Below are 121896 nucleotides of genomic sequence, written 5' to 3' on the forward strand. Positions count from 1 at the left end.
TTTGTAACATTTAGCAAATGAGCATCCGTTTCTTCTCTCAAATGGCCGTTTGCATCTGTAAATTCAGGTTTAGTATTCCTAAATACTGTTTGGTCTAGGAAGGTAACAAAGTGCTCTTCAGATTTGCAGCTGTAGATTTGCTGACTTATGCAAAAAGACTGTAATTTTCCTCAGGCTTCTTCTCCTTCTTCTGCTCCCACAGGGCCAGTGGCAGCTGAGCTTATGCCCTTGTGGCCCCAGGGCTCCCTGCTTATATCAGGAGTTCCTTTTGCTGGGGAACAGACAACAAAATGTTTATGTGATGTAGTCATGATATCAACAGGTAGGGAAAGACAATGACAGCATCACCAGAATAACAGAAAAATGTGCATTTCTCTTTCCCATCCTCTGAGTATCCCCATTTCAGATTCCACATCTCCTTAACTTAAGGAGAAAAATGGTGGTGCCAAAACTACCAACTGGATGCATCTGAAGTTAGGATACTTTTAAAGTTTTTAGATATCTAAATAAACTACTGGCTTGATATCCAGGAGGGATCAAACCTGCTTTATTTTACCTCTGATGTTCTGCAAATTACATATCCCATATAGGTGTCCAAAAATTAATTGCATGTTTTAATTTGTGTTTAAATACATTGTCCCAGGAATACCTCACTTTGATTTAAAAAAAATAAAAATCTATTATTGCAATGTCTAAATAATGGCAGCAGAATGAAAACCCAGAGTATTTTATTCCAAGTGGAGAAGGTGTTCAAGGATGTACCAGGGGAGTATGCTATCTGGACAAGGAAAAGCAGATTTCAAAAGAGCACATGTGGATGTGGATATCAGAGTTGTTTGGCAGAACAAAACTGGAGAGAAAGACTTGAAGTTTTGCAAATATTTTCTTACAGTTCAGGAGACTTTATAGCTCCATCAGTGACCTCTGAAGAAGGATATTTCTTGTCCATAGGTTGAATTTTATTTCTATGTTTGAAGATCACACTTCCATTTTTGAACCTGAGGAAATGGAACTGGAGAACTGGCAAGTTCTGGTGAAGAGAAAAGTAGGGAAAAGCAACCAGTTTACAACTCTACCCAGGATTTTTTCGTGTACTATGGTCTCCAGGAGACATAGAGTTGTCAGAAAAGGTCTGTGGGAGGAATCACCTGCTTCCAATTTTTTCTTTGCCTCAGAACTGTAATTAAAATACTACAAAACTGTAATTTGTTTTGGATAGTTTTGCCTGATCCTGTTTCTGGCTGTGATTTACCACTGGTATATTGGTAGATGTTGTTCCTTGTGATGTAGAGCAGTGTTAAAATCAAGCAAAGCCACCACAGGATCTCAGCAGAGTTCCAGAGCACTTTCAGCTTCTCCACAATTGTACCATTTGTGTAACTTTGTGTAAGTAATGCCTAATCCTGCAAATGATACTCAAGGGAGTAATACCACTCTCAACAAGCATCTAAGTTTAGCACCAGATTTGAAAGCTGGCACGCTGTCAGTAATACAGTCCAAAACTGCTGCCCAGTGCTTCTGCAACAACAGTCACAGCTGAAGTCTATTGCCCACCCACCAGACATTCTACAATAACATGCCTGGGAGGTGTTTCTGCAATAGTCGTGATAAGCAGTGATAAAGCAGAGTGGGAAAGAACCCCAGCATCCAGATACAAAATATTTTGAGACTCCATTCAAGCTATTATAGCTGTGCTAAAACTAGCCTTGAAAATTTTAGACATGCTTCTTATGGGCATGAAAAAGCGTTGTGTCACATACTAAATTGAGTATTGTTGATGCATTCACAAATGACCATGCAAAAGTAGATCATTTAATGATAAAAGCAAGAAAAAGTTAGTGAACACTTCTGAAGAACTACATGCAGCACCATCTGTTGGCTTTTTTCTTCTTCCCCTGGATCTTTGCACGTCCATTGAAGGTTACTGTTACCATCTGAGTAGCATAAACTCAGCATGAGTAAACAAAAATGATTTATTTTGTGAATTTCCAAGTTCAGAACTTGTGAACTGCAGCATTTAGCCTTGTCACTGGTTAAACTGTTTTATAAAGAATTTCATTAATCTTACTTCATTGTATAAGTTATTAATTTTGAGGATATTTTGCTGCGTGTTTTCATAGTTCAATAAAAAATTATCAAGTTAAAGTGGAGATGGATATGGAGCAGAAGGTCTGTGCCTTTAGGGAACTGACACCAGTTATTAGACACATATCTTAAAGAATCTGAAATTCCTCCTGGCAGGTGTATCATAAACAAGAAGCTGTAACTTATGGTCTGATGGTGCTGAGCTACTTGGCCATTATAATTAAACTTACATTAAAAGAACCCTCCTGCTGTTTCCCTCTCCTTCTGGAAAGGCTAGCAGTTTTCTTCAAACAATTATGACAGCATTTCTAACACCTCTGCATTAGTTTTCAGGATATAAAAAGCCACATGCTCCTTTACATGGCCAGACTGCAAATCTTGCAGAGGTGAAAGGAAGCACAGGCACAGGGAGCAGCATTCCCCAACAGAGATGGGGATTGCTGGGAAGAGCAAGGCAACAGCAAGAGCCATCTCTTCTTCCAGTTCTATTTTTAAGATAAAGTGAAATAGCTACACTGCTCTCTAGCTAAAAGAAAAAAGAAAATCCAAACAAGAAATCTATGTCAGTAAGAAGCCATTGCTTTCCTGGGTCAGCCAAAGATCCACGTCCTGTATATTTAACTCATGACATGGGCGATGGCAAAGACAAAGGTGAAGCTTCCCAGGTAGCGTGACCACTTTGGTCTCTTCCTCCAGACAAACACAGTCTTCACTTTCAGGCTCTCTCACAGGCTGGTTTCCACCCTGGAGTTCAGTCTTCCCCATACCTGCTGACTCTGGATCTATTCAGCATCTGGTTCATACCTCATCAGCTCCCTTTCCCATTCAATTCCATTTTTGTTCCTTTACCTCTTCCCTTCATCTCAGTTTTCTCCTACCTGCAGGCTCCCAGTATACTCACGCATGGCAGAGTTTGCATATTGTGAAATTGTAAGACCATTTAGAAACTATATTTGAATCAACCTCCACTGATCCTATGCCAAGTGAATTTTCAAATTTTAATTTGGGAAAAAGTTTGACACACATGAACAGAGCTTTCTGTCTCCCTCATGCTCCCACGTGGAGCACTAGAAGTTTTCAGGCTCTCAAATGCATTAACTTGTGTGAGAGCACCAGCTTTTCCTCAAACAGTTTTTGGCTGAGTTCTCCAAAAACAAATTTATTCTCCAAATAGAAATTCATAGACACAGCACTTGCAGCTTTGTGAAGCTATAAGCAACCAAAAGACAGGCTAAAATGGGAATCAATACCAAATCTTATCTACAGCCAATGCTGGGATCTTGTTTGTAATATGAAGACATGCCTGAATAGTATCTATATAGCATCCTGTCCACCTGCTGCATAAAGAGGTATTCAGTCTATGCCATAAAATGCCAGCAATTCTAATTCTTCTCCAGCCAAGCCTTCCAACTGTAGATTTCCAAAATGCACGGAAATATTTATAACTAGCATTCATATTGCTAATTGAAATATTAGTAGGAGATACCAGCTGCTTCATGTATCAAAATACTGACATTCATTATTATTGGCTGGCAGAGAATTCAGGGATTTTTAAAATTTTAGTACAAATTTGAGTGTTAATGAAAGCATACTAGAGGAGTTGAGTGAGACCCAAACATGAACTCTAACCCTTTGCTCTACTCCTGCCTTTCTAAGAGCTTTAACTGCAGAGATAAAACCTGGGCAGGGTTCCCTGGAAAGCAAAGGGCTAGCATCACAATTTGACTTTTTCCAATTTCTTTTTTTCATCTGTGCAGGAAGAGCACACCAGATATTTGAAAAGGTTTATGCTATCCGTATGGCTTGGTGTGCAGTTATATTAGCAAGAAGAATGAGAGAAATGGAAAAAGAAAGTCTTGGGCAGCCTTGAAATATGTTGCTTTAAGAAAGCTTAATTCAGTCCCTTCAGGGCAAAGAGGTGTTTTATCCCACGCATTACCAGTTTGTAATTGCATGCCATTTTCTTAATTGCATATTCGAATGATTAAGAAGCACTGCTGCTAGCACTATGGTCACAAGTGAAATTAATATCGGCTCTCACTGATTTTGGAATGATTTGGAAAATTATTACATGTGTAACATTACATGTATATTAAATAAGAAAATAATGACTATTTAGGCATTTTACACAATCTAGGAACAGCAGGTGCAATTTCATTATTCTCTTCATGCAGCTTGCTAACTCTTATAATCCTCCTTCTTGGAAAGACTGACTATATAATTGTTATCAATCTTGTGCTAGCACTATTGCCTAACTAGGAGGGCACATTGCAATTTGGACATCCCTGTCCTAGGCATTATAAAAACAAAAAGAAAGAGTGGACCCATGACTTACAGAAATTACAGTCTGAGTCTAAGACTAAAGTCAGTAGGTGGCAAGGTAAAGAACAAGCATTGTTTTTGTTATAGTGTGTATTAGAAGCCGAATTGCCCATTTCCATGACTTACCATGCCACGATTTCAGGATTGATTTTACCTGAGCAGTTTCTTAACTTTTCATTGTATCAATCCAGTCCAGACATTTATGCTATGCACTCCTCAGTGCCCAGGAGAGTTGGAGGCTCATGACAGCTTTAGTAGCCAGCCTTTGGAAAAATGCATGGAGGAGCACTACACAATGAAAAAGCAGAGATTTCATTCTCAACATCCTATGAGTGTAACTCTTAAATGGTGATAGACTCTCACTCAAGTGGGATATTAGAGGAGCTGTAAGACACTCATAGCTCAGAATCCCTTAGAAAGAGGTGGAGGATTACTGGCTAATCCTCCTTTACTGGTTACCTAACAGAAATTCAGTAAATAATATAAATTAACCTAGTTATTCTGTGTCTTTGACTGACCTATTTATTTTGCTGTATTAGGACAAGGCACACACTGGACACAGCATCTCTGACCCTGACTTTCCTCCTGTTTTGCTGTGTTAGACCTTTGTGATTTGTTTTTGGCATTACTTTCAAATAAATAACACAAGTGAGAAATCACAGAGGTCCCAAAACTCCAGAGGCAAAGGAGTTAACTCTGTTGATGGTGGGGCTCCCCTCCTGGGCTCCTTCCCAGAGATCCATGTAGGAGGGCTCTGTTGTACACCAGCTGAGTTCTAGAGCTAACTGGAATGTTTCAGCCACAAAATCTTGTCTGAAAACTTGCATTTGTCAAGAAAAAGCACTCAGAGGGAAAGCATAGTTTCACTGTAAAAGTTCTTTCAGGTTTTTAATATAATTTTTAACTAGAAAGGAATCTTTTCACCCCAGAACTGACCATCCAAGGCATAGAAACCATGATTCTCTTCCCTGCTCTACCTGAAGTACATGGAGTATTTCAGCCTTCATTTCCCACTCTCTTATTTAGCACCCTCAATGCTAGTAATTTATTATTTCAGGCTGGGTCATTTTACTATTCTTCAGTGTTTGGAGTGTTACTTTTGTCCTGCAAGGAAAGAGTGTCTTTTTTTGCAGATAGAATATCTATCTGCTGCCAAGCCTTACTGAGACTGTCAAAACTATACCATCAGATTTTATCTTCACAACATATAGGAAGGCCTTAGGAAAAAATACTGGGTTTCTGAGGTAGAGAGGGCGTAAAATCTTGCTAGTTATGTCTGTCCAAAGCCACTAAGGATGTCTGTAATTGAAGTAGTATTTCCTATTTTCTGCAGCTGTGAGGCCATTGTAAGCCACAAAATTTACACAGAGATGTACAAGGACCTGCAGCGACTCTAGATCCATTTATTTCAAATGAACTTGAGAACTCAATGGCCCTGGCCCAAGCACTTGAGTTGGACAACCCACTGCTGAGTGTAAATGACTTGAAATCAAGAGCTACTTTCTCTCCACTTGCAGACTTCTGCAAGTAGTTCCTGAAATCATGAAGGCAAAATCATTATTCCTTCTGAGAACACAGAAGCTTTGGTTGTCTTGTTACTTTATTCCCTCTCATCTTTTCTAGATGCCCTTAAGTTAATTAAAGTTAATTAAAAATCTGATTTGAAAATCAGAGGCAAAATTCAGTAATCTTTTAATTGCTGTTGAAACATCTGCATAGGCACTTTCACTTAAGCTGGTTTCATTTTTAATAAAATCTTGTCTGGAGAGTGAGGTTGGCAGACACTTTGCTAGTAAAGCAGCATCTTAACAGCTGGGGAAGGCAAACCATCAGCTGCCTGTTGCTATAGAGTCAGTCTCTGGCTGCTTTGCTATTCAAGTATCATGCTTTCATATTATGCCTTTTAGGAATTTTTCTAAGATGAACTTGCATGATATTGGATTAAAGTCCTGACAGGTATTTTTCCGACTACATGTAACCCCGTATTATTAATTAACTAGAAGGTGTGAGAGCTCTGACAGTTTCTGAAATGGAAGACAGCAAGTTCCTTAAGGCTAGAGGCTAAGAATTTCAACCTGCAAAGACATTCACGTCAGTGTAGTGCTGTGTTTTTGTACTGTTTGTTTCATTTTGCAGGATCAAATACTGCAGCCCTGTTGTATAATCCATTTCATGTTATCGGACCAAATAACTATATAGACATAGGACATTGCTTAATTTTAAATGTAGCATATAGATGAGATGAACAAAATGGTAATGAAACACAAAGCACAAAAGAAGAGAATAACAGATATGGAAAAATAAGACTAGGAAGAGTCTTGACGTATCATCTGCTTGCCTCCTTCTCCATCACTGCAAAATCAGCTCTGCCTTTGCTCTTTGCAGCAACTGGGCTCAGAGCTCTGCATGTCCAGGGATGCTCTGGCTGCATGCCCTGCATCCTGCTGTCTTATTGGCTCATTGTCATTATGGAATTTAACCTACGGTCTCACCTGGGATTCTTTTGCCATGAGTTAAACTCATTGCTCTTTTCTTCTTCAGACAGTAATTTACTACTCTGTGATACTTCACTTGCTGCAGGAAGAAACTGTCAGAAATTAAAGATTTTAGGCTCATAACTTATCAGTCCAGACACATGGTGCCCTTCCTATAGCTCCAAAGTGGGATTACATATTCTGCCACAGGTGAGCCAAGGATGCTGCCCTTGCTCGGTTTGCAGTGGCTCTTGTAGCAGCATCATGGTTGGTAGACAGCACCAGCGCTGTGTTTTGCAATCATGGGTAGCTGTTTCCAAACACATCACTCCAACACTGATAATGCATCACCAATTAGTCTGAACAGAAGCTCACACTCCCAGCTGCACTGATTCAGTATGTACTACTGTGCATTTCAGAGCTGTGATTTTTGCTGTTGCCTTTGCTGTGTTCTTTTTCATCCAGGCATTCTCCATGAACCAGTTGCCACAGTTAACTTTTTTCCTCAGATTGTGGCAATTCCAACCACTAACAAAATATCTTTTAAAAACAATCCACCAGGCTTATATGTCTTGTGAGAATATGTGGATCTTGAAAGACCAAAAGAAATCTTTACCTTCGGAAAAGATAAGATTTATTTCAAGAGCATTAACATTATAATTACTTTTAAACATGTTTTAAAATATCACACTCACTGAACTCTTAATCACATTTGAACATGTAATGACGATGCCAATATCTTGCAAGTTATTATAAAAATACATTTCTTCAGGGATCTGGTTACAGAGTAACCATTGACAACCAAAGTTTCATCCTGTTATGTTCATTGCATCAGTTTGGGAAGAAAATTTTTCCAGGCAATCATGTCTCAAATGCACTTGCTAATTAATCTATTAATATTAAAGGCAAACAGTTGCAAATCCTGCAGGATAATTTTACCCCTTGTGCATTCTCTCTAGAGTAGATCCATTATTCTGATGCAATTAAGATCTTGGAATTTTTGCAATGATTTATTAATAGTAATTAGCAATGCAGCAATCGGTTGGTGCCCCAATGAAATGTACATACAGTAAAGATATTGCTAGGTTTCAGAATTTTTACTCCAAGATTAATGAGAGGGGTTGTGGCAGACAGAGCCAGGATATTGTAATTGTGTGTTATTAGTTGCACCTTTAAAAATACAACGTGTTTAAGGTACAAATTATTTGTGGGAGGAGCAGCACTGAAGTTTGTATGTGTGACACTTCATATGCCAGAATATGACCAGTAGTCTTTTAAACATGCTCCTGTCAAAGAACTCCCACATGTTCCTATTGCTTCCCAGGTTTGAAAGTAATTTATAAATGTTTAGACAATGTAGAACATGCAAGAAATTCACTAAGTCATCCTTCAATAGATTCAGAGAGTTAGGAGTTTCCATCTGGTACAGCCCAGTGGTTCCCACTGCAGTGAAGTGATAGTGCATATGGTTTCTTTTGGCAAACAGTTCCCTTTTTAGAACTTTTTCTTTCAAGCATGGGGGTGGGGAAAAAAGGGGACCAAAAAAAAATAGGAAGGTCTCCCTGCTTCACCTGTGTATTTGTTATACTACTGATTTTGTTAGAGTTCTGTATATTAATTCCACAGTAAGAAGCTATTTTTAATGTATCTTTCCTGCTCGTCTTTACTGAGTTGAGTGACTGATGCATCTGCTTCAGGTATACTCTTCTTGTCCTGTATATTAATTCCACATTAATGTACCTTTATTTTTAATGTATCTTTCCTGCTTGTCTTTACTGAGTTGAGTGACTGATGCATCTGCTTCAGGTATACTCTTCTTGTAACCACATATTCACAGGCAGAATTAGAATTAAGTATTTTGTGGCTGAATTTGGAAGAAGTAATTAAACATAACAAGCTGAGAACAGCAATAATTTCTCACTTCCATGCTAATGGTGCATGAGACAGATAATACCTGGTTTTCTGTTACAGTTCCCCTCTCAGAGTGTGATGTTACTTGTTTTCATCACTGGCCTTCTTTGCCATCCCAGTATTCTGCAGGGTATGTGCATGTATCAGTGCTTTACAAAGTAGCAGGGCTTGAACATGATTTAAAGTATGCTGAAAACTTACTTTATTTAAAACTAAGTTAAAGAATATTATTTAAAATAACTTATAAGCCTAAAACTTGATTTGCCTAGAATTAAAATGACATGATGAGGAGCCATATAAGCAATGGCATTACTCACAAAGATTTCATTAATCTTTATTTCTTTCTTATACACTTTGCTCCATTGATAGTTGATATGTTTATCTATAAATGCCATTAATTTCATTACTACCGCAAAGTAAACAAACCAAATTAACATCAACATTCACCGAGCCTTTTAGATGTTTTAAATTTTGTTTGAAACCTACATTGCCCCAGTAATTCTAAGTAGTTATATGCAATTGAATTTAAGATAAGATGAGATAGATTTTTCCTGTGATGATATTCTGAACCAACCTTTAGATAACACTGTGTGTTACATAAGATATGGAAAAGATGTGATAGTTGGCAACACTGGTTTTGTTTCATTACTATCACATCTGAATGCAGGGAAGCTGCTCCCAGCATTGCTAACATTTACTCCTCTGGAAATCTCCCAGACCACCATCCTTCTCCAGGCTGCAAGGAAGGGAGAAGGTATCTGGAAGCAGTGCTGAAAGCTGGCTGTTAAAAAGCGTGCTCAGAGCAGAGATTTGTTTTGAGTCAGGTGGCAAAATATCTGTCTGCGAGTGAGACGGGCTTGTGAGGCGTCTGTGGGCAGAGCTCACTCAGGTGCTGGCAGGTTGCAGATTCTCCACCAGCTGGTCTGAAGGCTCTCCCGAGCCCATGGAGGAGACAAGCTCCTCCTCTCCAACCAGCAGCTTTCAGTTTCATGGGGAATGAGTAACAAGAGTGTACCTACTGCTTGTCAGCAGAGAGTAGCAGAAACCTCTTCTTCTCCTGGCTTAGGCAGAGCAAGTCTCTCCAAGACTCTCTCGCTTCTCCACAGTGTATGGCTCAGATCCTCCCTCTGATCTGGTTTTACAGCATTGTGGTGTAATGTCACTGTTGACTGGCAGTTTGTCTGGCCTTCTAAGCCTCTCAGGATGCCATTGTACAAGACAACCATAATTCATTTCCACTTCAGACTGGAGGTCTGGCATGAAAATGCAAACAGCTCCTTTACGACAGCCTTCAATGCTCAATGTGATATACAGCAGAGGTATTCCCAGCAACGAAGTTCAAGGAAAAATCCTCTTATTTGGAGTTTAGAATAGGAAAACAGAGAACAAAAAAACATGCACAGACTGTGAAATAACTGTTCATTATAAAATTAAATAAAATTGATCTTTTAAACTTCTGTATGTCTATAGCCATCTCACCAGAGGAAGGCAATTTTGGAGATGCAGCTGGAGGCTGTACCACTGGGGATTTACTCCTGTAGTAGTGATGACTGGACCATGTATGGGTCTATTTCAGGGACTACACACTGATTTAGCAGAGCTTAAGGTTCCCTAGGGAGTAATCAGTGATGAGGGTACGTATGAATGTGATTATGGGGACCTCAACATACCATATGTTCTACAGTCTCAAAATACGGGAAAATGATTTCCTAATTGGTAACACATAACTGAAACAGCTGCTGTTTTAGAAGGAGCAAATCCATCACCTAGGATTCCCAAGAGGAGTTAAATCATCACTTGATACATCAAAGTGTTGAATTAACTTTTCCCTGTGAGGCAGAGTTTAACTGCTGCTGTATTTGATCCTGATACTTCATGGTCTTTGTAAATTGAACAAAGTCCCTGCATGCCAAAATTAAATGGTGATTCGATCTAAAGAAAATAGGGATTTTCCAACTATCTCGAAGGAGGCTTTGTGAAAGGTAGAAATCTTTCAAGAGGAAATGCACTTGAAATATCTTGGAAGGTAATTTGGATATGTGCGACATGAAAACTGGTTTTCCAGGTTATAAGAAAGCTTACAAAAACTGTCACTGTCAACAGAGAAAACCACTACAATTTCTAAAATATCAAAATACCTACAGAAGATTACCTCTGGCTTACTTTTACTTAAGGTATGCAAGACACATGCTAGTCAAAACCCCAACAATCTCTTCGAAGTATTCCTCACATACTATTTCTGTCTTCTACAGCATTCAGCCTTCTGCAATTGTCAGTGGACATCTTCAGACTATTGTCACACCTTGCTGTCCTAGGGTGACCTTATGATGCTTGTATCCCCAAATGCCAGTTCTGTTTATGCTGGATATTATGTTCTGTGCCCTCAAGACTGGCTCTGAGAGCAAAGGCGGGGAGAAGAAGAAGCAGAGTTTGTTATCAGACTGCCCTCACTGCTCCACACTCTGCCGGAGCACAGAACTCCACTGTGGTGTCTGGGCATGGACAGGCAGAACACGTGCACTCCGTTGTTTTTTAGTTAGTTTAAATAGCTGAGGCAGAGAAGTTCCCTGGAGTGATTTTCTTTCCCATTTTTTTGGAACTGCTCAAATCTGCTCTGGACTGAGACCCAGGGAAGCAGCCTGCACCTTGTGGCCTACCGGGGCCTACTCTGGGCGGAGGGTCTGATAACAGAGCCACCGCCCACAGGAGAGACTTTCTGAATTTGTCATCTCTTCAGAGCGGCAAATGAGTGTTGTCATCTGGTATTGTTCATTTTGTGTGCTGGGGAGTGCTTTGCTTGTTAAATAAATGCTTTTTTTTCCTATTTCTCTCTGAGGAAATTCTTCCTGAACGAGGGAGAGGGGCCGTGTGGGTTTGCTTTCTAGGAGGGCCCCTTTTGGAGGTTTTCTCCCAAATTTGCCCTAAACCAGGACACTTGTGAAACCAGATAAGCAAGTAACAAGGAACCAGTTCACAGAACACCTTTTGCCCATTCACTTTCTAGGAAACTTTGACCATTTTCCTAATTGAAGACCAGTCCAAAGTAATCAATACGTCTTTATAAGAAATTAAAATACCTAAAGCTGGAATTAAGAGCAGCTTGTAATACATGTCAACAGCTTTATTGCTTAAGACAGCAATTAACTCAAGATTTCTTTTGCACATTCAGTCAAGAAGATCCAATTTTGGAGCTCTGGATTCTTTAATATTCCTGGAAAAGTCTTCGTTGCCAAAGAAGATTTCCATTCAAGTGACCTTTTCCCTTCCAGGTCCCATTAAAAAGAAAAAAAAAAAAAAAAAAAACAACCCACAAATTAACAAAACATAGCCAAAATTCTGGTTGAAGATGATCCTCATTTTATTGGGAACTTTGCCATAGATTTATATGACATCTGTTTCTATGATAGTGATGGAAAATTATTTAAAACCAACAGAAAACAAGATCAGTGGGTAACTTTAAAGAAGGGGACTCTATGCATCAAGAGATGAAAGATATTCTTCTCTTAGGACTATTATCTTGTTTTCTCAGTTTTGGATTGCTAGATGACAAGCAAGCTTGCAACTATCACACGAAGGAGAGAACTAGATGGTGATGAGCAACTCTCTCAGCTGCCACCACTCTGGATTTAAGAAAGCTTTAGAGAATCTAGGGGGTATTTGACAGACCATAAAGGAGAGAAACTGTAAGAAGAAGGCAAATCATAGTTGAGGGACTCTGAGATTTACTGTAATAGACAAAAATATATATTATATAATGTACCTATAGGTATCAAAAGCAAATTTCGTGGGCCAGAATTGATGCACTGGAAGGAAAGGAAAAGGATTTGAAATTTTGTCTTACAGTGACTGAGAGGGAAACAGGGAAGTGGGAGCCCATACAGCCCACACTATTGATTGACCGAGTGCTAGGGAGATTAATTGGAAGAACAGAAAGCCACAGAGGCAAAATCTTTCTGGAGTTAAAGAAGAAAGATAATTTTTGGTCCAGAAAAAAGAAAGAGGTTCAAGGGGATGCAAATAGCAGCTCTGAGACTGGTTCAGACATAGGTTTCTGGAAGCAAGAGAGGAAAAACCTACGCACAAGAATGAAGAGAGCAAAACAGAGATGAAAAGGAGATCTCAGAGCAAATTAATTTTAAGGATTTCAAGAAGCTCATAGACAAAATGGAAAAGGGATATGAAATGATGATTGGAAAAAGCTTGCTTTGTATTTACTTGGAGCAGTGGTGCCAAAAGCTGAACTGACAGGCAGGAGGTGAGGAACTGAACAGAAGTAAGTGATTTTATGGCTTACAGGAGCAAGTAGCCAGAGGGGAAAATAAGTCTCAATTGATGCAAGGTCTTCTAGTTTATTCAGAAAAAAACCAAAAAATACAATATTTTTCCTGTTAATTACTAGGGACAATTCTTGAAATGCAACAGCTTGTTTTAAAGAGCATATGGTAGGGGGTGCTAGGCAAATGCAGCAGACAATGTGTTACCAAAAGAAGAAAATCTCTTTTACATAAGGAGACATATGTAATCCAAATTTATCCACACCGTACCATCAAAAAGGGTATTTTAAATCATGGCGTCTATAACACTAATATTCAGACTGCAATTACTCACTAAGGTATGTGCAATCAGTACTTTCAGATGTTACTCTAAGGGGCAGCTTGACTCTTAGATGTATAAAAAAAATATGATGGAATGGTAGTTAGGAGTCTGATAAGTGATGATCTAACCTGGCTGTGATAGGTGGATGTGCTAACCCAGCCTGATCACATGCTGAGGCCAATAAATGGTCCTGTTGTCTGGAAGCTTCTCCAAACTCTGCAGCCACAGGATTTACCTCTTTTACGTGAATATAATTTTTCTGCCTTCCTCAAGCACTCTTTGAATATGTGCTTACAACTTAAATTTATTTTTCAGCAATGTTCTCTTTACAGCATTAGGTTTTTATACCTCTGCAACAACATGGTTCTCTTGTTGTCTCATTGCCACCTTTTGTCAACTGCCTTCCAGTTTTATATTCTCTGGCACAGTGTGAAGAAGTTTCTGATCTACCTTCTCTTATATACACCCAAATACTTTTGTAGATGAGCCACAGATGAGAAAACTGGCAGCACTCTGCACTTAATCATAAAATTAACTCTGTTTAAAATAAAATTTTGTGCTCCTACGATAAAGTGACAAACTATGTCACAGAATAGATCTTGTTAAAAACAGAAACTAATTATGAAAGCCCATCTTTGCAGCATCAGTGTGCAGGACAGAGACCTGAAGGATGATATGAGGGACAGTGGTTGGCAGCAGCAATTATGTGGGAGGACAGGGTCCCACAGTGGGATCTGCTCTGGGAGCAGACATTCAAACAGCCAGCTGAGTGGGTTGGGTAAGGTATGGTGTCCATGTGAGGCCTGGGTTAACCAGGACCATCAAAGGGTGCTGGGGGTCTGGGGATAGGGTGAGTGGGCTGACACAGCCTGCAGCTCAGGGGGCTCTGCGCTGGCAACAGGTGCTGGCAGTGCCACCTCTGGGGAAAGGGGGCTTCCATGGCAGCCTCTGTGTTTAAGTGAGCATCTGGATTTGTGCTATGTGTGACCTCCTCAGCTCTCTGTGCAGGTTTCCAAGGTGGAGTTGGGATGAAGAGTCCAAACTTCACACTTTGTTCTCCTGAGGAACCAAAAACCTGTGAGCAGCTCTCTGCAGCCAGCTGGGAAACCAGCCCACAGTTTGCATGGCAAAGACAGTTCCATGAACTTAAACTGAAGTGGATTTTGATGAGCATTTTAGGTTCTGTAGAATGAGAATGGGTGACTAGCATTTCCTGGTTTAAGACAAGATCAAAACAGAACTCAAAGTAGCTTCAAAATGACAATAAATCCCATGGAGCAGAAAGAAAATATGCCCTTTCCAGTTCTGAAAGTCCCCTTCAGTTGTAGCAGACACTGTAGTGCATCACCAAGAGAGTGAGCACTGATGTTGCCAATTTGGCTATCATGTCCTCCTGATTGCACTGTTTCTGCCAAAGGAGCTAGCAATACATACAGCTGCTTGTAAAAAAGAACAGATAAAAAAAATGCAAAGCTTTCATGAAGGTGAAACACATGTACTAAGTTAGCAGTTCAATATCTATCCACTCTTGAAGTAGTTGAGTGGTTCCAACAGCTCTTTGTTTTATACAAAGGCTAATTTGTATAGCAATATCTACTGGCAGAGTAAGACCAACTCTGGAGATGCCATAACCACAAACAAAAAAAAATCTTTCACTTCCTGACACATCTCCTGACACATCTCCTTCCTGCAGGATCTTGCGGTACAAAGTGCTTTTCCTCTGTGAATGGCAGTTTCCATACCAACCTTGCTCTCTTAAGCACACTTATAAAGAGCTGAGATGAAAAGACTGGAGTTGAGCCTGCCAGCTACTGCACCCTGTGCTCACTACAACTGTAGCTTTGCAGCCTTGTGGAGGTGCTCAGCAGAGAGCACTACTACAGGAGCATCACGCCTCCATTAAACCCAGTGCCAGGTTAGGTATCTACATTAGTCACAGGGAAAACTAGATATGGAGGAATGGAAATCACTACTGAATGAGGGGACACCTTATAATAGTCAATAGGAAGAGCTAAAAAGGGAAGAGTGTTTCTTCCAAACTTAGACATCTGTTCCTTCTCTGGCCCCAGACTCGAAAAACATATGTGAGATTCACAGACCAACACTCTGTCACTTAAATCATTCCTTTGGGCACAGACGACCAGCTCCCTTTGTTTCTTTAAAAAACATAGTCCGTGGCAACAAAATTTCATCAGCTAGTCTGGTGTTCAGAGTCTTTTCCAGCATGAGGCGGATCAAGCTCATTTCCCAGCAGAGAGATCTGTGTGGCACACTGGGATGAGCCTCCTGCCTGGTATATGTTCCCTACTGTGCAAAAACAGTGGGAATGATTTTAGGGTCAGAAGGAGTGACAGTAGGAGAAAGCATGACGTTGTAAATCTGAAAAGATAGTATTTAGCTAAGACAGAGTGCCTTATTTCAAGCCTTGCCCAAACACATGAGTAAAACTTGCATTAAATAGTATTAAACAGTTGCCATACAATCACACAGCACAAAAGAAATTATACAGCAATCAAGAACTATACATCAGCTCTCTTCATTAAAAGGAAATGCCATAAACATCTAGTACCTCCACAACCCTGTTTCTGGGCAGACCTCTCACTGAAGTTTCTTTTCTTTTGGTTGCTACTCCCTCTCCTATGTCTTATCATGCCTCGCATCAAAGCCATCTTTGCCTTTTTACCTTTGCAGCCCATTTCTAGCTCCTTCCAGGTAGAGCTCTAGGCTTTCCCTGTCTCTCAACTTTGCCTTTTGTTCATTTGTGGATGATTAAGCTCTTTTCCATATCCACACCTCGTTCTCAGTGATAGCTACTTCGAATTTTAGCTTTGGCATCATGACTCTGGAAAGACGCTGTCTCACTGGCTTGCTGCTAATTAAAGCTAGCTTACTGAAAGTTCTGATCCACAGTCCCAGGAGATTCCTGGCCCTATCATTCGGCACACAGGTATTTTCCAAGTGATTAGTTTGGGTATTTTTAAGTGGCTTTCAAAAATGATGTTTGCTAGGTACAGTGCGTTAAATTCTCCCATCAAAGTAATTCTCTTTATATTTTTAAGAGGAAGTAATTATTAATCATGCTAGTTAAATTATTCATTGTCATTTTGAATTTGTCTGCCACTTTGAAAACAAACAGCTTGTTTTGCTGTTACATATGTTTTAGAACTGCATTACTTAACACCCAGCTGTAAGCCTGAGTAAAAATCACAGAAACAGAAATCTGTAGGCAGATGTTGCACTTCAACATCCATTCTCACACTCAGCTCAGAAAATCTTGTGTGCAGATTTCATTTTCCTCGAGGTGATCCAGTTCCTAACCATTGACTTGGCATCAGCAATCTCTCATCAGGGCAGCAAGGCAGAGTACATGCATCCTTTGAACTGACTCCATGGATCATTGATCCCAACAGGCGCTGAAGGCAACAGGTGGTTAGACAGTACTACAGGAATAGGTTTATTGATTCAATTCCTTAAATAAAACATTATGAAGAAAAGACTATCACAAAAGATCTGCAGATTATTCAGCAGGTTTGTGGTGTGCACCTCTCTCCTGATATAAAATATGCATGGTACAAATGCCCTGGGAGCCTGCTGCTTGTCATCAGGGTTGTGTCACATCAGCACAGCAAGCCAAGCAAAGGAAGGATGTGTGTGAATAGCATGTTTACACGGATAGGTGACTGACCCTAAGTGCTGAGTTCATTCATTTTATGCCTGTTCAAAATCAAAACTTTCATCTATATTTGACATTTAGTACAGGCTAAATCTTTCTGTAGATTTACACCGATTTTGTTTTTCCAGCCATCTCAGTTCTCATTGATTATCCAGGCTCTCCCATGCCATTTCAGGCCAAAATTACACAGGCCAGTCATGATTTAAAGCTGATGGTGCTATGGAAAGAAAACATACAGTTAGGGACAGCCACAAGATGACTTTAGAACCTGTCATCTCTGCAGAGCTGAGCATGGCTCAGAGGCTGCATGGTGTTGGAGCCCATTGGTTTGGCTGGGGAGGGTCTGGAGCCACGTGGATGATGTGGTTGCTTGTCCAGCTCTTTGGATGCAGCACGAGGGTTGCTTTACAACAGCAACACCTGGCCTGTTGTCTCTCTTAACATTCCAAAGGCCAGGCAAGTGCTGAGGCTTAGTGCTGGTGTGCTTTTCAGCACAGCCTGCCTACCCCAGCCTGAGTGCAAAGCCTGCACTGCTCCTCAGGGTAGCCAGGAGCTCCCCAAGGTAGCCAGGAGCCCCCCAAGCCACCAGTGCAGCTCACATCCCAGTTGTGTCAGGAGTCACACGTTGACACAGGTTGTGGAAATTATTCCCTCAGCTTGGTGGCCCCACTTGCAAAAATATTTTTGGGACTGGTACTGACTGATAAAAATATGCACTACAGTCTATGCCAAGGCAGTGGTAAATTTGCTATAGCAACATAGTATGTCTGATGGGTATGTTAGTCTGAAGCCTCAGCTGTGGGCCAGGACTCCTTCACACTAGATGCTGTACAAGCCCAGACTGAAAACTGTCACTGTGAATTTGCTTTTTAAAGCAAGTGATTTGATGAATGATGATAGCCTCAGTTGTCAAAAGTACTGGTTTCAGAGTACAAATCCTGCTATTTTTATCTTCCCTTGTTTGCTAAACATCCAAGTCAACTTTCAAGTTTCAGAGCAACATGCTTTCTTACAAAATATTTTGAGTAATTTCTGACTTTCCTTTCAACTCTGCCCTAGAGGTATCCTAACAAAGTCCTGACAAAAAAAGAACTTCAGGATGTTGTAGAAACCCTTAGTCATTGCCGAATATTGATATTTGCGAAGATGTTTCACATGGAATAAAACACATTCACATTTACAACATGGTTGTTATTTCCAGCCTATTCATACATTACACCGTGCTTTTTCCCCTATAGTGGAAGAGCCAAAACATAACTTCACTTGAGATCCTTAGGCTAAGGATGACAGAAAAAGTTCAATGAGAAACAAGGGGGGTGCAAAGCAACCCCATGGGGGCTGCAGCTGCCTGCTGCTGTGACAAAATGTCTCCAGAGACACCAAAGGAAACTATTTCAAAAATGGGCCCTCCTGGAGCATTAAAATCTAAATTTATCACATTGGCACAAAAAAAGCAAGTAATTCTAAAGGAAAGGGTGGTTTTCATATGATATGTTTAAAATATTGAGGTGCCCTCTGTTTGTTAACCTTCTAAATATTTTTCTTATTTGCGTTACTTGTTTCAGATTAAATCCTGCTTCCACTTGACAATGTAAATAAACAGCTGCAAGCTGAGGTTTACTTCCTGGTGCTGGGATGTAGGAAGGACTCCAGACTTACAGTGTGCAGCTTCTAGCTAAGGCAGAGTGGATGCAGTTCCATTTTACATAATTTTAAAATATCAAATTAATCCTGATTATGTAACTTTAACTTTTATGTTTACCTAATGAACCTGAACATGCACCTTAGACAGCTACTTACACATGGGCTGAATTTTGTTTTTAAAAGGCCTAGTAATGTGAAAAAGATTGGTACAACAAATTTTCATCTAATTTGATAAATATGCCTCTGTGTCAATCCTATAATGATTTTAGATAGAACATAAACGGTTATATGAATAAATGTACCAGATTCCAATGGAATTTGTTCCATTACGTTCACATGTTTTGTTTAGCATTTTTATGAAACCATATGAAAAATGAATGAATGCTCAAACTAGTTTACATCACTCCTTAGTGATTAATTACAGCATAAACACCATGATTCTTCTATGCTGAAATAGAAAAAAAAAATACCTCAGAGACATGTTTAATCATTTGGCTCTAATAGTGCTGTGTTTATTCGTTCCTTTTTGGTCCATTAGAGAGTAAATTAGATTTGATTCACTTACTTTGATTGGCTTAATTGTACCAGATACAGATGAAGTACAAATAAAACTGTAATAAATCCAGCAGATGTTTAACCTGCTAAACCAAGATCTTTAACAGTCAATTCCAATAGCAATTTACACTCAGCAGTTTAATCAGACCCTTAGGAAGTCGATCTGATTTTTCTGAAAACCAGATACTTTATTTTTGTGTTGCTGAAACAAGACTGGTGTGCCATATTTTCAAGTCTGGATTATTTTACAAATATTTTTTGTGATCTTGTTCTTTTCTGTGCTGGGCATTCCCCTCTGCCAAGAGGATTTTAGAAGCTTGTGTTAAGTAAATCCTATGGCTTCTGCTCAAGGTAAAAGCAATAAAGGTCACTAGCAGAGAAAACAACAATTTCAGAATTAAATTGTAAAATAATGTTTTTTAATGTCTTTGATTTTAAAATCTGAAAATACTTACATCTAATGCATAATGCACTAAACCACAAGGTTCATCAGATCACAATTTAAATTGCTATGACCTTTAAATATGCTATTTAATATGTGCATGAGAAATTCTAATACTAAATACCATATCTTAGTCAAATTGGTCTTTCACGTGGCATTGCAAAACCATCTGTATCCCCAGAACTGAAAAGGACAATGTACACTAGCGAACCAGTCCATGATGGGAGCTCTTTATGCCCCAACAAACCCCACCAAGAAATAAAGTAGCTTATTAACATAGAAAAATGTCAGTTATTTTAATTATAACGGGAGGTGAAAGGAATCTTCTCTGAGTGTGAAATTACTGTGAAGCCATCCATTGATCCCTCTATTTAATCAGTCTCTTGAGAGCTCTAGGGAGATGGAAGAGTATCTGATTAGTGTGGAAGTGTCAGCCTGGGTTTAGCTTCAGGCACTCAGCTTTCATATCATGGGCTTTCCCCTCTTCCCTCACAAACTTGCACCACTGGCTGGATTTACCACTTGCCCCACTGAGGCAGGGTTCCCCTCTCTGTACAATGCCAGTGGAAAAAAGCAGAGGATGCCCAAACCTTTTGGTTAGGTTTCCTGACCAAAGACTCAGCAAATGACACACCAGGTCTTAGTGAAGAGAACAAAACCAAAGCACCCAAATCAGTTACTCCAAAGCCATCCAAGGAGGCCAAGCAGACCACTGTCCCTGGGATGAAACCCACTGAGGTGGGTCATGGAGAGATCCTTCCCTCTCCAGACAGCTCCAGCAAACCATGGGCAGACTCTGTGCCCAGGGGTGTGTGGGACTTATTTTGGACTGTACAGGGGAAGAACTGCAAAACTTACAGGACATTTTAAAGGGATTAGTGTGAAATATCCTATGGGACATTTAGGGAAAGAACCAAAGTTGGGAAAGGTGTCCAGGTGGCTCAAGTTCTGGGTGAAATAGGGAAGAGGCCCACAGATACCAGGTGCTTCCATCAGTTCTCTGCAAGTAAATCACAACTTGACCACTCAGGCAGAGCCTTCTGCTCATGCAGGTGTCTATTAATGTGAGGAAGTTAGATTTCTCTTTCCTCTCTTGTAAAATCTTTTACTTCTTCTCCAACCAGCATCAGAGGATTATGCTCAGCAAATCATTGAATACACACCCAAACTGAAAACAAACCATTTGCAAACAAGATATAACCTGGAACAGGTTCTGAGTACTTTGAATATTGAACAAATCTGTCAAAATCAAATTCTGTTCATAGATAATTTGTGAATAGCAGAAAAAGCTAAAACAGCAAAATAAATGTTTGATCTGCATAGTTTATGCTGTTCTGTCAACATCTGAATTATGAGCCAGAACACCCACTCAGATTCTTCAATGTCAGATCCAAATTTACTGTCCCCAAGACAAGTCTGATCTGTTCAGAGGAGGTTGAGGTCAGCTGATCAGTGCTAGGCATGTATGTGCCCTCTGTTAGCATTACAATGGGCATCTCCAGGAAAAATCTCTTCCCTATAATTTAGCTTTCTGTTTTAAACCAAACTATGCAATGTCTGACTTTTTCTTCTTTGTGTGTGTGTGCATCTGTGCATTACATTACACTTGATTATTGTGAAGTATTTTCAAAGCATTTGAATTATTCACCATCCACATTATTTTGTATTTTATTTAGTTTACCATGAAAATTGCCTGTGAATTAAGCCACAATCACTAATAATGTTCGCTTTGTGTTATTGATTTTTAGAAGTGTTTGCAAATAAAATCTATAGTTGGAACATGAAACTTCTCAACAGAGCCCTGAATCTGTTAATATTGAGCTAGACATCTTACTCTCAGACTTCATCTTTGCTGCAAACCCTATCACTTTAAAAAGAAGGAGCCCTTTATTAAAATGGTATTCCTGCACCAGCAGAGCAATACAGGAAGCTGTGATCAGATCTGACAGTTGGTTTACTCTTAACATTTGATCACAAAATTTCCGTGCCATCTGCAGGAAGCCACACAGGCAAATGTGTCATCACATCTAATAATGAAAAGAAGAAACAGACAGAACGTGCTGTAGAAACAGACTGCTTTAATTAACCCTCGAACAATGCTTTGCAGAAATCACAGAGGAAAAGTCCTGGGTGGACAGGTTGCAAAGGAGAATGTCACAAAACAGCAAAAGAAGGTTTTACCTTGGATACACCATAGATTTATTAAGAAAACCTTCTTAGTGAAGAGTTAGGGGATTGCATGCCTTGCAGACCTCTGAATTCAGTGAAGGCAGACAATGCTGGTAGCATCGGCTGCTTTGCCCTGTGCCAAAGGCAGAGCCAGCTGTGCTCGCAGACTGTCTGCCCAAGGCCACTGACTGCACTGACCACATGAGATGAGAGTGCAGGAGACTTGAGAAGTCTAATAGTTCTATTTAGGAGATAAAAAAGCTGTGCCTGATTTTTACTCTGAATGAGGATCTCCAGCCACAAAGAAATGAATGGAAATAGGTGCACAGCAGCATCTCCCAGTGCCACTCAGGGTGAGGTATGGTGTGGGGAGTGATGGGGGATGAAATCCCAGGATGATTCAGGCACGTGAAGCTGCTCTGAAGGACTGGCCTGTGCAGATGGGTAGAATAGAGGTGCACTTCAGACAACAGGTTGCTCCTGCACACGTTATGACACTCCTGTGTGGTTTATATCTTAGCAAAGAAATGGTGCTATGCTGTTTTATCCTGACTGCACGCCCTGCTTTCTGGTTATTCTGGACTGAGGACCAAGGTGATGGCTTGCCATGCTGCTTCAAAGAGATGCAAATCTCTCATTATTGAGGGCAGCCTGAGCACCAGGACATGGTTGCAGTGTGCATTGTGCTAAATGCACCCAACAACTGGGCAGGAGGGAAATCCAATAGTGGCAGGGTGGGTGTTCATGCAGGTACAGTAGGGCCCACTTGGACAGTGTTTGGATGTCTGGAGAAAACAAGTCATACAGAATCACTCTTATCTGCAAGCCAGCACCCTCTTGCAGTACACATGTGTGGTTCTAGACTCTCCCTGAACCTTCCCACGTACTTCCTCATTTACATCTTGTCTCAAGTTCTGCTGCACCAATGTTTGGAGGAAAGGACATTCGGATACTATTATTACTTTATTTATGTTTTTCAAGCACTTTATTTTTTCTCTGCTTTTGGCAGGCTGGTCATCCTCCCCAGGCATAATCTAAAGAGGAGACACCCAGTGGTTCCTCACAGACTCCAGGCAGTGGGTTGTCAGGATTTGGTCTCTGACAGGAAATAAAGTTTGCTTGGGATTTTATTTGCAGTCCAGATCTATCTACAACAGCATAGCCAGGGGTGGCTTTGGGCAATTTGTGGCAGCACCCATAAATTTTCTGCTCAATGCCAGCTCAGTACAGCCCTGCCAGCAACACCCAGGTTTGGCAGCTGAAGCTCGCAGTGTGCTGGACCTTCCCCTCCCAGCAGCAGGATGGACACAGCTCAGGCTGCCCCTGACCAGGGCCAGGAGGACTTGGCTGAAGTTCAGCTCATGCTGCAGCCCAGGACCCATTGCTACCAGCCCATCTGGCAATTCAGCACTTAAAGTAAAAAAGGAGGGTCCGTAGTGTGGCACAGAGCTTTGTGGAGAAAGGCAGATGACTGCTCTCAGAGCCATGGCAGGGCAAGCACATTTCCCATTCTGTCCAGCCTGTACCACTGAGAATGACACTGCAACACTTACAGCTTGTGAAAAAATTAGCACATTCATAGCATTCCTGTGTGACCAAGTGTGGCAGCACTATACCTGTGTGCAAAATTGGAGTAATTTGCTATCCTTGAATGCCACCTATAGGTTAATGTTTTTCTGAAATAATCCTGATAAAAACCATGGAAGACAGAGGTCAAAGTGTACTTTTGGATCAAAGTGCCAAGTTTTTGTATGCTTACTTTGATTTTTGTAAGGTCACTACTTGTCCTTAGGGCAGTTGCATCCATTGTTGATCACAGTTCCTCTCTATATGATTTTAGTGCTCTACTCACTCATGGTCTTAATGGCTCATTTATGAAATTATCATTCAAAGGCTAATCTTTTGCAGGAATGCAACCCTATGGATTTATTCCTTAATGCACAAAACCCTTTAGTTACTGCACAGTACTGACACACAGCATCCTTTGGAAAGATGTCACAGGGTACAAGTGAGTTTCAGATCATTAACAGGGAAGTCGGTCATTTACAGCAGCTGGGAGTCTGGCCCTGCTTTCTGGTAAGAGATTTTTGAGCAGCATGCATTTGACCCTTCACTTTACATTGTGTCCTTTCTATTTATTTATGTTTTCCTCATTAGTGTAGAAACTTACCATTTCTCAACTCTGTAAAAAGAGGAGGTTCCTTTGGGAACCAGTTCATTTGGGAAGTTTTGGATAACAGAAATGAAACCATCTAGAGATGGTCAATTAATTTCAAAGAGGATTTATCCTGCAAGCTGCTGGACATGACCTGCACTGTGCTCATGGCCTTGCCCTAGGTACCACCTTTTGAGGAGTCCACACTGCAGGACCCCTTGCTTTACCCCAGCTCTGGCTCAGTGATTCAGCTACAACAACTTAAGAACATATTTTGTCCCACTCCTAATATATTCCAGCTCATATTTGGTACCATATTTGGACAATGTTGCTATTTTAGCATTATGAGACAGCCTAAGGTAACTTCTATTACAATAACCGCCCTAAAATGCTTGGGAAAAGACGAATATAGATTTGGTTGGGTTTGCTTTCTTTTTTTCTTTTTTTAAGCTTCTAAAAGATGTGGATGGGTGAGGTATTAATACAAATATTTTTTTGCTCTTCACACCAGCATGTATGGAATGTATGGCAGTATAATTTATTAAAGGATGTTTCTTTAATTCACCTATAATATCTTCAAGACATAATGAGATCAGTGAGGAAGGTGCTTGACATGAGCCATTGCATCTCTAGCTTTATATCAACTTAAATCAGCAATGTAATAATGGAAGTATAATGTAGATTAAAAAATTCTGTTGATACAGGAGATCCTGGGATCTGAGATGTCTTCTAAAAATGTTTCCAGAAGTACATGGTAATTCATTATGACACTAAACTTCACTGATATGTGTAACAGCATTAAAAACCAGCTTTCTCATACAAATGTCAGTTTATTATTTTCAAAAATTTAAAGTGCTGCGAATTACTTCGGTCCTTCCTCAAATCTTTAGATCATTTCTTAGAGAACACCTGAAAATGAATATGCAAAAAGCCTGAGATCCCTTTGTTGTACAGTGTAATGACCTGTTAAATACATGAGCAAAGATGCATAAATCTGTTTCCTCAACCTTTGTTGCCAAAGTAAATATTCAAAGGATCACTGTGAACACATCTTTACCACATAGGCTGATAGGTTCCTAAAGCTCCTGTTGTCTTCAAATTTTCCTTAAAAGACATGAAAAAGTCTTTCATATTTGCACTTTGTGGATATCAGTGATGCAATAAAGTAACAAAGGCAGATATAATCAGCTGAAACAAGAAAGGCTAAGTTCTCTTTAGATAGACTGACATTACTAACATTGCTTTTTTATTTCTCAGCTTAAGCTATTTGCCTATCAGTTCCAAATGACTTTTTACTATGCTATTATATATACCAAATGCCTTTGTTTGAATAGATGTTTGGGCTATTAAATTGCTGCACTATTTCATTTTTTATCACATGAGCTAAAGGTACTGTACCAGCATCTGCCCACATTACCAGGCTCAGCTGCACATTTGCTCTCATGGAGTCAAAAGAAGGCAGTATTTTCCTGATGACATTCCTAGAGCCATCTAATTGTTTTTCCTCTGTTAAGAGTCTCTCCCAGGAGGTGTAAACAACTTGCAGAGAAGGGAAAAAAAAGCACTCAAGGCACCTTCCAAGATGACAAAGCACAAAAAGTTAGGAGAGACATGACTTTTCCTTCTCTGTTACTTATTTCACTGCTTGCAGTGTTCCTTAGGAAGTCTTCAGAAGCAATGAGTCAGGAAGTAAAATTCTTAAAATAATCTAGAAATGTTCAGGAGAAATGTATGTTTTGCAAAATTCTAGGCTGTGCCATCTCCAGCAATTTCTCTAATGACTGTTTTACTGGAGAAGAGAGCAATACTTTCCATCAGCCTCCTCCTTGAAAGTACTGCTCCCCAAAATTCCCATCCTCGGCAACAGAGAGTTCAGGCAGGCCTTACCTCTCCTGTTCATGATGGTGTATTTCTCACCTGATGGGCTTTTTGAGGTGACAATCCATTTATTTAGGGACAACTTCACTGAGGGGACCAGTGTAAGGCTGGTGAGCAGCAGTGGTCCCTGCTGCCTCCAGATATCATCTCCTTCACAACAGAGCCTTCCCAGGAGGGGACAAAGAAGAGAAGAAAGCAGTCTCGTAGAGGGGCTTCCCTGCAAGAGCTGCCTGTTGCCTGGTCACATAACCCATTTTCAAATATATACTTATAGAGAAGCTTCTCCTGAGCCAGGAACAAGCTTGGCTTTGTCACCTCTGTGAGATCATGGATGCAATTAGGACTCTGCCAGTGTGTGACCTGGTAAACTGGTTGTTGAGATAAGGTAACGCTCACTCATCCATTTCTGTCAACGAAGGCAGGTTTTGGCATGGCTAATGACAAAATTCTTCCCTTTGAACAAAACAGTGCATTTTTATGATTCTGGTGCTGGCTGTGATTCAGCTTTTCTGTATGTCAGTTGCCAGCAGCTTCCTCAGATGAATCAGTTTCTGTTCCCTAAACTGAGGCAGACAGATGTTAGCAAAATATCTGTGCAGTACTTAATTCCAAATACTATAAAGAGAATTTTCTTGGATTTACCTTCTGTCTAGAGGATTGGTTAAGGCTGTGCAAAAAAAAAAAATTGCCTTGGAAACAAAAAGGATCAGAAGACATCCCCTTGTTCCAGCTTGGACAGAAGTCTTTGGCACACTTGCATAAACTATATTTCACATGTTCTTCAGTATCTGTGGGATTTCAATTTTTTTTTCCTACATGATTCTGAAAATTTTAAGATTCCAAAAGCTCTTTGCACAGAAAACTCTAGCATTGCCTTTTGGTCAGAAGGTGATCATAGAGCTTTTTGATTCACTTCTAGCACAAATAGTAAACAAAGCTTATTCAGCATTGAGCATCCGTCTATGTTGACAGAGTTTGCAAAAATCCCAGCAAGACTGGACTCCTACCAAAATAAGACTGTGCCCAACTAATGGAGTATGTTGCAGAGGCCAGAGTCTGCAAGTCCTCCTCTTCCTATTGCTGTCAGATACGGAAAGCCTTGGTGCAAGGTATTATATTTGGAAAAGTATCTTGGGTTTTCCACATAAAAACACTGCTCTGGAACTGATAGCTGAACCAAAGGAAATATCACTGATATTATTTTGATTAACCTTCCAGGAAATGATTAATAAGAAAGCATAAATAATTCTACAGGAGAAACCTGAAAAAAATTGACAGCAGATTTAACTTGCACTCTACCTCGGGGGTTGTTCTTCACTATCATTAGCTGGAAATATTTTGGGAATGATTACCTGGTCTCCTGGATTTACTTTTATTGACAAAGACAGCTTAAGCCCAAGAAAAGCAATGACTTTTTTAGGAAAAGGGAAAACATATACAGAAATGTTTGCTGTATATCAAATGCATGCCCATTTATAACAATAAGCTAGAATGCATGGATTGCACTTTATCTGTCCTTAAAAAGAGTTCAGTGACTATTAAGGAAGCAATTATTCCTAAAATATCTTAAAGGACCAAAGGGCAAACAGATGGGTGATTCCAATCAGGGTAGACAAGAAGCTCCTGTGGTACAGCTGGTGTTTGCAGTGCAGCCACCTCCAGCTGAACTGCTCGGTCCTGCAGGGTCAGTGGAGAGGAAGGCGTGATGCCCAAAACACGCTTATGGCATGACTCACCCAACCTCTTTTACAGTCCAAATTAGAGCATCAAAATTCAACCACTGAAACAAGCTGCTGTGGGGAAGCGACTGAGACACTATCCCTGGAGGTATTAAAAAGATATGGCACTCAAGGACATGGTTTAGTGGTGAACTTGTCAGGGTAATGTTTATGGTTGGACAAGATGATCTTAGAAGTTTTTTCCATCCTCAATGATTCTCTGATTCTAGTCTGAATTTCTCTTGCTGCAACATGGGAAGGTTTCCTTTCACTGCTCACCTCTGTAAGGAGTGCAACTTGCCTCTCTGTAGCCTCTGGCAGGTAGCTGAGGACAGCAATCATCCCACTTCCATGCCTCTCCTCCAGCTGATTAAGCCCAGGTTTAAGCAGCTGTGGGAGGCTGGGGTGCAGGTCCCACTCCACTCCTTGGCCAGCACTGCCTGCATCTCCCTGGAGCAAGTCTGAGAAGCTCAGACTCAGGTAGTGATTGGTAGCAGGTTTAACAGTGCCACTTGTCAACCATCCATTTGCAATTAAAACCAAGCACATGCTTACCCTGTCTGATGAGCAGGACAGCCTCTCCTCCCACACAGACTGCTCTGAGGTCATGTAAAGGCACTAAGCACTGTGCTGAGATACAGTTGGCTTAGCATCCCCTAATGTTCAGACATTAGGCAGGTATCACTGATAATCTGAAAATTAACTTGCCATTGAATTAATATTTTGAAAATACCCAAAAGTTTTTCTATCAGAAGTTTCAAAGAGAAAAAGGCAAATGAGGTGTAATGCAAAACACTGTTTCTAGTGGGACTTGAGTCAAAGCTCAGCTGTCATTGCCAGCAGTATGACTACGTGCACAAGGTAGGTAGTTTCAAAAATAAAATGATTTCACCAGAACAGATAAGTGTTGTTTTAAAAATGGCAGATACCGTTTTAGCATTCGTATGAGAAATGTTATAAATAGGTAGTTTTGAATATAAAGCATCCAAGCTACAAGACAAGACAGACCCTGCTTTATGCTGCTGCTGCTGGGTTTATCGGTGCTGCGGCTTTGCCCAGAAGGAATCAGCCTTATCGAGGTTCTCTGACCTCAGAGAACAGAAATGATGTTGAAGATGATACAAGAATTGTCCATAGGACCTGCCTTCTCGGGCTCTTTAAATCATGGTGGGTGATTCTCCTTGTTTTGTGCATCCATTACATCATGTGTTCCATGAAGGGCTGTAGATCTTTGGAGAAGATATGGAAGAGGAGAGACACACAAACGGGAAGAGACTGGGACATTGTTCTGCACCTGGGCCAGCGTTATTTCCTTGGATGGGACAGAGAGATCCAAGCTTTTCTCAGTGACTCAGAAGAGTATAGGTACAGCTGTTTCTATACCTTTGTGCTTTCCCTCTGTCTAAAAAGTTTTCTATTTGATGTTCCATTTTTAGCATTACAGATTCCTCCCTTCCCTGTAAGGAATTTTATCTCAAAGCCTTGGTGCATTTGGGGCAGGTCACAGGAGTAGTCTCTGCTTGTTATCATGCTAAAGAATCCATTGATTGACCTGTGCATGAAACCATCCTGTGTATTTAGCAAAAATATATGAAAATTTATACAGTATAAAAACAATCACAGGAAAGTTGGCATATGCTGGGCATCTCCTGAGGGATTTCATTTTACCAAGCAACTTTAATTTTTTTTCATTTGAGTACTGCAAGAAAGTTGAGTGCCAAGGATAAAATTAAATTAAAGAAGTCAGTAGCTTAGCACCCTGGGACATGGAGGACAAGAGGTGTTGCACATGGGAAAACACATGATGAGAGATTCATGGTGTGCTGGAGCTTCACAAAACTTACCTGGCACAGTCAAGCAAATTCAAATGAGAGGGAATGGGCAACAAGGAGTCAGTGGCATGAATCACAAGGGTGTAATGACTCAGGAACCAAGTTCATATTAACAAACTGGATAGACTGAACAGGAGCAAAGCAAATCTCAGGGAGGCCAGATTCAATGACAGCACAATGTGAGTTCATGATTTGTAATTTTAATAATGCAAAATTCAGTAAATAAAATGTTAAAATAAGCAACTTTAATAATTCATTGCAACATTTACTATTTTAGGACTGTTATTTTATAGCATATTTGATTCAATTGTTCAGTGTCATTGTATGTCCTTTCCTTGTAACCATGTCTCAACTTAGACATTACAGTGTTTCATTATGGTCAGCTAATTGTAAGGTGTTTCTGGGTTTTTCAATAGAGAAGAATCCCATCCGTCACACTAGAACATCAGCTTTGAACTACACACTTGCTCTTGTTTTATATCATCTCAAGTGATATATTTCTAATCCTTGTCCTAAAGCAGTAAGTTTATGTAGGTTTGAGTACCATTTAGGACTTCAATAGTTTGTGTCTTCAAAGCACTGTGTAAAGTATTAACCAAAGTACACATACGGTAAATTCACCCGACAATACCTGTGTTAACTGCAGGAGTTAGAGCCAGAGGCTGCATCAAAATTTAGAGGTTGTGCTGTGATTATCACTGCTATATCTGTAAAAGCACTTGTAGGTGCTTTTGGTAGACCTGACATTTTTGCGTACAGAATATATATAACCTACATCAAAAGCTATTTTTTTTTAAATAGTTGTTTGTGTTTGCTGCACGGTGGCTGATGCAGACATAAGAACAGTAAAGTATTAATGGTGGGCAAACTGCAGGGCTTACTGCAGGCTTCTTAGCTTAGCACTCATCACAAGTAAAATCATGGGAAAGACTGAGCATGACATAAATATTATTATCAAAGCCTGGTTTAAGTACAATGTAAGATGCAAATATAAGGCACAATGTCAACACACTTTAATGAAAACAATAGCATCTCATTTAAATGTAAATTTAAATGTTAGCACTTAACACTGAAATATTGCTAGCATTTTTGACAAGTTTAGTTAATAAAAAGTGACAGCTGACATAATACACTTAGATTTCCAAAGGTTCTATCCCTTGATACAATATGACATCAGGATTAAAAACATTTAATTGAACCACTGAAGCACAAACCAAAAAATATTTTAAACTGTCTATTCAGTGGATCTCAGAAAGAAATCATAGATGGGGGTCTCTTTCAGGCACAAATATGTTCATTCTCTTTACTGAGGAGCAGAAGCCATCAGATTACACCTACAAACCAGTGAGACCAAGGTTTAGGAGAAGACTAGCTAACTCAGTTTCTCATTAGCACAGAAAGCATCTCATGAAGGCCCCTACTTTTTTGGTAACATATTCACATTTGCTCTCTTGCTCTTCTTACTATGGCACTTTCCCATCTGACCTATTCAGGTTTCACAGTGTTTGGAGCAAAGTCTTCACTCCTGAGCTGGAGCAAAGTCTTCCTGTAGCCAGTACCAGGCTTTCTGTCAAGTTGACTTTGGCTTAGGTCCTCAGTGAGATATTCAAACAAACAAAATTTCACCAATTACTTCTACCTAAACAGTGGCGAATGCCAACCTCCCTGATGCTCCTGAGGACCTCTATGAGGAAAAACACTAGTCACAGAGATTTGGGTGAAAACAAACTTCCATGTATTACTCCTGCCTGGGGGAGCTTCCAGCCATAAAGCACAACAGTAGAACAGTACACCTTGCACTGCACAGCAAAACAGTCTGCAAACTCTGTGTGAAAACAGTTTTGGTATTGCTGCCTGTATGAAATTGCAGAACCAGGTCTTGTGCACATCCGAGTAAAATGATCTCCAGAGCCCTGGCAATGGGTTAATAGCCTCACAGCAAGTTCACAGACTGAGGTGACAGATGTAATGGACACAGAGAATTAAAATGTAATTTACATTACATCCATGATGCATGTTTACATTAACTGCCAACCTGATTGTGCCACTATATAACCAATGAGAAAAGTTGAGGGAGCCTGAGCATAAGCAGAGATACTTTTATATGGACACCAGTAGGCATGAAAAGTAAACAAGAAAAGCAATGGTGATCATGCAATGCTCCCTGAGCCTGTGGCACAGAAGCAAGAGGCTTGCAATTTATCATGCAGTTAAGAAGGCAGCAGGAACCCTACAATTCCTGTTGTGAAGCTGCAGAATTGTCCTGTAGTCAGCAATTTAGTCTGGACCATTTTATTAAAATATCTTTTAGTATTTTGCAATATAACTTCTGTTTGAGACAATAAGCTTGAATTTAAAGTGAGAAGAGTCTCCAGGCTGCCATGGAGAGCTCTGCAAGCTCAAAAGGACAGATTGCTATTAACACTCCAGCAGCTCCTCGCTGTGGGTAATCACATTATAATATGCTTTCTTCTCCTGTAGAGGCTGATGAATATATATATACATAACAGGTCCAAGATGCATGTTTCTGCCATTTTTAAAGTCTGACTTCTTACTGTGGCAATAACTTGTTTTCTGTTTAACACTGGCAAGTAAAAAATTGCTAGAACATGGGCATCTTTCCCAGTTTCTTTAAACATACTGCCTTTATAGGAGGCATGAGGCTTTAGCTGCTCCCACTACAAACAGCATAAGGAGCTCACTCTGTCCTTTGTTTTATCAAGCTTGTTATGGCTTTCATTTGACAAGATGGCATATATGCAAACCTTAGAAAATGCAAATTGATTTAGCTTGATCTGACATTTGTAACACGCCTCTGTCTTGTCGGTTTGGAGTGTAGAGGTGAAGGATCACACAAATGGATTCTCCAGTTCAAAGCTCATGTAAATGATGTCATGGGATCTGTATTTGAAATAGTCCTAGGGAACTATGAGGTCCCTAAAATTAGCTGATAATCAACTATTTGAAAATATATTAGGGTTTCAATGAAGATAAATAGACTTAATTCATTGTAGTACAGATCCATAACTTCTCATGGCATAAAATACCACTTCAGTGATATTTGTTACCCAATTAACATCAAGAGATGGGTCTCAGAAGAGGTCCTCCAGCCTTTTTGTCATTCTCAGTTATAATGGGCTTTTAAAGTAGTTTTCAGATCCAGCCCAATAATGTAGCACAACATAAGAACACGAGGCTGGTGGTACCAAGGCAGACCATGGGCCTGTTGATCACTGCACTCTGTTCCTGTCTATGGTCAACAGTGGAGGAATAGTAATGCAAGGGGAGCACTTCTATTTCCCCCAAGTTCAGTCCCTCACTCCAAAAAAACATTGTAGGTTAGAGACTTTCTGAGCAAGAGCTGTTGCCTTTTCATTGAATGGATACTGATGGGTTCTTTTCAATTAATTTTATCTACTCATGTTTTTAAAGCCATTCAAATTCTTAGTATTCCCAGCATCCAGGCTGGGAATACTAAGGGGCCACACAGACTACCTTCACAGAATGCAAAAACCATCACCGTTGTTTGTTTTGAACTTTCTGCCTGCTGTTAAAATTAGATATCTCTTAGATCATTTAACTGAATGTATCAGAGCCTCCATTCATACCCCATTAACCCTTCTGAGCTGCTCCGTATTTTATAGCCCTCACATGCCCCAAAATTGTCATGTCTTAACACATTTAGATCTTCTTTGATATAAACTTTTCTTGCAAACAGAAAACGTTGTAAGCTTTAGCCTTCTAGCAGGCTAGGAGGAAACCATCAGCTTCAGACATCAAAACAAAATGCACATTGGCCATAAAACACCTCAGCAGTTTTTTCTGTCTCACTCCAAGAAAAAGCTTTTATTCCAAAAGATCATATCCTAAGTGGTGCAGCACCATTCTTTGTCCAAATTGTGTTCTGCAGCTATATGCAAACAGGCCAGTCATCAGAGGGTATCATCCCATCTTCCTGCCCTGTACACAAAGTCCAGAGTATAAATGGTCTACACTGATCCATATGTATTATAATAATAAAGAATTTCACAACATGCTTTTCATGTTGCGGCAATGCTTTAGATGTTTCTCTTTGTCTGTGCTTGCACAAATCAGTTGTGCTTGCTGGTATGGTGGAATAACTATCACATTTCACATAGGGTCAAGTAGTATGGGAACTTCCAAAGCAAACAAGTCTTAAATCATATGAATCTTCTATTCATACTGACTCAGAACTATCTTCCATTTCCATAATTTGCAGGGAAAGGACAATTGGCAAGTTTCTAAGCCTGCTCATTTATTTTCAACCTATTTCAAAATTACTGCTATTTTTTCAAGCCTGTTCTCCTTTGAGAAACAGAGGACTGTGATGTACAATTACTAAGTATAGCATGAGAACAAGTCAGTACAGCAATGAGTGCCACAGCTCAGGAGTTTCTCTCCAAACTCTCTGCAATGCCTTCAACCACCGATCTTTGATTCTCCCCTGACCACAGCAACATCAGAGATGGATTTTCTGTTCAGCTCCCAATAGCCAGGAGGTGGAGTGGTGAAGCTTCAGCACAGCCCAGCCTAGCTCATAGCCCACAGGCCTCTCTGGATCATCAGTCTATTACAGATCTCTCTTCTGAAAATAAAAAATGTAAAACCAGAAAGTTTTTAATGGATCATAGAGAAGACAAAGCCCCTGAGCCACCACATGCTTCTGAATTTGCTGCACAGATACATTTTGTGTGATTAGCAGAAGCCAGTACTTCTTGGGGGAAAACATTGTTGGGTAAATGGTGAGAGAAAGGAAAACAATTTGAAATTGTCTGCAGCCAGCCTTCCTCAGACAATATGGATCTGAATTTCAATTCTCTGTAAACAAGCAGCCCATCTCTGAGTGTGTCAGCAGTTTTAATGTCATGTCATCCAATCAACACAGGTTGTATTCTGGGAATCAGAAAAAAATAATTTTGCATTCATGGGAGAGAAGACATTTTGTCCCATTTTACTAATTCCTTCTACTAAATTTTACCTCACTTAGTGTCTTGCCGATGATAAAGACCAGCATTCATTTTCTGGCACTGTTGAATTCCTCTTTCAACAACGTAATGAGTTCACACATGCTTCCAGACTGCTGTAGAGAAAGAAGTAGCAAATCACTCTACAGAGAGTGACATTTCTTCTTCTGTGATGCAGTCTGAGTGTACCACTGCTGAACACACTTTTTAAGGTGAACTGTCTATTTGAAATCACAATTAGCTTGAAAATTCTGAGTTTGTTCTTCAGCTGATGATGTCTGTCAGAGATCTATTTAATTCAATGGAGACATGCTAATTTGAACTAAAGAGCTGACCCTCTGTGCCTACCCATATTAAATTATTCTCTATTAGACAGATCACAGATAATTATAATCCTGCATACTTCTGTTTATTGATACCATGTCTCTGGGAACACTCTCTTAAAGGAATTTAGCTAGTCATCTGCCATTCATTTCAATTACAGAAACATAAACACAGACTACCAAATGAAAACCAAAAAAATCCCAACCCAGAAATAAGAGACAAACCCACAGAAACTGTCAGAGAAATTATAGGCTGGTCTAATATTTGGTCTGTTTTCAACTCATTGTAAAAAATTTGCCTACCAAGCTGGAGAGATTTGAACAACTCCTTAACATGCAATTCATGATCTTTGTGATACATCATCAATCTGCACACATGAGCCCATCTCATTCAGTTCTGGACCAGGACTGATCCCAGCACTCTTCAGATCATAGAGTTAACTCCTATTTTAATTTTTCAGTAACATGTCTCCTACCTGACTGCATATCACTGCCTTGGAGCAGTGGAGAGCCACAGACTTGTCCCCTGCCACCCACTGACCTTGGCACAGAGCCTTGCCAGTGTGGCACAGAGGGCCCATCATGTCAGAGATGCTGCCCCATTGCTGTGATGGTGATGCTGCCTAAGTGCTACCTTGTGCCATATTCTACTCTGTGATGGAGAATAACAGAGGTAAAGTACCTTGTGTCTTCATGTTCTCATGAAAAGCAGAAAGGAAACTTTGTAGTCTATGTGATCCCTCCTTTCTGTTTTCCTTCCCCCCTCCCCCTTCCAATATGTTCATTTCACTGGTAAAAGACTGTGAACCTGATTTAACAGATGAACCTAAACCCTCTCCAAGCTGTAGTTAATTATTGTCTGTCTTGGTAAAGCAGTCTTTCATTTCATCCTAAATCACTAAATAGAAACTTTGTAATGTACTACATGTCTCATCATGTTTGGTGGGAGAGGCACTCCAAACACCTTGTCATTTACACAAACAGTAATGCCATTTACACAAACAAATTTAACCACACCAGATTTTACCCAAAAGGCAGATCATTCCCTCTCTGGTACCTCAGCCAGCCCACAAATCACTGTATTGCCATACATGTGGGATGAAATAACTCCCTGCAACTGCACAGGCCAGGGCCAGCTGTGGGCACTGGTGGAGAGGCAGCTGAACTCAAGTCTGCAGTGGGCTCTTGGGGCTGGGAAGAGCAGCCATGTGCTGGGCTGCCTGTGAACAGCACACCCAGTGGTTGAGGGAAGTGTTCATTCCCCTCTTTCTGGAACTTGTAAGGCCAGGTCTGGTGTGCTGTGCCTAGATTTGGGTTCCCCAGTATGGTAAAATGACATGGTATGTAATGACATATGGGAGATTGCCCAGGAGGGCTACCAAGAAGATTAAAGGGAAGGAGCACAAATCAGGAGTATAAATATTTAAAGAGAGTGAAGAATTGGATTTGTTGAGTTTGAAGATGACCAGGCTACGGGAAGATCTTACTGTCTTCTTCAACCAACTCACGGGAGAATATGGAGAACATGGAGCTTGACTCTTTTCAGTGATGAGCTGAAAAATTGATGCAACTTGCAGAAAGAGAAATTTGACACGTGGAAAAGTATCTCAACAGAGAAATTAAACAAATTCTGAAACAAGCAACCCAGCAAGCTTCTGGAATTTCTGATCTTGAAGATGTTCAAAATGCAACTCGGCAGTCAAGCAACCAGGTCAATGTTTGAAGTTAATCCTGCTCTAAGCCAGGAACTGGAGCATGTGACCTCCAGGGTCACCTCCAACCTAAACCATTCTGTGATGTTGTAGGGGAAGAGAGATGTTTTGGGGGTATGTAAAGTGGTGTAAGTCCTTTGGAGACCAATGGATTCTATAAGGTGTAGATGCTACTTCTGACTCTGCCCCACACATCCTGAGTGACCAACCACCCAGAGGCAGCTTAGGCATCGTGAGTCCTGGTGCACCTGGAGACAACAGGAACTCCAGCACTGTCTGAGCAATTACCCACTGCCAGCAGCAAGGCATTTAGCTTTGGGTGGGAACATGCCATTGTCTCTCCCAGCTGAAAACCAGGCACACACAGGGTGAGACAGATTAACTGCATTAGAGGGCTACAGGTTCCATAGCCATGGAGGCCATCAGACAATAAAGGAAAATATCTCCAAATAACAGAAATTAACAGCCAGTACGGGGGAAACCCATCATTTTGTCTGCCAACTTATTTGGAATGGAAATCAGCTGTCAGGGATTTCAGTTAAGTGGGGAATGTGAAAACATGATTTTAAATGTTTGGTGAGTACTTTTCAAGGCAATATTAACATTAATAATTCCTGCTGGTATTTGGACCTCCGTTGTCACCCACTCACTTTGGCATCATATCATACATAAAAAAACTTTTGCCATTTGAGCTAGTTAGTAACATTCTCCAATATTGCCACTAGCATTTAACTTTCAATTTATCATCATTTAGCGTCCCCAGGTCACTTGTTTGTACATTTATTTAAACTTTTTCTTCCACATATTCAGTATCATTTACAGGCTATATGAAGGCCCAAATTTTGCTAGACAGCCCTCTCCACGAATCTGAACTGTGGTACCATCTCTGGGTACTAGGATCTGGGAGCTCTTTCTCGTTTAAAAGTAGGAGCCACCCACCACCTCTTGGATGTGTGGAAAGTGCTGCTGAAACCAGCAGGCCTGTGTGCATGGGAGGGATCATAAGTGTGTGTTCTTACCCTGCCCATCCTGTGGTACAAAATCATGGCTTAGTGGATGTGTACAGGGCACCACAGTGCCACATTCGGATAAAGATATCCAAATGAGCTGATTCTTTAACTCAGGGATCCATCAAGATGTTTGTCTATTTCCCACCTTAACAATAGGCTATACAGTACCTTCTATCAATCACGAGAGAGGTAGCTCCAGATGCTGATTACCTTGATCTTGGCAAGAAAAACTGCTGGCAGTCAGTTCAACAAAGTCAGACTGACCTCAAATACATTTGAGGTGCCTTGGCATGAGAGATGTCTTTAGGGGATCACTGACCAATATAAGGAACATGATGAAGCAGCTATATGAAATGTGAAAGTAATAATATTCCCAATAAGCACCTGGCTTTTATTGCTACAAGATTTTGAGTTTATTTTCTAGTGAGAACTCTACTGTAACTCTAGGTGGGGAATGACCATATCCTTACATACCTAGCATTAAGAATTAAAATGAACACCAGTCAATATCCATAAGATTTTTAAGAGCACTGGATTTCATATTTTGCTGATATTTTACCATTATCTTTACTACAAGAAAATTGCAGAAAATAAGAAATATGACTGGTCTGACTTTATTACATGTTTAATCTTGACATGTAAATAAATGCATTTTCAATGCATTTTCAATTTTCAATGTCCTTCAGTTGAGGACAACATGCCTGACTGTGGGGCACATGCTTTTTGCAGCAGCTGGGATTCAGGAGGTGCTGCCTTGCACAGAGACATGACCCCAGGCTTGTGGTGCTTTTCCCCAGGGCTGGGAGGTGTGGACAAGGAGATGGCCACCAAGACCACTTTGTGCCTGCTGTGCTCCAGAGATGCCTCAGGGCTGGTGGCAGCAGCCCCCAGGGCTCAGTGCATTGCTGGGACAGTTCAGACACCAGCCAGCCTGGGCCCTGCTCTTTCAACCAGGACTGGGGGAAACCTGATGCAGAGGAAAGGAAGGGCAGAGTGCTGTAGTAGTCTGATCCTGGGCAATTTATTTTCCAAACAGTTTTTCTTGTTGGCTGCATATTTAATGTAAATATGTGGGGCTCTATTGGAGAGGGAATTAATGTGTCATAATAGATTTATACTGGCTCTCATAATTCCTTATGAATGGCTACAAGCATATAAAAGGTACAAGTTAAATACATTTTTTTTTTTCTTAAGGGTATACATTCAGTGAGAAGCTACAATTTAAGGTCTATCATTGGGTGGCAACTAGCGCAGTCTGCAAAAATTGAAGGGCTTTAGCAACTGGAGGATTTCACGGTCCAGTTTATAGCAAATACAGGAGGGCCAAGTCTGATTATTAGCAACAAGACAGCCATGAGCAGAAAACAGTTATAGAAAATGCCAGTCACTAGAACAAAAGAAAATTCTCCTTTGGTCTCACCCCCACAAACACTATATTCAATGCAAAGCAGGAAAAAGATTAAAAAATGAAATGTTATTATTTCAAACAAAATAAAATTCTCAGCTCTAGTCTAAAAAAAGACAGTACTGATGTGGGCATACAGAAGATGCTACTTTTCAGGGAAGCATTTGCCTTGCTAACACCCTGTCTATCTGTGAGACAGAAATGACACAAACATATGAAGATGATAAAACGGGGTTATCCACAGGGGTAAGCACATTGACGAGAGGGGGAGGCTGCAAGCCTGCATTTGCCAGTTACCCAGCACACTACTACTTGGTCTCTCCAATGGGACAGCCTCTGCTCCTCTTCTAAAGACTTTGTTGCTGCAGAGCTTGTTCTTCTCTGCCCAGACCCTGCCTGGTTGCCCCTAACCCAGGTGTGCAGGACCTGGGGTGTTGCTGCTGCTCACGGGCCAACTCTCCACTTCCCAAGTGCTTTCCTGTGTGTGCAATGGAATAACATCTTCTTCCGACAGTCCCTGAGGTAGCAGAAGGGAGCTACAGAGGTGGATTCTGTGAGAAGCTGCCAGAAGCTTTCCCCATGCCTGGAGGCAGTCCCTGAGGTAGCAGAGAGCAGGGGGCTACAGAGGTGGATTCTGTGAGAAGCTGCCAGAAGCTTTCCCCATGCCTGGCAGAGCCAACTCCAGCTGGCTCCAGGATGGACCCATTGCTGGCCAGGGCTGAGTCCACCAGTGACAGTGGGAGCACCTCTGGAATATGACACATAAGAAAGGGGGGAAAATACCCGGAAATGAATCTGCAGGCAGAGAGAGCAGTGAGAATATGTGAGAAAAAACTCTGAAGACACAAACATCAGGGCTGAAGGAGGGGAAGAGGTGTTCCAGGCACTGGGGTAGACTTTCCCCTGCAGCCCCTGGAGGTCCACACACCAGCTCAGGTGGATGCCAAAAGGCAAAGGCATATGTGACCCCATGGAAAACCTGTGGTGGGAGCAGGCTGCTGCTGCTCCTAGCAGGTTCTGTGGCCCCGTGGAGAGAGGAGTCCATGCTGGATCAGGTTTGCTGGGAGGAGCTGTGACCCCATGAGGGACCCATTCTGGACTAGCCTCTTCCTGAAGGGCTGCACTCCATGGAAGAGTCCCTCATTGGAACAGCTCCTGAAGACTGTGAGGAGGACTCATGCTGGAGATGTACATGGAGGACTATCCCTGATGGAAGGGACGCCACACACGAGGAGAGTGTAAGGAATCTAGCCACAGTCAACCCACCCCTGCAGGAAAAAGCACACTGAGTTTTTCATTTAAATAAGACAGGTGAAAAACACCAAAGGAAGCCTCCCACCAAAATCTTTAACAGGACACAAAGGAAAAGAAAAATGATATCACTTTTTTCATGACCAGAGAAGAAATCTACAGTAATATTCAAAAGCCATCCACTCATGAATCTTCACCACACAACCCTCACCTAGTGCCATCTAAACCTGATTAGCCCTTCACCCAGCCTCAAAGAGCCTTCCTGGAAAATCCTTGTGGTCCACTTTTTTGTGGCAAAGCAGGCAGTAGGACAGTAAGTGCTATACATGGATTCAGCAGCACCAATCAGTAAAAATGAAAGGGTGCTGCCACACTTCACAGTCTAGATGGAAAATAAAACACTTTGGTCTATAAGGAAATGGCTTCTTCCTCTTGTCAGGCTATGAACAAGTTCTCTTATTGGTAATTCCAGATGTGGAAGATTTTTAGAAACAGACATCAATAAGCTTATCTCCAGCTGGAGCAGGTCTCTGGTTTGTTGTTAACCACTTGTGTCCCCTAAATCTATATGTTGAATTGTTTGTCTCTCTACAGAACTCTGTTCAGAACTGTCAAAATTAATTCCTAGGATATATGCTTGGGAAATTTTGTCCCAGTAGAATCTGTTCTCATATAGCTTCTACTAGATTATTTCAGTCAACTGAACAAAGTTTTCCATCCCTTTCAATTATTCATTTTTTTCCCCAGAGATGTTATTTATACAGCAGTGTACACAGTGCTTTGCAGTAAGTAGGTATGTCAGGCAAAGAACAATGTCCTCTTGACAGCCTTTGCAGCACAAAAAAATTAATAAGGTACAGACCAAAACAGTAAGAGTAAGGAGGCAAGGTGACTGCAGTCTCAGTATTTCATGGAACAAAAGCAATGGTATGAATGTTTGAAAAAGCAAAAATACTTGTCACATTGAGAAGGGTTTGTTCACTTAACTTCACACATCTATAATGCAGGGATCCGTGTCTGAGCTAGTCACTGGAGGTTCCTTTCTGGTGAGAAACAAGTGTTTAAGCTCTGAGATTCATCTAATTTGGACACCTTTAGGAAGAAAGGAATCATGCTTTATGCTCTACTTACCATATCAAGCATTCCTCCATTGACTGCAACTTAGTCAAGCTGATCAACTCAGATGTGGATAGCTATATTTAGTTAGATGATTCCAACCCACTATTCTAGCCACATGACAATATCTCTTTTAAGTCTTTTGTAAATGAAATTTCTGCTTTACTAAACTTCAGGCAGTGGTTCCCCATTTTTTTCCACTGTGGGGAGCTTTATTTAAATCCCCTGTGCACAAACAGGAAAGCTGAGGTTGCTCAGTGCTTGGTCTCACATTTGAGGCTATAAACTTTTGTCACTGGAAAAAATACTGGGAATTTTTTTTTTTAATTTTGCAGGGTGAAGTGTATTACACCCTTGTGCTGTGGCACTGAGTAGCAGTGAGATTGCCATGATTTGCTGGCAGTTGTTACTGAAGCTCATTGATTTGGAATGGAAAGTCCTGCTTTCCTTTGGCACTACTAAACCTCAATCAGTCTCCTATATGAGACATCCTTTGTTTTTGTATTTAATAATTTCAGTAACTCTGCAATATGAAACTTTCTCAATCCAGTCCTTGTGTGTGGGAGGGTGTGAATATTTCCAGCTCATAGTAATGAACGCTTTGGCACAGGCGGCTGCAGCAGGCAGAGGCCCGCGAGCTCCGCTTTCCAAGCCCAGCTCCAATATGCTTCTTGCTGCACCCCAGTGCTAATGCAATTAGCTTTGCTTTCCATGTGCACCATGGTGAGACAACACAGGCAGAGCAACAGAAGAGTACTCAAAAGAGCCTGACATTTATCTGTGCTTTTTTTACATACTAAAAAGGAAATCACGTTTCTTACATTAGACTCTTCAGTCTGGAAAAGGTGTCCAAAAATCTGAGACACCCTTGAAAACAGAATACCCCTCTGCAGTGATTTGGTGGCACAGAAGAATGAGCCCAGATCTGCTCAAAACTGGTCCCACCCTGGCAGAACAGGGAGCAGAAGGAGGCAGGTATGGATGCTTCCTGCTCTCTTCCCCAGAAAACGAATTCTCTCTGAGGTGCATTCAGGATGAGTTTGAATTCAATGTCTGTTTTCAACATGCACATTGCCTTCCTTGTCAGTCCTGAATCCAGGCTCCAGTGAAGACCTGGAGCAGCACAGAGAGTACAAAACACTTCTGATTTGCCTTTTCTGTCACTACTCCATGAATGCATTAACATTTTAGCATTTTTGCTGCATTATGGCAACACAGAACTGTTGATGCCATTTAAAATTGGTCCCAAGTAACTAATGAAGTGATTAGATGCTGCCATGGTATTTTAATTAGATGTGCAGCACAAAACCTATCTACTTAGCCAATCATGCTATTTTTTCTAAAATGAAGCCATACATTTCCAACTTGAAATAAACAGAATGAAAAATATAAATTAAGGGGACAAAACCCCAAAATATCAGCTAATGAAAGGGGCTGATGACAGATTATTATGCAGAGTTTAATCATGAAAAGCACATTGTTTTAAACAATACAGTACATACTAAAACCAAGTAGACGTAGATGCTAATTGTCTTCTCTGTTACAGAGAGAGAGTGAGTGCCAGGGATTTGAGACAAATGGCACTTAACCTCCTGAACCCCAGATGAAGAGAGAGATAGATGTTTGCTTTTGATCATTCTGGTCTTTTCATGATCTGAATCAATAAGTACCCCTTATAGCTTTGAGTCATGTTTCTAATTAGTCAGCCTCTTGGGCCTGGTTTACAAAATAAAATATAAATCAACGCACATTTGTAAATTCCAACAAGCATGCTGGGCCAATGCCATCTCAATAAAATAATTAAAATGCCATCAGCCTGTTAACTTGCTCTCATCTCTGCCAAAATACATATACTGTCAAATGCCAATGCATATTTGGAATGCTAAGGAGGAAGGTATTTTGCAGATACAATAGATGCAATAAAATGTAAGAGATAAAATACTTATATCTCACTATAACCAATTAAAGCCTTGTTTTTCTTTGTTAGTGCAAGGAATTGCAGAAACAGAACTAGCAATTAATGTTCTTGACTATGAAGATCATAGAACCACAGAATAGTTTGGTTTGGAAGGGACCTTTAAAGGTTCTTGGTCCAACAGTCCCTGCAATGAGCAGGGATATCTTCAACTAGATTAGCTTGTTCAGAACCCTGTCTAGTGTAACATTGAATGTTTCTAGGGCTGGGTTATCCACCACATCTCTGGGCAACCTGTTCCAGGGTCCCTTCATACTCACTGTAAAAATGTCTACCTTAGACCTAATTAAAATCTACCCTCTTTTACTTAAAACCATTTTACCTTGTCCTGTCACAACAGGATCTGCTAAAAAGTTAGTAATCATCTGCCTCATAAACTGTCTTTAGGTACATGGAGGCCGCCAGAAGGTATTGAAGTGTTCTCTTCCCTGGGCTGAGCAGACCAAATTCTCTCAGCCTTTCCTTGTAAGTGAGGTGTTCCATCCCTCTGATAATTTTTGTGGTCCTCATATGGGTCTGCTCCAACCCATCCATGTCCTTCCTGTGCTGGGACCCCAGAGCTGGGTGCCGTGTTCCAGGTGCTGTGTCTCTCCCCAGAGCAGAGCAGAGAACTTCCCTCACCCTGCTGCCCACCCTGCTCTTGGTGCAGCCCAGGGCACGTTTGGCTCTCTGGGCTCTGAGTGCACATGGCTGGGCCATGTCCAGCCTCTCATCCACCAGCACCCCCAGCTCCTTCTGGGCAGGGCTGCTCCACAGCCAAACTGTGCTGATACCAGACAGTTGCCCTGACCCGGGTAGGTCAGATATCTCTGATTCAGAAAACACTCAGTGAAGCTCACAATTAGCTTCTCCAAAAGGAAATGCAGCAGGTAAATTCTGCATTACAGAGTGAAATACTTACAGTGACACCTGGGGCGTGAGTTCTACAAAGGCAACAGCCTGTAAGGGACCCCCCTCATTAGGGAGCATCCAGGAGACAAATTGTCCATTAGTAAGATGATTAATTTTCCCTTCTTTTGCTTACTGTTATGCCTCGTGTGTACTAGGACAAATGTGTAAGGACAAATTATCAAAAACAGCCTCTGAAATCCCATCTGCCCCTCTCTGAATTCCCAGCTTTGTGTACATGCTGTCGCTTGCTGCTTCCAACAAAAGGCCAGATTCAATTCTCACTGGCACCAGTGAAGGAAGGGAGATAGAAAATAGCACATATAAAGTGGAAGCCAAATCCCTACAGCTCCAAATATGCAAAAGAAGGGACTGGAATTTCCCCATTAAGAGTCTCCAGTGAGCTAGTCAAGCTAGTGATGTGCCACACATCAAACATCAATTAATTGAATATCTGTAATTATGAGGCTCATCAACAGTATGCAAGACTTGAGAAAGAATTCTTAAGGAAAGAAAAATGGAATATATGGAAACATATAGGAAATAAGGTAGAGATACTTTTTTTTTTTCCCAGAATACATAAAGCCAAAATGTCTTGATATTTTGGGGGGTTGTATAGTAATTGCCAATGAAATGTCCTAAATTTAATTTACCTAAATTTAAGATAATTTACATATGGTGCCATATGAAGAACAGATAAGCTGGAAGAGATTGTCCTTGGTGTAAGAATCATAGATTTGCTCAGAAACTGACTGCAATAGCAATGAGAAAAGGAACAGGAAAGTTACTGATGGAAATCCCAAAACACAAGTCATAGGACTTGTAGCATGCTTAAAATTTCTGCTAAAGACACAGACTCAAACAAGGATGCATGAAATGATCTGGGTGCTTCTGACACCCAGCTGGGAAGTACCAACATCATGATAGGGATTCAAAACAGCACAAAGGAAAAAAACAAATTACTTAGAGACACGCACAAGAGGTAGAGAATATTAACACAATTGGCACAAAAGCTTTATCAGGATTTAGTAGGAAGGGGCAAAAAATTTTTTCTTGGCTACTCCAACACAGCAGTCTAAATTCTATAGTAAATTTTTAGGAATCATCAACCACAGCTTATATCAGCACTATTAATTTTAAAATCAAAGTTATTGAACATGCTCAGCAGAGCTGTCTGTTGTTCTGCCCTGATTTCATCGGGATCAGAAGCTGACAGCTGATCCCCTTTCTGGGCTGGGGCAGCTTCCCTTTTCTAAGGCCAGGCTGCAGGAAGCACTGGGAGGGGAGAAGACGCTGGCGCTCCCATGGCAAGCAGGTCCGCTTGGACTACTGAGCTGCTTCCAGCTGATGGTTGACACTTCTTAAACACACCCTAAATGTTCAGTGAGCTTTCTTTTTGGCAGATTTTCCTCCTTTTTTTTTGGCAAAATGTTCTGCTCTCTGCAGTAATGCTTCAGCTTTGATCTGAAAGCCCCAGGGCCTGAGAGCTGGGAGGGAGGATTCGGGCAGTGCTAACATCAAAAGCCCCTTCCCTCTCAGAGCACTTTCAGCACCAGTCAGTCCCCAGTGGGAGTTACTGGGTCACCTCCCCAACATGCACTGCAATGCAGAATGAAGGAGGTGAAGAGGGATGTGGTCTTGCTGGATGTCATGTTTGCTTTGACTTTGCTCTGTAATTCTGAATGGGTGGTTTTGGACACAGAGGGTCACAAAGGGTTTTAGTCAGGTGCCAGTTTTCAATCAGCTTTAAAAAAGAATTGAAATAGTGCCTACCAATGAAATGACCAAGGAATCAGAGACTGCATGGTTACATGTTGTCACCCCAGCATAAAGGTCTATAGAACATAATATAACAATTGCTGTTTGGAAGGCACATACATGAGGATGTGCTTGAAAAGTAGCATCCCTTATGTGGACAGCTCCAACCTGAGCAACCTGAAAGTCCCTCTGTCAATATTCTATGTATATAAACTTAGTTTACACACATCAATTCACATGTCCTTCCACTTTAAGAAGCTTAAGAATTTCTAACCATTTATTTCTTTGCAGAAAACAATGTTTAGTAAGCGCACTAAGAGCAACAGTACAGTAATGGGTTTCTAAGTAAGTCCTTGGCCTTTCAGACTGTTTGTAATGAACACCTCCATACTTCAGGAAGTGATGATACAAAAATCTTTATAAATAATAGAAAGAACTCTGCTTTGCTTTGCTGTTCTCCTGCTCTGAACTTAAGGAAAGACACAGAGAATCAGAGGAATGCAAATTCCATCTGTTTCCAACTCTGTGGCATTACAAGACTTCATAAACAGACAAAGCAGATTATCCCCCTCATTACAGGAGAGGGGAGGCACTGTATTGCTTAATGGCTAAGAGTGATCAATGTGCTTCATTGCCTTCAAAGACCATAACATTAAGGAGAACTAGTGAAATTTAGAGCAAGAGGAAACTTTGAAGCTCCTGAAGCTTGAGGGAACTCAGCCTTCTGTAGGATTAGGCACAAGAGGGTGGAGACAGCATAGAATGATTTTGCCTCTCTTATTTTTACCTATCTACCAAGTTGCTGCTTTGATCTTGGTTTCCTTACTTTTAAAGTATTAGGATATGATTTTAAAGGCTTGTGATTTATTCTGCTGCAATTTTCTGCAAGCAAGAATGATTGTATATATTCTCTAATTATCATTATTTACGACAGTAATTTCAAAGACTTAAATGCTCACAGAATCACTAGGTTGGAAAAGACGTTTGAGATCATCAAGTCCAATCTATGACCCAACACTACCATGCCAAGTAGACCACGGCACGAGTGCCACATCCAGTCTTTTCTTAAGCACCTCTAGGGATAGTGACTCTGCCACCTCCCTGGGGAGCCCATTTCAATGCCCTGTCACCCTTCTGTGAAGAACTTCTTCCTAATGTCCAGCTTAAACCTCCCCTGGTTCTGCTTAAGGCTGCGTCCTTTTGTCCTGTCACTGATTGCCTGGGAGAAGAGACCAACCCCACCTGGCTACAACCTCCGCTGCTTAGGGTTGTGTCCTCTTGTCCTGTCACTGATTCCCTGGGAGAAGAGACCAACCCCCACCTGGCTACAACTTCCTTTCAGAGGGTTATAAAGAGTGATAAGGTCTCCTCTGAACCTTCTCCTCTCCAGGCTACCCTTAACAATTGAAATAATTTTCAAAAGCTGGAGGTTGTTGATGGGTTATAGAGAGTGATAAGGTCTCCTCTGAACCTTCTCCTCTCCTTGACAATTAAAATAATTTTCAAAAGCTGGAGGTTGTTGATGTTAAAAGAACAGAAAAGAAACAAAAGACCCCTAGTCTGTTTTTTTGACAATTCTGCTCTTGGGCAACCTCAACCAGCACCAATGATCACCCTGCTGTTTCCCTGAGGATAAGAAGCCTGAAGTGCCACCTGAGTCATACCTCTCCTTTGTAAGATGGGTAGAGTGGCTTAGATCATATGTTGCAGGACTGTGAGAACTACTATGTTGAAAATTAACATGGGACCGTGTAAAACTGGCAAGAGAATGAATGCTTTACAGAAGAAAGATGGGTTACAAAATATTCTATGTCAATATTGAACTGAACATATTCCACCAGAAGAAATGGAGAAATAAGGCAGTGGAGCTAAATTTATATTGATTTTTACAGTGGTGATAAATACAGACTTAAATAAGTATCAAATACAAGCACCATACAAACCAATTGGATTTCTTCTTAAGAAGAGGCTCTGTTCTGGTCTTTTGCCTAATAGAGGATGCTGGGCAGAGACTGTAGGCCACTCCTGCTTGGTGGTATATAATGAGATGCCAAATTTTAAAAATCACAGGCCCTCTAATGAGTTCAAAATCCTTATCCCATGGGTGTAGTTGCACATGCAGTTTTCTTTCACTGTAAGCACAATATTAGCACCACTGTTGCGAGTACTGTTGTACAAGTCTTCTGTATTTTATTCCTAAAGATAGCTCAGTCTAGCCTGAAGCTAAATTCTTTTTTTTAATAGTAAAATCACTTTTCATTCAACAACTGTAATTTTTAAGATGAGATTAAACTTTATAGCAACAAGCAAACAAGAATCTGATATAGATACAAATATACTAAGTGCAAAATGAGAAAGTGGTGCACATATATACATCTTAGGATCTTAAGAATTTATCTGTAGTTTGGTTTTGTTGTTGTGTTATTTTGGGAGTGTTTTTTTGTTTGGTTTGGATTTGTGGCTTGTTTTTTAAATACCTCATGTGCTCAGGTCTCTGGAAAACTACCCAAGCTACTGAATATTTTGTAATATTTATAAGTGAAGCAGAGGGAAGTGAGATGAAAGGAAGGAGTTCAGGTAGGGAGTTGGTGAGAGCACTGTAAACTTTTGGAAAGATTTAATATACATTAATAAAAGTTTTGTTAAATGGCTACCAAAGCACTCCTGTGACACACCAGGGGGATCAGCAGCTCTGCGAGGGCACAGTGAGTGCACAGGGACATTAGGGACATTAAGGACAGCACTTCTGCCCACATGCACCCAGATGGGGCTGCAACTCTGCTGGAGGGAGCAGAGAGCTGCTGGCCAGGACGTTTAAGCACCACAGCACATGTAGACCTTGAAGCTCAGCCTCTCCTCTGCTCCCCTTCCTCACAGATGCAAAAAGCCTGGAGCCCCTTTTGCTCATCACACAGGCAGACCCCAGGACATCAGGGCCAATGTCACTACAGGGCCTGGTCCTACAACACTTTCCCTTGAGAACAACTTTATACATTTTCTTATAAATATTTTATTCCTAGAAGCTTAACTTCCACCATTTGCCTCCAACTGAAGAGCAAACCTGTAGCATATCATAAAATACATGTTTCATTCCTCAGATATTGGCACAGATTTCTCAGATTAGGCTGGAGAACTTCTTTGATGTTTCAGAATAATTAAAATGGTCTGGCATGAAAATGTCAAAATGGAAGAAATTTAGCAGAAAATGGTGGAGAAATGGCCAGATCTTCCTATTATCACTTGCTGTACATCTCACAAGACAGCTGATTCCCAGCTCTGTATGGGTTCCAGCATTCAGTGATTTATTGGGTAATTCAGCATTTGCCAGTATGTCTTGTGCTAATTAAATGCATCGCACTCTATTCAGAAATGTCACAATTGATTTGTCTTTTGCAAGCACTGACTTTATTTCAATCTTCTAAAAAAGATTTTATGAGCCCTAGATAACTTATCCTGGCACATTCATCTCCCAGGGCAGTTTCTGCATCTGAGGGCAGTATGGGAAGAAACCAACAGTGAACATCCAATACAAATGTCTTCTTTGGACAGCTTATTTATTTCATATATGCTGTATATCCAGGAATGTGTAGCCTATATGGTGAAATTACAAGCAGGTCCATTAATGTATAAAAACACTTAAACGTGACAGAAGTTAATATACTGCATTGGCAGGTTTTATTGGCTGATAGACTGAGCCAAAGAGCCATGAGATTGAAAACACTGTAATCTGTAACAAGGTGTTTATTTACAAGTGGTTTTGTGACTGAATTTGGCTATTAACTAAATTGTGTCAAGAGGAAACGAGCATAAAATAACTCACTCTAAATATAAGATGCCAAAGCATGCTTAGTATAATATTCAGAACCTGAGGACAATCCTGTCATTTTAATTCAGTGCTTTTCCCCACACGCTATGCATAACTGAGTGCTGAGGGTGAATTGCTGCGACTCAGCCATGGAGAACACATTTACAGTGTACAGTAGAAAACCGCTTTGTTCTGAGAAAGTACAATTCCTCACACAAAATTGTGGTTGCAACTTAATTGGAATTGAAAATCTGTGATGCAAGACAAGAAAGGGCACTTTTCATGTGACACAGAAGAAAAGAATTACCTGTTTTAAGGCAGGGAATGATTATTCAGAGAGCCAGCAGTGCGGTCAGTGCAAATTTCAAGTATTTTACTATAAACCAATAATTTTATATTACCACTGTCCCAGACCCTTTTTTGCTTAGATTCTTCTGTGACAGAAATTGTTGCAGGGAGGCAACTTGCTGCCTTGACAAGAAACTTTATGGAATAGGCTCAAATCAGTTAAACACAGTTTGAATTTGTCATTTGTCACATTAGCAACTGAGTGTTGCATTTGCAGCAGTTTGGTGTAAAGCAGAGGGAGGACGCTGTGTCTATTTTTTGCAGCACAGGCTTCTGCTGCTGGGCCCTAACCAATGATGCCTCCTATAAGTGGCTGTCTGAGATATTGCAGCAGTGGTGACATTTAGCTGGAAGACAGTGATTCACACAATTTACTCCCTGGTGACAGACAGTGACTCTACACGCTGTCTGAAGAAAAGCCATGGCCATGAGCATGGTTATTTGGCTATGGCCATTCATCTTGCCAGAGCATGGATGGGTGTGGAGTAGAGCCGGACTGTTGGTTCAAGGTTCCTGTTCATTTGCACATCTTTGTTGTCTCCTCTTCGCTGATTTGTATGTGAAAGGGAGAAAACACAGTATGTGAACTGGAACAGGAAGGTCTTGGGTCCTTTATTCTGCCACTTCAGGGAGGCTTACTATATACTTCTCATAAACTCATCATGTTCAGGCTGCAGAAATTACCTCTTACACGAGGCTGTTTCACAATCTCACCAACAATTAGAAACACTTTTCCTCTGATTTAATCTTAAAATATGTATTTATTTGTTCTGGGCTTATATGATTCTTCTGCTTAAATAGCTCTTCTTATTCTGACTACATATGTCCTTTATGCATTTATAGAGCACTATCATATGCTCTCCCAGTTTCCACCCAGCCAGTCTGCTAAGCTGTACCAACCAACTGTTTTAACATCTATTTCCTCTGGTCATCCTCACTCCCTGCACCAATTCTAATTTTATTTAATGTTTATAGCACATGGAGAGGCAGAACTATTTTAAATAATCTGTATTATACAATGACTTTTATACTTCCTCTTTTTGTTTTGATTATGCTTCATATGCTAAGTTAGTACCAAATCTGAGTCTTTCACAACTGCATGATAATTATTGCTTACAGTGACACTGTCATTGAGTAACAGACTTTGGTTTTCTTCTCCTTTTTCATTTCAAACCTATGAATTCCCAGTTTGCATGAAAAGATCATATCACTGTTCCTTAAATGCAATTACATTTTACCCAATTTTCTGTTACCTAATCTATTTTTTTCTCTGGCTACCTAGTTCTTCATAATAGTCTGATTTGTTGCTGTTTTCTGGTGCAGCAATTCCATTCTCGATATTCAGAATGTATTTCATATAAAAACCCACAAATACACTGTTTACATGACAGAGAGGAAGATTACATACCAGACATCTTTGCTGCAACCATATTTTAGCATTGCTTTATTTTCTCATGTGACTGACAAAGAGGGTGCCATGGAAGTAGCTGTCCCTTCATTAGTAAAAGGAGCATCTGTTTCTGTAATAAAGGGTAGACATTTGCCTACAGAAGTATTTTAGGATATCATTACTGCAAAAGCCTGAGACAGCTCACAGGAAAGCAATATTTCCAAAACTGCAGTTTTTCATAACTGACTGTTGGAATGTAAGAATTAGTAGTTCAGCAGAACTGGTATTTTAGAGAACTGAGATGAAGGAACAAATCTGGTTAATGAAGAGGATCATATCACATATGGAAACTTAGCTGACTAGTAGAGTCATGGAATATGCTTCTAATTCACCAGGAAAACTTACTGGCAATCCAGAAAGCTCAAATCTAACACAGTATCTGGTGTTTTGATAAGTTTTGCTTTCAGCTGCAATTGCCAAACCACTCTTTCACATCACCGCTGGTAGGTCATGCAGGGTAACCTCCAAAGCACTCACTGCTGATTTGCCAACACAAGAAGTCACAGACCACTTACTCTGTTGTATCTTCCAACACAAAATTTTACCATCAGGAATCTTCCTTTTGGAAGGGGCCTCCAAATTTGCAAATTGAGTTTAACATCCCACCCGTTGTGTTTGGTAAATCTTCATAAAACTTTTGCAAACTGGGTAGTGGCAGAGATGTGGTTGAGAGAGATGGCTGAGGATTGATACCCCTCCCCTGCTATGTGTGCAGTAGTGAAGGTCATGTTTAAATGGGGTCTCTCTGCACATGTAGTGGAGACACTGACAACAGCATCACTTTGTGGTCTGCCCAGGGCACTGGTCAGCACTTGCAGGGGAGGGACTGCTGGAGTCTCAGTCTCTGAAGAAAGAACACCCTCAAACACTCTGCTGTGTGAGACTTTTCTCACTTCTTTTAAACTTAACTTCTATCTGGAGCTTATTGCATAGAGGGTGGGGGAAAAATGGGTGAGGACTGATTAGATGTTCTAATTGGAAGTTAGAGTAAAAATGTACAATTAATGCCTGGAAGATAGAAGCAATGAATCTCGATTTCCTTGAGCACTTTCTAATGGGACAGTTGCTAATGCAGCTGCTTTTTCTTCTATACATGCAAAGCTGATGCACTTCTTTGCAAATATTTCCAATTCTCTTTCCTGCCAATTCACTTCCATTTGTGTCATTGGCAAACTCCCATTGATCATGCAGGCAGCATGATCAATGCCTTCTGTACCTGGATGTTTGTCTTCCTTTTTAGGAGATATTTGACTACTTTTCTTCTTGCTAGCTCACTTGGTCTGCCTATGTGGGCTCATCTTCATGGCACTGTCAGAAATGAAGATGGTGAGCAAAATCTTGCCTCTGAGTCTTTCTAGGTGGTAAAACCAGAAAAGGACACAGCTAGACAAGTCATAGTGTGCATTTCTACTGGTACTTAGATTAAAATCTATGTAGAAAGTTTGTGGTGGATAGGAAACTCTAGTTGCTGACTTGAAGGGCACATGAATCATACACAAGCCTTTTCTTAGACCCCTAGGATACAAGAGCACCGCAGACAATTTCTATGTTAGAGCACTCCAGAGGTCCACAAATCCATCACTGCTAGCTCAAGCCCTGGGAGAAGTGTGTCCTTCCTTCCTGGTTATGGCATTGCTCTCCTCTGCCTTGGAGAGGTCACAGTATGCTATTGTGGGCAGTGTGGATATGTTCTCTTCTCCTCATTCCCACACCATTTACCCTTCTCAGCCAGGAAATTAACTACATTTTCACTGTTTCTGCATCCCCTTTTTATATTCCCTCTGTCTCTGTCATGTCCCAAAAGCTCCAGTCCCTTCAGCGTAATTCCTCAGGGTGGGCTACAATGCGCCATCCTGAGAACATGTCTTTCTAAGAGTGTCAATTTTCACTGCATGAGATGCAAACACTGAAGACAGAGAAGGATCCTCTCTAGGACTATGCAGAACTGTTCTACCCTTTTTTTTTTAGTTAGACTTGTCTGAGCTGTGTCCTCTCACTATGGCAACAAACACAGGTCTTAGAGAGGCGAAGGGAAAACACGCTATGGAGCAACCACGTAGCCAGGACCCCGGCCCCGAGCCCGGCTCTGCGGCTCCGTGGCTGCCCGGCGCTGGCGGGCGGCCCCGCAGCCTCCCGCGCCGCTGAGTCACAGCGCTCCGCACGCCCAGCCCGCAGCGCTGGCCCCGGGCGCTCCTCACCTTCCCCAGAGCGCCCAGGAGAAAGCCAAAAATGCCTTCTCCTCTCGCTCGTTCTTGGAAGACGGGCATCCGTCCCACGGAAGCAAGACGGCTATGTTTCTTTCATTTGCAATTGAAATAGAGTTCTCAAGCACCACATTTTAAGGCAGAAGCAAAATAAACAATAAGTCAACAAAAGCATGGTTTGTTAGTTGAGAGAAAACTGCTACATTCTGCCTTTGCTGCTCGCTTTCTGGAGTATGAAAGACTCCAGTCGGTCCCTGTGTGCCAAGGATTCAAATAAAAAACATACATAAAAACAGAGAGTTACTTCTAGCAGAAAGCCAGGATTCGTGCATGATAGGCACTAGAATAGATATTACTCACTAGTTGCATCTGCTGAAAGTCTGGATCATTCCCTGGAATCTGTCATCTTAGCTTCAAGCCACAAACTGAACCAAGGGGCTTCTCAAGCACTGTGAGCTCGTATCTGCTGTGAGGGTGAAGATGGCCACAGGTGCTGAGACAGCTGTGTGCAGCTAGAACACTGCAAAATATTAGTCCTACTGTCAGAAAACTGCCAGCAATTGAATGATTTGTCTTTCTGGTGTACAGACAACCACTGATTTTATTTAAATTTGCTGTACACATCCAAATGAGCTGTACTTGGTCACATCTGACTTCCTGATCAGTTTGCAGCATGAGAAATTACATACAGAAAACTGCAAGTGGGTGGCTTATTCTGGGCAAGGGTCAGAGTTGGAAGTGGACTCAAAATCATTGAGTAAACCTGCCATTTCCCTGAGCCCTCCACATTTCCCCATTCAGTCATTCCTTTGGCGGTAGAAGTGCTCCATACCAAATTTCTGCACCCACTTCTCTCCTAAAACACCAGAAATACCTTCCCTTGGTATAGGTGTGACTATTTACAGTGACAGGAGCCCGCAGAGTCTCAACCCTGGTTGAGGAGACACACACTGTAATTGACAGATGAGGTGATTACCACCAGAAACACTAGCCAGAGGAAGGGAAAAAAAAGCAGCTAAGTGCTGATGAAATCCTGATGTCAAGTGGCAACCAAGTTGCAGAATATGAGTCTAACCTGTTAATTATTGTGATTTGCTTCTGAGGCAGCTGAAGGTCAGCAGGAAAGAGATTTGTTGTCTTCAGTGGAAAATAAAAGCACTTCTGGGGTGTAACACAGTTTTTTTGATTACTCACTTGGGCAAGGTCAGACTTAAACCTCACAATTTTATTTGGAAAGGAGTCCTAATGAAGGAAGGATGTTTAGGCAAGTGGGCAAAAAACTCCCTCTTTAGGATTCCTGTGATTTGAACTTGAGTGAGAATTAACCCTTGAAGTCTGGACAGCAGGAAATAGAAAGGGCACTGACAAGCAAGACATTTGTTCCTCCTTGACTTATTGTACTGACTCTGGCAGGGAACATGATGGCGAGCAGGAAGGACAGAAAGGGTGGTCAGATGTTGCCTGGGAATAAAAACAAAAAGGTTTTTTGCAGAAAGCACAGAGAAATGAGTCAAACAGGGAATTAAAAGGAAGGTTAAGAAAACAGATCACAAACAAAAAGAAAAAAAAAAGAACACCAAAACTACTAATGATTAAGAAGGAAAAGGGGAAATACCAATAAAATGGGGAGAGGACGTACTTACAAATTTAATGTGGTTCAAGAGAAGAAAATAATTTTAGTAGAAGCTGCTCACTCTAACCATCCATAGGTAAAAGAAGTAGCAAGACAGGTCTGTGTAAATTGCCACATCCTCAGCTGCCTTCAGGAAATCAGTACATGTCAACTGAAATGATACTAGTGGAGTTCCTGGCTCAAAGATTTCAAATGTTTGCGATTAGCTGGCTGTCGATAGCAGATGTGTAACTGAAGTACAATCCTTCCTTAAGTGAAGCTGCAAGAGCATCATCAAACCCAAATCACAATGAAACCCAAAAAAGTGGAGGACTCCTCCACACTGACTCAGTGATGTTTGAGAGATCCAATTTGGTCGTGGAGTCCTGGTTTTCAAATTGGACAGAACAATATTTACATTCTGAACTTGGCAAGCCTCTCAGCTTTGAGTGTAAGTAATACTTACATGAACCCAGACCAGCTGATCATCTCCTCTTGAATGGTGGGATTATGGTGACAAATAGTCACATCCCCAGAGTCCTGGTTTCTGTTACTGCTATTCATGTTCAAATGTCTCTCAGCAATTAAATTGCAACTTTGCATTTGAAAAACCTTGTTAGAAGGAAATTAGGATGGCATGTGGAAGGTCAGCCAACACAGGCTGCCAACATAGCAAATGAATCCTCCTGCTCTTATTGCAGGGCAAATGGTGAAATATGACAATAAGCAAGAAAGTTGCAGTGAGAAAGGTGAGGTTTCATCAAGTACACAGATTTTGGGGACCTTCAGTAACAAATCTGGCCTGACATAAAGCTCCTGTAAAGATTCTACCAAAGCAGAGTCATTAAATGTGACTTCAGTGCCAATCAATGTTGCCTATTCAATATTCCTCACAGTATTAACAATAATTACTTTTCCTCAATACAGAAAGTCTAACAAAAGTCTGTTAATGACAGTGAGGAGAACAAAATAATTTCTTTTCTCATTGCTTGTCCACTTCTCTTGCAGATGCAGATGGAGGCTGTATGTTGGTGAGAACATGGGTTGGCAGGCAACGCACAAGAACTTCATGTAATCAGCTCTGCATGGAGGGCTGGTCTCTTACAGAACTCTGAAAAGTCTAACAAGGATTTCACTGAACCTCAGTGCCAAAAAGTTGGAAATAGTTCTTCTTTTCTATTTTTCCATCCTTTTACTTTCCATTTTATGAAGCCCTTCCTCCTCTTAAACAGTTTTTCCTTAGAGTATTTGCAATAGTTTCAGACCAGATGGAGTCACTCACTGATAGGCAATATTGTATAGCAAGTGTCCAATAATTAATAATTACTTGGCATTTCATAATTTGTTATAAAAATCATCATACACGTACTGCAAGTATGAATCCAACAGGCAATTCCAGATGACTGCTAAACCTTGGCATCAGCTCATGTTCTCTATGTATGTATGGTACAGCATTGTCACTTTAAAAAAAAAAGCTCTAGCAAAACTTTGCAACCAAAATACACAGAGAAAAAAAATCACCAGCTCTCTTCCCCACAGTGGGCTTTTCTGTGTCAGTTGAGAGTGTAGATTTTCTGATAGAAACATTGTACCTTTCTGATGGAAACCTTGCTACCACAACCAGAGCAATTAAAAGATTTCTGTGCAACAGCAGTAGGCTAAGGTTTTACTGTATTTAAAGTAAATGAGGATTTCTGGCCCACAACCTTGTAAGAAAAGCTTCCTAAATAAGAAGTATAATATCTCGGGTACAAAGCTTTTTAGCTATATTACATGGAACATACAAATGTGGGGTTCTTTCAACATATTGGTGAGACCTTGATGTTATAGGAGAAACTGTTTTGAAGGAGCAATAGGAAATCTGTTCACCTAACTATGATGTGACTCTCATGATGTTCATATGAAACAATTTCACAGGCTATTTTGTAATCAACACATGATCCCTCTGGAGCCTCGAAGTAGGAGCAGAGCATAATTACAAAGGTTGTCAGCACATTTCTGCAAATAAAGTGGCCAAAATCTCCTTCCCATAGTTCCAGTTTATCTCAGGAGCATAACTAAGTATGGCACAATGCAGCAGTGCTGGGTTTAATCTCGGTGTCATCTTTTTAAAATGATTTTGCATCAAGTTAAATCAGAACTCAGGACAAGTATGCAGAAAAACTGAATTTATTAATCACCCAGAGATGCCAACTATTCCCACCAACCTCGTGTAACTTCATTTTTTCTCATGATCTATCAGTATCTATCAGTGCAGCAAAGTATCTGAGAATCTTTCAGATATGAAAGAAAATACCATCTAAAACTATGTTTTCAATTTTCCATGACAGATTTTTGCTTGTTTCAGGTATGTCATTGTATGCTAATTGGATACAGTTAACTATACAGTTAATGAAAAAAATGCCTATATGGGCATGCAGATGAGGGTCTAATTGCACAAATCTCCAGATGTGCTCTGACAGTATATGGCAGGTTTGGTTTAGGACATCAGGACATGGGCTTTCCCCTTTCAGAGGGATTCTGCACAAGTGTCTGTGCCATTCCCCACAACAGGAGCTATGAAGAAGGAGTGTCCAAGCCACATCTAATACACAATTTTGCCGTTGAAATATCATGAGCCCTTTGCAACATTCCATGGTGAGTCTTAAAATTTTGTCTCCTCAACTTAAATAGTTTAATTTTAAAATGTTTGATGTTGGTTTGAACACCAAAACAAACCAGCACACCTCTCCCATCCCAAGACTCTAGTCCTAAGGGGAGCTGTTGAGAAATCCTATGAACATAATCCAAGTGTTTTCAGAGACTGAGACGCTAAATGAGAGCTCAAGCTCCATGACTTTGTCTCCCAAAAGCACCCTTCCCCCATCTGCTGGAGAAACCCTCCCCATGACACTGGGGACTGGGCAGCAAAGCTCCCTGGGCTTGTGTAGCAAAGCTCCTGCTGCAGAGCAAATCCTTCATTTTCCCTGTAACTCTGTCAGCAGGAGCACCCATTTCAGCATCTCCCTGGCTGCCTCCACCTCAGCTCCCTGAGACACTAATGGTTCAGATATTTTTTCATGTCTTCTTTAAAGCCCTGGAAGAGCGTTTTTGAATAAGCCTAGTTTCAGTGTATTGTGCAAGCCCAGTCTACTCTGCAGATTTCAGATTCCAGCCTTCTCCTATGCTACAGGCAAATTAGAAGTACATGCACATTTTAGGAGACTAGAAATCTCAGAGGGACATCTAAAGGGAACTGGAATGGTTTTACAGTTAAGTCACACCAAGGGATCTTACCTTTATTCAAATAACCTTTACATAAGCGATCATTTGTACTGTTTGTGAGATGTCAAAGCAGTCGAGACAATCAGCAAAATGTCAATTCTCCTGCTTTCAACAGACTTTGCTACAGACCCCAGCAGAATCCTCTGGCCCTCTGGGAATAGAGTTGTCATGCTGCAGGAGCCAGAAGTGAAGGTGGGGTAGTTAATATCCCCAGCAAGGCACCTACATTGATCTCCAGTCTGCTGCCTCTCATATTTCTCTCGTTGGGATTAGATGCAGAGCAGGCTCCCCAAAGACCACTTAGCAGGCAGTCTGTGATTTGAACCACTTCAGGGCTTCTCCATCGGGTTGTTACCAAGCACTAACAGCCAACATTTCTCAAGCTGCTTTGCCCTTTTGCTTAAGGTTGCTTTGTGCCTGCTAACCAAACTGATATCTCAATCATGGCAGATTAATGTCACTCTGCTACGCCCTGAGAAAAGAGGGAGGAAAAAACCCATGTGTTTCTTTTTCATAAAGGCTGCCTTGCAAGGAGGGACCATGATGAAATTGCAATATACACTTGCCCATCTGCTCTGCATCCTCTCCATCAGATGCTGTATTTAATTCCTCTTTAGCAAGGGAGAATATACTGAGCAGTGAAAAACTCTAGGTAATACAGCTATAAAAACTATCAAGCCTGTAAATGGAACAGTAAATGGTAAATAATTTACTTTTACCAAAAATACTGGATCTTATTACAAGTTCAGCAATTAATGTCCTTCTAGTTCACAATCTTGCCAGAAAAGGGAAATAATTTCAATTGTCTTGGGGTTAGGTATATTGAACTGCTGTACAAGTATTGAACTTACCACTGTTTTACTTCTTGTCCTTTGAAAGTTGCCAAGGCCACTATTATGGAGGGGCCTGCGAAATGCAAAATAAAAACCATTTCAATTCAATTTTTGGAAAAGATTTTGTCATAAATAAATGACAAACTGTCCCTGGAGGACATGTATATCCTCACCTTCTTTTCAATCCCATTGTAAGGCTTATTATATTTTATATGATCAGAGACATATGAAACTGCTCTGATTGTCTCCTGTTTCCCTCCCCACTATTAAATATGTGTGGTCACAAAAGAAATCAGGCAAGGGAAAGGAGGGGGGGGCCTCCACTAGCCCTGCAGTCTGGTTCAGAAGTGACAGCTGAAACACCCACTACGACATGCTCAACAGAACAAAACTCTTGACACCTCAGAACTGCCAAAAGACCCAGGGAGTGATTGCACTCAAACTCCCATTCTTGGTTTTCATAACCAAATGTGGCAACAGCAACAAAGAAATCTTTCTCATATCTTCTCTTCTTCAAAAAGCTGAAAAATAATTTTTTTACATGTTGATTTTCATCTTGGTTCCAGGAAAGAAACAGCTTGAGAAAGCACATGCCTCCTATGAAATAACCAAAATTCCAAACCGCTTCTCGCTGTCTGTTCTGTTTCTGGCCTTCTGATCTATGCTAATTGCTAAACTTTGAGTATGCTCTTGAAATTTTCTGTGGGCAATGTGACTCTCTTCAAATAAAAATAGATGCCAGAATTTTTTTTCTAACTGAAATACATATGAGAGAATGACATTTAATGTAAGTATTTAATCATTATTAATTGCTTTGGTATTCATTGAAATCATGATGGGTTCATTTGAATATATAGCACCATTTAAGAATAATCTGAACAAGTAAATATGCCAGAGCAGTGTAAAAAAGCATAGTGAAGCCTTCTAGGAATGTTACTTAAGCCACAGAAGGGTATGTTGGAGATAGTTAGAAATTCTAATTAATTACATGAGATACCTTCAAGAAATAACCCCACCTATTTTCCTGAATAAAGATTTTTGTTGAAAAACTCAAATCTAAAACATTTTAAAAGTGAAATCATTAAAATAATTAAGTTGAAAGTTTGAAAATTTTTTTCCTAACAAATTTTGTTATAGAACTGTGGCTTGTATTTTCTTTAAAATGTCAGCCAAAAAAAGAAAATACCCAGGCAGGCAGAGAAAAGTCATCAGCCAAAGTACACATGACCTGTCAGGGAATATGGCATCCCAAAGTCTTGGCAAAAAGGCCTCTACAGAGCTCTTTCTTGTGAATCCAGAGAAAACTGTTTGCAATCCTGCCACCTTAGGGACACAGAGACTCCAGATCACAATTTTCAGTTTATAGCCTTTCTCCATCAAAATATCTCTTAACCTCTTAACACAGAGATCTGATGTAAATTTATCCACTTTTTCCTTCTCAGAAAAACCCCAAAATCCTATTATGGCTTTCAAGCTCTTTACACCGTCAGAAATAAAGTCACAAGAACTGGCAGATGGAGCAAGCCAAGCAGCTATAGCCACACAGGACAATATTCAGACATCTATTAACACGTGCATACAATTGATGATGCCATACAATTGAGTTTCAAAAGAAAACAAGTTTAAATCTTATTATTTCTTCCTCCTATCTAGTAACTACACTGTTTCTTCCAATCTCCTACTCATTTTCACAAACAATTTTCCAAGTCTCAGTCATGAATCCCTTAGCTGAACAGGGTCAAACTTTTCAATGTTAGACACCAATGTTTCTTATTGAGCCAGTTGATGGCATTGCAATTTTACTCAGTTTTATTGCTAACAATGGGCACCAAACAGAAAAGAGAAACAGAGCCTAGATAAAGGGAAGGAAGACAGTTTTTCTACTGGAAAAAGCTATCTTGACGATTGGGAGGAACAATTGGTTTTCTTTTTAAATTTATGTTTCTGAGCAGAGTAGTTTTATAAACTCCATAACTATAGCTGTAGGAATTTAGAGCAATGGATGCTACAAAATCATCAGTTAAAAGTAGCTTATTTTGAAAGACAATAAATTTATTTACATGATAATTTCCATTCCCATTTTAGAAGGTGAGTGCACAGCTGAAGATATGCAGTGGTGAACATTTTGATATCTATCCCTGCATTGTACAAGTGCTACCCATCCTGTCAGCCCTCCTGCACTTCAGACACAATAGCACAGTAATGCACTTCTCTCTCATGTTAGTAATTTTGTCTTAGCTTTCATGCTCTATTGCTACAGTTGAGAAATCTTAAATGGAAAGATTCATCTGGCCTTTCACATATAAAAGTTGATATTTCGTCTTAATGCAACAAAAGAATAGTTACGATACTTAATAATATATAAAGACTATTTTGAACCTGGCAGAAAGATTCAAATAACAAAGTTTATATATTCTTTTACAAAATATGGAGATGTTTCACTCTGCTGGCTTAGAGCAGCTAAAGGAAGAAAAATAATGACATTTCAAAGCAAGAAGAAGAAATCTGGCTTATAGAAGCAAGACAAAGCAGAAGCAAGACAAAAGGCAGTGGGCGATAAGAATTCTCTTTCTAAAATTAGAGAAAATATTTGGAAATATAAGCTTTAAACTCTCTACTTTTATATTTGTTGGTGAAATTCCCTATAGAACTGGAGTCCTGCTGCTGCCCTCCAAAAGATCAACATTGGAGTTGGTGGGAATTTTTCTGGTAAAATGGCTTTCTGTCACATATATATCAACTGCTCAAAGCCAAAAGTTTGTGCAAAATACAGATGTGCTTTCACAAAGATGAACTCTCCTCTGCTGGAGGGGGAAGCCGGTGGGAAACAAAAAAAAATATATTCAGAGATAATATTTGCATCCCAACCTTATTTTTTTCTCAGATCACTGGCCAAAATACTGCATTTTCAGTCATTCTGAGGTGAGCATGACCAGAAACAGAATAACAAGGGCAGAATAGATTGGGCCCCCATTGTTTCATACGGTGTGACTTTCACTTTTAAACCTGAGACAGGGAATAAGCTTCCCCTTTCATGACCCCACTCACATAACATTTATGTCTATCCCAAATGAGAACCAGTCTATCTGATTTTCTCGTTTTTCCAGTTTGAAAATAGGTGAATACGCTTGGGTTAATCCCCATGTGGAAAAGGCAATCAAGAAAAATTTTCCAAGGAGGCTGAAAAACATTTCCTATTTGGCCTTTATTAGTATTACTAGTGGCTGAAGAGCACTTTCAGAGTCTTTAAGAAGTGTTAAAAGAAGAAGTCCTTTCATGGCTAAGCGAAATGAAAAGCTTGACAGCAAGATAGCTCTCTTTGCAATTAAAAACATCGACAAAGCTGTAGTTAAATATGTTTCAAATTCGGTTCTAGCAAATGTTCATCTGCAAACTGTATGAAGCCACCTCTAATAACCAACGGCTTGCTAATGAACTGCATACAAGTTCTGGCACATTGATGCACACACACATAATGAAAACAAGGCATTTGAAGGTATTTTATGCAATTTTTCATATCACCACTGATATTGAATTTTCTTTTACAACTGGAATTTTCCACTGTGGTAATACCAGCAGTCATATGATGTTCATAGACATTAACAATATGAACAATTATTACTGTAGGCACCATCGATAGTGCACTTGTAAATCAACAAACATATCTGAAGCCTTTTCTGGGAAGATGACTGAGGGCAAAAAGATAACAGTAGGAAAATTGTAGGGGAAAATACAGTTGCTACTCCCTGGATGGCACATGGTCAGCATACCCTAATTCCCACACACAACACAGCCTAAGGGCGACTAAACAGAGGGTGGAGAGGAGCAGAAACACACAGAGTTGCCAGGCTCTCTCAAAACCCTTACAGAGGAGGGAACTAAGTGGTAATTTCTACCTAATAAGCTGCACAGCAGCTGAAAATCAAGGGTTGCTGTTGAACCAGCAACCGAGGCAAAAATCACTCTCCTTGGACTGATGCATGTCCCCATCCCAAGGTTATCTCAGGTACAGAAAGGTGAAATAACTAGCTCACTGTCCACGTGGACCCCAATTTTCCAGAGTCCTGATGCAGTATCTGGCACTAGATATGTTGCTGTCTTGCAGAGCTATTAAGAGCTCTCAGTAGAGAGTACTAGAGAAGTGTAGAGTGCTGTCATTGAAGCAGAGCAACCAAAAAACAGTTCATGGACTCCAAGAGTGTGGGCCTTATGGAGCAGAGAATTTTGTCTCAACATCGTAACATCACAATCAAAAGTTAGGATTGAATAACTGTGGATCAAGTATAAATGCATCCTTTGATTTACAGTCAAGATGTAGATACTTTGCTTTTTCCCTTAATAAAATATTTGAGGGATTAATTACTGTCACTTGTTAAACAACAGAGTATTATTTTTAATCTGAGTTTGTCTAGTTCAAGTTCACTAGTTTTAGCTTTTCAGATAAAGAGCTATGTACAATCAGTTACTACAACTTAATGTATAAGGATCTTATATTTTAATCTTACCCTTAATAAACAATATTTGAAAAACCAATGGATTAAGCGTGGCTCTCTTTCTATTTTCTTTCAACTTTCCTTGTAACTCCTCTCAGAACTGTTTCTGTGGTATTTAGTACCCTTTGTGAAGAGATAAGATGGGAAGGAATGGTCAAATAATACTTGAGTCAATGCCACTGTAGATTTGAGATAATCCCATCTGCCTTCTTCAGTTTGATAATGGCAGATGTAAGCACGCAGGAATTACATTGCTGTATTGCATAAAACACCAGATTGGCTTCTTTTGATTGTTTGCTGGGATTCCTATGTCATTTTCAGAATTACTGAATCACACCCTCACCTTATCACCTTAATATTTTCTCTAAGTCTAGATACAAGTTTAGTCTAGGTTTTCATATGGGAATGAATTTTAAAAGTTTGTTCTTGAGGTAAGCATAGCACATACAATTTATCCCACTGTGAATTTTGTACCTATCTGGAAATTTTAGCATGAGTCAAAAACAGTTAGCAAGACAATTGAACAGCAACAGATATCTTCTTTCTGCCAAATAATTATTTTCACATTCTATGAGACAAAATAGAAAATACAGCCAACATCAGTCTGGCCCTCTCAGTTTCTTTTTCAAGTTTAAAACTAAATTTTTAAGAAACCGCTACGAACAGTGGTCAATTGTAAAGGCTGATATTTTTATTTGTGAGGTAAACAATTTTTCTCTTAAAAAAATGAAAATTTTATTAAGAAAAACATTACTCTGGAAAACCTATGGATCTCTAAAACCTGTTGTCTATGATGAATCTATTAAACGTAGGGCACTTGTGGGTTTTCTTGTTTGTTTTTTGGTTGTTAGGTTTTTTTAAAAATATAGCTATGTAATATTGCTCTGGTTTTGGAGATGTTCAGCCTATTCAGGGACTACTGCTACTGAACAATATCTTAATATCAGCAAACAAATATAATTCACAACTTTGACTATAAGTTCATAAATACAGCAATTATAAAGTCTGTGTGTCTGGCCTAAACAGGTTCACATTAATGCATACATAGGATTATTTCAGCATGCATTTACCAGTACTTATTTAACATGTTGTCATTAAAGGCTGCACTTAGAAGAATAATGAATAAGGCTTCAAAAATACAAACTAATTTTGTATTATGCATATTGCAAGTAAGATTATTTTCTGAAACTTTATTGCTTTAACAAGATTTTCTCCTTTCCTTTCCTTTCCTTTCCTTTCCTTTCCTTTCCTTTCCTTTCCTTTCCTCCCCTTCCCCTTCCCCCTCTTCCCCTTTCCCTTTCCCCTTCCCTCTCCCTCCTGATAAAATTTGTATATTCATTTAAAAACAAGATATTTAGAAAAGGTAAAGATTGTCTATTCAGTCTACTGTGGGGGAAAAAAACTAAACTTATGACTTATGGTTTCAGGTACCCAGGAGATCCTGATTCTCAGACATCTGAAATGCAGACATTTTATACAAAGAAATAGAAAATGAGAATATTCTGACAGGATGAAGAAACAGCCTTGTCTTGAAAATCCAAATGAGAATGAGCTGGATTGCACCCAAAATGCCAATTTGTTTCAGCAGAGGAAGTTTCTTGATATATTTAATATTTTAGCTACTATTAGTAAATTGTGCCTACATTTTTACATCACAAATGAGACCATTTGGTTGTATTTCCACCCCCAGTTACACAAACCTTCTCAGTTTCATTAGTCTGCCATTAAAAGATGCTAGGGGCATAGGTTTAATTTAAATGAAGCACCTTTCTTACAGTGAGACGCCAGATTGATTTACACGCTCTTGCAACACATGCCTCATGGCAAAATACAGACAGCTCTCATCTGAAACCTGAGAGCTATTTAACAGTGCACAGTGATACTAAACTATACTCCAAGCCTTAAAGATAACAATGTTTTACCCAAATCCATTATCAGGGTTTTGGACAGCATAACACATACCTGACACATTTTCTAGCACGTGCGTACACAATCAAAGCTGTAGGACTACCAGCAGCCTGAACCAAAGACCTCATCTGTGAGACAGCTACACAAAAGCAAAGTCCCCTGAACATATTGAACAAATTACTCTTTTCTGCTCTAATGCAGATCTGGTATATTCCGTAGGTTTGCACCATTCTGTTTTCCTAGAGAAGGAAGGCACATTCCTGGGTGCTTCAGTGCACCAAGATTCAATGCTAACATACTTACTGATGGCCTGGGAAAAATGAATGTTCTCCTGATGCAGCAGCTTACAAACTAAAGGACTGAAGAGCTGAGCTCTGACCTTTGCTTTGCCTTGCCCCCTTACCCTGGTCTTGACCCCTGGTCTCCCTGGCTCACAAGCCAGCTGGTAGAGGAATTACTGCTGCTTTCACTAACACTTCTGTGCCAAAAAATATCACTGTAAGCCTCACCTGGTTCTTACTGGATCAACTAAGTATGGGAAAAAATTGTATCAGTAGATTGAGAATCTGGTGTTTCAAGTCTTGAGAAAAACCTATTGTGAATCTACAGATAATGTTATGTCATAATTCCTGTCTGGATGTTTCACCAAAATTGTAGTTTTAAAAATCTTCTGTTGCCCCTATTCCTGCCCTATGCATATGTAAAAAACCTCAAAAACCTGAAACAACAAAACCCCTGAAGTTTTAGTCAAGGAACAAAATTTGGGTGCTTTCATCTGCACTGAGAGCCAGTTTTTCTTCTGTATCTGCAAAATCAATTGCAGGTGCATTTGGAAGTATTTGTACTGCTGACTGTTTGACTGACATCTTCAAATAAATTGTTCATGGTCCAAGTACTCAGGTGTAAAGTTTACACAATTGAATTCTAAGTGGATGAGGGAAGCAAAGCCTGACATCTGCTATATCATGGTTGCAAAAATATACCTCTTTGAACCTGAAGTCCAGCCTGCACTAGAACAACATGTTCCTATCAGTCAAGATGCTAGATCCTAAGTCACTCAAACACACCTGGTACAAATGTACCCTCAGATATCTGCATGTTTTGATACATAAAAAAGAAGCCATGTCCTGGATTTACCTGGCTTTATGAAGTTTTACAGGAGAGCATGATCACTACCCAACAACTTTCAATATTAGGCAAAAGAGAATATTAGCAGAGAGCTTTTAATAAAATAAATATAATGGACATTAAGAATGTGAGTTTATAATAGAGTGCTTAAGTAAATACTTAAATTAAGACAGGTAGCCCTCTTCTTCAAGATCATGTTTAACTACTTTCTAAAACTCATTCTTATATAGCTATCAACAGCACTTTTAATCAAACTTTGCAAGACACCTTCCTATAGCAAGTGACAGACTTGGCAAACTTGTGTGAGGAAAAGCCAATGACTTGTCATGAATTCCACACAGCAGTGCAGTGCTTCTTCTGAGGCAGCAGGACAAGCAAACACCCTGCACGAGTCTGAACTACCTTCTCCTTCCACTGGCTTGTTGACTAAATGCCACATTACTGGGGCAGCAAACACTGAATTCTCACTGCTGCTATTTGGAATGTCCACTAGAAAAGAAAAGAAAAGAAAAGAAAAGAAAAGAAAAGAAAAGGAAATATCCAGTGCTGTTAATTTGGCATGAATATGAAATTCACACAAACAAAAAAATTTAAGGCTGGAAAAGTAACTGAGCCAGTTTCAGCAAAATAACTGCAAAGTTGTACTGAGTTGTGATAAACCACTCAAACTGAGGAGTGACTCTGCTTTCAAAGCAATTGAAAAGGTATTGTTCAAATGCAGCACTAAGCATAACTAATTTGTTCTGGTAATGTCTTCAGGCTGCCAAATGCATTTAAAAAGAGCCCCATTTAAAATGCATCCTTATAGTAAAGCATACCAATGTTACCTAATTGGACAGTGAAAGGAGGGGCTGGCTGCCTTTCTTTCAAGCAAGAATGGTTCAAGAAAAGAACATTTCTGTTGCACTACAATAACAAAGCTGTAGGTGACAACTGCATTTTCCTATCAGTTTCAGCCTTAATAGGTCAGTACTATCACTATCACACTGAACTTCAACTTGCTGTATCAAAAAAATTAGAAGAGACAGGCAGCACTTTGAGGCAGTTGGTACAATTTACCTTGGCTTAATAGGGTCCTTCTGTGGGAGGATGGCTAGGGGTATAACAGTCCTAAAGATATATTCATACCTTTCTTTGATGCTTCCTAAGATCAGCTGCTTTTGTGATAACCGTCATAGAGATATTTATCTGGCTCAGAATATTTGCTTAGTCCTTGTTTGAATATCTCAGTCTTCATTCTATTAAATATTAGCAGACTTTTAAAAAAAATTTGTCAAGTTCAGATGCAAGAAATGACAAAGCTTTTTTTTAGTTTTTTTTAATGGTTCTTTGCTCTCCAATCTATTTTCTGTGCAAATATATTTTGGAGTTCACCTACCATGTATTGCTTCTGTTGCACTCCCAACAGCAAGACTGATAGAGCAGTAGACAGTCCCTGAGTTCCTTCTTCCCTAGACAAAGTAACTATTTAAGGCAATTTAGACAAATTAGCAACAAGTCCCCTGCTGTTTTACAGAACATCATATTTTCCAGCAATTAAAGGTGTCCTTGTCAAAGGAGGCATCCACTTCTCCAGGTCCCTGGGGTAAGTGATATGACTGAAAGGAAGCTATGACCAGGATCTTCATCATCTGGATCGTGTTTTGAGGGCTACTGGCTAGAAAATCACATTGAGTCTGGCTGAGTCCAAAACTCCGGCATGCAATTATTTCTGAGTTGGAAATATTTGCCTAAATTTAATAGAGGGAGCCACAAATTGTTAGAACACAAATAGCTGAAACTTAGTCTGCATATTTCTAAAAATTGGCACCCATGTTACAGACAATTATATTAAATATACCAAGCTAATATTTTTTCATTGATAGATTTTCAATCATGAAACAAAAATATACCCAAATTTTATAAAATGTGCCTATTATCTCTTAGTTTGTCCCATCTGTTTTCCTCAGAAAATGACCTCTCTAAAAACATGGGCTTCCCTGTATGATTGCTGTCACTGATACAAATAAGAGGTGGGATTTCACTAAGTAGAATTTTCAAATTCCTTTGCACAGGTGATTATACAATCTTCATGACAATACAAGAACTTAGACTTACAGCTTGTGCAAGGCAATTAAGTAGGCAGGTACAATGTCTCAAGTGCACTCTCTGAGATAATTAACTTAATATTCAGAAATTGTAACTTATCCTTTGAAAATGCAAGCTCTTCTGATTTATCTATCACTGTGAGGGGAGACAAAACCACTCCTGTTCATAATAGGAATATTGTGGCATGAGACTTGGTATCTTGTCCAACGAGGCAATAAATCAAAGAACACAGCAGCCAGATTTTTGAAGAAAGAATGTTTTCAGCTGAAAGAGAACTGTCCTTGACTTTCTTCATGTGGATGCAAAACTGTGATTCAACAGCAAATATGAATAAAAAATTAAAATGCACATATAAAATAACTGTAGCTTTAACCTCAGAAATCAAAACATGGGAAAATGAGAAATCTCTCCCTCTAAGATGTTGCAATTGATAATGCTGTTTCAGGATACAAGGGGATACTGTCAGCTCATAATTTAGAGAACACAAAAATTAACTAGAAAAACTCCTTTTAATGTCTGTTTTGCTGTTGTGCATGTGCATTTCCACGTGCATGTGGATGAGGATGCATGTGTGGCTTTCAGTTCTTTGCTACCTCTTATTTTCCTTTCTTTTTCTTTTTTATCTTTTTTCTTTTTCTGCCTGCAAGAGCAACACAAACAAGGGAAGACTGACTAATGCACCTCAAGCTCAAAGTTTCTCTCCAGGGAGACCTGCCTTTGCCCACGCAGCACACCATTAAAAATGGTGAGGCTCCACATGGGAGCACAGGGCTTCCCACATGCAGCAGCCTGCAGGATCAGGAGAATTAATGATGCAAAATGTTGTCTAAAGCAGGCACATGACTTGACTAAAGAGTAAAAAAAAACTATATAGATGTAAAAACTCAATCAGCTCTTTGTAAATGCAACATAAAAACAAAAAAGGTTTTTTTGTCCTGTTCTCCCACAAACACTCAATAGGAGAAAATCCCATTTACTTGTTTATTGGATCTCCAGTTAGTTATTCTTGAAGACCTGTCAGTTTTTCCTTTTCCCCATGGCTACATCAATTCCTGCATGGTGTGCATAACACAGAAGGGAACTACTTTCAAGCCAGATTCTTGGCCCTATTAGAAATTTGTAACTGAGGAATTATGCAAGAAAATGGTGAATCCAGGTCATCCTCACCCTGGCAATCCCCAGCAGCTGCTATAGCCCCTGGAAGTGGCAGTAGTCAGCCTTGAAATTTCTACAGCTATGTAATATGACTGGGAGCAATACCATTGAGTATACAGTTGGTATCACACAAATTAATACAGTGTAAATTCTGCCACTTTGTTGCTCACCCCAGTGAGCTCTTTCTTTCCCTTTCAAGGAGTAGCTGTGCTGATCAATAACTAGAAAATCTGTTAGAACCAGAGAAAATTGTTTGCCTTGTGAAAACTGTTTCTCTCCTGTAAACATTTGCTTTTAAATAGCATGGACTGCAGCTGCATCCTAGATTGAGCAAGCCAGCAGAAATTGCTCACCTTAGTTTGACTTGAAAGGGGCAGTCATTTCTACTTCTATCAGTCAGCCTCAAACTTGACCCCTCTCCCACCCAACTTATGGTAAACACCAAGGGATTGCAGGATCAGGATCATTAAGCAGTGCTGAATGGACAAGTCCTAAAGCAAAGCAGAGGGACAGTCAATTGTAGGCAGAATGCAGCAGATTTATATCCACTAGGTGAAAGAAAAATGACTCCTAAATGGGCTGGAGCAGTTGTGAAACTAGTCTGCCACAAGCAAGGATGAAGCATGGGAGTCTCAGAGAAGAGCCTCTTTGCTATCCAGCTCTAAAAGCAATTACCATAGATAAAAGCAAGTTCTTGGCAGGGCAGGCAAACTGACAGGGCTCAGTTCTTAAACAGCAATCTGATCCCAGGGGACCTTCCAGATCACTTACAGACCTACCATCACAGCACCATTACTGACTGAAAATATGACAAGAGAGGAGGAGTGGGAGAGACTGTCCCTTCAAATAAACGGATGTTGTCCAGAAAGAGAGGCAGTAAAGAGAGGATTCCAGTGTAAATTACTGTCCTCGACACACGTGGTAGGAAAGCAATACAGTCAGTGGTGGTAAGAGTAAGCTTCAGTTCTGCAAATCAGAAAGTAAAACCCTCAGGCATTTAAATTTTTAATTGAATCCCCTTTTAGTGTGGTAAATCTGATTTAGTGTGATTAGTGTTCAGTAGTTAATTTCACGGATCAGAACAATTGTTCCATAATCTCCCAAACATGATTCTGTAAGGCCTAAAGCTGTATTACATTTCTGCTGTAAGCACAAACTAATATAATTTTTAAATAAAATATGAACTAATAATATATTACATTGTATGGAGAGGCAATTATTTGGTCTAGTGGTAGGCATTGATTTATTTTAAAAAATATCAGAGAAAAGCTCAAGGTTAAAGTGAGGAGTTAGAGGAAGACTGGAGAAAATAAAATATCTTTCATTCTCTAAAAGAAAGTTTTGAACTATGTGTCTCATGAGCCATGACAGAGAGCAAAAACTGAGAAGATAGAGCAGAGCAAGAAGCTGGACACTGAAGCATGGAAAGATGTATGCTTATTATTACTTAGAGAGACAGGTGAAAACAACAAGCAAGTGAACAAGCAAGAATAAAAGATCAAGAAGATGCAGTTAAAGCTGAAGTGGTAGCAGGTGGCCATCCTGCAAGAAGAGAAAATAAAGAAACTCTACTTCTGGAAAAAAAACCTGACAAATAACATAAGTTTACAAAAAGAAGCCCTCACAAATAAAACTTTGAGTATGTGGATAGCTGGAGTCAGAACTATAAAAGTTTTACTCAAGAGAGAAATTATTAAAAGCATTGTGGCAATTCCTCTGCTGATGGTGCAGTTCCTTGGATCAGCTACCTCAGTGCAAAGTCCAGGCAAGCTCAGGCATGCATGGGTGCATCATGTTTACCAGGGGTAACCCAGAGAGCATTAGTAAGTACAAATACTTGAGCTTTCCTTGATCTAGCATTAACCAATTTCAGATCCATCTGTTCCACTTTGGATTGCAGCCTGAATGTCTCATGTTAACTTCATATGTTTCTAAATTGCCGTCAGTTGTATCTTCTACTAAATAATGTTCATAATTCAATAACCATCTGGACAGAACAAGGGCAGTGTTCTCACTAATTTCAAAAAGCTTACTTAGAGATTGGGGAATAGAAGACCTGATCCCATGTCCCTACATTCCTAGGTTTAAAGAACACTACTTATAGCATCTTCCTGTGCCCAAATTAACAGTGAAACATTAAAAAAATAAAAATGTTCTTTAAGCAAATACACCAAAGGCTTGTAAGCCACATTTTATCTTTTGTTAAACATAAGCAGTCTTGTGACCTTCAGAGCCCTTTTCCTAAGTAATGGAAATTTGAGGCGAATAAAGAACAAATTGTGTTTCCAATAAAGAAATGGGAGGTTGGGAACTGATTTAAGGAGATAGGATTTGACTAACTCAGTGAGTTAGTAGGGAAACAAAACAGTCTAGCCTCCTTTTATGGCTTACTTTGAGCCTGTAGAGCCATCTCCATTTCAATTCCCCTCATTAAGGAGTTTTCTCATTTTCAGTTTCTCTCATTAAAGACATAAAGTTTAAAAGGTGTCAAATAACTGGAAGAAATTGTGTTTGTACAGTGAATTGAAATCCAGCAGCCTCAAGTTTTGTCCTCAATTACATCCACATGAACATATTTGTAACTTTGGTGCTAATTGCAAGTACAGATGGTATCAAAGTCATTTATCTGCAGCTCTTGGGATTTATCAAAAAAATGAAGGTAAAATGGCAGGCTGAAGTGACAACTCTTGGTTTACTCATGCATGTTATCAGTGATCAGAAGCAGAAATAAACTTGCATTTTGTGATACTGAATGAAGTCATCCTAGCACTGAGCTAGAAACAAAGCAGCAGTTGTTTCAAAGTTTCTTCCACATAGTACTATAAAATGATGTTCAAATCAATAATAGTGAGTAAAACAGAAAAATTTACTCTATTTTTTTCTGTTGCATTGTAAAAAAAAGTTTATTGAGAAGAGCTGGAAATATTTATTTGGGAATCTTTGCTGCTGACCAGCAGCCCTTATAAATGATGCAAATTGCCCCATCAGCCCATCTTCCACTGTCAGTGAACCTTTTCTCTCCTCGGTTCCTTTTCATTCCTCTCCTTCTTCTGTTCCTCTACTGTGTCATCATCAACAGTAAGACACCTGCAGTTTACGATTATATGTAACTTTAATCTGTCATTTTCTTTAAAAAGTCTGTGCAGTCACTTGTCATCTAGATCCAGTAAATTTATCTTTGAAAAAACTATTCTTTGAAATAAATTCTCTTAATACAGAAGGTGAACATGCACTTTTTGCTGAAAACACCTCAGAAGCTTACAGACTCCCAGGAATACTTGTCTGCATACTCCTCTCTGGGAAAAAAAGAATTGTTTTTGGATCAAATAAAAGCTTGAAAATACTTACCTCCTAAAATATTAATCAACAAGATAACAGGAGAGGTAGCACCATACAAGCTTCTTAGAGTTTCTAGCCTAGTCAAAAGAAAACCAGATGAAGGTGCTGAGAGAATTGAATTCAACGGTATTCTGAAATAACATTAAGATGAATTCTACAAAGTTTCTTAATGATCAGCCTAGCTTGGCTTTTTCTAAATACCCTCCACTAACTCAAGTAATAACTAAGAATGCAGGATTAAGTAAGTCTTTAGTCAAAGTCAACATTGCTCTGCCTTTTGCCTCCAGAGACATATTTACTTTTGCTGTTAATGAATAGCTTTGCGATATTTCTATTTAGATATTATGTATTGCCTACTTCTTCCAATTTTTATTTCCTCCTTGGAGCATCTGCAATTTAACAGTCAGACTGGTACTTACATCTTCAGTACATCAGAGTTTAAAAAAAAAAAGTCACTGTCATCATTGAATAACACTTAATCAATAAAACCCCATTTCCTAAACAAAAAAGTCATACCTGAAGCCCCTTTCAAACAGTCATGGTTGATTGTAAAATCCTACTTACCATACAAGTCATGTTCTCTATGCATAGCAGGAGTCCTGTCTGTCGTTCTGTCATTTAAGAGCAATAGGCATACGTCAGACTGACAAGCAAATTATTCTTTCTAACCCTCTAAGTTCTTGGAATCCCTTTGGAAAGAGCATGATCAATAAAGGGGTTCCCTGGAGGATTAATTTTTTCTTACTTTACTTTTTTTGAATGAATTATCTCTGCAGTGTTTTTTATGCTCTGGAGTTCCTATTTATTCATCCTATCAGCTTGTGGGTTATATTGTGCTTGTGTGCAAATGATACTCTCACTTCCCATTTCTCAACAGCATGTGCAAATGCTTATGTTTGCAATGGCCCTTGGACAAATAGTGCCCAAATTACATTCTGCCTCTTTTTCCTTTCTGTGCTTACTATCTTTCTGAAGAAGGAGTAAGAATAATCTGGGGTCCTCAGTCACTAAGTTTTATTGTAGCAAACTGGAATTTTCTGTTCTCATGTCATACCAGAAGAAGAACTCATATACAGCATGCTATTGAAGAAGTGCTTGTTTGTGCCTGAAATTTGTCTATGATTCTCATCTGACTGGTTTTCCAGTCACATTACAATCATAGAACCATAGAATTATCGGGTTGGAGAACACCTCTAAGGTCATTGAGTACAACCATTCACCCAACACTGTCAAGCCCACCACTAAATCATATCCCTTAGCAGCACACCTACATGTTTTCTACATACCTGCAGGGATGGTGACTCCAAATTCCCTGGACAGCACAGCTGGCCTAATGAATGCTGTAGTGTTTTACAGTTACCACAGTCCCCCCAAAATATTTTTCTTCTTTGTTTCAAAGAAGAAAAATATTGCATTTATAAGCGCATGCAAACCTTATCAATTGTTCTCTGAGTAAAACCAAAGCATGGCATGGCTTTTCAATCTTCTATACCACCTGAGAAGCTGAGCCTCAAGCAGAAGATTTCAGTCTGGAAGAGATCACTCAGTCTCACAGGTCCCACTCCCTGGAGTCCCAGTGTAGGGAGGGGCTCAGCTGTTTCCATGGCTGCCAGGTGGTAGTGCCTCTCACAGCCTCTCTGCTCTGGGAAAACCCACCTGGTTTTGGCACCTATGCACCCTCTGGGTATGGACCCTTGAGAGCACTTTCCCCTAGGTCACCCAGGGCTGATGTTGCAACTATTGGTCTGCTCTCTTCTTCATACACCTTTGGAAAGAGAATAAATGCTACTGAAGCTAAAACACTGCAAATACTTAGTCCTTAGTTTGTGTCTACAGTTAACCAGTGGACAGAGTTTACAACAGTGGCCCAAATGGAAAAGGCTTCAGTGCTTCTTCTGGTCATGCCATGATTGAGGTGGACAAAAGCACAGGCATGATTTAACCCTGACCAAACTGTAACTTCTACAAAAGCTACTGACATCAAGCTTTGCTTTAGTGAAGACCTAGCAAAATAAGGAACACCTTCTCTTTTTTTTTTTTTTTTTAATAGTAAACTACTTCTCCTTGTTTCTGAAGGCAAAATAAGGAACACCTTCTCTTCTTTTTTTTTTTTTTTTTCAATAGTAAACTACTTCTCCTTGTTTCTGAACTATGCAATATGGTTATTTTAGCTTGTGATGTTACTGACAGCTGTCACTGCTGTTTGTATAGTTGAGAGGCTTTGGGGGGAAAGGGTGGTGGGTTGATTTCCCAATTTCATGAACTATTAAATCTGGCAACCAATTCAATATTTCTAGAAAGACCACAGCCTGGTTTTCAGATTTGGAAACGTGGATACAAATGCCAGATACATTACACAAGGTTGTATATCACCTAAATTGTGAACCGAGTGTCATATGTATGGCTTTTGCCAACTGTTGACTTATTTTCACTGTTCACTATGCATTTGGTCTGAACAAGGCAGTCCCATTACTTTATGTTTACAAGCCTCTGTTTTGTAGCAGGTTGAAGGCAAGGACGTTAAAATTAAAAATATAGTATCTTACTTTGCTTTGGACACAGTGAAGATTGCTTTAAAGAGGAGCTCATTCTGCATGTGTAAAAATGTAGATTGAATATGGTTTTACTTTGTACCTTCCCAATTTAATACTGCTTGTATATTTTAAAACACAAGAGATGTAGAAGTGCAGGCCTTATGTAAAATTCATCACAACTCTTCAAAACAGGTTGGATATGACCAGTGACAAATGATGTTCCATAAAGCATTGTATGACTATTTTTAACATACCTCTCATACATAATTTCTCCTGCACTGACTGCCCAACAATATGAACATGTTGAAATACAAGCCATTATAAATGACAGGCCTTTGTATCTCCACCTAATCTTTGCAGGACCCTACTCACTTGACTTCAATATGAGAAGCAAATAAAAACAAGTGATGTGGACAACTGGATCCATCCCAGGAGCTTAGCTCCAGCCATCTATTTGTATTAATCACTAGTGCATATTCCTGGTGAGTGCATGCTAATTCAAAAGATCCCAAGCATTTCACTTGTGTCACTGTCTTCATCTTTATGTTCCCTTACTGGGCAGTAATTTCCCTTTAGTTGAGATCCCAAAGGTTGTGTGCTCCCCCCACCAATATCAGCAGCTGTGGATTCTAACCCTCAGGTCTAGTATTCTCAAAATGCCTTTTTTTAAAGTTCATTTCTCCATCACTTTCATAAAAGAACAACTTTCTTTTACCTCCTACTTCTCAAAATTGTTTACTTCAGCACCCTCCTCATTTTTCATCCACTACTTCCACTTTTGTCCTTCACTGTAAGATAGATGATAAACGGCCCATGCATCAGCATGCATTGGCTTTCATTCCCAGTCTTGCCCACTCACTTTCTGCACCACAGGATTATCTGGGATCTGAAGAAAAGCTAGGATCCATCTCCCCCAGGCCATATTAAAGGCAGGCACATAAGCATCCATTTGCAGGCATCATGCTGCAGCACTGGTCGTAGCCTGTTATGAATGGGAACAAGGAAGGATCAAAGTAGAACACATAGCAATGAAAAGATTAAGTACTTCTCCCAGAAAAGCTTCCTGACTTCAGGCTACATGTCTCCAAAATGCACTGGGTGACTTTGCTGCGGCTTTGGCTGTGTGTGAGGGCTAGAGAAGTTCTGTTCCCTGTGCCCTTGCTAGTCATGTTGCCAGCATGTTTACCTTTCAATAAAATGGAATAGTATCACACCTGATGTTGTGAGCCTCAGGTAAATAAGACACTTCTGAGATCCTCAAGAGGAAAGGTAAAGGATTCTGAAGGTGAATTCTTTATCAGAAAAAAATCTTTACTGAAAGGGTTAAAAACATTGGAATGAACTGTCCGGGGAAGGGGCATAGCACATAGTGCCACGATTTGGATGACATGGTAGTGTTCAGTCAAAGGTTGGACTTGATGACTTTGGTAGTCTTCTGCAGCCTTAATGATTCCATTATTCTAACTTTGCGTTTGCTGTGTTCTCATTTCGTACTCTGGACCGGCATTTTCTTCCAGAATCAGTCACTGTCATCCTGTGTGTAGATACTGGAAGTGCCTCTTCACCCATCCTATTTGCATTAAAGGGCAGACTAGAAAATACTGCCTCTTGCAAGCCCAAGTACTCAGCGCGAACTCCCACGCCCACTCCCCCCCAGAATGACTCCGTGGATTCCAGCCTCCTCCCTGTGTAAACAGGGAGTGCGCGCAAGGACAGGCAGGATGCTCACAGCCACCGACTCTCATTCGTACTAGGAGCCAAGGATGACACCAAGCACATCTGCCCCTCACTCCACGGGGAACTCCTGGGGCCGCGGAGCTGGGCGGGTCCCCGCAGGGAGGCAGAGGGGCAGCGCTCCGCTCCCGGCCGTTCTCCCGCTCTCCCGGCCGGCAGCCCGGGCTCCCCAGGCCCTGCCGCCTCCAGCCTGCTCCACCACTCGCTCCCGTCCCCGGGAAGTCCCGCCCCGCTCGGGGCGGTCGCGGCTCCGTGCCAGCCGGGGCCCTGCGGGGTGCGGTGCTGCCGGCGGAGGGTCCGGGCCGCGGGGTGAGCGAGCGGGGTGTGGGGAGCGCCTGCGGAGCCGCCGCGCCGCCTCCCGCGGCCCACAGCCGTGCTGGGCTCGCCCTTGCTGCCCTCGGCCCGACAAGGCGCCCGGGCCCAGAAACTTCCCCGAGTTGTGGAGCGAGAGCGGCTTTCGGTCGCTCCTCTGCCGGCCCGGGAAGGCCCGAGGCGGAGAGCGGGCGGCGACTGGCGGTGCTCGGGGCCGGGGCGGGCGGGGAGCGCGGGGCTGTGCCGGGCTCGGGCCGGCGGAGCGGCGGCTGCGGGGCGAGGGCAGAGGGGGCCGGGCCGGCGGCGCTGGGTCAGGCAGGGCTCCTGCGGGGAGCCCCGCGGCACGTGTGGAGTGTGAGGGGACGGGCAGCTCCTCTCCGCAGGAGCGTTTTACAGCGCCAGATGATGGTTACCCACAGTGAGCCCCGAGCTTAGGCGGCTTCACTGTGTGAGTGCAGCTACGCTGCTATTATTAGTGCTGGTATTTAATATTTGTACAGCCATAACAAGTTAAATATTGGAACTACGTCCTTTCTAGTACTCCTCTCACGACAGTTCCCGAGGGTGTCTCTGTGAAGGAACGAATGCCTCAATCCAAAACTGGGACCTTCAGAGCCTGCCTTCAGCTGCCTCTCCATCTGGAAGCACCAGCAGCCCTCTGCAAGATGCTTCCAGAGTTGCTTAAGCTTGTCAAGGCTCAGCAGCAAAGCTCCAGACTTGCCTGTGTGCGCTGTTGGGACACGACAGGACACCATGCGTGTTCTCAGTGGCCCGAGGCTTGCTGCCCGTGCCAAGACACGGTTGCAGCAGGTTCCCTGCTCCCCTGGAGCGGCTCGGGAGCCGCGGAAGGCAGGCTGAGTCTGAGCGAGGGAGGTTCAGCTCCCCCTGCCAAGTGTGCTTCAGCACGGTGGCAAAGCCACTGCTGGGCAGTGGCCTTGGGTTTCGGCTCCCCCTCTGCATTAGGTCTTGTGTTGTCGGTCAGTTTGGTCTAAGTTGAAGCATACAGATCCTGTTGGTGAGGAACTCTGAGGAGCCTAGCAAGTAATTGAATGTATATATGATCTCTAAGATACCTGTAAACATAATTCTTTTTTTGCAGTTATCTCTTGTAAAAGGTGGTATCTTCTGTATGCTAGAGGCTTGCGACAGTTCTTGAATGAAACAAATTTTTAGCTGGAGGTCACTTACTTCTGGGAATTTTTGTTTTACTTGTCTGGAATTCCCTTCTGCTTTACACTGGATAAATTATTCAACGTCCTCTGTCATAATACATTCTGTAATGTTTAAAGGTTGTTGCCTTCTTTCTGCTGGGGGCTGTGTTTCAGTGATGGGTGAAGCAATGCTTCTAATAAGTAGTTTTGTATCATTTTGTCAGGTACTTTGGGATTGTTTTATGAAAGACTACATAAGTGTCATTTATTATTATGAATGCCTCTTATGTTTTAGAATTTAACAGATATAATATTTGCCATCCTGTCACCATCATCACATTAATTTTCATAGTTATAATCAAAGGTGGCAACAATGGCATTCAGATGCTTAATTATATTTCATGTAGGTGACCAGTGCTAACTTACTGAATTAGTGCATGGTACAGTGGGAACAAGTGTCACAGCTTCCCTCTGTGGTTAGGAGCCATCAGCTTGCTTCTCACACATAAAAATCAGTGTATAGTGAAGCATATGGCACCAGTGAGTTCTGTGTTTATTAAAGGACTATGCCTCTGAACATTCTGTGATTTTTTTTTTCCTTATTTCACTTGATGTAGATCTAAAATGTTTTTCCTGTCTTTCAGGACTTGAAATACTGAAAAAATTCATTTTTTAGTCAGATGAAACCAAGATTTCTTAAGGTTCATGAAAACAGTGAGGCTTCTGCTTGTATCAGGCTGGCCACCTGTCTGGTATGAGGGAATTAGAGATCCATCTAGACTGTGGAAACCTAAGGAATAAGTCTCTGGTTTGATTCAGAACAGTTTTGAACTCTTTTACATTTTCTGCATTTCTGGAAAATTGGATTGCCAGCTGTATTGAAGGGCAAGGGGAGTATCCCATCCCTCTAGTGCTAAGGAGAAATTACATCCTCTCAAAACTGGAAGGGTAGCTTTTCTGCTTCAGTGCCATTTTTCTGGTCACAAATTAAAAAGCTTCCTCAGGATTTTCTAAGCAGTGGTCATGTCTTTGGTCTGACAGTAATATATATGTTGGTAATAATCCAAGAAAAGCATTTTTTCCTAACAATAGTTGGGATATGTTTCACAAGTACTTAACTGCTCAGATAAAAAGGAAGCAAGAAGGACCACCACCATCATCTCTTAGATAACAGCTTTAAGTAAATTACATTTTTTTACTTGGATCTCAGAAATGTAGAATCACTCTTCTCAAAGATACTCTGAAACCTTACTGTTGTGTAGCCAAAGCCACAGGGTTTTTCTTGAAGTAACTTCTGTGGAGGAGGTAGGATCAAAGAACGGTATGTTACCTGCTGAACTGCTCCCTTTTTCTGCTCTTTTGGGATCTCATCTCTTTCCTCAAAACGTAAAAGGAAAATTGTTGTATCCCACAGTTGTCATTGCCCTGTGCAGAGTCACTACAGTGAGGATTGGTGATCAACTGAAAGGAGTCTCTTTTTTTTTGCTGTGATTTGTGTACCTTTTGGCAGATGGGTCACTTTCAGATGGGTCTGAAAATCTTCAACTGATTTTAATGCTTGAACTCTGGTGTTCTGTAAGCTTTATTGCAGGACTTTGTTCTTTGTTGTTTATTTTAGAATGGGTAGCCAGGATTTTTTTAAAAATGGATAATAGTTTCCAGGACAAACATTCTGAATTTGTATCTTCTTTCAGAAATTCTGTGATACAAAAAGGCAGAACAGTGGCAGGGTTCTGTGTCCAGTTCTGGTTAAGACTGAAGATTCAGCAATACTTGCAAAAGAAATAGGAGGGTATGTAGGAGACCTTACCATTTTGTCAGCTTCTGTGTGTTGGTTGTTCCTAGCATTCCACTGTTGTACCCAGATGGGGGTAAGAACTTAAAAGCAAGAGATCCTTGACTCTGACCACTGACAAGGCATGCAGACTGTAAAGTTCCTGAGGTAAAAGGTACTCCTTGAGCTACACCCACCAGCTTTGAGCTTTCCCTTGACTCACATTAACTTTTCTTGTGTGAGCTTGTTTCTTTAGAGCAGTAGTGGACATACAGCTTCATTGAGAAGGACAAACAGCTTCCATTGCCTGACACAGTCACAGAGAACAGTCACAGTCCAAAGGCTTTTCTCAGGGTACTTTTTCCCATTAGGTCTTCAGATTGGTTGAAAATTTTGTGGTACAGTTGTTTGCAGGAGTGGGACCTTGAATTTAGTTCTGTGCATCTAAGCTCATCACTCCCAGTAAAGAAGGTGGTTTCCTGAAGTCCCTGCTTTTTTCAGTTGCTGCAGTCTGCTATTGAATGAGACTCTACGTGCTCTTTTCCAACATGCATGGCCTTAGAGATCTCAGTGGATCAGTGACTGCTGTGTTCTGTGGCAAAGTTGATGTTGGGGTTCATTCATTTGAATTTTTCTAGATAGTAATATTCAGTCTTGATCAAGAGGTAGTAATGCATATCACTCATATCCATTGCTTAGATTTGTGTGGTGCATTTCTACATGTGGAGATGATGGAGTGGTTTGGTGTGGCTCTGTAGGACTGCACAAGTGAGTGATAATGCTCCACCCAGCATGCTTACTCAAATGTTTAAACATGTTTCACATGTTCATGTGAAAATATGTGTATGTGATCTCAAGTAGAGAGAAAACCAATGAAAGTCAATGAGAATAACAACAAAGAGTGGAGTTAAGATGTGTGCTTGTTTCAGATTCGAAATTTGGAGGGAATGAAGGCTGGCTATGCATTCCTGAAAAGGAGACTTCTTTTCTCTACATGTTGTCCTCACAAGAAAGAGTATATGTACTTGTACCCCAGAACCCTTGAGAAGAAAATGTGAGTCTGTTAAGTCTTAAGAATATGAATGTATGTATCAACATGCAGGACTTAGCCCATATTTGCATATAGCATAATGTGACTTCAGTTCTGATTTTTGGCCTAAAAACACTATGTGTGCATGTAAAATATAATTAATGTAATGTTTGACCCTGGAGGAGAATTTTTATCTGACCTTTTATCAGGAGTAATTTTGGAAGCTGCCCAAAATGTAAAATCCCCTGAAGTTCTTCTAAAGAGATGTTAATGAAAAAACACTTAGGGGTATGCTGGTCTCAGATCTCTCTGAGGAAGAGAAACTTCAATGTGACTTTGCTCAGAGAAGCCTAGATTTTGAGACTGTTATCTGCACAGAAATAAGGTAAAATGGAAGTCTGGCTATTCTGGTCACAACAGCTAAACTTTAACCAAATTGGAAAAAAATTGTACAAAGTTCTATATATGAGGTGACTTGGACTCTGCTTCTTGGGGCAAATCACATGTGCTTGCTTTGATCCCCAAGGTTCATCCATCCTGTGAGATGGGTATGAGACGCTGCCCTTGTCCTGGTGTGGCAGTTCAGCTGTAAGGAAGCAATCTGATTTAGGTATGCCTGGCTTAAAGCCTGCCTAGAGCCAGAACATGACCCTCAAACCATGCAGAGCTGGAAGGCCTGTCTGCCACGAGCTGAGCCACAGAGGGAAGAGGCTGTAAGAATTTCCTCTTTCCTTTCAAGTGAATATTTAAAAGTTTTGCTTCTCACTTACCCAGCTCCTTATCTGAGTGTGCTTTTCGGAGGTTCTTAGGGCAGGGCATCAATATATTGGCCTTACATGTATGTGTACTAGTGTTTACATTTCTCTTAAAATTTAAGTGGCTGCTTTTAGATTGTAGAACATTGAGAGTTCTGCTCAAGCAATGTAACTGCTGTGGGGTGTGTACCTGCATATTTTGGTGGCTCTTCTCTTTATCATAGTGGGATATAAAAGGCTTGTCTAAAGATCTCCTAATTCTTTTCATAGCACATACTGTAACCCTATATAAAGTCTTACTTTCAGTATTCTTTCTCACTTCTGTAGTGTAAAGGTTTTTTGATTGCTCAAACCATATATAGAAAATATAGTGAAAAGCAATATTTAGCATTTCTTTTAGCTTGACTTCTTAAGGAAATATGTTTTTGAATGGTTTGGGGACCAGAGGTAGGTCACTGAAGGCTACAACATTAACCCACTATTCTGAATACTTCCAGAATAATGTGCTTCATTAAAAAATGCGGCAAGTGGAGTTGATGATTCTTTTTAAATAATTCCCCCAAGAATTCTCTAGGCTTTGAATCTGTTGGCCAATTTCTACCCAGTCAAGAACAAAATGGTGAGGTTTGTGTGCATGCTGTGGGAAGATACAGCCACCCAAAGGTGGGAAACGAAGGGTGGCCCACAAAGGGAGGAGCTGCAGCATATACTGCTGTGGGGTTAGGCAGGAGTTTGTGTGGGAGAGAGGCACCATAAGTGTTCCCTTCCTCTCTCATCAGAGCTTTATTCAAGGCATGAAAAGTCTCTGGTGTGACATCGTTCCTTAGGACACAAAGCCTTGAGCTAGCTTGAAGTTCAGCAAACCATGGTACTCTCATAGCTCCATTTTGGGAGAGGAAAAAGACCAATGCCATTCTGACCAATGTAAATTCTGAAAATAGGGAAGAATATTCATGATGTTTAATGAAAATAATCTGTCACTTTCTGAGCAGCATACCTACCATTTCTACAGAAGAGGCCCAAGTTTGCCCAGAAACCTCAATTTTTTTAGTAATTCCACTCATTTTCAAATTCTTTTTCTTGGGCAGAATAACCCAAAAGCAATATAACACATGTTGTTTTCTCAATTAACACAAACTAGTGATGGTGTGAGAGTGCCTGTATTGGACTACAGTGTTACAGGTCTTGGACTCCTTTGTGGTGACTGGTGCATGGGGAATTGCAGGACTAAATGACAGGTGAGTCTGCATCTGTCCTGGAGCAAATGCAAGTTCTGTCCTCCTGCTGCACTCAGCCACCCAGCTGTGGCAGGCTCAGCTCCACAGCCCCTGTAGCTGTGCTTTCCTGACAACACGCATGAGCAAAAAAGCCATGCTTCCTGAAATCTGTGTCTGAGGGAGTGCTGGGTTTCAGGCGTGTTTGCACTGTAATTAGCACTCATGAATATATTTTTGAAGAAGGTAGAATAGATGTGGAGAGGTTTTAGTAAGCTTGCTTTTCTGGTGGGGAAGAGGAAGAGCTGTGCAGGCAGTATTGAGTTCCTTCCTTTCTGTAAACCTCTATAGTGAAAAAATGAGGGAAGAGAAAAAGAAGGGTTTTTTTTTAATGCTTCTTGACATAGTCTACATGTGTTCTCTTTGTTCTCTTACCCTATGCCTCTCGTAGGGTTGGCAGAAACATGAGGGAAGAGAAAAATAAGAGGTTTTTTTAATTCTTCTTGACATAGTCTACATGTGTTCTCTTTGTTCTCTTACCCTATGCCTCTCCTCTTCCTTTGTCTTGCTAACTTTTTCCCTTGTCACAAAACATTGACATGTCGGGAACGGTGAGATAACACAGCATAGACTAAGTAATAGCAATTCTAATATGATGTGTCACATATTTCTAATTAGTGGCTTTTCCATGTTCTGTAGGGGTTGTTCAAACTAGAATTGAATACTCAAAACATTTCCTCCATCTGTAAATATATAGTGAGCCTCTGCTATATCACATTTCCCAGGGCTGTGTGGTTATAAAGGAAAGACCCACTTAAAATGCTCTTGATGCAGCCAGGGCAGTCCTTGTTTCTAAATGGCAGCTGTGTTTAACTTTTTCTGGTTACAGTAAATACCCATTGAGCCATTCTTTTTGCTCTTTTTTTTTTGTAAATTTTATGTCACAGCAATCTGGATGTAATGTTGCTCTAATCTCACATTGTAATGTAACGACAATGAAACGATTCTCACACCGGTCTACAGAGACTCCATGCTAATGCCATTAAAATGTGCTTACCGAATCAAAACAAATGCAGAATTAGCATATGGAAACTGTGTTTATGTGATTATAATGTTTCAGCAATATGAGATTACTGTAGGAAGCAACTAATCCAAACCTAGGGGGACTTCCCATTACAAGGCCATTAAAATGACACAGTGACTGAAGCACACGTTTCAGATGGGAAAAGCGGAAATATAAATCTTGTCATCAGTATTCAGGCAAAACATCTATTGAATTCAGTGGAGTTTTTACCAGTCAGGAATGCAGCACCATGACCTTTTTAATAGCAAGTCTCTTTTCTCTTAACAATACCTCTAGGAAAAATATTTACTTCACCAGGATTTGATAGTTGGCTAATGGTAAGAGTTGTATTTTATGCACTATACAGTTGGTGGTTATAAAGATTTGTCCAGAGTTTATTACAAAAATGATAAGGTAGTGTTTCACAGCTTTTGTGAAATAATGAAAGTTTTGGTTACATCTTAAAGCAATTTTCTAATTTTTTAGCCTGAATTTGTAATTTTCAGGAAATATAATTTATCTCTCTCTTTTTACAGCACCCAGAGCTGAGAAGTCTTGGTCTGTGCAGGAGCTCCTTGGCAATACCAGCACATAAATTAACAATTTTCAAAACCAAAATAGCTTTTATTGCCAGATATGAACATACCTATTCATCTTCTGTGATAGGAATCAGCACATTTTCCCACCCCCTCAGACTGGATTAAGGAAATATAATTCACATATCCTATGTAGAGCCATCTGAAATATATTTGTCTTGTCCTGGATTGTTTCTTGGCTTGCTCCTTAGTCCATGGAAAGAGGATAACATTACAGAAAGTGACTTGTCCTGTCCTATTAAAATAAGCTGGATGAGCTGCCTATAGATATGTCTTTTCATCTCCAGATGATTGTTCTGTTGTAGACATACATAATTTAAATGGCTAAATGAGGTGGTGTGAATGCAGTCCTTGGTGTATGGAAGATGAAACTTTTTCAAAAGAAAGTTCTGTGTAAAACATGGCATGCAAGTTATGAGTAAACCACACAAACAGTGATTCCGGTAGTAACATATACATGCTTAAATTAAGTAGGAATCCTGATTCCATTTAAAAGCTATTTGCACCTAAAATCTGTTTTAAAAATGCATCATTCTGATTCCATCAAGTGAATCTTACTAGGAATAATGTATCATAGCATAACGAGGGCAGGCTCTTTATGTGAGTGACAGTAGGGAAGATACCAGGACAGTAGTTTGAAAAATAATTCCAGTCACAGGTTGTTGACTGTTTTTATTTTTTGTAGTTCTTTTATTAAGAGTGGTGGGTTTCTAAAACTGTGTCAGTTAACAGGAACAGGCATTAATATTAATACATTTTTCATGAAGATAAAATTAGGCCTACTTTAAATGCTGTTTATGTCGGTTTCCATTTCTTGTGATGCTTCTTATATTTATAAAAATCCTTGGCCTCAGTCAAAATGTTCTGTAAATTCAGTATATGAGCTGTAATCTGAAATCTAGAGTTTCAAAATCAACAGGTTGGTGTCTGTTACAAGAGAAACCTTGGTGTGGTTTCTGGCGTGGAACTGGTAATTGGTTTGTGTCAAGCTTTATCAAAAGAAATTAAATACTTGCATATTTAATTGTATATAGGTTTAGTTTGCTAACTTAATAATTGGATTGGAAATTTGTCAGTGGACATGGGGAAAGAGAAGTGTGAATCTATTGCAGAGGGTAGTTATCACTCTCTGTTGTCAGGGTTTTACTGAATGCCAGAGTGTAGATATTTAACATTAAAAAAGGGGGGGGAGCAAAAAATAAAGCAAAGGTAATGCTTAGAATTATGTCAGTTGCTTTGCTGTGCATATAAGAATGACTCAGATCATTGAACTTTCTCCAAAATAGTGGGTTGCTCTATATAGAGCACCAGTCTTCTTCAAGGATGGAATTAATGACTGTTTAATTGAATTGCAGCTAGGAGCAGCTTCTGACTAAGACAGGTGTTTTGCTTTTGATTATTTGCTCAAGAATAATATTTTCTGAAATCGTGCCCTTCTTTATCTGTTTGGAAGAAGAATAAATCATCCTATTAATCAGCCAGCAGTCTGTTCTATGAGAGTAATTTATTCTTCTACCTTCTCAAACAAGTTAACATGCTGGTTCAGGAACAAAATTCCTAAAAGAACAGTTCTTCCTAATCTGCTTTTACACAAGGCAAATAAACATAGTCATTCAGTCATTTCTCTTTTTTATGGATGGCTAACTCTTCGTATTACAATGAGCACCAGCACTATAGATTTCACTGGGCAGGCAATAGCTGCCTTTTCCAGGGGCTGGGTCACTTTTGTGCATTGGTGCTCTGGCAGTGACTGCTTCTCATGAGATCAAAGAACCCCAAAGAGATCTTGATGTTCCTGTGCCCTTTGATATGTAGAGTTCAGTGCCCTTCAGATTTCAGTTTTTCTGTCATCCTGGTAGATTAACTTTAGCAGTTAAAAGGAAAATGTCCTCTGAGGGCTTTACCAGTAACAAACCCATGTTTATGACATTATTCACTAAAAGGGAGGCAGAAATGGGAAAGACCTCTCTCTTTAATCAATAATGCATGCTCTAGTTAGTCCTTTCCTCTGGACATGATTAAACATGTATTTTGTTTCATAACTCATGATTTTGGTTGACTAGGGATTTTAACTATATATCCTCAAGCCGTTGTGACTAGCATCTGGAAGATCTAACATGAACTGGTTAGTCAGGACTACCCCCCTCCTAAAAGGGAAAAAACCCAAAATCCCAACAGGGAGAGCTGCAGTTAATTCTAACCTGCACTGAGTTAGGCCAAATTGGCACAGGGCCTTTGACATGAACCAGCTGCAGACTGTAGCCTCAGTGTTTGTATTTGTCACGACTCGTTTGAAGTTTTGAAAAGTAACATTTTTTCATTGATGCTGAAGATGAATTAAAAAGTGTCTGAGATGCTAAGCCACATATAAATTGTTAGATTAAAGTCTGTTCTTAACTGGCAAAATATTCCTGCTGAAGCACTTTGGCTTCCTCACCGCTGTTTGTGGGCTATGCTGTATCCTTGGTGGCTGTTGTCAGCCTTAGAGGAGTGGTGCTGGGCTGTTCCAGACCTCCAGAACACAGCTGGTAGGAGAACCTGAGCCCTGCTGAAGCCAGAGGAGCAGATTGTCACCCCCACCCCTGCATTCCACATAGAGAGGGGCAGGCAAGGTGTCCCAACACAGACTGCTTCCTCGGCATGTGAGAGGGATGCCGAGTCTTGGAGGCCAGAGATAAATATACTGAACATATCAGTAAGGAATATTCAGCCTTGGTGCCAAGTGTGTTCATCTGGTGGCTGAAGCTGACAAAATTTGACAGCTGCTGTAGAGCAAAGAATCCTGAACGAACATACAGTGGTTTTATTAAATAGGAAACATTTATCTTAATGTGATACTGACGACAGCGCAATAAATGATGACAATTTCCATGTACTGGAATGTGGTGTGTTTATATTGCTGGAGTACTGATACAAGCACAGTTGGGTAAAATAAATGCTTTGTTTTTCATATTGACCACTGCTACGAACAGCTTTTGGAAACATCCCAGTGAACACACACAGAGTGTAGGTATATGTGCAAGAGGGAGGAGGGATTTCAGAAATTGCCTGAGAAAATGCTGCTTTTTCTGAAATGTTTTTGTTTTTCCTTTCTTCTTTCCCAGGCTCCTTTAGGACCTGATTTTTTTTTTTCATTTGTTAAAGAAAAATGCCTTCCTTGAGTGGAAAAGTGCAGACTGTCTTGGGCCCTGTGGAGCCTGACTGTCTTGGCAGAACGTTGACTCATGAACACTTGACTATGAACTACAGCAGCTGCTTTTGTCCACCTTCTCCAGGCCAAGAGCCTTTGTCTGATGGGCCCATTGAGATGAAGAACTTGTTTTGGATTAAGCAAAATCCCTACAGCCATAAAGAAAACCTTCTTTTGTATCAGGAGACAGATGCTGTGAGGGAGGAGCTGCTGCATTTTAAAGCAGCAGGTGGTGGGACGATTGTGGAAAACACAACTACAGGAATTGGCCGGGATATGAATACTTTGAAGAAACTTGCTGAAGAAACTGGAGTTCATATTGTTGCTGGTGCTGGGTTTTATGTGGATTCCACTCATTCTCCTCAAACACAGGCCATGACAGTGGAGCAGGTAAGTCTTAACCATTGCTTCAGTGCTTCTGTCCTGTGAATTATCCCTGGGTAAGCCAAAGTTGGGGAGATGTTCCAGTAAAATAGATGGAATACAGAGATGCTCAGCATAGAAACCGGGAACAGCATTACTGCTCATGTGTAATATCTGGAGCAACACTACTTTCATGTTGGGAACAGCATTAATAATATCTGGAACAGCATTAGTAATATCTGGAGCAACACTACTTTCATGTGCTTGGTTTATCTGTCAGAATTTGCAGTTCTTAAGCTCCATTTTCTTTGAAGAATTTGTTATAATGCAACAGGAAAAGGAAAATGCAGTATTTCATGTGTGGACATTTGGTACACCACATACTGTCTTGAGGTTTTTTCTGTTTTTTAAGGAATTAATTTATCCTTGCTACCTCTTCTGTCACTTTTCTGGCTAATTGCTTCCCAATGAGTTTACCCAGCATTCTTGTAAAAACCATAAATAATTGCAGTATTTACAGGACAATTGTAAATCACTGCTCTGCTCAGGCTGTGTGTTACAGCTCTCTTCTCTATCATTTGTCCAGGCTTTTCAGGGCATAGTCTACATCAGCCTGTTGTACAGTGACTAAGACAATGTGTTAATAATAGCTGAGGTCCCCAGATGTTCCTGTAATAATAAATATTCACCTTTTATTACAAAAATGTGGTGATGAGGAGAAGAAGGAATGGATCTCTCCAAGGTAGGAGGCTGTGAATGGTATAAATAGAGCTGACAATTTTTTTAAAATCTGTCACAGTTTACAAATGAGTCAAATTAATTTTAAAAATCAATGGTCAAAACCTAAGAAGTGCTGCCAGCAAAACTGGACCGAAATGTACACTAGAGTACTGCTTTTCATAAATGTTCATCTGTTGCTTGAAATACAAATAGATAAAAAATAGCATGGATGCAAATAGATTTCTCAAGGCAAAGGTTTCCCTTCTGTGTTTGATAGACTGATGGAGACCCACAGATTTCCTGTACTCAGTGCTTAGAAGGTAGGCCATCATCAGTACCATTTTGTGCTCTCAGTTCTGAATGTATGCTTAAGATAAATGGCCTATCTGGGAAAGAAAAAGTAAAGTTTTTATAGCAAAATAGTTTTATTAAGAGATTCTGATGGATTTTGTCTATGCATGCTCTAAAGCAGGCTAATTTCGATCCTGTAAATTTATCAAATGAGCTTTGTTTTTGTAGTTCTGAAGTCAGCAGATCTCCTGTTGTTTTACCTTGGCATTCCCATAAGCAGGTTTTGCCTTAAACTTGTCTCTTGAGGATGCTTACCAGAGTTTCTCTCTTCCTTATACGTATGACAAGGTTTCCTTATTCTCTGATCTCTTGTTTTGCAATAATTACATTAGATTGTGTCTGAAGCCAATTCAGGAGTGCAATTCAAAGGTTTTGGAATAAACTAACTTTTTTTTAAAAAAGAAAACTTAATGTCTGCCTAAATCAGAGTTCAAATTACATGTAGCAGCTTTCTTGGCAAACCTGGACAAATGTGTGACTGGATACTGTTAAATTGATTTGCTTCTGTGTTTATTTTGGTCTTAGTGAATGGCTAGCATAACATTAGTTGACAGAAACCAGATTTTAACTGCAGTGCTTTCACACACCCAGCTGTTAATTAGATAAGTTCAGAAAGACCTTGGGAGCATAACTAGCCCAGTGTCCAAACTAGGCCAAATTTGATGCTATTTAACACAAATAGTAATAATAACCAAAATCTCATTTTCCTGTTCTCTAGCTGACAGAGATTATTGTTGATGAGGTACTCAAAGGAGCAGATGGGACTAATATCAAGTGTGGTGTGGTGGGAGAAATAGGTTGCTCCTGGCCTTTGACTCCCAGTGAACACAGAGTGCTTCAGGCAACAGCAGAGGCTCAGTGCCAGCTTGGGTGCCCGGTTATCATCCATCCTGGCAGGAACAGCGACTCCCCTTTCCAGATCCTCCGCATTCTGCAGGAAGCTGGGGCTGATGCTTCCAAGACAGTCATGTCTCACCTCGACAGGTAAGCAGACTGTAATCCTGTGCTTCTTGCAGTGTTGCCACAGCTCACTGAGGTTTTGCAGAACTACACTGGGAAAAGGTGACATAAAGTGTTACCCTCAAGTTTACTGACTCAAAAATAAGTGCTTATATAGAGCTTGATCTGCCTCCAGCACTACAGTCAGCATCTGGTTTTAGATTCACATTGATAAGAGATTTTGGTATTTTAAATGCTGTCTTTGAAAGCCTGGCAGAGGGATTAGGAATATAGCCACATTTTAAAAATGAGAATTTCATTAATTTGTATCCCTGCACAAATCCCTGTATTTACAAAGCATTGGACACTGAGCAGCTCTCACTAAATTCGGGTTGGAAGTTGCTGGGCTTCCAGTGTTTTTGAAAACTGGGTCACCCTTAATGGCCTTGCCAAAATCTCACAGAAGCTAATGGAGATTTCTTTAATTTGGCTGAAGTCTGGATCAAAGCAAAAGGCAGATTTTTAATGTTCTACTATCAGATAGAGGATATACTGCTTAAAAAGAAAATAGTTGGGTTTTGGATAGTCCCTAGCATAGACCAGATAGTTAACTTTTAGTTTCCTAGAGAACAAAAACCAGGAGCTCCACGTGGGGCATGGAGAGAAACTGGGATGCTTTTCTGTCTTCAGTTTAGAAATATAGCCTCTATTACCGAATCAGTTTTGTATGACCTTGTGTTGCTCATGGTGAGCTGGAGTATGTCCAAGCATTGATTAGTTTGGCCAGTTGCTGAATAATGGAGACTCTTTGTGGTCATATGATTCTCAGCAATTGGATTGTTTGCCCTCAGTGTGAATGCAATGCAGGCAGCAGCACTGTGCTCCATATTTCTCATGGTTACAGGCTCTAAGAGCTTGCAAATTGAGATACAGGTGTTTGTTATTCACACTGAGCTCCTTGTTTTACTTGACGATTTTAGGAGCATAAAATTCATGCCATGAAATTATATTTGAATATTTATAAATTTCTGTATTTACCTGTGTTCCATTTTATCTATAGCTGTATTTTTCACTCCTTTTTGGGAAGAAACTGATTGCTTAAATCTTTTTATGAAAGAGGACTGAGCAAGCTGCAGGTATCAGTACTTACGTAGCCATGTTGATACAACATAAACATTCAATTATGGCTTTTTGCTTCTGCAAAAAGCTTTTGCACTGTTGTAAATTGTTGAATTAAATAATTAATGGATAAAAATTAAGCAATATAAGTAGGAAAACAGAGGTGCAGTTTCAATAACAGACGCTGGTGCAGAATATGACATTTCCTTTATCTCTTTCTATCATTACTTTCACACATTCAGGTTGGCACTTGCTATAACATAAACTACTGTGAAGTTTGGCTTTGCAATGTGCATTTAACATTTTAAGTCTCCTCCAATAAGAAAAATGCATGTGGGAGCATCCCAGTCCCTTAAATGTGAGATAAATTTGTACATAGCTCCATGTTTCATATCTGCATTTCACATAGACAGAATGGTAGTTTTCCAGTGGATTTACAATTAAATGATAAAACTAAAATGCTAGCTACCATGTCTTGCAATTTAGCACCTTAAAAAAAAGGTAGCAGGTATCCATAGTGGAACTGCAGTGTACTAAAAGGCTGGAAGCAAAAGCTATTGAGCCTCTGCTTTATCCATTTGTCAGGGGTTAAGGTTGTAAGGGAGATCAACATCTTGACTCAAGTCACTTGAGTAACTTCTGTTAGAAGTCTCACAGCAGCTGTTATGAATTTGGGGCAACATAACAGTTTGGTGTCTGTCCCCATGGTATTTATGGATGAGGTCCAAATTATGGGGTGCTTCACTTGTCCCACCTCCTTTTCCATGAGCTCAGGGCTGTTCAGGGACAGTGTTGCCTAAACACCCAATTCCAGCTCAGAGATCAGCAATTTGAACTGGGAGCTGCTGCTGTTGCTACATCCTTGTGGCTCACAATGGGACCCAGTGGCTGGGGAAACTAAGTTCTCTGGCTCTTCGTTGGGACAGAGCACCCAAAAGCATAACAATAACAATAGTTTTCAAAATAAACTGTTCTGGCTCTGATTTTGGAATAGATTGTTAGGTATTTTTTGCCACCTGCACAGGATTGAATAGTCTTGGCAATTGTCTCCCTGTGAACTGAGCTGGGCTGGATCTAAAATAATCTGTTCTTTTGCTCTGCACTTTGAAAACTCATTTGGTGATAAATGTTCAGTCTCTGTAAACTGTAACATTTATTTTAAAATAACATTTTTTATTAATTACAGTTGGCAAGTCTTACACTCCTGCTGATGGCAGGCTTGTTTGAACATGGATTCTCTCTCTCTCAACCCATCTGTTCCTCCTACTTGATCGGTTGTTAAGTCATAATATTGAAATTATGACATCAGTCATTTCCATAGCAACAGACTGTGATGTAATTGTATAAGGTAAAACTGCTTTGTGACATTAATATCAGCAATAATTAAAAAAAACTCAAACTACTGCCCTTTTGGTTAACTGTACTGCTCTTGTGGAAATGTGGTTTCTTCTTTAAAAAAAATTGTTTAGCAGCTATAAAGATAAAATTGTATCACTTGTGTGTTTTTGTTTTTCTTTGAACAGTTTATACACGTGGTAAAAATGGTTCAAAGAAAACCCAAAATATTCCAGAGAACTCTTCTGTTGCTGTTCTTTTCCAAATGAGTGAGAGGTGCTAGAAGCTTTGTTCCTTCAATTTTCAAATCTGTTGCAAAGCCCATGTCCCAGATATTCATAGTGCCATTATGTATTTTGGTGAGAGCGTTTCCTTAAGGCGTTCTGGCCAGATCCCAGTGCAAACAATGATATATTGCTGTTCTAATGGCAATCTAGAAACATCACTGTACAGAATAGAAACTAAAGACAAAGTTGTATATTACTGGTGTGTGATGGATGAAGCAAGCCCTGGGTGAAGCTGTCTCCTGTAACTCTTTTGGGAAAGTAAATCTGTCTTGTGTGAGTAATCCATTGTCTTTTTTTTTTTTTTTAATATCACTATGAATTAACCTCCTCCTTAAATGTCCTTCCTTGTTAGGTTTCTGTTGAGAGGGTTAATGATATCAAAAGTAAGTAACTTTCCTGTTTCTGTTTAAAGATTATTGTAGAGGCTTTCATTATTTCATGGGGAAAGAGTTGGTTTTGTTTTTGTTTTTTAATGCATGAAATCCCAAATGAATGTAAGAAGGACAATGCTGTGTATAGTCTTAAGTTGCATGTGTCAAACAGGAGTCCTGTTTTTCAAATGGGTGAATTATATTGTAGATTATTTGGTTTTTTCCTTGCAAGTAGGAGATCACAAAGTACCTGTCCTCATACCATAAGATGTTTTATTCCTGTTACAGTGCTGACTCTGTGTTACATATGTTCTGCAGGACCATCTTTGATAAAAAGAAACTTCTGGAATTTGCTAAGTTTGGATGTTACTTAGAGTATGACCTGTTTGGTACAGAGTTCCTTCATTACCAGTTCCATCCAGATATCGACATGCCGAACGACAATGAGAGAATTGCAAGGTATCTTCTCCCGTGATGTTTAACTATAGCATGGCCATTGATAAAAAATATTATTGATAAAAAAATACTTGTTTTAAGACCATCACAGAGTGACTCTGCTTGTTGTTCAAAACTGTCTTCTATCATACTGAAATAATGCCATTTCCCCTGCTGCTGTCACATGGTTAGAGCAGCATGTATAATTTCTTCTGTCTGAGAGGAAGGTGCAGAATCATAGTGTTGTAGGAAGTTACTTGAGAAGAAGGTCAAGAGCTTTTTAAACTTCATTCTCTGTCCTAATTCCATGCTGATCTGGTCAAATATATACAGTCTGTAAAAAGGAAAAGGATGACAATACTGCATTTATGTTAAGATTAAGTACTTCTATTTGAAACATGGTATTGGAAACTTAGTGCTGCTACTAAATATCATCTGACCCTTTTTTATCTCAACAACATTGGTTGTTTTGGATAGATTTGTGCTTCCATCCTGGAAAACTGCCTTTTTTCTTCCAAGCACTTCATCACCTTTCCTCCCACTGTCCTTTTGCCCTTTCTCTGTTTTGAAGAATGTGATTCCTGTCTCTTCAGAGCTCCCATTCTCCTCACACTCACTCACAATGTGAAAATATTGGTCCCACTGGCAGGATACCTCTTCCCTGCTTCTCATCAGCACCTGCGGTCTCAGCTCAGCTGCACGGCCAATCTGTTGTGCTGTGCTAACACAAAGTTTTGCCAAGGAGATACATTCTGTACAAAAACTGTCTGAGAGAAGGTAGGATCAGCTGGGAATGGACACCTCACTCCTTCCTCTCCATCTGGAGGTGTGATGCTGCCATGCTGTTTGTCCACAGTGTTTGTGAGCAGTGAAGTGGCAGGTGTCTGAGGGTGGGTTGCCATCCTGCCTGTGTCTTTTTACCTTCCAGAGTCACAAACAGTTCTTTCACTCTCCTTGATGAGAAAGATTTTATGATTGCTGATTACTAATGAAGTAACTTCTAGCTTTCCCTTACATCTCAGACAGTTTCCCTCCCCCTCATTGTCAGATTAATCTTGAAACTAATCTGTTTTCAAACTGTTCTCTTCTAAGAAGGTGCTGTGGCTATTCTTCCAGCCTCCCAAGCATTTGCTGCTCTTTTTCACACTAGAAATTGTTTCTCTCTTGACAATGCTCTCAATCTTGCACTCAGTATTTTAAACTGTTGCAAGGAATCCACAGTTTTCACTTTTAGAATGAGTAAAATTGCTTCCTGTGCTGTGCCTCCTGCCCTCTCCTGGGCCATGGAAAGTCAGCATCTACAGAAGCACTGGGGAATATTTAGAGAGGACTGGACTAAGCCTTGGTTAACAAGTGCATGTTCAACTATGGCACAGTTTTCATTCCATCCAGGATACCTGCTCAGCCACCATTATCTCTCCTGAAACTCTCTAGTGTCTGAATATTACTTGCAGCAGGCTGTTCAAAGGAAGAAAATATGAAAGGTTTGTCTTCTCACTGCACAGCGTGAGAATGTGTATTTGAGTTATATCGATGTACCCACCGTGGACTAAGGATACCTGGGGCAATCTCCTTAGGGTTTTGTTTTGTGAAGTAGCACCACAGAGGTAGAAGTCAAATTGACCTCTAGATGAAAATACTGAATTGAAAATACTTGTTCACATCTTTTTTGTTTAAAACACAAACTTCTGTAGTCGTAACATACCTACTTAACACAGTTTAGCTGTCTGTGTACTTCAGCAGTTTGGCTGCAGTCTGCTGCCAATACAAGCAAAACACTGACTTCTGTTCTTGGGCAGGTTGGAGTCAGAAGCATGTACTAATACAGAGGAATGAGCAAAAAGGAGCAATGGATACAGAATGGAAAGAATCATATGCCTCCCCAGCCCATTAAATGAGTCTAATATTAGAGTAGGTGGTTCTAATAATTTGTTTGGTCAGCAAAAACTTAGTCCTTCTAGTCCCATTACTCTCTGGTTGGCTTGTGGTCTCACTGTATTTCAGGCTGGAGGAGATTCTTGTGATGTAAGACTATGGTTTATGTAGTGTTGTGCACTGTATGGCACAATGTATGGAGGGTTTTTGAAAAACAATAACATTTTACCAAATTCTATCCTATTTGCCTTCTTTCTGCTGATTTGATCCTGCTATGTGTATCTCCTTGTAATTACCTGTAATAAAAACTGTCAGTAAGGGCTTTCAGATACAGTGTGGGTACTTGTGAGGCTAGTTTTTTGTTTTTTTTTAATTGCTGGTAAAAGCATTGTCATGAAGGTAAGAATTAGAACTTCACAGTGCTGACAAGTGATGGAATTGGAGACCTTCATGAGGAATGAGCACTTTCCAGGGCTGGTCTGTCAGTCTCTGACACTTCAGTGCTGCAAGCCTCTGCCAAACTAAATGGAAGCTTACTGAGAAACTTGACAGTCATGCAATACAGGAGTGTAGACATCCACATAACATAAATGCTAAAAAAATTAGCTGATTAAGGAGTAAGGCTACCTGAATGAAACGTGAAGCAGAAGGACTTGTAGTAGTCCTGCTACAAGAGTGTGATCAGAAGGATTACTTCTTTTTCCAAGCTGACTTGTCATTTTGCCAAGGCTCTTTAGCTGCACTGCCATATTAATTAATGCCCCTTGTTTCCTGGCATGTGCTGTGCCATGCCAGTCTTCTTTGTCTTCTTTAATGAACATCTTTGCAGTGTGTTTTGATGATAACTGTCTATGTGGAGTATAATACTGGCAACTTCAGCTTTTTATTAACCTGCTTTGCTAAATGGGATTCAACTGAAGATACGAAAGTATTTATGTAATTGAGCCAGGCTCCTTTAAAAGACCTGTCACACACAGAGTCTGGTCATTAGTAAATGTAATGGGACCAGCTTTGTGACAGCAGCAAAAAGTAACCTGCTGAGAAGGAATTTATGTAGAAAGTTATTATTTCCTCATTTATATAAAACCTGTGTCCCGTGCGTGGTGATGCTGAAGTTCTTGAATTCCTCTGTGGAATTTATGGGTCTGGAAATGCAAAGTCATGTGCCAAAAGCAAAGTTTTACTTCTCCATTTTGATGTAAGTGGTGGTGCGTTTTCAGAGTTGGGATATTTTTCGTGCAATAAAAAATGTATTTTATTTTCAGGTAAATGTAAGGGGTATAATCCTCTGAGCACCTGAGTATTTTCTCTTATAATACAGTCCAGCAGTACAGTAATGTAAGAAGTGTAAATGCTGTTGCAGTGAGAACTTTCACTGACAGGGATGCTTCCAACTTTTGCAGGATCCGTATGCTGATTGATGAAGGCTATGAAGACAGAATTCTGATGGCTCATGATGTGCACACCAAGAACAGGTTGATGAAATATGGAGGTCATGGATATTCACATATTTTAAAAAATATAGTTCCTAAAATGCTAATTAGAGGCATATCCCAAGATAAAATTGATAAAATACTCCTAGCAAATCCAAAGCGGTGGTTGACTTTTAAGTAGGAGCAATGAATAAATATGCCTGATTTATAAGGAAGCTTGATAAAATTCAGATTTCAGTAGAGCAGTCATTTAAAAAAATTTTTTGAAAAGCTAAAAATTAAGTAGATGCAAACAAACTAATTGTAATATTTCCTTTTAATTAGAACATCAAAATTATGTACTGTCTTTACATTTTCTCCCATCTGAAAGTTTGCTCATTAATGATTTACTGAATATGAGCCTACCTACAGAATCTTTTCAACTGAAATTTTAAAATAATTGTTTCAAAAGCATAATCTGTTACTGAATGTTACCTCAAAACTACTTCTGAAGATGTGTCACCTGGAAGGAAATTTCCTTGAAAGAAAATTTGTGGTTTTCAGTTAAATTTCCTGTCTTCAGGGGCTGATTTTAATCCTTGTAATACTGTCAATCTTCTCATTATACTCATATTCTTTGAGTAATACTTGATTGAAAGGTCTGAAAGTTTTAATTAGCTTCCATTGACAAGAGAAGGCAAGAGGAATCTCAAATCAAAAAAGATAAAGTTTCTTTCTAGTTTAACAATTTACTTAATTGTAACTGAAAATGTAAAAAAATACATGGAAAAATATATTTTTGAATAAAGCATTTTGATCACCTCTTAAAGTATGTGCAGTATTATTACAGTTGTCTTTTTCTAATTGCATTAATTTTTTATCATGAACTTGGAGTCTCACAGCAATCACGTAAAACTTGACACATACCAGCTTCTTTTTGTAAAGATGCAACACCAGCACTCAAAATATATTACATAATACAGTTTTAATGAGTTGTATTAGTTATAACAAAGGTTGTGATATAAGTCTTTACAAATCAGTATATCAAGATATGATGAAAAAGGAAGAAATGTTTGCCTTATATGTGGCTTTCACATAAAGTGTGTTCTTTGCTCTTGTCTAACTTTAATCAGGGCAGGTGATTTACCCAAAAAATGGTGTTATCCAATAGCAGTGGTAGTGATTTCAGAAGCTTCTTCAAATTTGACCGTGTATGTCTTGAAGTTTTGAACTTTACCAATACACACCGTAGTAAAAGCACGTTGCTGGTTGTGAATGATCTCTAGCTCTAGGTGCAGCACTGCTGGACACTACACAGGGAATCTCTAGCTACACTGCCGTGGGATGCACTGGCCAGCAACAGCAACAGTGGAGCGAGCAGACAAGTCAGGTACACATCTGTCACTAAAATAATTGCCTCGTAGAAATTAAACAGGAGTAAGCACTACAGTGTACAGATATGAGCTGGCACTTTGTCATAAGGTAAAAGCATTGCCTGTCTGGTGAGACAATACACAAGCAGCTGGCAGCACCATGTCCATTGCAAACCCTGCATGAGTTTGCCTGGAGATCCTCTCAGCCAGCCTGGGCTCACTCGGCATTTGTTTGGAATTGAACGACTCAAAACAGAAGGAGTAATGCATTCTGTTTAAGAAAAGGTTCACTCACTCAAATGAGATTTTTAGGGTGATGTGTAAAATCTCTATCAGACTTTTGCTGAGTAGCCAGCACTGGAGAGCTTTTTTGTCAGTGGCAGACACTTTGGAAATTTTAGTGCAGATAAATCTAAGTTTGTACCCATATTACATTAGACAAGGTTGCTTGTGACAGTATATGAAATAGCAATGCTAGGGGTAGCCTCTGTTACTCTTTCATGATTTACAGAAATGTCACCTTGATTTTGCCAAAAGGTTAAAAATAAATAACATAACAAACTGTGCTAAAGAAATTTAATAATCTTGCTGAAATTTAGGTTTAGAATGAAATCTGAAAGATTTAACCTGAGAGAAATAGCCTCCCAAAACCAAAGCAAATAATAAATCCATTTTCTGAATAAAAAAATTCTGTGGACATTACTGCTATGACTGATTTTAAAGTATTTTTATAACTATGTATCTCTGTTTAGTTTATTCTCCAAGCCATTAATCCTCTATATGGATTAAGCTTCTTTGAGACTTTATATATCTATATCTATATGAATGAGAAAAAATAGGTTTTAATACACACTTTTTTTTTTTTGCATGTAAATATCTGCTTCTTTCTTTGCATATGTGTTATCATTTTTGGTAATATGCTTCTCTGTGTCCATCTTGCAGGCATGCCTTACCACAAAGTGGTACTAGCTTCCATGGAAAAGGTCTGTGTGACAGCATTTTCTCATGTGTCAGATCTCCCACTCTTCCTTTGTTGGAAAATTCCCACTGACTTCAGTGAGACAAGACACCTAAGACAATAAAGGTTGTCTGTATTCCTATGAAATTCTAGTGGAACATCTGCAGTATATTAATCTGTAACTACTTTATTTAAAACAGAACTCAGGTACAGACTAAGTGCTAAAAGGCTAATGAAGACTAATTGCTGCAAAGAAAACACTTTGCCTTAGTCTGATGGTGTGGATGCCAGGCTTTCTAAATATTTACACAACTAACCATCAAGAATGGGCCTGTAATAACTGTCTGAATATATATTTACATGTATACAAATTAAAAGCCAAATCCCTTTTCCACTAGCAATGAGAGTTTTGCCATTTGCTTTGGTGGAATCAGGGATATGGCCCAATAGAATAGTTTGTCAACTGTTATATTTTTCAGGGGAAAATAGTGTTTCTTCTATCTTTTTCTCTTAGAGGACAGCTAAGGGAAAGACAAAATTTAAATGACTCCACTGAATTGTTTTTCTATTAAAAGTCTAATGTAAACCTACAAAACAGAACATTAAGTTAAGGCTTAAAGCTGATTAGTTTCTAGTTTTAAGTGGAAGGGTAAGAAAAGTACAAGGCAAACAATTGCTTTGCAGAGAGAAAGTGTATTTTGATTACCTCTTCCTTTTATTGTAAAATCATTCCTCACCACACTATGAGTGGACTCCAAGCATCATTGTTAGCAGATAAGTCACAAGAACCAAAGCTGAAGTATGGATAAAGCAGCAAGATCATAACACATCAAAGTATCATATACACTGAAGAAATAACTCAGCGTCCTTAGGTGGGCTTTCCTTCCCTATAAAAATTGATCTATGTAGAACTTCATTCACATGGACACTGAACAATGAGGAAGTATTTGCTTTGGCGGAAGTGGATCGCACATCTGTTTAACTTGGTTTGTGGTTTTTTAACATAAGGTTTCTCTGTGTTGTACAGATGTGAATCAGGTAGCATTCAACTTTTTCCCCCCACTGCTGAGGTGTTCAGTGGTCACTCTCTGCTGGGGTGCTCGTTTCATTGACTTTTGCCACGCAATCCATCGCTTAGAAGAGCAGGCTTCACTTCTTGACTGGTTTGGTGGGTCTTTTTACTCATTATCAGTCAGCATAAATAATAAATCCAGAAAATGTGCTGTATTTGTTGTTGTTTCCTCCATGTGCTTTTCCTCCATCTAATTTAATGTAAACTTCATCTCCTGGCTCCAGGTGAAGAACCACGCTGTTACTGGCGTAGTCGTAGTTCTGATCAGCGTCCTGAGCAATCGCGCTAGCTCGAACCTACACAAAATACAGAATCGCTGGTTAAGAAAACTCAGGCAATTTTTCCTGCCTGGTGTAATTAAAGCATATCCTCAAAGTTTTATTCAGCATGCATGAGTTGCCACTTTAAACATCTGGCAACGTATATTGTAGTTTATTCCTGTGGCAATTGCTTATTTTCTCCTACTGTACTTCTGAAACTAAAGCAATACTATTCTCCTTTCTCAGTCATCTGATGAATACACAACTGCCTGATTTTCTGTAGATGTCTGGAGCCTTTTTGTAAATATGTTTAAGAATAGCTGGAGTTGGGAGAACTGGATCTGATCCTGTGCCAGTTTTACATTGGTGTAACTTTTGTATCAGTGGGACAAGTGATTGACAATTTTGAGGATCCACAAGGAGCTCCCAAGATGGACTTTTTCCAGAGGCAGTTTATTGTCATACTAAGCAATAGAATCATGCTGCAAAAAAGCATACGAGAAGTACACCCCCTACACACACATGCACACAAGCAGTCTGAGTTTGGAGAAACTGCTATTACCACATTTCAGTAAGCAAACATTTAATTTCACTGTGTTTTAAGAGATGCACTTTTGAAAAATCACAGGCAAGACACTATTTGCTGTAAGAGATTTTTGGAATTTACAAGTCATTGAAGGCTTTTAATTTGCAACTTTCCCTTAAATATACTTTTTTCCTATTTCTCCCTTGGTATTCCACTACTGATTAAATTTGACATTTCTTGCAAACCAGAAGTAATCTGTAATTTCAAGATATATGTTGGTTTCCAGCAATGAACATTGTGCCATTGTAAGTCTCCAAATCATTTATATATAATTTGACTCTGTTTGGTAAAATATTTAAACATGGTTGTATGTGATTTATTTCAGTATAACACGTCATCTGCTTGTTGCTTGTCTTTGTTCTAGCGTAGTTACAGAGCAGTAAATGATTTAGTGGCATTGCAAATCTGAACTAAGTAATAATGCATGACTTGGCGTACTATATGTGGGATTTTTTTCTGCTCTGAACTGAAAAAAATAGGCTATAAGTCACAATTTTCCATGGATTCATTTCAAAGTTTACATGATAAATTTCCAAATTAAATTTTCATGTGATATGATTTCACATTAATATTGAAATGTTTAAAAGGAGGGGGTTCTTTTACCATGCAGGATCTTATGGCATTATGCAGCTTAAAAATCACAGTAGGTGGAAATTCTTTATGCATCCTGTAAGAACAGTGAGAAAGGCTGCAAAGGCTTGCAGAGCTGTGACAGGCTGCAAATTTAAACTGATACATGGCATGATGATAAACCCCGACTATTTCAGGACTTTTTGGTCCTGACTTGCCTGGTATTGTTTACAGAGGTGATCTATTTTGCTAGTTTTTTAAGCAATAATTATTCTAAGTACTGGATGTTTCCTTTGGAATAGTGACTGGCAGGGCAGAGTTGAAGGCTCTGAGCCATTAACCCAGGAAAAACCTTCCAGAGAAAATAATGGACTGAGGTGGTTGCCGGCAGTGGAAACGGAAAGGGCAAGTGGGGAGGAGTGAAAAGGCTACAGACAAGGTAGAAGAACTTCCACAGAGAGCTAGTATCTTGCATTATGGTGAGAAAAATGGTTTAAAGGACTTTTCAAATTCATATTTACTTCCTAATGAAATGCTGCTTTGTGGATTTGTATAAAATCTTGTGGATGGTAAGGGAGAATTTGAATTACATCAGTGGCAATCCTGAGGGAGTCAGCAATGTGGACACTGGCTGTAACAGCAATGGATATTTCATTTCTAAGATTCTACATAATACCTACTGGCTGGGAAAGAAAAAAGATTCTGGGTATTGGAAGTCTAGAAACCAAAATGCAGATGTTACTGCCCTGTGTGTAGCAGCAAAGGTCCTGGATGCTATTCTTAGTGGGTTTACCTTCTTGCTTGGTTAGCCAGAACAATTTCTTTTTGAAGCCTAGGAGAACAGTCTCAAATAAATTCTCCTCAAATGAATGGAGTGTACTGCTGCAAGAGGGTAAATGCATCTCAAAATTAAAGTATTATGAGACAATACATTTCACAAGTTCCATGTAAGTTCTTTCATGAAGCTATGCTCTCAGCTGCACACACATACCTCAGCTGTGTCACCCTGTTCAAGCTTGATAACTATTAAAGCAGACAATGTGGTAACATTGGGGACCTTGAGGTTTCAGATATGTATTGCTTAGGAATGCTTTTTTTTTCTGTAAGTCGTACAGTTTTCAATGTTTTGGGTTTTTTCATTGTTAGAGAACATTGGATTTTAAATGTTGCCTTTGTCACTCCATTTAACTACTTTCAAAATTTCTGAGCTTCCTTACAAATATACATAAAGCCTGTCACATCAGCATTTAGTTTTTGAAGTATAAATCCTAATCAATCATTGAGGCATTAAAACTGTGGGTCAATTTTAAACCACTGATATGCAGGTATTTCCCTAAATATCTTGTGTAATATATACAAATGTACACATAGAACCTCTCTTTAGGTGGGTTTTTTCTTTCTTCTTTGAATAACTCTGAGTTTGTCTCATGTCTGGCACTGGAAGTACCTATATTTGGAAATGGTTAGACCTCAGGTTCAATTGAATATTTGTAATTGGATCCTTCTTTAAAACCACTGCTACATGTTTATTTTTCAAGGTTCAGGAAAATAAACACTCTTTTACAACATTATAAATATGAGTAAAAATAGATCAATTCTTTAATTGTAAGTAAAATTGTATTTCTGCAGTAAAGGATGTTGTTTTTGTAGGAAGATATCTAAGTTAATACATTAGGATGTACTTAGTTTTACTAGTCCTGGTTTATCTGCTGAGACAGTATTTATGGTAGATATTTTCTAATTTAATTAATTGCCGCTGATGTCCTCATTATTCCGTTTTCACAGTCCTTCTGAGGAGCCATAAAGAAAAGGTTAAGTGGCATATCAGATTAATTTCCCGGCCGCCGCCGCTCCGGTGTGCGCGGAGCACAAAGGGCCGCAGCCGGCCGCGCTCGGCTGGGGAGGAGACGCGCAAACGAGCGCGGCTGTGCGGGGACACGGCGTGCACTCCTAGGGACACGGCGGGGAGCCCAGCCGTGCCCCAGCCCGCCCCGCCGGAGGGCGAACAGCCCGGGGAGAGCGGCAGCGCTGGCTGCGGGCTCCCCGAGCGGCCAGCCCAGCCCGCCTGCAGCCCCTGCCCGCCTGCAGCCCCTGCCCGCCTGCAGCCCCAGCCCGCCTGCAGCCCCTGCCCGCCTGCACGGCTCGGGCGCTGCGGGACCTGTTGAGCCGCCGCGGGTCCCCGGAGCTCCGGGGACACGGGAACCATTGGGCACCTCGCACTGTCCCTGGGCATCCAGAGCCTTGAGGGATGGCGGTGCCTGTAAGCGCCGGAGGAATTAGTGCCAGCCTAACCCTGTCTGTTAACTGCGTACAGAACAGGCGCAAAATTGCGAAGGAGGGGTTACAAGGGGGCAATGTAACAGGCAGTGGCTATGTTTATCCTAATTAAAAGGGATGATTCCTCTGTATTTCAGGCGGCAGCATCGCAAGGCCTTTAATTATTTCCGATGCCTCCATCCTGCCCAGGGGACGCCGACAGACTCGGGCCCTGCCCGGGCTCTCCGGACGCCCGGTGCCTCCTGGCACGGTCCGTCAGCCGGCACCGGCCCGCCAGGGCTCAGGTGTGCGGGCGCCGAGCTCGCTCTATTACCGGCTCTCCTGGCAGGCAGAGAAGCCTCGCACCCCTCCGGGGGCTGAGCGTGCACAGCCCGGCGCTCCGCTGCTGGGAGCCCCGTCCCGTGCCGTGGCTGCGTTCTTCCCACCCACCTCACCCCTTCCCCACACAGCACCACCCTCTCCCGAGCTCACCCACCGGCCCTGGCTCCCCTTTCTTGCCGGGGACTTTCCCTCCCCGAGGGAGCGCCGGGCTCCTCTCGCCCCCGCGGGGCAGCGCTGTTTGTACGCCCGCCCCCGCTCCCGTCCCGGCAGAGCTGCGAGCGGCGCAGGGCGGCCCGGGAGCTGCTCCGCTGGGACAGCGGGCTGGGAGCGGCACCGGCGGCGCGGCTCTCGGAGAGGAGAGCGCGTCGAGTCCGCATTCCCCCAGCAGCCCGGGCGGCCTCGGCTCTGCGCGGAACGCCCGGCTCTCGGCAGCCTTCGGGCACCCGCGGCGGAGGGGGGCGGCCCTCCCGGCAGGTTCCCCGCCATCCTCCCGCCGCCCGGGCTCGGGCTCCGCTCCCCCGGCACGCACCCGCGCCGCCTCCAGGGCCGCCCGGCTCCCCCTCCCCGCCCGCTTCCCGCCCTTCCGCGCCGCTCCGCCCGCTGCCCGCACAGCGCCCGCTCCCTCGGGGAACCCCGGCCCCTGCCCTCCTGTCCCCGGCTGCCCCGGCGCGGCGCCCACCTGGTTGTTCTTGCAGAGGTCGGCCCACATGCTGGTGCCGTCGCCGCCCCGCATGAGCACATGGTAGGTGAAGAAGTAGATGCCGGGGATGGAGCAGGTGAACTTGCCGGTGGTGGGATCGTAGTGGTTGCCGAGGTTGGTGACCACGTCGTCGAACTTGAGCACCTCGTAGCCCTCGTGCTGCCGCTTCAGGCCGGCGTAGAAGGCGATTTTGGGCACGGTGCTGTAGGTGGCGGCGCTGATGGCCCCCGCCGCGTTCAGCCCCGGCGCCCCGGGGGGGCCCGGCAGGCCCTGCCGCCCCGGCTCGCCCTTCTCACCCGGCGGCCCCACCGGGCCCGGCGGCCCCGGCTCCCCCGGCGGGCCGCGCGGCCCCGCTTTGCCCGGCCGGCCGGCCTCCCCCTTGGGCCCCTGGATGAAGGTGGGCAGGGACTGCATGAGCCCGCGGTCGGGCGTGGCCGCCGTGCTGGGCGCCTTGGTGCCGCCGTAGGGGTCGCAGACCATGCGGCAGGTGCCGAGCATCTCGTAGTGCGCCGAGGTGCCGGCCGAGCTGACCAGCACCGGGATGAGGATGACCAGCAGCAGCACCATCACCACCCCCAGCGCACCGGCCGCTATCAGCCGCCGCCTGCTGCCCACCAGCCGGCTCAGCGCAGGGCGATCCTCTTGTCTGCTTTTGGACAAAATCTTGATGGTTGGCGGGGTTCCTCCTCAGAGCCGAAAAAACGCCGAGCCCGTGCGAGCTCGGCTCCCCTGGGGCTCGGCCGCCCTCCCGAGGGCCGCCGGTGTCGCGGGGGATCCCGCGGGTCGCGGCGCTCCGCTGCGGCCGCGGGGCGGGCGAGGGAGCGGAGCGGAGCGGGAGAGCAAGAGCTGCCGCCGCGCCCCGGCCGCCCGTACTTTTATGCTCCCGCTGGCGATCGACTTTTTTTTTTTTGCAGGCTGTGCCAGTCCGAGTCAACTTTCCCTGGAACTTGCCTTTCCTCTCGCGATCGCCCCGCTCGCCTGCTCGCTCTCTCTCTCCCTCCCTCTCTCTCTCCTTTCGCAGAGACGACAGTCCTCAGCGGGGACGCGCCTCCCGGCCGCCCCGGTGCCCGCCGCCCAGTGCCCGCGCCGCCGCGCCGAAGCCGGAGCCGGAGCCGGAGCCGAAGGGAGAGCGGGATCCTGCCCGAGTGCCACCTGCCAGGAGAGGAGGAGGCTGACGAGCGCGCTGGAGCAATTTATAGGCACCCAAAAGCGCAGGGGAAAGGGGAGCTGCTTTGGCATCTCATTCCAGCATCTGCTCTGCTCTTCCCACTCACAGAGAGTTTGGCATTACTCTGGCAGTGTGGGAAATATATTTTTTTTTTCTTTTCTCCCTCCCCCACCTCTCCCGCAAACGGATGAACAGCGAAATCGTGAGCCTCACTCACTAGCTGCATCTTGTGATGACAGCTCTTTCCGAAGCAGACCGAAAGGAAGAGACGTGCTTAGCAGCCTCTGGGTACCCTTCAGGTCACCGATCGAGAATTAAAAGGTCAATCCACCTCCTGCTTAACACTTCCCTGAGGCCACTTTGCCATGTTAGTGTTTGCCGGGAAATACCGCTTTAAATGCAGGGATCTTTTACCAATGGTCCAAGTAAAAGTTATTTGAAAATATACCTCCCACAATAATAAAGAAATTAACGGCAATTTCGGATCTCCCTCTTCCTCCTCGTCCCAATTGCAACCATAAAGGCAGAAAAGGAAATACTTTTTCCTGTGAATTAAAATTGACGTGCTCATCACTGGGTACAGTGTTTCCCGGTGCTAAAGCCAGCCGCTGCTCTGCTTGCAAACTGACACTGAGGGAAAGTGTTCCCTTTTGTTTAGAAGCCGAAGAAAAGTCCGGGGTATATGCAAATTGCCAGATGCTTAAAACCTGATATAAAGACCTCTTTGGCTTAAATCAAGGGCACCAGATCATTTTGTTTAATCTTGTTTAACCAAGGAGGCTGTTTTTTTTGTTGTTGTTGTTGTTTGTTTGTTTTTGTTGTTGTTGTTTTTGCTAGGGTTTTTTTTTGTTGTTGTTGTTGTTTTGGGGTTTTTTTGGTTTTTTGTGCATGAAAAGCTTCTCCTCCCCCAGGGTCTGGTGGGCACCTTTGTGACTGAGTGGGAAGGTGAATGTGCAGTATTAGTGGCAGTGTTGCAGAGAAAATATTAAAGATCTTGTCCTGCTTACAGATATACAAGGTACACAAAGAGCAGTTTAAATAAACAAACAGAATTGATTCCTAAATCATACTTCTGTATTCAGGAGCAAAGGACGTCAATCAAAGCTGGGTGACATTTGCCTGTCAATACAGGGATGATGGCTGGAAAGAGTGTGACTTATTACAGCAAGGCAAGAATCAGAAATGAGCAACAGCGGCAAATAGGACAACAACCAAATAATGGCATCTCCAGTGATGATCAGAGGGCTGTGATCTTGTCTTGGATTTTATTAGCACGAATCTGCTCTCCCCTCACCGTTCTCTTTTATTTCTTTTCTATTCCGCAACACAATAAGGTCAAACAAGCAGGCAGTGGGAAACAAAGATTCATTGATTCTTCCTTTTAAGCAGAAATGTCAGCAGCTCCTTTTGCTCTTTCCTGAGAGACTCAAAGGCATCGAGTGTGTCCATGCCGTGCAGAGATGGGCCAGTCCAGCTCCTTATCTCCCAAGAAAACTGTCGACAAAGCTTCCATTCATGCACTTGTAAATATTCCTCCCTCCCTTTTTTATAAAGTTTTTTTTTTTACTTTTCTCTAATGCTCTGTATTTAAAAAAATCCTTATCTGGCACTGACACAAGCTAGCCAGTTCCCTTAGCTAAGGGCTTCCCCTCAAGACCCAGGAAGGCAGTCACAGACACTTGGAGGATTATGTTCATATCTCGTTGCTCTCTTCACCCCACGGGAAAGGGCTTTCAGCACTGTTTTTCCTTCTGGGCAGGAAAAACTGAAAAGATGTGCCAGAAGTGACTGCTCTGTCTCAGCCTGTAGCTGGGCCCTTGAGGTGTTGTATTCAGTCATCCCTAAGCCAGCTGGTTTTTGTGACATCAGGGTGTGCATAAGCCTTCATTGCAATGGCTGTGATACACGCTAGGCAAAGGACAGATCTCATCCTCAAATGAACACAAACCTGTCATGATCTGTGAAGCCATTTTGACCTTTTGGCATCAAACACCCCCTCAATTCCTTACTCCAGCTATGATAAGCCTGATTCTTAAAGTGAGGTCCTACCATGCCAGCCATGTTTTCCTTAATAGTTTTATCCTCACGCATAGTGCCTGGGATGCTCATTTACCCTGAGCTGTTGCAGACCTTCTCCCAAAGAAGACAGCCACAAAAATCACAGCCAGAACAGCCAGACTAGAGAGACCAAGGCAAATACTGGGATGTCAGCAGAGCTTATATGTTAGCTTGGAACATAACCTGTGACCTTCGATTTTGTTACCAGATTAACTTTAGTTCCCTAGGGAAAATTGTATTTTCTTGGAAAACTAAGAATGGGAAACCAAAGTGTCTGGAAGTTATGCACCAGAGATCTCAGCAGCCTGATGCAAATTAAAAGGAGGAGCAGGAAACTCTTTTTACTATGGGACCTTTGTTGTCCTGAAATGGTATGTCAAAAAATTGATCTGCTGTAATTAATGTTTGGGTAGCACTTAGGTTATAATCTCTCCATGGCTGACAGTCCAGATTGACAGTCCATTCTTAGTGTAACCATTAAACCTATATGAGCTGTTGCCAGTCTTAATGTGCTACATTTATTTGTATTTTTGAAGCCCTTTTGCTGGCTGGCTCCAGCCTTTCAGCTTGTCTGCTTCCTTCCCCATTCCCTGGCCCTTGTGCATCCAGACTTGCAGGTGGTGCTCGAGCTGTATCCCTTGCAGCTTCTGCCATTTGCAACAACCTTGGCACAGCCCTTGCTCACTAATTAGTTAATATTTATACAGAGACTTAAAGACATGCAGCACAACATGCATGTCCATTTGACACGTGTGCTGTTGTCTCAGCACTAACACGGGAAAACTGCAGAAATTCACTTCCAGATTCATCCACTGGCACACAGGGCAACACATCCAGCAGGCACCAAGCACAAAATGGCTCCTCATGCCTGCCCTGCTAAATTCAAAGTTAGCCCAGGAAAAATACTCTGTGGGAAAGGACAAACCTTTACCAAGTACAATAAGCAGCTGTGGAAATGTGGAAAAAGGCATATGCCTAGCAAATGAGTGTGCCAGTGCTGTGCCAAGCTCCACACTGCTTCTGCTCACTCCTATCTGCATCTGGTTTGCTCTTATATTTTCTATCTCTTTTATTATTATTTTAGAGATGTGTTTTGAATTTCATTCTGCTCAGAAATTAAGGCTTTGCAACACTGTACTGTTATAAGCACTGGTTTAATTATGTATGTAAATGTTAGCATTTCAGCCTGGATACCAGTGATATGGTCAAGGAAAAAAACATGCACTCATTCCAACATGTAATTATGTTCAATGCTGTAAAATATAAGGAGGGAAAAATATCCCTATCACTATAGGTGGCTCAAAGGTACCATGGTGACAGACATGGCAATGACATGTAGCTATCCCAAACCATCCTTGGTATCCTATTCCATGTCTGTTTCCTTAGTTTGGTAAAATCAGCACTGGCATTTGTGTCAGGTAGCAGGTCCTGGAGAGGACCACATCCTGCACCAGTTTTGGTAGGAGATTGTACAGGCAGCTTTAACCAACCTCTCACAAAACCTGTTTTGGTCAGGATGACTGAAGACCAACTATGTTTATAGAGCTGCAAGATGCCCACTGTATCCTTAATAAAAATTAGGCTTTTCATGCGGATGGAAAGAAAATCAGCTTTGGTGTGTAACAGGAAAAAATTGTTTTGCTGGCTTTTGGAAGTTTTTATCTGTCCTTTGGAACATAGGAAGTCCTTTCCCAGGCTATTCTCTGCTACTAAGGGTTTTAAGCCATATTTGTGTGTGATTGGAAATACTGTAGATTAAGATTTATTTCAATTAATAAAATAAAGCCCTTTGAAGACCAGTCTCTGAATGCAAAGGTGGGAAAATGATCCAAAGAAAATGTATCCAGCCTTGAAAGGGTTGCATCCACTTTTCAAATCCAAATGGGGAGGGAATTCGAGGAGGGCTGTCGCTAAACTGACAAGGCTCAACAAGGAGAATTTGCAAATAAATTTGACATATTTCTTCTTTTTTAGTTTTTAATCTGAAAAGATCAGTCAAATATGACTGGTTACTGGGGGGAGGGAAGGAGTGAGAGCAGAATTAAAGTGGAGAGATTGGAACCAAAATCATGCATGTCATGTTTTGACTGGTGAATTACCGCAGATATAAAAACATAACTGTGTATGTAAAAATAAATCTTAAACACATAGGGACCTAAAGATTACACATTCAGCTGACAAAGTTTAAGGATATAGAAGAATCATATATGACACCTGATAATTGTCAACATAAATAGCAGTAATTAACCATAAAAATTGTCATAATTGTGAGTGCCCCTGTTTACTCAAAACACTAGTTGCAAGCAAAAAACCTGTATTTTTAGGTTTCTTTTTTCCCATTAACCTTCAAGCCTGCTGGTCTGTGTCTTCTCTCTATTTTATCCCTCTGGAATCATGATCTAAGGTGGTGAATAAAAGGCTGTAGTACTGCTTGGGAAAGCATATGTACAGTCAGCCTTGGGATTATTTTTGGTTATGTTGCAAGTACCTCTCCAGCCACAGTGTGGCCTGAGCAGTTCATTCTCTTGCCCTGGTGGTGGTACAGAGCTGCCAGAGCTGTGTCAGATTCATGGTCTCTGGGTAAAGCTGCACCCACTCTCACCCCCTTTCTTACCTGTCCCCCTTTCCAAGTGGCAGGTCCCTGCTTTGCTTTGCACACGAGCTGGGATTTGGGCAGTTTCTGGAGAGTCTCTAAGAGCCATGGTGCTAGAGAGGGGTAACTGAGCAATGCTTGCATCAGGCAGTAAATGCTTCCTGCATAACTAGACTCAGTTTGCCCATAAGTGCACTGCATTTCAGGAACTGGATCTCCAACCATGAGGGTTTTTACACAGCACAGCAGCCTGAGCATCCAGCGTCCCTACACACCAGGATGGCATCTGCCTGCAGCAGGGTCCAGCTCACAGCCTAGGTCAGCTGTACTTGCTGGAAACATGTTTTTTCTGTCCACACCCCACTTTTCCCTTCCTGTAGGATGAGCATTTTAACTGATCACACTTTTAACAAAGAAGTGTTGTCTTCTGCCACCACCTATGTAACCACAAAAGTGGTGGCAATATTTTCCATGTAGGCTTTATGCTTGATCCACTCTCCTCCTTTTAACTCCCTTCTGGTCAAAGTCCATAGAAGGATTTTGTGTGCCTCCACAAGGAGGCATTCAGAAGAACTCACAGTGTTCATTAATAAAGCCCAAAATATAGAGAGAGTCATAAATGCTATTAAATCAAGGAGTGTTGCTAATAATGAAGGCTACAGTGTCAGCATTCTTATGAGGATGTAAATGGTAAATACAAAGGGGTGGAAGATAAATGCCTCTAACATGGGAGTAAAATTAAACAACCACTTTGTCCCTGCTTAAAGCTACACCAATAAGCAAAAGCATATATCATGTTGCACTTCTATTAAAAATTATGTCAGTAGTTAGAGTCAATCAGGAGGAGATTTCCAGATGATTTGCCCATGAGAACGATTTTGGTTACCTTTGAAATGGTTATTAGACTGCCAATGCTATTAAAGAGAGATGTTAGGGGAAAAAAGCAAGAGCAGACAAGCTTTTCTAAACTGTCATCTGTGATTTACCCTTCCTTCTCCAAAGCTGAAAGACTCCCTTTCCATTGTTCTACCAACCCAGCAATCTTCTGGCATTTCATACTGGAGTCCTTTATATTCATCAGGAGGTTGATGGATGGGCAATAAGAATGGATAGATGGGAGTGGAAAACTCAAAATTAAAATCCCCAGAGTGGCAAGATGCCCAAGAGATTTATTTTTTCTTCTGTCATCCCCTCAACTGAATTTCTTTTTGTGCCTGATTATTGATTTCTGGAGCAGTTAATGGTGTAATTTACTTTGCAAGTTGCAATTACTTCTGATCATTCATTTTTCTTTCTATCTGTTCATTAGCTAAAGCAGGAGACTGTTTGATCCCAAACAATCTTCCCCACAACAAAATGGCATACAGTGGACTTTGGTGTGGTCCTGCAAGACACTGAGCTTTTGATTATTATAGTAGGCAACTGTGTTTGTAATTTTGCAAAAGTTGGCCCTGCACTGTAAAAAAAAGATACATTGCAATATTATTCTGTAGGCCCAATCCATCACAAATTAGGGATAACTCCACTGATGGAAGTTGTAAACTGAGGTGTTAACTAGCACATGTGAGATCAGAATTGGGTCTGCTTATTTGCATCACATTCCCGGAATCCCTATTTCAATTCTGTTTGTCCAGTCTGCTAAAATTAGTTTGCTGCAACAGAGTTGCAAATTACAGGGAGCTGTGATGAGTGCTCTCCTTCCCAAGAGGGACTGATTATGCCTGCACAATGAGGAAGGGACCAGGACATTCCTTGTGGCATTGTAGAGATGCAAGCCTTGCCGAGGAACCATTGTGTATTTTTTTCCAGCATAATGTATTGCCAATGCCATTATTAATAAGTTATCCTGTACTAGATGTACCTTTGGGTTTGGTATTTGTTATTTTATATTCTGTCATATTATTTGGGCATTTAACAATAATAACAAGTAAAGGATGCAGATTGGAGACAAAAATATAAGTATTAACCCCCCTCCCCCCCCTCAAGATATGCATGTATTCTTATGGAATTCATGCATTTTCAGCTAGACTGTTTGTGTTCTTTCTATGTAACATCAAAACTGTAGTGTGCACAATTACTGCACAAATCCAAAATGCCTCAAGTGAGAAATGGAACATGACTGGCTAGAGAGCATGTCTGACATATGGGACAGAGATTTTCTGATCTCCAGGAAGAGAAAATTTCAGCTAGAATGTTGCTTTCATGCACTGAGACATTACAAATATGTTTTCAATATGGAGAGACACACATATGCCCAAGCACATGTATTCATACAAATGTAAAATAGAAATGTGTATGTTTTTGTGAAATCAGAACAGAACAATAAAACCTATGACTATCAGAACTCAGGAACCTGCTATCTTGTGTTTTATTGTTTAAATGTAATCCAAAAGATCAGGATAATATACACGATATTCCATGAAAATATTCTCAGTCCCTGGCATGCATTACTCTACTGAACTAATTGATGGAGTGCCCAATGCTGTTTGCACTTAACTCATGAGTGGCTCTGTTGGCCTGGAAGGAGCCCTCATTCCCCTGCTGCCACACTGTGAAGCTCATTGAACTCACATTGGAGTTCCACTGCTGTTTGTGACAATGGAATTTACCCTGGGATCTCCTGTTTCATTAACTTGAAATCACTAATACCAGTCTTTCAATAGCTTAAAGAGGCAAGAATCTTTTATGGATTTTAATGCCTGGGAGAAAGAATGAAATGAAGAATTTCCACTGAGTGTCCTGACAAATGTCACTTCTCCCTGCAATGCTGGAAGGGATCAGAAGAGGATATCTGAGCAGAGAGCAGTGCCTCTGAGCACAGGAAGACTGTTGTGAGCCTGGGTTACAATTGAAATGCCATTTGTGGAGAGCAGCATTTCCTGCCATAACGTTGCAATGATAATATGCTGAGAAAAACATGTTTAGGTATTATTTTGAGAATTAATTTTGAACCAGACAAAATGCAGCACAGGGAGGGTGTCTGCAGGAGGAATCTTTGCTATTTCAGCACAGGGACAAATGCTACAGCAAAAGTGAATGACAGGAACTTCAAGGCAGCTTTGAGCAAATCCTTCAGACAACTTGTCTGTTGAGGGCTTCTCCAACATTTGTCTCCCACCAGGTAGGGATATTAATGACTCTAAGCACAAACCAAATTTGTGCTGCCAACTTTGTCACTCGGGTTCCTTTATTGAGGAAATATGGCAAGCAGAAAGCAATGCACTGTTGTGCTGCAAAGCATGGACACTGTGGGGTTCAGCCACCAGAGAGACTGAGTCTAAAGACTTTGAGTCAGATTCCTTTTTATTTATTTAATCATCCCCTTGGGTTTAATATCCCAGATATTTTTTCTTTACACCGGGTACACATTTATTTGGCATTTAACACATATCTTTTATTAGTTTTCTGTTCTTCATTATATCCCTATCACACCTCCCCTCAATCTATTACAGCTTTTTCATTTTAAAGAGCTAATAAATAGCTAGTCTGAAGCCACAAAGTGGTTATCTCAGTGACAGCATCACATCTGGGCTTCCCTTCCTCTTGGTGTATTCACTGGACAACCAAACACTGTTTGGTTTTCTATTTTGCAGTCAAAATAAACTGGCTCACCTCGGTGATTCCAGCATGTCATGTTAGAATGCTGTCCTTCATCTGCACAGTTTCCTTCATCTCTGCAACCTCAGATGAGGGGCACAAAGGATAAACTGAGCTGCCCTTGCTGCTTCCTTTGCAGGGCTCTCTCACTTGTACAGAGGTGAGATCCCAGTGCAGAGGATGCTGCTGCCAGGGGACTGGGAGGGGATGGCAGATGCAAAACCATCCCCAGAACCCAAGTCACCTGGAAGGTTCATGTGCTTCCACTCTGGACAATCCCACCTGCTGTGTTCCTGTTTATCCAGCTGTTTGTGCCTGGTTTTTTGACTTTGAATGTCAATGGGCCATGGGCACTATCCTGGAGTCAGGTCTTTATTCCCTACAAATGCATCCTCCTTGTGCTGTTTTTTCTTCAGCTGTATGAAAATGTAAATGAACTAATTTCTAATTGCTTTAAGCAGGCTTTAGAACTGTGAAAAATACAGATAAAAGCTGTTATGTGAAAACGTGCAGACAAATTTGTCACTTAGCCCACAGCCTTTCCCACTGGCCACCTGCTCAGGGCAGAGGGTGCAGCATTTCCTCACCAAGGAGCATCCACAGTGCCAGCAGAGAGCAACAGAGAAAGAAGCAAAAGTATTTGTGCTGATGAGGACACAATTGCCAGGTGATGGCAACTCAGGTAAACTAGATGCTGCAATGGAGGTGCCCCACTCTGCAGAAAGGCAGAAAGTGTTTGCCAGGCTCCACATGACAACTCTGAGAAGTGGAATACAGAGCAAAAGTCTGTGGCTGATCTTGCTGAATGGGACAGATGGAAACTCTTGCCAAAAATAGCTTTGCTAGAAGTAGAACACATGGTAAATTGCATTAATTTTAATAATTGCTTTTTATGCTTTGATAAAAACTGGCAAAGAGCTAAAGGATCCTCTACCCAAGATAATTAGCATAGTTCTCCTTGACTGCTCCCCTTTAAAGAGAATGCTGTTTTGAGGCTCTCATGGCTCACAGAATTAGGAAGGATGAGGCTGCCCACTTGTGCCAGGAAAGCAGAGTGCTCAGTAGTGTGTGGGACCCACCAAAAAAACAGTTTAGCTGCTATACATCAAGTAGCTTGAGGCCATTAAAGCAGCCTTGAGTCTGCAGTCTGACAACATCAACAGCTCTCTAGCCACAGGTCTTGCAGAATCACACTCTGAAGGTGAGCAGATCCACATTCTAAAAAAAACATCAGCAACCACCTTTTTCTGAAAGAAAGGGCAAATTTTAATTTGTTTGTTTGTCTGTTTTGATTTTTTTGGTGGTTTTTGTTTGTTTGTTTTTTTGTTTTTCAGAACACACAGGATTTGTTTGTTTGTTTTGATTTTTTTTGTGGTTTTTGTTTGTTTGTTTTTTTTTGTTTTTCAGAACACACAGGATTTCCTAACTGCTGTAGGAGAAAGGCAACAGGCACCTCCTTTGCCCCCTGCAAACAGGATTTTTGGCTACCACAGTGCCAGGTAGAACTGTCCATCTATCACAGGAAAAGGGATAACAGGAAGACAATGTCTGTACCACTGCTTCTTACCCCAGTCATTGGTCAAAATTTAGGGATGCTTGACTTGAAAACAAATTCTCATACCAAAGCAATCTCCTCCAGCAATGGTGCTGGATGCAGAGTCAGACAGTACCAGCACCCCATTTACTCCAGCCATCTCATCATCTTATCTACATTGGCTTAGTCTTCTGCCCAGCTATAGTGAAACCAAAACACAGAGCTCCAGCTGCTGGCAGTGTCCAGGCCAGAGACACAGAACTGGCTTCTAATTGATGTTGTTAATAGAGGACATCTGCTGTTCAAACAGCTCTGAAGTAATATTTAATTACCTGGGGGATTTTGGAGTCATCAATGCCTGCATTTCTGTCCAGTTCTCAGGAAAACACAATATATTTCTTACTCAGGTGCTATACATTTTTGTATGAATGAAATGTATTATCTTTTACAGCTAAAAAGTGTGCTTGTCAGTCCAGATCAGAGTCAGTCCAAGATACAGTCACAAACCTGTCAGAGTCAGGAATGCAAGAGTTCAATGGCTAGGAGTGGTATTTGTTTCTGTTGGATTAAGGAAGCTCACTGGAACTGCTGTTTTGTCCCCAAAAGAGCGCTCTGGGACTGCAGCTGGGTGGGGTTGATTTTCTTCTTCCTGCCAGGGCCAAGCTCAGGCAAAGAGACAGGATTTGTGCCACATGAGAACAGCCAGGGCAGCTCTGAGTATGTGATAGAAATGCATAAATACAGAAATATAAATATGTCTGCATGCAACTAATATCCCAAAAGGACACTTGAGCTAAACGTGGGTTGCTTGGGAGTGTGATTTGGATGCACTAAGTACTGATTGTTAGAAGTCCTTGGGCAGATAGACTGAAAAATCCTTTTAATTCAGGCGTTCTCCAGACACAGGGATTGTAGAAGGGAGCAAACTCGTTCCTGTGCAGGGGCCTGCTCCCTCACCTGCAGCATGGTTTGGCTTTTTCCTTCCCAAGCCAGAAGCGAAGCGCACGGGCAGGAGCTCAGCAGGGCCAGAGGGATGCTGGCACCCAGGAGGGAGGCAGCTGCTGGCTGGCAGGTTTGTGCTGCAGTGCTCAGAGCAGGGTTGGCACCAGAAGCAAGAGCTTCTGCATGCTGCTGCACCCCAAAATGCCTCCATGCCTTCCCATGCCCTCTGCCTGCACCCCAAGGATCTGCTCCTTGAGCATGCACGTGCAGATTGTGCTACTGATGTTATTTGTATCCAGTAATCTTTAAAGCTCAGTGATTTAGATTGACAAATGTATTCTGATTTCCTAATATGTTTTCTTCACATCTTTGCTGTGTTTTTCCATAAGAATTATTCTGTTCAGCAGCTTGGGAAAAAACAATCAACAGCTAGAAGGTATATTCAACTTCAGAATTTTGCAGAGAATTATAATGCCTCTTCTTTTTTCTTTCCCCCCTCTGAAAAATGTATTTCTCGCTGTGTTTCCTCCATTGGCACTATCCTGTAGCTCTGTGTTTAACCTGATGTTCTGTCCCCACTCCTGTTTGTGTTGATGTGTTTCTGTGAGGTTGGTCATGCCATGCTGATATTTTGCTCCCACTTTTTCCCTGCTGTGCTGTTGTTTAACAGCATCTCAACAGAGCATCTCAAAGGCTGATGTTTGCAATGTGCAAGTGCTCAGTGAAGCCCTCTTCAAACACGGCCCTTAGCTGAGAAACACCCTGAGAGTGGCACAGAACTGGGGAGAAGTGGACATACCTGAGCAAGCACTGCACAAGGGATGAGATATTCTGGAGCTGCTGGGCTGAAACATTTGACTGCATCACAGGCAGTAGATGAGGACAAATTTTTGACTTTTCTGCAAACCTGTGGGTTTTGACTGTAACTGAAGATGAATGTCTCAGTGTGTCAGGAGATGAGAAATCTTAGAAACACCAACAGAATACCAAAAGTGCTGCAAGGAAACAGAGCTGATTCAGTTTCTTGCCTTACTTAGTAATCAAAGAAGTTGCTTTTGATAGCTTGCTTGTGAAAAAGGCTTTGTCATTTTTCTTCCAGAAATTAGCAGAATAAACTCCAGATTATATTTGAAATCCTGTCAGGATGCCAAAACTATGCAGGGAGTGGGACAACTGTAAAAACTGTATTTTAGGACTGATTAGGGGAGACCAAGCCCCCAGCTTTGTCATGGTTTAATCAAAGCCACCTGCCTGTGCTCATAGGTCCCAGATTTTTGAAGTCTGCCCAAGAAAGTGCTATTACACCCATACTGGTTGAGTTGAACAGGTTTGAGTGATGGCAGACAAGTCATTCTGCAGTGGATAATTAAAAGGATTACATACTGGTACAGAAGGAGTTTGCATGATGAGTGAGCTTTGCTATCTGGGAGCTATTTTCAGCATGATGGATACAAAGTTATCTGAGCATGCTAGACAGAAAATTCTCTTTTTAATCCATTATATGAATAGGCTAGATTGTTTTTAGAGATGGTGCCTAAATTTCTGTTTAGAGCCAAGTCTCTAGAGAGGGGCAGATTTTACCTGTAAGAACAGGATGGATGTAGACTTTCTGTTTAGGAGGAAAGATCCAGACACAGAGCACTGCTTTGTGCTTAATCCCATTCAAAGATTCTTCACAGTCATCCAGGTCTTGTGGCCAATTCAAAAAGGGAAGAGGGGGAAGAAGAGAGACCAAGACCTGCCTGGTAGAAGGCTCTCTGCTGATAGGGGTTGGCTGCAGAAGGAAAGCCTGTTTGGTACCAGTATAAAAAAGTTATTAGGAATTTCTTCTGGACCTGAGTGCTGAAACTTCCATGCCCAACAGCCAAAAGAGAACTAAGATTCTCCATATGCTAAAAATCATAATGTATAATGCATAATTTCCAAAACATTTTAGAAAGGCCAAGCTGCAGAGAACTGAACAAATCCAGATCCAAACCTTCCTTGCCTCAAATGTTCTCATCATGCTGCTCTGACCTCGTCTCCCTGGTTTATGTGCAAACCTCTGCTCTAAAAAATCACTCACATTCTTTCTGAGCTGCACCCACCCATCCCAGCCCAGCTCCCTCCCTGAGTGCACCCCGCTGTAACCCAGGAATGCCAGCTCACAGCTGAGTCTGCATTTCCTACAGCCCATCTGCAGGAGCATGAAGGGGAGGTCACTTCCCAGGCTGCCTGAAAGGGGCATTGTCACTGATGGAAAGAAGAATACAACATCCATACCAGAATACCAAATCTCAGATTAAAGCATGTTGTACTTACAGAAGCACTTTTACATACTTTGCCCAGAAGGAAAGTTCACAAGAAGTCTGCCAGGCTTTTGGAATCATGAGGGACAAGCTCTGTGAAATAAGGGCAGAGGATTGCCACTGTCATGCTATTAGACCTTTCCAGACTCCCACATAAGAGCCCCAGCTTTCAGAAATGTGGAAATACTGCTTTTTTCCACAGACCTTGGATACAGAGGGGCTCATCTGAGGAGCCCTCAGTGCCCAGTCCTTGCAGAAGCAATGGCAGGCAGGGCACCCCCTGGGGCAGGCTGTCCCTCCACCCCTGCACAGGGCACCACACTCCCTGTCCTGGCCCTGAAAGTTTATTTCTTTTCATAATATCTTGCAAGTCCTTCCAGTCCACCTTGATCCCTCCCTTCAGAAATTTGAGACTTTGCCCTGGGTTTACTAAACCCATTATTTTTGGGGTGCTACCACCTGACTCCTAAGCCAGGCTGGGGAGCAGCCACTTCTTGAGGTCTCTCAGCAATGTGGTGAGTTCAGCCTTGAAGGCAATGAGCCTTCTTGCTGGCAGAAAAACTGAAATGGAAAATATTGTCTGGATGAGGCTTACTCTGAACAGAACACGAGCATTGTCTACTCAATCACACTTGAATTTTTCGATCACTGGTGCTACAGGTTACAAACACGTCTTCCATCCTCCTGGAACAGCCACCAGACAACAGACAACTTGTGAGGTGAGAAGGGGGAAGGTAGGAAGTCCTGTCAGCTAAAAACGCTAAGGCATGAGGCAGAGCAAATGTCCTTTGTGTTTCATCAGCAGTTTTGCACCAAATTAGGCCTGATGGCTGTTACCTGGACAATGGTCTTGCATGATGCCATCAGTCACACTTCAACCTAAATTCTGGGTAACCCTTATTAGCAGAGTGAGCTCCTGCAGTGGCTGCTGACATCTTCTTCTGTCTCCTGTAGTGTCGTGTTGTGTTCCAGCAAATTGAGGCACTGCAAAACCTTGAAGACAGAAGCTGTGATCTCTGTGAAAATGTTTAGAATTTGGGCCTAGTTTTATTTTCCTTTGTGGTAAGAAATGTGTGCCGTGGCATCTGCAACCAGGAGAGCAGGTCTGAGTGAAAAAGGACATTCCTTTTCTTCTTCTATAGGGTCAATAATGAAAAATGACATTAAACAAAGAGAAGGTAGGAAAACAGCTGATTTGAAATGTGTAATAGATGTATGATCTTCTTAAAAATCCCACAGGAACTGATTATCTCAGTTTACAACTATTTTAAGACAAAATGCAAAAAAAAATGATGAGTCTGGCCCTAACCATCACTTTAGAGGGGGATTATTGATATTGTTTCATAGGAAGTGGTGAATTACTAAAAAGCTGTCTCCATGTCTGTGCTGCTGTGATTACTCCCAATTACTGTCACTCACTCTTCTAGGGGATTTCTCACTGCTGTGTTTGCAGGGCAGTCTCCTCTTGCTGCTGTCCTGGGAATGCTGGTCTTGGAGCAGGGCTGGGCCACTGGACAGGCTTTGCACAGGTGGGG

The 121896-nt window shown here is 41.0% G+C and overlaps 2 protein-coding genes and 1 long non-coding RNA gene across 5 annotated transcripts; 1 reads left to right on the forward strand and 2 right to left on the reverse strand.

Annotated features, from left to right (window-relative positions):
* Positions 1-34453: 34453 nt before the first annotated feature.
* LOC120503122 lies at positions 34454-73625 on the reverse strand. The gene is made up of 3 exons (XR_005627663.1): positions 73514-73625; positions 59412-59466; positions 34454-34555 (listed from the first exon to the last, which is right to left on the reverse strand). It is a non-coding gene; the product is annotated as an uncharacterized LOC120503122 (long non-coding RNA).
* Positions 73626-77985: 4360 nt separating this feature from the next.
* Positions 77986-101438, forward strand: PTER (phosphotriesterase related). 3 transcript variants are annotated; one of them, XR_005627417.1, is made up of 6 exons: positions 77986-78081; positions 88772-89247; positions 91010-91275; positions 94661-94801; positions 98056-99454; positions 100380-101438. XR_005627417.1 is itself a non-coding variant. In XM_039708663.1 (6 exons), exons 3-6 carry the CDS (start codon positions 88816-88818, stop codon positions 98264-98266), a joined length of 1050 nt encoding a protein of 349 aa, XP_039564597.1. In that variant the 5' UTR covers positions 78065-78081; positions 81939-82063; positions 88772-88815; the 3' UTR covers positions 98267-98876. The 3 variants fall into 3 exon arrangements, 2 of the variants coding, with proteins under 2 accessions (XP_039564597.1, XP_039564606.1); XM_039708663.1 differs by lacking the exon at positions 100380-101438 and adding an exon at positions 81939-82063 and having other exon boundaries at positions 78065-78081; positions 98056-98876; XM_039708672.1 differs by lacking the exons at positions 77986-78081; positions 100380-101438 and adding an exon at positions 82554-82777 and having other exon boundaries at positions 98056-98876.
* C1QL3 (complement C1q like 3) lies at positions 100306-106792 on the reverse strand. Its single transcript, XM_039708683.1, has 2 exons — positions 106161-106792; positions 100306-101763 (listed from the first exon to the last, which is right to left on the reverse strand). Exons 1-2 carry the CDS (start codon positions 106746-106748, stop codon positions 101584-101586), a joined length of 768 nt encoding a protein of 255 aa, XP_039564617.1. The 5' UTR covers positions 106749-106792; the 3' UTR covers positions 100306-101583.
* Between the last annotated feature and the right edge of the window lie 15104 nt (positions 106793-121896).

This window comes from Passer montanus, unplaced genomic scaffold (assembly GCF_014805655.1).
Source record: "Passer montanus isolate IOZ18808 unplaced genomic scaffold, ASM1480565v1 scaffold10, whole genome shotgun sequence".
Taxonomy (NCBI): Eukaryota; Metazoa; Chordata; class Aves; order Passeriformes; family Passeridae; genus Passer; species Passer montanus.

Bases quoted from the DNA above. Each gene is read 5' to 3' on its own strand.
- PTER (XM_039708663.1), top strand. From the start codon at position 88,816: ATGCCTTCCTTGAGTGGAAAAGTGCAGACTGTCTTGGGCCCTGTGGAG. The intron at 89,248-91,009 runs GTAAGTCTTAAC...CCTGTTCTCTAG, and splicing joins AGGCCATGACAGTGGAGCAG to CTGACAGAGATTATTGTTGA. The intron at 94,802-98,055 runs GTATCTTCTCCC...CAACTTTTGCAG, and splicing joins GACAATGAGAGAATTGCAAG to GATCCGTATGCTGATTGATG.
- C1QL3 (XM_039708683.1), bottom strand. From the start codon at position 106,748: ATGGTGCTGCTGCTGGTCATCCTCATCCCGGTGCTGGTCAGCTCGGCC. The intron at 101,764-106,160 runs GTGGGCGCCGCG...TATTTTGTGTAG, and splicing joins ACCTCTGCAAGAACAACCAG to GTTCGAGCTAGCGCGATTGC.